The following is a 144,179-nucleotide window of genomic DNA, read 5'->3' as shown; positions in this document are numbered from 1 at the left end:
ATGTGTTTTTGCAATGTGGCCTTTTTTCCCTTGTTGGCTAGATGGGCCCATTGAGGTTCTAGGGTCTCTATTTGTCTTTGTTTGGGTATGGGCTTCTATTTGCTGCTTTGCAAGTGAAGATCTATGCTTGTGTAGAGCCATTACTACACTAGGGCCTAATCCGGAGGACCTGTTGCGGTGCGCGTTTTCTCTCCAACCTACTTGGGGAAGGTGCGGAGGGGGCAGAGCCCCCTCTGCGGGGGTTCGGGGGGCAGTCCCCTCCCCGACCCGCAGGGCCGTTTTCCATGTGCCAGAATCAAGTTCTGAGCGTCCTAAGGGCTTCCGATAGTTCGTGCTGCTGAGTGTTGGCCGGGTCAGGTAAAGTTTTCTGAAAATTTGGTGAAACTTGCAGATTGATAAGTCTTATCAATTCCACGAACTTGCGAATCTCTGGTTGTAGGCCCCTGAGAAACACTCCTTTCTGGATTCCTTCATCCAAATGATGGTTAGTTAGTCCATCTCTTCAGTATGGATTCCATTCGCGAGACATAAGCTTCTACTCTCTCTCCAGAGGATTGACTTAGGTTCATGAGCTCCTCTCCCATCCGCTCTTCAAAACCTTCACGCCTGAATTTAGTGAGGAAGGCCAACTTCAGGTCGTCCCATGTGCCAAAAGTTCCTGCTGCTTATTTCTCATACCACTGAAACGCCGCGTCCTTGAAAGTGACGGGGAATATTGCTAACCAATGCTCAAGGGTTCTGGCATTGTTAGCCACACATGCTACCATAAACTCTGCTACATGAAGATCAAGGTCTTCATTGTACTCTCCCTTAAAAAACTAGCAATGGGACTACATTTGCTGGCATGTCATCAATATTTCCAGGACGAATCTGACTAGGAAGGGGACCTTGAGTCGCCATGGGGACTTCTGTAAAGAGTGCTTTTAGGGGTCAAAGGAGGCTTCTGCACGAGCTCATTCTCAGCTTTGATTTTTGCCTTCTCTCTTCTCACGTACCTCTGGACTCGTTCTAATGCTTGCCTCTTTATTGCGTCATTCATCAGGGGGTTGGCTTCAACTAGTTGGTTTGGACTCAACAGGATAGTATCAGAGAGGGCTTCAGTCTCTGATGGAGTCTCTGGCCAACATCTCCTCTACTTCCTTCTTTTCAACATCTCTAGATTTAGCTTTCAAACCACTACAGAGGGGAAGATATTCTGTTCTGAAAGTATCAAAACTCATTCTTCTTAGAACTGTTGTTGCGTCATTATAATAATGCCAGCTTCTGAGGGTTTCAACAGTGTATGTTGTGAAAATCACTCTGTCTATCAACTTCCAGTGGGTTGCTAATTGGGCAAACAGAAGATTGTCAGTGCACCAAGCATCCCAAGTATCTTCCTGTTGAGCATCCACGAACAAATTTCAACTCTTTTCCTTCTTGTCTTCGTGAACCTCCACAGGCCAAGACTCCTAAAGGTTCTTCAGAATCTCCCACTTGATGATGTCTGGAAACTTCTCAATGAATGCCAAATCTTCCATGGATGGTTATTCTCTCTATTCTTGCTCTTTAGTTTGTTCCGAAACAGTTTGCCACCAAGATGCAAGTTTCTACTGTATCAACAGGAAGAGGAAACAGTCCACCACATAGAGCATGCATCATGATAGTGATATGTTTCCGCCATTGTGGGATGAACTTCTTGTGGAAAGTGGCTTTGATTATGAGAAATTCCAACTCTTCAGTGGAAGAAGGAACTTTGCAAACATCCATTGGACTCTCCTCTTCTTGGCAATGCCATTTCCTTCATTTTCAGCCTCTTTTGATGCTTATTGATGGCAAGTTTCCCCAGCTGCGCACCAAAAACATGGAGCCCTAAGAAGAACACCAAGAAAAACGGAATTCTCTTGCAAGAAAATCTATCTTGTAACATCAACAAGCTTTTATTTCATTCTTTTGATCATCAAAACAAAGAAAACAACAATTCTTCAAGCAGCCTCATAGTAGATTTCTCCCACGGATTTGATAGAATCAACCATAATCTTCAACATCTTCATAGAATCCACCAATATAGAAAAGAACACAAAATAATACACCATATTTGAATGAAAATCAATCATATATTATTCATCTTCAATGTCTTCATAGTTCTCTCTCTCAATCTCTCATATACAGTTACACTGTTTTGACTGAATTGACTATCTCTGGCTCTCTCTCTCTCTCTATCAATAGTACATCATATACTCACTAAAATTATCTCATAATAACCCTCAATAATTTTTCTTAGGTCGTGGATGCACCTTCCAAGAGGTATGTCTGATATGAAGAGTCACCAGAGCCACTACAATGTCTTTTCACAGCTCACTACTGTCACTGTCACTTAGTCTTTTCTTCAGTCTTCAGCAGCTGCTTTTTCCACTTGTTTTAGCTCTTTTGAACTTAGATTCATCCTTTCCAAAGGTTAGAAAACTTTCCCAAAGTCACACATACATTCTACACAACACTTACAGAAGGTCTACAGAACAGTTACAGTACAGTACCAGAACAGCTACAGTACAATTACAGTACAGAGACAGAGCAGAGACAGAGGCTCTACAGAAGGTCTACAGAGGGTTACAGAACCTCATAACTCATACTAAAACCATTCCAAACTATCAAAAACTATTCAATAGGCTTCAAAAAGATCTCAATCTTCATCAATCATCAATCCATACTTCATATAGAAGAAAATCAGAACAAAACAGAAGCTATACATAAGGTATACAGAACCAAACAGAACCTATCAGAACATCACAGAACCTCATATCTCCAACATGAGAATCATCATGAACTTCCAAAACATAATCAATATCATCCAAAACACTCTCAAATACTTCCATTAACAACCATACATCACTCTAAATCCATCAAAAATTAATCATTCAGACCTCAAAAACAACAAAAATCAGTCAAAAATTCAATCTTTTTCCACTCTCAACAACATCCCGTCAGAACCACTCAAAGCACAAGTGACTCAAGCCACTAAATCCATGGAACCTCTAAAGCCTAGCTCAACAGAGCATAAGCCAATATATCGGCCAAAACCGCAGTTGGTTACTAAAAAACCAACCACATCTAGTCTCGGTGATGCCCTCCTCAATTCTCAAATGCACTAAGTAGTACATCAACTATAGCCACAACCATGCCCATCGAACATAAGGCTAAGCTACAAACTCATGAGAAAACCAAGCGACAACCATTAGCTCTACTGACCTCTCTAGTGCTATCAAACCTCAACCACCTGTTGGGCTTAGACCCTCTTATGAGTGACACTCAATTCTAACCTTGACCGTGGATTTAGCTGAAAATATAGGGGACAACTTGGTTACATGCCTTCAACACTTGGATGCTACTTTCATGACATTGGCTAAAAGCTACAATGATTGACTAGATCTAGGACTCTTGGAAGAGCCTATAGCAATGGAAGTATGAACACTCCCTTGCTCTTGGGAGGAGTCAAAATTCGTATTTGTTAAAGATTCCAAAGCATCTGTGGAGTTAATTGCAACTGAGGTATCCAAGGAACAAGCAGCCAAACAACATCTCGTCACATCATATAGCAAGAGCATGATCACGGCCATGAACCAAAAAATTGAGAAGTTGCAACGGCTTGCCGACAACAATCCCCCCTTCTTGCAGAAATGGTATGCTGTATGATTGCAATGGGAGCTGGAAAGATGCCAAATAATGACCAACACTAAGCAATGATGCACAATTAAGTCATCGGAGTACAATCCCACCTATATAGCCCCAACTTCATATGGAGTATTGACTACCCTCTGTAGTCGACCCCTCAAGGAACACATTACAAGACATCCTTATTTAGATCGCATCCTCATTGAGGAGGAGTTGCATGTTGCTAGCCGACTGGACTCCGGTGACTTCTTACTTGACATTCTCACTTAGATTACACATATAGGCATCCTCCCTTCTGATTTAGATGGCTATGTTGATTTAGAATATAATCCCAATTTCTATACCTGGTGACTTGTGTAGAAGTAGACCACTAAGACAATTTGTTGAAGACCCTTCATCCTCTAACCCTTTAATCCTATGAAGGATTCTTCTCATTTCAAGGGGGAAAGGGTAAGGTGAATCAAACCAAACATATAAGGAAAAAAATAAAGGAAAAGCACACATTGAAAGAGTAGGATGAAACAACTTGTGGTTGAGGAAAATTTCAATAAAAGTGAAAACAATAGACCACTAGGAGGAAAAAGTCCACTACTACACTCAAACATTTCAGTTCAGCAAGTATGTACTTGTTTCTCATTGCTTGTAATTATTCTGAAAAACAATTACGGTGAATATGGCTTCACGATAGGCACCCATCATGGCAGGCCAAGAAAAGGCTAGCAAATTGCCTTTTTCAGAGGAATAACAAGCAAAATATGGACTTTCGATGGAAACGCGACAACCAATTCAAATTCTAGCATATTTTCAACCTAGATGATGTAGCCATTGAAGAATGGACGGTAAAGCAGATCATCGAGCAATGCAATTTGCAAAAATACATGGAAGCAGTGAGTCAAGGAGTATATTTTTCTAATGTGTAGAGTTCCTGAGGACTTTCCACACAAACCGTGGCACCATAACTGTGCATGAGGGAGAGGAAACTCGTCAAGTGAAGATTGACTTGACCTTGGAGCTAGTAGAAAAGGAATTGGGCCTAGCGAACAAAGTAGAAAGGAAGAAGAAAAGAGACATATATGTCTTACTAGGGATGGACAAGGTAAAAGTCCACACCAATGACGAAATCAACTTGGTGGATATTCCTGATCTTGAAATCCAACTCCAAGCCACCAACTCCAAGCCAAGATGGTGCATGCGCTATTTTCTAGCCAAATATACAACTCCATAATGAGCCGCATTAACATCCCCCTACTAGAGAGTGTCATAGCAAGGTCGTTGGATGAGGTCAACCTCAACGGGTTTGTGAGGAAAACCATTGAGACCTCAGAAAAAGCCTTGGCAACAAGAGGGTAGCCTGCTGTGGAGGAGAATCTCTTGCCACCACCAGGGCTAAAAGAAAATCTTCGTCTTCAAAGGCTGCAACCATTGGATTCAATGGGGTCCTCACTATGATCATCAGGGAAGCCTTGGGGGATAGGAGCAAGAAGAAGGAGAAGAAGGGGTGGATAAAACACCAAGAAGGTCACCACCCTACCAAGAATGGGAGGCACAGTCCAGCGAAAGGACTCTTAGTGAAGAAGAAGAGGGCAAGGAACATGAAGAGAAAACTAACCAGGGAGAGGCTCAGAAGACAAAGAAGAAAACTACACAAGAACAACAGGAGAGGAGGAGAGGAGGAAACAAGAAAGGGTGGGTTTGCAAAGGGCCCACAGGAGTCCAAACAACCGAGGAGGAGAGAAAGAAAAAGCAAGATGAGGAGGAGGAGAAGCTGAGGAAAAATGAGGAGGAAGATATGGCCCTTGTCATGTGCAGGTCCATTGAGTAGCAGTCGAGGTACAATGAGCCAGAACCTGCAAGCCCCATCAGAAACGAAGGGCCAAGCTCAAGTGCCTATGTGCCTAAGTTTGTGTCACCTACAGTGCAAGAAGGCAAGGGCAAGGCTTTGATCACCCCCACCCCTACCCTCTTGACACCCACTACCACCACCACCATCTCCACTCCCAGTTCTACAACCCAGATGGAGGCCAGCAACCCAATGGCTTGGATCCAGTACTTTGTAAATAAGAAAATGGGCAAAGGAGTAGGAGAAGGAACCCCCCTGATGATAGGGACCAAAAGATTGACTATGGCAAACGCTGAGTCAAGGTGAGACCCTAAGAAGCAAAAGGTGGCAGGCTCTACAACCTTTGTCCCTGCAACAGAGAGGTCGCCCAAATAATATGATGAGTATGTCAAAGAGCTCCTCTCTCAACTAGAGAGAGAAAAGGAGGAGAAGAGAACCATGGTGGTAGAGCTTGAAGCTGAAAAGGAGTCCATGGCGGCATTCCAACAGGAAAGAACACACCAAATGGCCATGGCCCAAAGGTAAGTCAATGAGCTGAAAGAGTAGCTACAAGCTAAGGAAGAGACAAAAGCTAAATGGCATGTGCACTTGAATGGAGAAATCGAGGCCACAAAACACCTACGGCAGCACAATGAAGAGATTGTGGCACTCTAAAAAGGTCTACAAGCTCAAATGGAGAAACTCACTAAAGCCATAGAAGAGCTGGAGGAGCTGAGAGAGGAAAGAGCTCACATGTATGAAATAGACGTAGAGAGATTAACCCAAGAGGCTACCTTGGTACATGAAGAGCAGTAAAAGCTAAGGGCGGAAATGAAAGACCAAGAATGAAGGCTCACAGTGCTAGCCCAGAGGCAGGGGGACAACCTCGAAGACATGAACAAAAGGGCGGAAGAATGGGCCAATCAAAACAAAAAAAGGGTCAAAGCCTTGGCACATCGCCTTGCTCAAGCCGAAAAAGAAAAGATACTTGCCAAAAGCATAGAAGAGGCCACCCAAGTGAGCTTCCACACCCAACAACGTGCCTTCCTAGAAACCCTATTGGACATCACCCATGGAAAGGAGGGAGAGTCCATGGAGGCAATGAAAAAGAAACTGGGAATGGCTCATAGGGCATTGAAGGCTGGACACAACAGATGCCACCACAACCTAGTGGAGTTGGCCCAAGCTTGGAAGAACAACACCATTATCTCCTATTGGCAGGCCTAACCTCACAGGAAGTGGATGCGGTCGGGTTCCTCGAGGAGGAGTAGCAAGAGCCAAGCTAGGAAAGGGAGGTGGACGTGAACTTTGAAATGGGACCACATGAAGATGAGCTTGTTCCACTGCCTCCTTCCCTGAGGCCTGAAGAGCAACAACATGCAGACACCTCTGCAGAAAGAAAGGCGGCAATAAGAGAAATAAGGAAGCAAATGGTGGAGGAGACAAGGAGAAAATGAAAATTCTAGGGGAGTGAGGGCACCCTAGGGCACCTATCCCACCATGTGCAGATGACACCCCAGCAAGCTTCCACACCAACGACACCCCAACAAGCTTCTAGGGGAGTGAGGGCACCCCAGGCACCTATCCCACAATGTGCGAACGACACCCCAGCAAGCTTCTACACCTATCCCACCATGTGCGGACAACACCTCAGCAAGCTTCCATGCTGACCTCATAATCTGGGAGAGGCAAGAAATGGCTAGGAGCCCCTTCGAACTCAGCTTGCAATTCCCCACCACCCTGCGTAGAGTGTTATCTATCAAGGTGGTGGAGGAGGTGATTAACATCGGAAGCAGGCTTGTCAAACAAAGATAGTTAGAGGAGAGAGAGCATAACCCCACATTATGGGCCATAGAAGATGCCGAATTTTGGCAAAATAAATTTTTTGAAGTACCACAGTCTGTGCTCGGCTACGAATGCCAACCTATATGGAGAAGAAGGGTCTACGAGACCAACTTGGTACTTGGATGGCCTTTTGCAACACTTAACCCTTCAAGTGGAATGAGCCAACCTTTATGCCCTACTCTCAAGGGGTGGGAATGGATTTTGACTCCAGTGTCCACGTCCGTTATGACTTCCCTGTAATTTATAATCCTCATTATACTACATATGAAGATGCCCTCGTCTTCACGTCAGAAAACTTGTATGATAATCTAACACAATTCACTAACCAATTCTCTTCATGCCCTGACCCCACCTTTATTACCACTTGTAATTACCTTATATTGCTTAGGATACTCCTTAAGCAAGACCCCACCCTGTAGGAGTGCGGCCTCCCAGTGCTCCATTTTGATCCTAATGCTATAGATAATTGTGTGATGGCTCGACTAATGATGCACTCTATTGCCTTCATTTTGCTTAGCTCTACTAGAGCACATGAATGATAGCTTCTTCACCCACTGCAATCATCCATTCCTCTCCACCACCACACTTCAAGTCCACCTAAACCTCAAGGGGTATCTCCAAAGCCATCGATTCCTTAATAAATCTATTAAGCCCTCTTCTCCACATCACTCCGATGAGGAAGATTAAAATTTTGTCATGACTATGTAACTTTATTATTATTGTTATTATTTAAAAAAAATGAGAAAGATATCACACATTGCCACCGCAAGTCGCACATCCATCACAGCCACTGCACCTAGGGGTCTTCATGTTAGGTGCATCCTGTGGCCCTGATCGGCTAACCCCCTAGTCTCATTTTGATCCCACGCTTTCCACTTAGGGCACATCAAGGGAAAGACACACCCAGGGAGGTAACACTTATCTATGGTTAGACCTGTCACACCCTAAGCTTAGCATGCACACAATGCACCACACAACAATGGCACACACCCACACGTAATGCACCTTTCTTTTCTTTCCAGGTACAATAGAAGGCCCCACCACCCGCTTCAACAACCCCATCATCCATGAAATGTTCTCCCCATCTTATGAAACATCCTACCATGCCAACCCAACAAACCAAGGGGCGAACGCAACAACCACGCTCAGAAAATGAATGAAGAAGCTTATTTGGAATAGTGCATGTGGTGAACTCAACCATAGAGAGTTAAATGACGGATCCATCTAACAGCATCTTAAATTTCAAAGAAGGATCTGTCCACACACCATCCTCCAAGCCTGGATCCATCTAACAACACCATTTTGAATTTCAAAGATGAACCCGCCCCTCAACATCCCTCCAACACTAGGGACCATAATCAATGCCAGGGCCTCTCAATTCCAAAAATCCCTCCAATACCAGGGCCCCTACCTAGCCCAAGGGCCTTTCAGTTCCATAAATCTCTGTAACAGGTCTATAAATCCCTCCAAGACAAGGGATCATCTCCAACTCAAGGGCCTCATAGTTCCATAAATCCCTCCAAGACCAGGGCTCAGTCCAAACTCAAGGACCTTATAGTTTCATAAATCCCTCCAACACACCTTCCAACATGACTCATACCCAAACTCAAAAAGCTACTTGGCTACTCCAGCAACAACAAAGTCTGACTCATCCCCCAACAAGTGCCATGGGACTAGCACTCAACTAGGAGGATGATAATGTTAACCCTCAAACAAAGAAGGTGGAAAATCTAAAGCAGAAGGAAAAGACAAGGCAAAAGCAGAATGGAGAACAAAGACATGCCAAGAAAAATTGGGAAACACAAGAAGTGTGAAAAAGTCCTAAATCAGGGAGAGGCACTCAAGAAAAAGCACAAGTCAATACTTTTGTAATAGAGCGCAAGGCGACTGTGATTTATTTTAAGAGCACTAGGCTCTAACCTATGCAAATTGTAAATGTAGATGGGCGGTAAGAAGGAAGCTAGGAAGATAGGAGAACGATGGAAAAAAGGGCCTAGGCTATGGCTGGCCAGGTAAAAAGGGGATGACTGCCCAAATGGGATTTAGGGCTTTGTATATAAAGTTCAAAAGATGAATGAGAGTTCATTCTTTGGTGTGTGGCAATGTGGACTATTCTTCTTCTCTCCTTCTCTTCTCTTGCTTGTGAGTGATTGAGGGAGGGAGTGCGAGGGAGTGAGCTTGTGAGAGTGAGGGATCTTGGAGGTGAAGCTCTCCACCATCTCCTCTCTTCTTCTTCTTCTTCTTCTTCTTCTTCTTCTTCTCTTCTCTTGTGCATGGCTATGGAGGATGGAGCCTAGAGGATGCTTGAGCTTGCATCACAAATCATGGAGCTATTGGAGTGCTTGAGAGAGGAAGAAACTCAATCGGGCATCAAGGTAAGCTCATTACACTCATAGAGAGGGATAGCGCATTGGTTATGTGAGAGGTAGCCATTAGTGCTCGCTTGAAACACTTGAACAATAAGCGGTCAGTGGGTCTTGGCAGTAGAGCTCGTACTTGCCTCTACATGACTCCTCATGGCAAATGGTTTGATGAGTTAGTAGCAGGGTCTCATGGATTTGTATGTACTGGTGATGATAAATAGCATGATATTCAGCATATTTGTGTGGTTCTGGTTGCTCATGCCTGATGTTAGAAAGAAGAGCCTACATGATGTACTACATGTGCCTTCTATTACCAAGAATTTACTGTCGGTTGGATAGATAGTAGAATAGAATCTGCAAGTCAAATTCAACTGGGTTGGTTGTTTTATTGAAGAATATGGCAATGGCTATAAATTGATTGCAAAAGGCAAGAGAGATAGTAGAATGTTTATTTTGGATGCATCTATCCTAGAATTGAAGGCAACCATGTTTGCCCATGATAATGGAGTAGTTTGAGATGTAGAAATCTAGCACAAACACATCGGTCATGTTAATGTATAGAATCTAAAAAATATGGAACAGAAAGAGGTTGTACTTATCTTGCCGAAGTTCAAGTACACTGATCTTGGACATGTATGGTCTGCTTGTTAGTTTGGGCAAGCACTAAGACATGTTGGACCTCTCACATTTCTATTTCTTTTCTTAGCCTTTGAGCTCATTGTTCCTAATTGTGAGCAGCCATGCCTTGTAGCTCTTTCCTTGCCAATTTTTTCTCTTTCTCAAGGTAAGCTATGATGTCCTCAACTAGCCTACTGTGATGCTCCATCTTGGTTTGCAAGTCATATCGATTGATCATTTGTTGGATACGTATTGGGAAATCTCTCATAGCAAGGTCATCATTTTCACATTGGTGCTAGGGCTAGACATGTCGGCTATTTCTTGAGCCACTAAGGTGTTGATCAAGTTAATCAGGTTAGGCAACATTGAGTCCCTAATGGTACTGTTACCATTTTTCTCCAAGCAGTTTGGCTCGTTGAGTCTCCTACCTAAAAGTCTAGGGTCTTCTCCTAGTGGTGTGTAACGTGCCCACTCCTCAAATCGCGGGACACGTCTTAGCAGTTCATCAAGAGATGTATCTAGAAGATGCCGCCCAACACTCCCAAGGAATGACACGGGGTTTGCCAACTAGGGTCTCTCGAGTCTGCCCCGCAACGAAACTTATCCAGCCGTTCCCACTAGGATTGACCTAAAGTCTGGGTTCCTTGTAATCGGGTCTTCCTAATATTCCTTGTTAACACTTCCTTTGAGGAAAGCTCTCAACTAACCGAGACCACCCTTCCGTAGGATAGACCCATTGGTCACATCCACCACGCTTCCCTCAGGGGTTGTTTTAGTTATCTAATTACCTACCACATTATGTTTGACATATAAAAGCAGCTTCCTTAATTAACTCGTTAATCATAGGTTCCTTTATGTAATTTAGGGCACCGACATGAAAGCAAGATAACACAAGATCAAACACTTCCTTAACTTATCTTTGGATTAATGTTTGTCTCCCGCCCATACAGGAGAATTAAATGTTCATTTTTTCCTCCGCAGAAAAATCCTTCCGTCTTTCGGAAACAAACCCTGAAGGTTTATCCTACCAAAATTCCACCTTGTAACTAGTATCAAGGCCTCCAGATCCCATCTTGAGTCACGTAGAACACTTGTGTAGGGCTCGGAGGCATTGGGATTTACCGCCAGAGCCCCCACTGGCACCCAAGCATCCTCCTACGCCAAGTAATTTCAACAGAGAGACCTCTCACAGCGGGCTTGGTCCACATTCTCGGTGCGGATTCACAACCCCCTTGGTTAGGGTTTGGTGGTTCGCGGGGGGTAGCTAGTGCCATCCTTCCTTAATTATCCCTTTAGGAAATCAACCATAGCTGAAGCACCCAGCTTAAAAACAATCACAAGGGATAACATCCCTTTTGTTTCCATGGCAATCAGTCATCTCAGACCTAGCCATGCAATCATCAAACATCCCCCACTTGGGTTAACATCCAAAACCACATTAACAAACAGTTGAATGCACAACCTCTTGCTTCAAGGCATCGCAATCCCATTGCATGCACAATCAGAATTTAACTTGGATGTATCAAAACACTTGCATAAGGGATTTACAACCTTTTCAAACAATCAAGCATAACTTGGGTTGACCATCCATTTAGGGTTAGGTCACCAGCTTCAATTAAGCTAGAAGCGTATCCATTTGCGATAGTCCATAGCAAGATCGATAAAACAATTCGCAGGCAACTATACTTATTCCTAATGCACCGGATCTCATGAAGGTCTAGGTTTCTATCCATCGGAAACTATCATTTCATGTGTGTAAAAGCAATCATTTCATGCATATAAACTTATGCGAACTCCATACTCTATCATTTCGCCCATGCAGTCTAGCACCTAAGGCTCGTCCATGTTCCATGCACGTAGCTAATCCCTTCATTTCTTTCATGAGAAATAAAACATAATTAATTACGAGGCTTAAAGAACCTGGGTTTCATTTGTGATCATAGGGACATTCATCACGGTGGTCACTCCGCTTGCCTCTCCTCCATTACCGGCACCAACGGTAGCTTTGGCACCTACGCTTCCCGAGACTTCTTGGGAGCCATTTGCCCCGTGAAGATTGGGCAGTCTGAACTTCGATGGATTTTAGGACGATAGGCTCAGGTAGGAAGGGTTAGATGGGGGTCCTTTGTCAAAAGGCTGGCTTCATGAATGCGACTCCTTGAGGCTACACACCAAGCCTCACTCCCTCTCTTTCTTTCTCTCTCTCTCTCTCTCTCTTCTCCTTCTTTCCCTCTTCTTTCCTCTCTCTCTCCTCTTCCTCTTCTACTCCTTTCTCTCTTCTTCTCCTTCTTCTCTTCTTCTTCTCATTCTCCTTCTCTTCTTCTCTCCCTCTCCTCTTTCCCTTCTCTCTCTCCTTCCCTTTTTCTCTCCCTCTTCTCTTCTCTCTCCCACTCCTTCTTCTTCTCTCCTTCTCCTTCTCTCCCTCTTCTTCTCTTCTCTCCCTCTTCTTCTCTTCTTTCTCCCACTCCTTCTTCTTCTCTCCCTCTTCTTCTCTTCTCTCTCCCACTCCTTCTTCTTCTCTTCTTTCCCTCTTCTTCCCTTCTCTCTCCCACTCCTTCGTCTTCTCTCCTTCTCCTTCTTTCCGTCTTCTTCTCTTCTCTCCCTCTTCTTCCCTTCTCTCTCCCACTCCTTCTTCCTCTCTCCTTCTCTTCTTCTCTCCCTCTCCTTCCTTCACTTCTTCTCTCCTCCTTCTCTCTCTCCTTCCCTCCTCTTCTCCTTCTTCTCTTCTTCTTCTTCTTCTTCTTCTTCTTCTTCTTCTCCCTTTTCTCTCTCCTTCTCTTCTTCTCTCTTCTCCTCCTTCTTCTTCTTCTTCCCTCTCTCTCTCCCTTCACTTCTTCTCTCCCACTCCTCTTCCTCTTCTACCTCCTCTACCTCATGGCCCGCAGCAAGTTGGCAATCAGGGGGGAGGGGGTGGGCTTGAATCGTGGGCCCCAGGGGCACTGTCAAAGCAGGTCAGAGGGAGGGGTGAAGTCTCAAACGGAAGGTCTAGGGGCCCACGTAGTAGCTGCCATGGCGACGTAGGGAAGGGGGGGCGCGGCGCAGTCTCCCTGTCGAGGGGGGGAATTGTCTGTACCAGGGAGGGAGGAAGGCTTTATAAGGGGGGGCGCAGCTGTCCGCCGCCACCTGCGGGCTGCATGCCCCTCAACTCCCACACTTCACCTCTCTCTCTCTCTCTCTCTCTCTCCCCGTCATGCACGCGGCAGGGGGAGAGAGAGGGAGAGATTAAAAAAATTTGAAAAAAAATAAAAGGGGGGGAGTTCCTATGGGGGAAATAGTATGAGGGGGTCACAGGGGGAGGGGGGGAAAGGGAGGAGACATTACATGGTGGGTTTATTCAATTTACGTTATCTTGTATGAGTTCCTTGTTATTCCAAATAGTTCTCTAATTAAAGCAATTGCCTTGTGAATAGTGCTCTTAACTCTATATCACATGCAAAATCAAGCTTTCAACTTTTCATGTGCATTTCAAATGATTAAATATTGTGATGGAAAATGCAGCAAATTCAATGCAAGTCTTGCTCCCCCCTTAATTTGGTTTCGGCCCAATGTGGCTCTAAGGCAAGATTGTGGCCACCCTCATTGGTTTGCTCCGGTTCTCTATTGGGTGCGGTTAGTGGTTGCAATCACTCCTAGATTGTTGAGTGCCAAGTCTTTGGGAGAATCCACTATTTCTCCTATCTACCTGCCTAGGAGTGCACTAGGGTGTCCTACGGCTAGGGTTTTGGCCCGTATATCTAGGTTTGGTCACGTTAGATCAAGTGAAAATTTGTGTTTTGTTCATCTATCCAATTCTGACTGTTCTATTTGATTCGTGAAATTGGGTGTTTGATTTTTTATTTTTGACTTCAATTCCAATTTCTGATTTGGAGTGTTTGATCCGATTCTAACTATCAATTTTTGATTTCCAATTTTGGTATTCGATTTTCAATTTTGATTCCAATTTTTTATTTTGGTGTTGATGTCCAATTGGATAGATGGCCTAGTTTGATTTTGATTTTGAAAATTGAATGTTCTTGATCAGATCAGATCATCCAATTTTGGGAATTGGACCGTCTGATCACATCTGTGCAAACACATATCGCAACACTAAATCGATGTGTTTGGTTCTAATTCTCAACCCTAGGGTCGTTCAAAATCTAGACGCAATCTATGACATAAACAACTAAGGTAGCTCACCTAAAATGTCGTATGCACTCAAATAATGCAAATCAATGAGATTTCCACTCCCTTCGTCTCCTACAATAACTTGTTAGCTCTTTCTATCTCTCAAACCCTACAGGTGAAAATGAGCTCTCTCTCCCTTCCTCAAGGTCATAAACCCCCTTTTCAACACTCCTTTGCTATCCCTTTCTCTTTCTTCCTGAATTCCAACCCCATTTTTCTCTCTTTTGCATCCTGATTTAGGCCTAGTGTTATAGCAAAACCCTATTGTGTTTTTCTTTTTTCTTCCCTTATTTTTCCTACTTAAATGCCTACAAATCACAAGAAAATATGGATGCTAATCAAATCAACCTATCTAAACTTTAAGAATCCAAAACACTTACTTGCAATGAAGATCAAATGCTCTTTCTTTCTACCTATCTACCTCAAGCATCGGTTTGGGGAAAACCCTACTCCAATGCTCGATTTGGGTGCCCAAGCACTCAATGCTCAAATCCTTGTCCAGGAGGCAACATAGGACCACCAAGATCCAGGACCACTTATTTCTCAAGTGTTTTGAGTCAAATGCTAGTGGCTACCTCTTACATAGCTGTGCACACCCTCTACCCTACAAGTGTAGTGAGCTTACCTCCATACCCAATCGAGTACCCTTCTCTCTTGAATCTTCTAGTAGCTCCATGGTCCAAGATGCAAGCTCAAGTAATCTCAATCCTCCACCTTCAAGCTCCATGCTCCATAGCTGCGTGAGACAAGTGATGAGAAGAAGAAAAATGGAAGAAGAAGAAGAGAGGAGAAGATGGATAGCTTCTCCACCATGGTCCCTAACCCTCACACCCTCACTCCCTCACCCTCTCACACTCCCTCACTCACTCTCTAAAGCACAAGCAAGAACAAGAAGAAGAGAAGAAGAAGAGGAGAGCCATTTTTTGCCACACAGACCAAGAATGAGCTTCTCTATTCACTTTTTGGATTTATCCATATCCTAATTCCTTTTGGTCACTCATCCTCTTTTTTACATGATCGGCCATCTTCCCTAGGTCCTCTTCTCATATTTCCTTCTATTTACACTATCCCTTCACCTATGCCTATCTACACACGTTAAAATTTGCACTCTTTTACAAAAATTTAGCTTTTCCATTTTAAAATACACATTTTCCCTTTTGCATTTGCCTTGAACTTTTAAGGTTGCCCTTGTGCTTTTGGTCTTTTCTCCTCTTATTCCTTCCATTGAACTACCTTTTTTTGTATTTTTGAATTTTCTTTTGCTTCATTTGTCTCTTTCTTGCATTGGGATTTGCACATGATGTAAGGAAAATAGTGGCAAGGCAACTGTGCCCTTAGTCTCCTTGAGCCTATTCATTGTGGAAATGATAAAAGATAAAGAGGCAATCTCCATTCCTCTGTGTGCTCTAACTCATGCCCAAAGAAAAGCCAAAGGAATTAGTCTTGAAGGACCCACAACCCTGAATGGTTCAGATGCTGGTAAGAAATGTGCTAAAAATGAACTAAATGATCATCCCATTGATGAGATAATGAGCTTACCTAGTCTATCATACTTGTGCAATCCAAGCACAACACAGCCACCTGATGAGCTCACCATAGAACCCTTCAATGAGCAGCCAACAGAACATGCAATATCTCTTCCCCCTTAGGCAAGTCGATCATAATATCTCTATGAAAACATTGAGCCATCCGTAATTGTTGCATTAGCATCAACCCAAGTTAAGATCCCACTTGAGACCCTACTCAAAGTTAGCCCGACAATTTGGCAAGGATTGAAAACTTGGGTAGAAGACTTGAATATTAACCTATCACATCGCACTTCGAAATTTTCCAAGGATATACAACTGACCTTGAGTGCACTGGGAGTCAACACATTCATCAAGGAAGGTGCCAAAAGGCATGCAGTCATGCCTGTGGAGACCCTTGGAGATACTACGCATCATGGAATTGTGGACACTGATGCTAGCATGAGCATAGTTAACTAGAGTGTACTTCAAGCTTGGGGCAATCCACCCATAGAACCAATCCACTTTAATCTAAGGGTTGTAGATGGATATAAGTTTGCCCCTGGAGTTCTTTGTGAGACTGGCTAGTCAAGATTGCTGGAATCTTGTTCGAGGTTCACTTCTTTGTAATGAAAGGAGTAGACTATGCCTTGTTGCTCGACCAACCATGGATCTGTAATGCACGACTGATGGTAATAGTCTAGTCTTCTTAGGAAATCACACAAAGTGACAGTGCGCATTGAAATGAAATCTTGGAAGACTACACTAGTTGATCTCAATGCCATTTTGGTAGTGCTAAAAGGATATTGTAAAACTTCTTCAAGCACCAACCCTTGACAAGATATGTTCCCTCTCTTGAGGATGATCAAGATTGAATGCACATTCTCACCACATTAGAGCTTCCATTATCAAATGAATTGGAGTATCAATCTACTCATGAACATATGAGCTAGAAAGATGCACTTAAGGCTACCATCTTTACACTCAAACCCTTCATAAGAATTCCGTGAGTGCCTATCTACATGATGACCTTGACCCTGTGCCTAATTTCTTCTAGGGCTATCCCACTCTGAAAGAAAGTTGAGGAAGATCTTGAGTCAGTGTGGAGACCATGCTTTCATGGATGCCCAAATGCAAATCTAATGATCTTGAATGAGCTTTTGGTTAGCACCCATTGCCAATGGACTGACCAATTCCTATTTAATCTCCACAACAATCTCTTTGTCATGCTAATATGAGGAAGCAAGGCATAGGCACTAAAGAGGCTAGCAACTTGGATGACGATTGTGAGGAAGATTCAAATCCCAATTCAATTGACTATGATACTAATGGATGTACCATTGAACAAATTTGCTTGGACCCTAAGCCATCACAACCTAAAACATTTCTCATTGATGTAGGAGTTGTAAGGGTTGCATCCAAGTTAGAGTGGGTGGATTACCTCAAGGTTCTTGACTATGATCGAGCTGAGCCTTAGCCTCATGATGTAAGTCAACTTAGAGATCTTGCTAGCCTACCAAAATCAAGTTTGTGACACTACGACCAATTCTAACTCTGAGGAAGATGATGACAAAGATTTTGACCCTGAAATAGCTCCACCATCTCTATCTAAAAGTGCCAAAGCCAAAATTTCAATCCATCTATGGAGGAGGCACTTAAAGAAAGATGCGCTTAAGGATGAATTAGATACTCGGAGTCTGAAGAAACCATAGGATCTCCTACCTCACTTTACCAAGTTTAAGAAAAGTTATAGAGTGGTGGTGCTGATGACTGGAGCCAAGCAAGAGGGCACATCTGATGAGCCTATTGAGGGGTCAACAAGGGTAAGAGAGATAGACATTGTTGAGGCAGAAGAAACACCTAAGCCTATGTACATTGCTGAGGATCTCAGTGGGAGGATGAAGCACAGCTTATCAGATACTCAACGAATATCAAGATGTGTTTGCATGGAACTACTTGAACCTAAAGGGAGTTTCACCACAAGTCCTTGCTCACACAATTCCACTTAAATTAGATGCCAAACATGTGAAAACAGAGGCCATATCCTGTGAATCCTCACTATGCACATCATGTGTAGGAGGAATTTGAGAAACTCCAGAAAGCAAGATTCGTTTATTATGAGATTGAATATATAGACTAGGTCTCTCCAATTGTTGTTGTGCTCAAGAAAAATGATATGATTTGGGTATGCATTAGCTACAAAAGGCTGAATGTAGCAACAATGCAAGATCACTATCCCCTGCCATACAATGATCATATGATCAAGAGTGTAGCAAGGTAGGTAGCTTATAGCTTCTTAGGGTACAATCAAGCCCGAGCTCATCCAGACGATAGACCAACAATTGATTTTATAACAGAATGGGGAGTCTTTGCCTACATAGTTATGCCATTTGAGCTGACTAACGCATTGGCTATATTCCAAAGACTCATGTGTACCATCTTCAAGTATATTCTTTGGAAGTGGCTTCAAGTTTTTGTGGATGATTTATGCATTCATTCTAGTTGGGAAGAACACCTGGAGAAACTTTGACTTATTTTTGAAAGATGCAGATAGTACCAATTGTCCCTAAATCTCCTTAAATGCCAATTTTGGGCTAAGCATGGCATCATTCTAGGCAACGTTGTATCCAAAAAATGGTATTGTAAGAGACAATGCCAAGATAAATTTTATTATGAACTTGCCACCACCCTCAAATGCTAAAGGAGTATAGTATTTCCTCTGCCACATTGGGTACTATCACCATTTTGTGCTAAACTATGCTGCTATTGCTTGACCCTTGTACAAGTTATTAGTGGTTCGGGAGTGGGGATTGACGAGTGTGAAGCTTCCTATGAGGCATTAAAATAGGTTTTGATTACTACACCCATTCTGGAAGCCCCACATTGGTCAATCACTTTCCATGTGCATATAGATGCCTCTCAAATTGTGATTGGAGTAGTACTATGTTAGCCTGGTGAGCATAATATGGTATATGACGTTAAGAAATTTCACCACTATTTACTAGCTACGTCTTTCACATTTTTTGTAGACTGTCAAGCCTTGTTTTATCTTGTAAACAAGCCTTGCACAACTAGATGCATTGCTAGATGGCTCCTTCTATTGTTAGAATTTGACTTTTCAATGTGGTGAGGAAAGGGAAACACTACTTCATTGTTGATCATCGTTCATGAGTAATCAATGGAGAGAAACCCACAAGAATTGATGATCAACTTCTTGACGCTCATATATTCTGATTAGAGCAAGAAGCCAAGCTCTTTAAGGCTGATCTCACATCCCATTAGGCCAATGACATTGTGCACATATTGAGAGAGGTCTAGCAAACCAACCAACTGAGAAGGCTTGACTTACTTGCCTCTTAATTAAGACCAAGCCATACCAGTTGATTGCCAATCAACTATACTGATTAGGAAATGATTGTCTTCTCAGACAATGTGTGTGTGAACATGAAATTGAAGATGTCTTGTAAGTGGCACATGGTGGTATTGCTGGAGGTCATTTTTTATGCCACATTCACTGCTATAAAAGTACTTCAAGCCCAATTGTGGTGGCCAACCATGTTCAAGGATTCTACTCACTTTGTCAGGCACACTATGATGACTGCATGTGCACTAAAATACCTATCCAAAAAGACAAAATGGAGCTCACGCCTATGATTGCGTACCAACCCTTTGAGAAAGGGAGGATAGACTTTATGGGACCCATTAGCCCTGCTACACAATACTCACAGGCTCAATACATAATCATCACCATATAGTGTATGACTAAATGGGTAGAGACCAGAGCAACCCATAAGAATGATGGAAAGACCACTGCACGATTTCTTTGGAAATAAGTGATTTCATGATTTGGGTGCCCCATTGAACACTACAAGGGAATTGGATGATAGCGACGGCAATTTTGTGATGCAAAATATTAGTGTTGCTATAAAATTTGTGATGCTAATTATGATGCTAGTTTGAGAAGAAAAAGGGCCAAAAATCTGAGCATGACATTTGTCGCAAACATTTGTGTGTGTGTGTGTGAGAGAGAGAGAGAGAGAGAGAGAGAGAGAGAGAGAGAGAGACAGAGAGAGAGAGACAGAGGGGGGGAGAGGGAGAGGGAGAGGGAGAGGGAGAGGGAGAGGGAGAGGGAGAGGGAGAGGGAGAGGGAGAGGGAGAGGGAGAGAAGGAGAGCTCCTCACTCCCCGTCATCACTCGCTACCATACATGAAGAAGAGGGAGAAGTTTGCAAGGGAGAAAGAAGGGATGTAGTGAAGAGGTAAAGAATTCATCCTTGAGCCTTTGTGGTAGGTACATTGGCTCTTCTTGCTTTGGTTTTGTATTTTCTTTTTTAATTTTTCTTTGTAATGAGATGCATTGAAAGAGAGAGAGAAAGAGAGGAAAGGAGAGAGAGAAGAAGAAAGAAACAGGAGGAGAGAACAACAGAGAGAAAAGGAGGAAAGGTAACAAAGAAAGAGAGGAAGAGAGAAACGAGATATGAAGGAAGGGAGAGAAAGAGAGAGAGAAAGGGGGGAAGGTAACAAAGAGAGAAATGAGATATGAAGGGAGGGAGAGAGGAGAATGAGTAAGAGAAACAATGAGAGGGGAGAGAAACAAAGAGGGAGGCAACAAAGAAAGAGAAAGAGAGGAAGAAAGAGAGGGGGGAGAGAAAGAGAGATGGAGAGTCAGGGAAGATGTAGAAAAAAAGGGTGAGGTAAAGAGAGGAAGGAGAGTGAAAAGAAAAGATAGAGAGAGAGGGGGGAGAAAAAGGGATGGAAAGAGGGAGAAAAAGAGAGATAGAGAGAACAACAAATAGAGAGCGAGAGAGAGGAAATGAGAAATATGGAAACAATGAGAGAATTAGAGAGAATGGAATGATAGAAAAATAAAGAGGGAGGGGGAAGAGAGACACAAACAGAGGTGGGGAGAGAGGGTCTTTGTCCTTCTTTTATAAAAATTTTATTTTCTATCTTTCATTTTGATTGTAACGAGATGTGTTGAGTGAGAGTGGAGAGAAAAATAGAGAAAGAAATAGAAAGAAGAAGGGAGGGAAAGGAAAAGAGAGAAGAAGTGGAGGGAAGATGGGGGAGAGAAAGAAACAATGAGAGAGAGAGGGGGGAGAGAGAAATAAATAAGGATGAAGGGAGATAAATAAAAAAAAGAGAAAGAAAGAGAGAAAGAGAAGTGGGGAGAGAAATAGAGAGAGATACATATAAAGATAGAGAGATTGGGAGAGAAAAGGAATGGACAAAGAGAGATGGAGGGAGGCAAACAAATAAAGTGAAAGGGAGAAAAAGAGGAGTAGAGATTAAAATGGAGGAAGATCATCAATGAGGGGAACAAAAACATATTGTTTGTCGTAACATAGACCAAATAGAGAATGATGATGGTCATGATGTCCAAGATCATGAGGCATATCTAAATTAGCGTGTCTCGTGTTCTTGCACTCAATGAAAGATGACAATCATATGAAAATGTCCATATAGAACACATAATACAATACTTCGGAGAGTTTCAATCAGAGATCATTGACTAGATAATCTTAGACTTTGAGTGAACGGTAAGAAAAGTGTGTATCAATCATGCTTTACATTCACAAATTAATTGAATATCATATACAAAAATATAGATGTGCCCGTGAAATTTGTATAGAGAGGTGACGCTTTATCCTAAGGAATGCACTATTGTGGCCCATTAGAAGATTTTATGGGCATGCTATGGATGGAGTGCCTAAGCCAATACACTAATTGGAGGGCACACTGGAGACTACACCCTTGATACCAAAGGAGGCAGTGGACCTTTTGAATCTTCCTCCAATCTTGGATCTTGAGATGGAGGCAATGATCGATGCATTAATGCCCATGGATCCTGAGTTAATTGATCCACTAAGAGAGAAAGTGTCCATACCATTATATGATGGGTGTTGAGTATCTCGCTTGAAGACATTGCTTGCGCTCCTAAGTGTGCAGGCAAAGTACAGATGGAGCGATGCGAGTGTGACCAAGTTGTTCAGGCACATTCTACACTCAGTTGATTTTTTTGACTCTATTACAAAAAACACTTCTTGTACTCTTCAAGACTGCTTCTGATTTTTTTTCAGGTTGCTAAAGTATCATAGACTACCACCTGGAAACACGGTGCCTTAGTCCCGTAATGATGCACGATTGGTGTTATGAAAGTTTGACATGGACTAAAACAGCATCCATGCATGTGTCAATAATTGTGTGTTGTTTCAAGGAGACTGTGGGACTATAGAGACATGTATGAAGTGTTGTGCTCACAGGTATCGACAAGACTTGCAAGGGAAAAACATCCCTCAAAAGGTTCCTAGACACTTTCACTTATACTATGTATACGTCACATGTTTCATACGTCAAGCATGGCGAGCTTAACAATGTGGCATGCACAGAATAGATCCACATGTGGAGTCTAATGAATATCAATAGATTCACGTGCATGGAGCCACATTGACTCCACCTTTTCACACTTTGCACAAGAGCCAAGGAATCTTTGGCTTGGTCTTGCTATGGATGCTGTGAATCCATTTGGTCTCTGCTCAACTTATTATAGTGTATGGCTTGTAGTCCTTGTTAAGTACAATATCTCACTATGGCTTTCTACGAAGAAAGGACTCATGATCCTTAGCTTGCTCATTCCAGGGTGTTACAAAGCCAAGAACATGGACTTCTATCTCTATCCCTTAATTGATGAGCTCAAGTTTTTGTGGGGGGATGGGGTTGTTGTGGAAGACATAAGCAAGCATGACAATTGATGATACACTAATATACAAGCCATTCTCATGTGGACCATGCATGACTTTCCATGATTCAGGGTTTGATCAAGTAAGCGGGCTTCCATTCTTGTAGGTGATATCTAACATAGCTTGTTCAAGTTTGTGTTGACTATAGGGGTGTTGTGACATAGGTTTGGTTACCTCAGGTTATTGACATGCCATTGTGTGGGCCACAGTTAGACTCTTGAAGGTCATTAACCATGAAGAAGATGGTATATCAAGGAACAATGCTTTCTTTGCCAGAGGGTCATAAATTGAGGGAAGGTTTTCTTGGATGATCTCCAATATGAATGAATGTCCAAACCTGATACAAGTTGAAAATGGTCCACAAGGAGTCATATCTAAGAAGCGGAATGTGATGGTTCTCAATTTTCTACAAGTTACCATATTAGACCCGCTTACAAATCAACCATTTGTTGGATCCATGCATATTTTCAAATGTGGGCAACTTATTATGGGACCATATCACAATAAAGAGAGACATTGTAGGGGCACAAATGGATTTGAAGAAGATAGGCAAGATGGAGGTGCTTTGGCCACAATCGTGGTTGCTTGCAACTAGCTCGCACTCCTTGAAGTCCTATCCACTAAAGGAGAGTGCATTGTGAAGAAAATTATTAGGTCTATCCACACCCTAATGGATATGATGTGTTCCCTTAGGTCATCTTTTTCTAAAGACAACCAACCATCAGGGTTGAAATCCCATGATTGGTATAAGATATGTCAGATTTGTCATGACCTTGATTACAAGTAGCCTCAATATTTTGCTATTTAGTGTCTACTCGATGTTTGTAATGCTTCTCCATTTTTGACAATTTGTACTATCTATTGCAATCACAAGGGTGTCCCACTCCAGAAATACGTGAGGCGATTTATAAGTTGTTGAATTTAGTGTAATTGATCTCATAGAAGGAGATTAAGACATCCTTTATTGAATCCACAATACGGGGAGTGGTGTGGAGATAGTCTGTCTCTTTGAGAAGTACTCATCCATGAGCATGCTCATGATACAAACTCACTTCTGGTGCATCTTGTAGATGAAGTGAAGATTGCAGGACCCATCCATATATGATGGATGTTCTTCTTAGAGTGCTTCATGCAAATCCTGAAGGGCTTTGTGCGACAAGGAGCTCAACCAAAAGGTAGTATGGCTGAAGGGCTTTGTGCGACAACGAGCTCAACCAAAAGGTAGTATGGCTAAAGGTTTTGGCTAGTGTTGGAGGCATTAGTACATATTTTAGAGTGACTTCTGATAGTGGATTCAGATAACATTATGCTATGGTCGTTGAAGGATGATGATAGAATGACTAGAGATGTGGTGGTTTGGAATTGGAGTAGAAAAAAGAATGGATGTTGCAATGGAGAAGAAAGTGAATCCTTTTTGTATGTTGCATCATGCATCCATGGAGAAGTGTCCCACTAGGTATGAGCAAGCCAAAAAATACCGGAAAGAAGCGTGATCAAAAGTTTAACATAGTACATGCCATTGGCCAATTCAATATCCTTAGGGCATGGAGGAGATGGCATGATTTATGTCTATGCGGTGGTTGCACGAAGCATTGATGGCAACTTCTCACGAAGGAATATAGGTCTCTATTGAGGAGTGGAAATTCTGGAGGGGATGTAGTCTAAAGATGATCGCATGCTTTATTTGTTGTTGTATCTAGATTTTATGTGCAACAAATAAACTAATCATTTCGGTGTATAGTACAAAATCTACAGCACGGCATGGTCACACATGCAACATTTTCATATTGAGCACATCGATAAAATGCGCTCCACAATTGATTATGGTGTCATGGCAAAGTTTGAGCAAGAGATTCGACAACGGGCCACATATCCGAATACCATAGTAGATGATATGGAGTATTTTGGAAACTTGCAAAGTGTTATCTTAGTGGATTACCATAGCTTGTCCATGATTAGATTCGATATACAGTGGTTTAAAGTGGTATTGGAAGAAGCTAGGGCAACCATTCGATGAGGTCCATCTTGATTTATGGAAATACATTTTGAGAGAAGATGGATGGATATACGTGATACATTTTCCCTATTGGTCATTGAGAACATGTGCATGACCTATTTTTCTAAATTCTCCACGACATGAAATAGTCACAAACATTGATTCACTCTTATATGTGATATTGAACAGGTAATCTTCTATCCAAATTCTTAACAATATTGATAGTGGTGTGTTGGTGTGTTGTGCCTTCAACTCCTTGGAGTGCACAAGTGTATAACGAAGCAATGTTCCCCAGCCTAGATGAGGAGAGTATGCAAGTGGAGGGATTGATATTGCGGAGGGTGGAGGGCAAAGAGGGCTTAAAGCATATAGAGGAGATATGCACACGGATAACGTAGACAAAGAGATAGGAGTCCATGAATTTTTTGAGAATGAAGTGGACTTCTCTTTCTCTGGTGACCTACCTATAGAACTTCTAGTGTATGCTAAGGTTATACCAGGAGATTGACATGGGGCCATAGGCCAAGTCGTATTCACATCCGCTTGCTCCATTCCTCGATGATTCGCTTTTAAGGGTACTTTAGTATATACATTTTAATTATCATCCTTTTATTTTGAGTTGTATTGTCATGCTTTACCTAAGTCCTTATATTGATTATGCTAACATCATTTTCTGTCTTTGTAGGTTACCTTTGATGATACCTAGAGATCAGGATGAGTCTAGGGATGAGTGATGAGAAGTTGCATGAGATATTCACACATGTGTCTCTCAGATCATATGGCTTGATTTAGAGATATGGAGGTGGGACCAAGAGCTATCACAAACATAATCAAACTATTCTATGAGGTCTACATCGGCACGCTCTGATATGCTTTGATTTCTAGCAGACAAGGTCGATGCTCTAGACTCACCTCAAATGGAGGGAGTGGTTCTATGAGATGCTATGGAGATGTGGATGTTGTGAGCCCATGGTCGATTCTAGAGAGAGTGGCTCAGGTGTGTATTGTGGAGGCACCAATGCAGTGTCTCCATCTCATCGATCTAGTGGATACTTGTCACGTCCAAGATTTGTCACACGTATAGGGACATCTACTCTCGTGACTATGGGTTTCGCTTCGTTTGTAGGTGGCACCCCTATAGGTGCTACTTTAAGAGATACTACCTTGTAGGTGTGCCAGATGTACAGGGGTCTTTTGATTATACCTAGGAGTGTGGTCACAAGCGGGAGAGGACACACCTTAGACATACTCCAATAGGGTATGGATACCTCGTAGATGACAAGACATGTGCTGTGATCATGAATGATGAGAGGAGGAGGGTGATGTCTTCCATGAGGGAGTTATGCCAAGGCATAACATTCTAGACCATTGGAAGAATATACCTGAGGGGTGTTGAGATAACAAGCTCAACACATGCGGACATTAATGATGGACCGCTTGGTTAGATGGGTCCACACGTCTACACTTAGCACGTCAGTGGTCATTATGACTCTCACATGGCCACTAACTCATTACTTATTATATTCAGGTTGTTACACCTATTTACAGTTGTCATAGTTATAGCGCCAGTTGACTAGTGTAGTCGGTTATGCATTGTTTAACTTAGTAGGCCATTTTCCTTTATGTTGTATCTTATCTATACTTTGTGTACATTGTAAAGTGTGTGGAAGAAGAAGAAAAAACCAGCAAGAAAACGTTTTGGCCTCCATATCTCTTCTTGTCTCTTGAGTGAGTTTCTTCTTGTGCATTCTGTCTGTATTCGGCACAGCATCTTGAGCAAGTCTCCCCATCACGCGATTTGTGACATGGTATCAGAGCTGCACCACTGATTGAGGCTGGTTTTGAAGGCTAAAGCAAAGGAGAGGAGCCAAGGATTCGAGCAAGCAAGCAACGGGTAAGAAGCTCTTCCATTCTCTACTTCTTCTCTTGGACAGTGCCTGTGGAGGCACCGGAAGTAGGGCAGAGCAAAAATCTCAGATTGCAGTGAGATTTGGTGTGCGTGAAGAGCGCTGTGTATTCTGTAGATAAGCCCTTTAGGGCTTATTGCTGCTATTTTGGCCATCCGAGGTCATTTCAGGCCCCGTTTTGGACTCGCAAGATTGCGGACAACAGTTCGAGGTATCTTGCAATTTCAGCTGTGTCTGTCGTATATAGGTGCACAGGTTACAGATTTCAGATCTGTAAGTTCAAAGGTGTTTACCAGCAAATAAACACAAGGTTTATCTGTAAAATGGTTAGATTGCATGTATTGTTGAGCAGACACTAAAAAAGGCTGTCTGGTGTATTGTTGTGCACTACAGGTCGAGGATTGCAGAAGATTTTCTTGCTGTTTGGTATTAGTTTTGTGATAATGGCAGAGAACAGTGGAAACCCATAATTGAGAAGCTCAACAAGAACAACTACCCTTCATGGAAGTTCCGTGTCACCAACTTCCTTATTGGAAAAGGCCTCTACGGGTTTGTTTCAAGTAAAGAAAAGGAGTCGAGGAGGTGAGTGATCCTCCAACTGCAGAAGAGACAAAGGCACGGAAGGAATGGAATGCAAAAGACAAAAAGGTCATGTATTGGCTGTCTGCAGTAATTGACAATAATATGCTGGGACATATTAGAAATGTAGAGAATTCATATGCAGCTTGGACCATACTTGAAAGTATGTTTTCCGTAAATATAAAGGCACGAAAGATTCAACTCAAGCAAGAGTTGAATACATTGAAGAAAGGGAAGATGTCTATCAATGAGTATGCACTGAAGGTAAGGAGCATTGCAGATGCCTTGGCAGCGATTGATGCAATGCCTGATGATGATGATTTGGTGTCATCTACCTTGGGTGGACTTAATAATGAAAAGGCTTGGAAGTATTTTGTAACTTTCGTATATGTCAGAAAGCCATTTCCAGATTTCGATGAGTTGATCTCCCTTATGATCACTGAAGAGATCGACATGCAGAGTGAGATATCTGAAAAAAGTGGTGAACAGGTCCAAGCTTTCTACTCCAATTCAGGAAGGGGACGTGGCAGGTCCTCTTCAAGAGGCCGTGGTACAGGACGTGGTAGTGACAACCAGCAAAACAAATTGAATCAGCAATTTGGCGATATGCAGGTTTTAGGAGGTCGTGGTAACTTTAGAGGTAGGGGGATCTTTAGAGGAAGAGGTGGATGGCAGAACAAAGGTTCTAACAACTCTGGTATTGTGTGTAAAACAGGTCATATTGCAGCCCAATGTTATGCTAAGAGAGATGATATTCATAGTGGTAAGTTGCAACAAGGAAACTATGCATCGTCTTCACGACAAAATGAAGACAAAAATGAGCGTCTGTTTGTTATGCAGCATATGCTGAATGCTGTTACAAGAAAGGGAACACATGATGATGTTTGGTATGTTGATTCAGGTGCATCCAATCATATGACCAGCCATGCAGAATGGTTTGGAGAGATGCAGGATTTGCAAAATGCAGATTATGTGTAGACGGGTGATGATTCATGCCGCCCAATTTTACACATTGGAAAAGTTTCCTTGTCCTTGCATGATGGAAAGACAAAGAGTCTTTCAGATGTATTACATGTGCCATCTATTACAAAGAACTTGGTGTCAGTCGGTCAGATGGTAGAGCAAGGGCTGCAAGTCAGATTTAATGCAAAGGGCTGCTTTGTAGAAGACTTCAATGACAAGTGCAGGTTGGTTGCAAAGCGAAGTAGAGTTGGACGTATGTTTACTCTGGATGCTGGAATTCCTACTATGAATGCTACTATGTATGCTAAAGGAAAAGGTGTTGTTGCAGATATTGAAATTTGGCACAAACACATTAGACATGCAAATGTACAAAGGCTGAAATTAATGCAGTCCAAAGGGTTAGTTACAGGTTTGCCTACATTTAGAGTTGCAGAATTTCATAAGGTATGCGAAGCATGTCAGTTTGGTAAGCACGCAAGACAACCCTTTCCACTTGTGACAGAGATGTAAGCAGAAATATCCTTGATGTTGTGCATACAGATATTTGGGGGCCTACACAAAATGTATCTCTTGGAGACAGTTCATACTTTGTCACATTCATTGATGATTGTTCTAGAAAGCTGTGGGTATATTATATGAAGAAAAAGAGTGAAGCATTTGAGCACTTTAGAACTTTCAAGGCTGCAGTTGAAAGAGAAACAGGCTTGAAAGTAAAGTGCTTGAGGTCAGATGGAGGGGGAGAATACCTCTCGAATGAGTTCAGTGATTTTCTGAGTCTCATGGGATAAAGAGACACTTCACATGTAGGTATACCCCACAGCAAAATGGGGTTGCAAAAAGGAAAAACAGGCATATTGCAGAAGTTGCACGTGCCTTGATGGCTGAAAAGAATATGCCCAAACATTTTTGGTATGAGGCTGTCCATATTGATGTCTACATTATGAACATAACTCCCACAGCTGCAGTTCATGGGATGACTCCTGAAGAATGCTTTACTGGCAAGAAGCCTGATGTATCGCACTTGAAGGTATTTGGCTGTGTTGCATACGTTCATGTGCCAGACGAGCTATGGAAGAAGCTTGATCCAAAGGCAGAAAAATGTGTTTTTATTGGATACTCTTTAGAGCAGAAAGGGTATCGTTGTTATAACCCTGTCACATGTAAGTTCAGAGTGTCATCTTTGATGAAATGAGCAATTGGTATGCATCTAGTGGTGATGCATTGGATGGTGATGATGATCATGACACTCATGTGCATGCTGAAAAGCAAGAATCACGGACTCTTAGTGGAACAGAGACATCATCTGGTAGTCCTTGGTCTGGGAGACTAAGAAGTAGCTCTATATCTTCAGGTGCATCTAGTAGCACTACAGGTAAAGACAAAGGAAATAATAAAGTGTCACATGGCATTGATGCAGTTCTTGATGGAGACTCCAGTGGCTCAGAGAGCTTGGATGATGAGCTTGGCATTCCTTCAGTGAGGACTCCAGGTGTGTTGAGAGCACGTGTCAATGCAATTTTCACTATTATGCTTATATGATGAAACTAGTTGAGGATGTTGAGCCCACTTGTTTTGAGGATGCTCTTGGTCATACTCATTGGGATGCAGTAATGGATGAGGAGATGGCTGCATTAGAGGCCAATAGGACTTGAGATCTAGTATCATTGTCGAAGGGCAAGAAAGCTATTGGATGTAAGTGGGTTTATAAGATTAAGCACAATGCAGATGGTTCTATTAGTAGGTACAAAGCTAGGCTAGTTGCAAAAGACTAGGCCCAGACATGTGGCATAGATTATGAAGAAACCTTTAGTCCAGTTTCTAGGATGGCAATTGTCAAATGTGTGATTGCTTTGGCAGCAGCCAAAGGTTGGAGGTTAGAGCAAATGGATGTGAAGAATGCCTTCTTGCATGGTGATTTGCAGGAAGAAGTGTATATGGATCAGCCAGTAGGTTATGAAGATTTAGAGCATCCCACCTATGTGTGTAGGTTGAAGAAGGCGCTCTATGGGCTCAAGCAAGCACCTAGAGCATGGTCTAACAAGATCAGAGAGTATATTGTCAATATTGGCTTTTATGTTTCTGATGCTAATCACTCACTTTATGTGAGAAAGGGAGATGCAGGTTTGGTCATCATAGTCATCTATGTGGATGACGTGATTATTACAGGTGATAGTGATAGTGGGATTGTTGAAGTCAAGGATTTTTTGAAGAAGTTTGAGACAAAGGATTTGGGTGAGCTAAGGTACTTCCTTGGCATTGAGGTGATCAGATGTGATGATGGTATATGGCTGTCCCAAAGACAGTATGGCTTGGATATGTTGTCCAAGTATGGTATGACAGCATGCAAACCACTTTCAGTCCCGTTGGAGTAGAATGTAAAGTTGAGTGCTGATGTTGGGGATGAGATAGAAGACCCTACTATGTTCAGGAGGATAATGGGAAGTTTGATCTACATGACCATTACAAGGCCAGCTTGAGCTACATTGTTGGTCTTGTGAGTCAGTTTATGCAAGTATCTAGAAAGCCACATTTGGATGCAGTCAGATACATATTGAGATATGTGAAGTCCACATTACATTATGGACTTTTCTATGAGGCAAGTACAGATGTACAGGTGTTTGGATACACAGATGCAGATTGGGCTGGTAGTATGTCTGATAGAATATCTACCAGCGGATACATGTTCTCTCTTGGTAGTGCAGCAGTTACTTGGAGTAGTAAAAAGCAATCTACAGTTGCTTTGTCGAGTACAGAGGCTGAGTATAGAGGTACTGCTATTGTAGCATGTGAGGTAGTATAGCTGCAAAAGTTATTGGCTGATTTAGATGTGCAGGTGGAAGGTCTAGTTGTCATTTATTGTGGCAACATGAGCAGTATACAATTGGCTAGGAACCCTGTGTTCCATGCCAGGACAAAACATATTGAGGTACACTACCACTTTGTGAGAGAGAAGGTACTAGCATGTGAGATTGACTTGGTGTATGTCAACACACAGGATCAGATAGCTGACATCTTCACGAAGGCATTGGGTACAGAGAAGCTTCAAAAGTTTCAAAGCTTACTTGGAGTTGCAGAGATGCAGTTGAGCTTGAGGGGGAGTGTTGAGATGACAAGCTCAACACATGAGGACATTAATGATGGACCGCCTGGTTAGATGGGTCCACACATCTACTCTTAGCATGTCAGTGGTCATTATGACTCTCACATGGCCATTGACTCATTACTTATTATATTCAGGTTGTTACACCTATTTACAGCTGTCATAGTTATAGCGCCAGTCGACTAGTGTAGTCGGTTATGCATTTTTTGACTTAGTAGGCCACTTTCCTTTATGTTTTATCTTATCTATACTTTGTATACATTGTAAAGTGTGTGGAAGAAGAAGAAAAAACCAGCAAGAAAACGTTTTGGCATCCATCTCTCTTATTGTCTCTTGAGTGAGTTTCTCCTTGTGCATTCTGTGTATGTTCGGCGCAGCATCTTGAGCAAGTCCCCCCACCACGATATTCGTGACAAGGGGAGAAAGGACTATGTAGTGACATCTTTGTATGAGGAGTTTTCAGTACCTATGGCAGCAGAGAGGTTTTTCACTGGGTGGATGATGGAGTGTATCCATTTATACATGTCACATAGATGATCAGACTACGCGAGGCAATCAAGAGTGGCACCTCAAAGCCCAAGTGGCTAGATATAGAGGATTGGCAGAGACCGTGGCAGCAGAGTAGGAGGTAGTGAGGCAGGGGTCATTCATCATCTGGGGAGGAGTGGTGGCCACAAGACTTATTTGGAGGACTTTGTAAGTTTTCTTTTAGTTCTTCTCGCTTTCTTATTTGGAATATCACTTGTACTAATAATATTATTTTTAACAATGGTATTCTATTTTCTTTGCAACACTCCATCACAAATCAGGATCCTATAGGTTTGGAGACTCGATATGCAGAGAGATACAATCTCACTACACTTATCGATAGATTGTATGCATATGGAAGCCCAATAAGTCAATCCTCTTTCTTTTTTGTAGTCACTACTTTTTTAAAATGCATTATGTATGGTGGACTAATGTCTAGTTGTTAGATGCACTTTGTGATATTTACATATAGATTTTCATATTTTTTTTGGCTCTCCTCTCCATAATTCCATGTAATTTCATGAGTTGTCATCACTGGTCTTGTACTTATTTTATGAGTTATCAATCTTGTGGTTTTAAGTATTTTTTGCACCTGTCTTGATGATGATTGTGTATCCAATATATAATTACTTTGCAGAATATTATACACCACATGGTGCTATGGGTGGCAAGGCAGCTTGCTACCCTACCACCATTTTTTTTCCTTTGTAACCGTCACTAATTTACTACATGCGTCGCTATTTTCTTACACAACATCAATATTTGTGTTGCTATTAGCATTACAAAAGTGATGCTAATAGCAACGCAAATAGTAGCAAATCAAATAACGATGCAAATGGCAATGCTATCTCTATGTGATGAATTTATAGAGACACATATACCAATGCTTTTAGAAATGATGGGGGATTTTTTTAATGAACATTTGCGTCGCTTTGAATATAGATGTATGGCCTCTATCTTGCAGTAGAAATTGTCAGTTGTTGGTGAAAGGACTTACTTCCTGAAGGACGTGATACAGCATACGTTATCCACTTTCCTGGTCATCCTATCGCAAAAATCAAACCCCTATTATCCTCAAGCAAATGGTCAAGCTAAAGCCACCAACAAGGTCCGCATCACACAATGTCTTGACCAAAATAGTTTTAGCATCACAATCGGATTGGGATCACAAGCTTATGGCAGCACTTTGGGCCTAATTGAACAGCCTATAAGACTACTACAGGTCTACTACATAAATCCCCCTACTACATATCAAACAAACGTTCTATGAATAGTTTGAACAACCTATGCATTCCCACTTCTATGAATATACATTCTGTAACCATCAGCAACATAGAACTTGATGATAAACCTTTGATCCCAGTTTTTGCATCCGTCTAATAGCAGCTAGCTCAGTGTAAGTCAATGCTCTAATCAATGAGGGATCTGACTATAACATCTTACTATACTACTATTGGATACAAGTGGGGCAATCTTTATTGCAGTCAACCACCACCAAACTCAACCCTTATGGAGGATGACCATACACACTACTGGGTCGATACAAGCTCACATCTGTACAGTTGAGATGAGATTGAGGAGAAGGGAAAGTCATGTAAGTCAGTGATTAGGACTTTGAATACATGTGACCTTATGTGTGGGACTTAGTGGGAACTTGTGGGCTCCTTATGGGACTTGATAAAAAAAATGAAAAAGTGAAAAAAAGTCGGGGAATGAAGGGCAATATGGAGCAAGGAAAAATGGTACAATGTGTCCTAGAGACCATATAAAATATGGGGAAGAAGAGGGATGAAATTGCATGCAAACTAGAGCTCTTGGGAGTAAAGAACAAGGCTGAATACTCTAGACCTTCAAGATATTGTTTGGGGCAACAAAGAAGTGATCTTAGGCCTCTCGTGAGCTATAAGAAATAGGGTAAAATAGAGCCTTCAAGCTGAATATTACCACCTTAAGTTTTTAGGATGAATCTTTGATTTTAGGCTTCAACACTTACTGCATATGCATGTCTACAATAGATAGAAGCTTGAAGTATATGAAGAGCCCACTCTACGATGATTTTGGGTAGCATAAAGGAGGTTTATTATTGCTATATGTAATAGTAAAAAGTAGGTATGAACTCTTGAATTAAGGCCCTTACAAGGACTTTATAGGTTTCTTTGGTTAGTGTCACTTGGCATCATGCCCAATTAATGGTAGATACTATATGCTAAAGGTTTTCTTGGTTTGGATATTAGATTTAAAGCTTTTGTGGTTGTATAAATACAATCATGTATGGCAGGGTGTTGCCCTCCTATAGCAAGGTTATTGCTGAGTTCTTGTCTCATAGCTTTTGGGAAATCATCCCAACACAAGGTATTGCACTCGTATGGTGAGTGTATGTATTAGACTTTCTTTGTTGTGCATCATATGAATCAAAGAGATTTGTGATAGCTTCAATTAGAGTTTATTTGTTCTCAAATTGATTCAATCTTCTATTTTCTTATTCTTTTAGAATCTTGCTCTATGCATCCTTCTCTCTTAAACCCCAATGATTAGGGCCTTGGACTTAATATTCTTTGACATTGAGGTAGTGGAGAACCCAATATAATATAAGAAATATTTATTACCTCCAAACAACAATTAGAGCTCACAAAAGTCAAGGAAATTATAAAGTAACCAATGGATTACCTTGGACTTATCAATAAAAAATATGATACGTATACTGCAATAACAGTGACCTATCATCAAAGTGCCCTAGGTCCAATTGAATGTGTACAAATTGTGACCTCTTTTCCATGATAGTGCCTACCATGGAGGACATAGAAGGGTCCTATATCATATGCTCCATGTAAATGTTTGATCCCAATAACTAGATAGGGACTCTACCTACCAAGGAGCCAACAATTATCCTTGCTAAACACATCTAGTGTAACGTTTCTGTTTGTCGGCTATCCAAGCACACTTTAGCGGTCCATCGAGAAACGAATCTAAGTGTCACCACCTGGCGCTCCCATGCAATTTTCTGGGGTTTTTCGCTTAGGGTTTTCCAAGTCCGCCTCACAACAAAACATTCACGGTCGAACCCACTAGGATCGACCTGACATCTGGGTTCCTAGGGGTTAAGGTCTCCTGATCGCATTCTAGCATTGGGTCCTGGGCATCCTACTTTACGTAGGGACACCCAAGCCAAAGCAGATCCATGACACACTTGGTTCAAAGAGAATGGGAAATGAGAGGGATGCACCACTCAACCTCTCTGCCCATAAGGAATAGTCCCATTCCAATCCCCTAAAACGGCATGAATCAGGTTCTTATCTAATATTACCTTAAGGTCGTTTGTCTAAAGAACCTTGTGAGAAGCCTCCCAACTCTCTGGGACCACACTTCTGTAGGACGGACCCGTCAGGGGTTCCATCCACTCGCTTCCCTCAATGGGCATTCTTTAGTTACCTAATTAGGTCCTATCACATTTATGTGGGACATTTAAAAACAACTTCCTTAATTAAGCCTTTTAAGAAACATGGTTCATTTGTGTAACTTATGGCACTGACATAAAAACAATCCGTGCAAGTTCTTTTGGAAGTAAACTTTATATTATCATCCTAACTAAAATACAAGTCTCATCCAAAAAAAAAATCCGTGGGGATGTCTTATTTCCTCCAAGTTTCCACCCTTGCACTAGTAACAAGGCCTCGAGCATCTACCTCGGGTCACATAGATCGTTTGAGTAGGATCCGGAGGTAGGGAATTTATAGCCAGAGTCCCCTTGGCATCAAACGTCCTCCTACTTTCAAACTAACCCAGGGAGAGACCTCTCATGTTAGGTTCAGTCCATGTTTTTTTCACAGTTATTTGGAACCCCCTTGGCTAGGGTTGGGGGTAGCTTGGCCCGCCCTCCTTGAGTTCAATCTAATTCAATTTTATGTTGTGAGCTTGGTCATTCATTCCTTTCACAAACATTGAATCTAGATTTACAAGCACAAACAAACAATGAAGGGGAGTGCTCTCAGAACATTTGCTAAGTTGGAATCCTCATCTTTGATGCTAACGTCACCTTTCTTGATCATTCCTGCCTCGGCATCATTTTCCATAACTTTTCGGGGGATAGAGAATACCCTCTTCTTGACCTCACTACTAGGTATTAGGGTAGAGTAATTACACTATAGTTTTAAATGAGGGCTCCCCTAGGTTACTATCCTTTGGTCCCCTTATCTTGAGTTCTTGGTCTAGGGTTTTGTTGGGTCAATTGGTAATCATCTTTTCCATCTTAGAACTCTATTTGGTTCTAAGTTCTCCCTAGGGTGTCCTCCCTTCAAGATAACAGAAACTTATATTTACTCCTCTTGCAAGTCAAGCGTAAACCGAGTCTATTTACCATTCCAAAACAGTTACAAGTACCAAATGTAGCTTGGCGAATAGTCATTCTCCTTGTGGGTACTACATTCGAGCTTCCTTCTATTAGCTTTGGGATGTTTCATATTCTAAAAAATGATATACCTAAGCGTGTTTTGGATTCATTGCGGCTGGCTATTGGGTTAGAGAGCAAATAGTGTGTTGACTCCAAGTCAAAATATGGTCGTAAGGACAATTTGATTTATTTGCGACCAAGGTCCTAGCTGGATCAAGCTAAATCTTAGCTTCGCTCATCGGCCAGGACTTCATTTACCAAACTATTTCTTTCAAATAAGCTCAATACTTCACATGCACACCTTTATCTACCTTTTTATATGCATATCCTATTATGTGGTGCGATTGAGACTATTCATGATGCCATGCAAGTCCCAATGCAAGTCTTCCCTAAGTTGTCGATGTGATGCGAGGTCCCTATTCATAGAAATCCCTTCTAGTTCATTTATGCAACTCAAAAGGCATGACTTCAAATGCGAGTGTGCATGCATTCATTGAAAATGTAAGTTAATTCTCTATGATGGTCTATGGAGTACAATTGTCCTACACATAATACTTATGTACCTCGACAATCTATGATGCATCTGCGGAAGTTAAATACTATTACTTGACTTGTTTTTTCTATCCCCATAGATACTCAGTCTATTTCCAACATCTCATGATTATTAAACCCTTTTCGAGAGTCAAGTTAGCGTTTCGGCCTGATAAACTATTCGTTTTGATAGTGGTGTCTTTTCCCAACCCTTGTCTCATAGTCGCAACTTTTCCAGTTACCTGGGAGAGCTTACGCTTTGGGGACATTTTGGAGTTGGAAGCAACCTGCACTTCCTTCGAAGAACTCCTTGGTGCCATAGTTCCCTACGCTCGCCTTGTCACTCGCGGTCTCTGGAGGCAGTCGATGGAGTGGCTATGGGACTTGCGGTGAGGAGTAGTACTCGGGCCTTTGCTCGAGCCTTTGCCCAATAGGGAGTCACTCGCCTTGTCACTCGCGGTCTCTGGAGGCAGTCGATGGAGTGGCTACGGGACAGGAGAAGTAGTACTCGGGCCTTTGCCCAATAGGGAGTTACTCTTGAACCACTTCTCTCCCTCTCTCGACGCCTTTTTACCCAAGATTCCCCTCCCCTCTCCTCTATCTCTGATTCTCTCCTTCACTACTCCCCCTCTCCTTCTCCTTCTCAAAATTTTGCCAAAAAAAGGGGGAGGAAAGAGGAATAACAATCTTCTGAAGGAAAAGGGGAGGAAAATGAGTTATAATGGGGGGGGGTGTTGGTGAAGGGAGGCGAAAGAAGAGGATTATCCCCCTTATCAAGGGGGGATTTTTATAGGGAGGGGGAGGAGGGTATTATGGGGAGGGGGTGTGACATGAGGCCCCCTTCCTCTTCCTCTATTCAGATGGCCAGAATGGCCTTTCTACCATGCAGTCATTAGTTTAGTTTCGCTCCCTTCCTCATCTCGTAGTTTGACTTCTCCTCCCCTCGTCGACATGTGCAGTTGAACTCCCTCTCCCTCTGCCACCCAAATGGCATCAATAGGAAGAGGTGACGAAATTTTTTTTGTTTTATTTTATTTAGAAAAACAAGGGGGTTTTACGGCAATGGGGGCAGAAGATACGAGAAGGGGGGGTATCGTCATCACAATAGCGGCGGCCTACTACATCCTTCCCCCCTTAAGGAGTCAAGATGTCCTCATCTCGAAAGGAATTGGGGGAATTGTTAGTTGAGAGTACTCTCATCAACCCATGTGGCATGTTCTTATGGATAGTCCTTCCACTGGATGAGGTACTCTTTGAGGGTTCTACTCTCAATCTCTTTTCCCGAATGTCCAGGATTCTATCTGGTCAGAGCTCAAGGACTCCTTGGCTTGGCATTACAACTTGTTGATCATTGAGTACATGGCTAGGATTGGATACATATTTCTTTAGTAGGCTAACATGGAATACATTGTGAACCTTTACGTTCTCAGACAGTTAGAGTTTGTAGGCATTGGACCCTAGACACTTGAGGATCCTGTAGGGCTGCAATACCTTGGACTTAGTTTCTTAAATTCTCCCAGTGATAAGGAGCTCTTATTGGGGCGTACCCGAATAAAGACCATATCACCTTCTTTGAAGAGTCACTCCTGTCTATTTAGATTTGCATAGGCTTTCTGCCTATCCTTGGTAGCTCCAATGTCTTGTCTGATGGCCTTGACCTGCTCATCCATCTCCTCAAGCATTTTTTTGGAAGCTTCTACCCTCAAAGTAGGATCTGAAAAGTTTAATGGAGTACGGCAATCATTCCCATACAATTCTTGAAAAGGTGTCATTTGAATTCATGTGGAAAATTAGAGTTGGAAGCACAAGAGTGTGAACAAGAGGGAGAAAGAGAGCTCAATTAGAAGAAAAAGATCTTGCTTAGTAAGTTGGTAAGAAGCATTATAGGCAAACTCTACCAATAGTAGATATTGGATGGATCCATTTCTTGGGTTTGCAACAACAATATGCCCTAAGGATATCTTCAATGACCTGGTTGACCCTCTTTGTTTGGCCATCAGTTTGAGGGTGATAGGATATACTGAAAGAGAGTTGAGTCCCAATGGCCTCGAATATCCCTCTCCAGAAATGAGATGGAGAGGGAATCGCAGTCACACTAACGAACCTTCTAGGCAAACCATGGAGTCTGAATATCTCCTTGATTAATAATCTGGCAATGTTTGAAGATTTATAGTTTGTCTTGACTGGAATGAGGTGTGCAACCTTAGTGAGCATATCTACTATGCCCATAATTGAGTTGAATCCTCCTTGGATTGAAGGTAATCCAACAACAAAGTCCATGTTGATAAATTCCCACTTAATCTGGGGAATGTCAAGAGGTTGCAACTTCCCAGGCATCTTGCCATGTTCTGCTTTGATGCGTTGATAAGACAAACACTCCCTGACATATTTGAGCACGTCTCCCTTAAGCCTTTCCCAATGGTAGCTCTTCCTAACCGTGTTGAGAGTCTTGACATATCTGGGATGGCCTAAAAAGGGGGAATCATGTGCTTCCCAAAGTATTCTTTGTTTGAGTTTCCTGCTTGAGGGTAGCTCAAGATAATTTCACTAAGACAATAGCTTAGCTTGAGATGATAGCTCAAAAATACCCTATGTACATCAATCTAATTACTATACACATGATCCAAATTCAAGGCGTCAATAACAAAATCCATATATGCATATATTTCCTTCAAGACAAAGGAGATCACATAAATCCAAAATACCCCTTATAAGAGTAATGCCAAGCCTCTAAAATATCACAAACCCTTTCCTTTATCTTTAAGTTAGCATACATCCAAGAAGCCCATGTAAGTACCACAAATTCTTTAAAAGAGCAGTCATATCCTAAGCTTGGCTACAACTTGTTTCTACCATAACTTTCATATACAAACTCTAAATATAGTTGTCAAGGTACCGAAATCAAAGCAAATAGACCTAATTGACAAGCCATAATTGGAAAATTTACAAAAATCCTCTCACAATAGTAAAAAATAATACTTTTTGAAAAATGTATCACTTTTTAATAGTTTTAGGATTGGATATCGCTCAAAAATGTATCGCTTAAAAATGTATCGCATTTTGAAAAACTTAAGGTCAAATGTATCGCTTGAGATGATAGCTCAAATTTTTCTGATATTTGACCTTAAGTTTGGGGTTTTGGTCATTTTTCAAAATCTCCTTCATCGTCTTCAGATATTCTGGGTCATGGCTAGCTTCCTCCTTTGCTAAATCAAGGATAGGGTTACTAGGCATTGATACCATAGTTGCCAATGATTCTGCCATCGAGGGTTCCTCCATAATAAGAGAGTTGAGGAATGCTTTGCGACTTAAGACATTAGCGACTACATTCTCCTTTCCAAGTCAATACCTGAACTCAAAATAATATTCCTATAGAATCTCAATCCAACTTCATTGCCTCATATTGAGGTCAGTTTGGGTGAAGATCCCATTTAAGGCTCTTGTGGTCCGTGGACCAAAGAGAATTTGTTGCCAAGCAGATAGTGTCACCAAAGCTTGAGAGCATGAATAACTACTAATAGCTTGAGGTCATGGGTAGTATAACTCCTTTCATGGGTCTTTAGCTTCCTCAAAGAATGTAATATATCAAATATTTAAAAAAAATCATGGGATTTTTTTTAAAATTATTCTTCCATCGGCAACGGTTTGTGCTAGAGGGGGAGAGGGATTTAGAAAGGCCAGCAACTCTTCGCTGGAGCTTGCCTAACCTCAATGGCCATGCCTCGTGACACAAAGGAGAGGGAGGATCCCCCTCCCTCTCCTATTTAACAGTGGGGCTACTGCCATGGAGAGAGAGGAACGGGAGATGCCATCGTGTTGCTGAAAGGAGGGAGTAATACCCCTATTTAATTTGTGGGGAAGGGAGAGGAATGAAGGGCTGCCAATTCCCTGTGCTGCTACCGTGAGGAAGAAGGAGGAAGTGAGGGCCGTCAGTGTAGTCAACGAGAGTGTGAGAGAAGGGGAGGAGGGATTCTGCGCTGGCCGCCTGGGCTGAGGTGACGCGATGCCGTCGAAGGAGGGAGGTGCCACCTCCATTGCGCCGTCGAACGGTCTTAAATACCCCCCCAAGCTTCTGGAAGCTTGGAAGCTTCCAAAGGGGGGGCCTCCTTAACCCCCCTTCTTATGCCTTCAAACCTTTTATTAAACCCCCCCCTCGTATTTTAAGCCCCCATTCCCATGAGGTGTTGGAACCATGTGTTAACCCTTAAGCCTTTCTTTTTGGGTCTATTACCCCCGTGTCCTAAAAACCCCCAAGGCCCCCTTCTTATGTTTTTTGGAACCTCACCCCCCCCCCCCCCCTCGGGGTTTTAAAAACCCTTAAGCCCCCTTTCACCCTTGTGCTAAAACCCCTTTCCCTTCACTTTGGAGTCACTCCCCCCAAGAGCACGAAGACCTTAAGGGTCTTATTACTTCTCCCCCCCCCCCCCCCCCCCCCGTGTATAATCCCTAAAAGCCCTATCCCTTGGCTTCAGGATCACCCCCCCCCCCCCCCCCCCCGTGTTTTATCCCTTGAAACCCCTTTCACCCCCGTATCGTAAAACCCTCCAAGGGCCCTAATTGTGCCTATTATTACCCCCCCGGTTTAAACCTTAAGCCCTTTCACCCCCCGTGCTTTAACCACCTATAAGCCCTTTTTCTTGGGCTTTATAAGTCCCTTTTCCCCCAAAAGTACTAAGGCTTTAAAAGGTCTTACTACCCCCTCCTCGTGGTTAAACCCCTTAGCCGTTCCTTGCCCTTTTCAAAATACCCTTGGGACTTTGGTTTTTCCCCTACTCAAAAAAAAAGAAGAGTATTGAAGTGCAAGGGAGCGACGGTGGAATTCCGAAAAGGAACTCGCAGAGCTACTTCCACATCCGAAAAACTACAATTGCGATGCCTCCTAAGAAAGTCCAAGGCGCAACCGCGGGAGGGTCATCTCCTGGTATCCATGTGGATATTTCACCCCAAACCCAGGTTTTCCTTCCTAATTTTTATTTGATATTGTTGTAATTCAATCATGCAAGGTTAATTGTTAGAAATAGGATATATTCTCGTCCTAGTTGTTCACGACGAAGGAACTTAGTCATCAATACGTTTAAATGAAACATGCAAATTAAGAAAGCATAAAAGCATTTCTAGCAAATAGCTTATGCATTGAAAAGAATTATAAGATTAGATTATTATCCATTGAAATAGTATACTTCGATTAAGCCTAGAATTATAAACTGCATCTCGTACTATTAATCCATATCCTCTTTGCAATGAATCATCATGGAAAAAATGATTCTTATGATGCATAAACTCTAGGAAAATATCGTTTGTCAACAGCATAAATTATTAAGTAAAAGGTTGCTTGTTTAGCATGAATTTTGTTCGCAAAGTGTAGGAAGATTATTTGGAATTAACCTAACCTCAAATCAATAAAGTTTAGGATTCAAAAATCAATTTAGGCATAGACAATGAAACATGTGGAAGTAATCTCGAAATTATCTTCTAGAGTTAACCAAATTGACATAAACTTAAAACACCTATGCTGCGAAATACTCGTTGGGAATGAGTTAAATTCCAAGAAACGCCTATACCTTAAATACTTGCCCACATTCCCTGAATGTAGGGACAGTGAATTGTAATCGTAAAAGGAACTAGGGTTTGTCCCTGAGAATCTTACAAAGATGACGCTTGGAAACCCTAGGTCTAACGACGTCAGCTTAAAGAACCTGAAACAGATTGTTTCGTAACTCCATTGTCTCATAGTTCTATGCGACGCTTGCGTAGCAAATGCAGAGTCATATGATCTTGTGATTGGATCACAAGAGAATGGCCAAAGTCTTGCAATGGGGTTGGCGGATCCTTACGCAAGTTATCTTGCAAGAGGATGAATACTTTAGTATCCTTCTTGAGTAGGGAAGATTGTTTGGAAACTAAAGACCCAATCGAAAAACTTAAGGTTTGACCAAGTCGGGTTAATAGGGTACGCCCTAACCCAGGATATAGGGGATTTTGCCAAGTGCATGTTATCCCGGATCGAGTGCTGGACGCATTCGAAAGGAAGGATTCATTCCTTAACAGTTTGCCAATGGAAATATTTGTGCTTGCTACAAATTTTAGAGCACTGTTTGGCTTTGTTTGATCAATGAATTAAAAGATAAGTGGATATCTATACTTCAGGTTGAAATCCTGAAGGGAGAGGTAGCTTCAGTTACCCCCGACTGCCTGCTTGACCCTAACCAAGGGGGTTGTTGAGACTGTGCCGGGAAAGTGGACCAAACCCCCCGTGGAGGTCTCTCCATTGAGTGCTACTTGGAGCAGGAGGATGCTTGGGTGCCAAGGGGGCTCTGGTCGTAAATCCCTCGCCTTCTGGGTCCTGCACAAGAGGCTAACGTGACTCGGGATTGGATCTTGAGGCCCGCATACTAGTCTACGTGTGGAAACTTGGAATAGTAATCCCTGTGGATTGCTGGATAGCCTTCGGGCAGATAGTGGATAAGCCTATAGGCTGGACTCTTTGTATTTCAAAGATAAATATGATAACCTGTTAATAAGGAACTTGTCTGATATTGTTTTTCTATGTCAAGTGATAAGATTATGTGTAGGAACTAGTGCCTAACGGGTTAATTAAGGAAGCTGGTTGTTACATGTCCAACTAATGTATTAGGTAATTAAATAACTAAAACAACCTGAGGAAAGTGCGGAGGATGGGCCATAGGTCTGTCCTATGGATGGATGGTCCCGGTTGGCCGAGAACTTTTCTCAAATTCACGATGGACAACAGGAAGATCGAACAACTAAAGCGTTGACCTAGAGTTAAGAGTGAACCCGATTTACGTTGTTTTAGGGGAAGGAATGGGACTATGCCTTATAGCAGAAAGGTTGAGCTTTGCATCCCTCTCGTTTCCCATTCTCCTTGAACCAAGTGTAGCGTGAATCCGCTTCAGACCTGGCGTTTCTGCGCAAAGTAGTTTGCTTGGGTCTGACACTAGTTGCCGTTAGGAAAAGACCAATAAGGAAAACCCTAATTCAGGTCGATCCTAAGTGGGAACGGTCGGAATACTTCCGCTACGTGGCAGACTTGGAAAGCCCTAGATCGCAAACCCCGTAACATTCCATGGGAGTGCAGGACGGAGCTTTCTAGACATCCTTCCCGATGGACTACTAAGACGTGTCTTGAGGATACAAGCGGACACGTTACAGTTGGTATCAGAGCCATCCAACAACGGAAATTTTTTTTTTCTTAATAAGATGAAGTAAAGCAAATGTTGATGTTCCAAACATTTCCTTACCTTCAATGCTGTCTTGCAGAATTACGAAGCGTGGAATAAGTTCTTAGTATTTCGAATCATGTTTATGACTGCAATGCATTCTCCGCATTATTGACTAAGGGTTGAGATGATGAACATCCTAGAGCAGATCTATAATCCATCACCCTTGTACATGGAACGAAGATGGACAGGTGCTTCAGGAATCTACTATATAGCCACCCACCGGTTTGCTTATCTACAGACCAACCTAAAGAGGATCAAGTGGTTGGAAGACCTGAAAATCGTGAAGCTGTTCATTTTTGTGGAAGCTCACGTAAACTCAACTTTACATATTCGAGGTCGGAGGGTTGAGATGAACTCATATGTATATGAGGAAGTAACCCGTGTAATCCCCGCCGACAGGATTAAAGTGTTGGACCGCCATGAGAAGTATGGATTCCAACGGAAAGGATATCCTGAACTTCCAATGACTTACCGATTCTTGAAGATCCATGACCCGAAATCTTACTATTATACAGTTCTTGTAGATAAATGTAATACAACGTTGTTCTCCCCAAACTAAATGTAATAGTTGGCTTATCATTGCAAGAAAATTTTGTATTCCGAAAGGGCTATGCCCATATAAATACAAATAAGACTTCTTTTTATCAATGTCTGATTGTGCATGAGAATTGATAAAAAGTTAAGTAGTTACATTGCTTACATGATAGCAGAATTGAAGATGTAATATAAATCAATAACGATTATCGTATAATAACGATAAAGAAACCTTTATCCAGGCACAACCCCAGGTACAGGTTCCTAATTCGCCTCCTACATCAAGTACTGCTGTAATCCAGGAGAAGAAGTTCCTTCTCAAGCAGATTAAGCCACCCGAGTTTGATAGGAGAGGCAGATTCGTCCAAGCTGATGCTGAAATTTGGATTGAATCCATGGAGGATTACTTCGAAGCAGCCGGTACTACGCCCGCCAATCAGGCTATGCTCGCCAAGCTAAAGCTCACCGGCGAAGCCAGGCTTTGGTGGAAGCAATGGTGCAGGGATCAAGGGATCGCGGAGAGATCCGTTACATGGGAGAAGCTGAAGAAAACCGTGCAAGGAAGATACCTACCACCTGCATATCGCACGCAGAAAATGAATGAGTTCTACGAGCTAAAATAGCTAGGGCTCACGCTTGATGCATACTATTCTAAATTTGTCTCACTTCTTAAGTATGCACCGCAGATGGACATGACACAGCAGGTGTCTAAATTTTGTGAGGGTTTAAATCCACCGGTAAATACCCGTCTTGAATCTATGCGTCCATCAGATCTTTAGGATGCACTCATTCGAGCGGTGCCTATAATTCAAGAGGTGCAGTCTAGACCAAGGGGTAACAAAGCTTGGTCTTACAATGACCCGAACAGAGGAGCATTCAGATCTCAAATGAAGAGAGTTCAAGGTCATAATCAGGGACAAAGAAAGAAAGCAAGGACGAATAACGTCAACAACTTTGTTCCTACTCAAAGTAATGGCCGAAGCCTCTGTTGTTTCCACTGCAACGAACCCGGTCACTTCAAGAGGCAATATCCCAAGCTCGGTGGAGGACATCGCCAAGCGCCTTTCCAAGGAACAGGCCGTGGTCAAGGAGCCGCTACCCGAGGAAGAGGAAGCACCGCATGCATTGCCAATAGGAAAATGTAAGAAGAAGAAGAAGAAGAAGATCCAACCATGGAAGCTGAATTTGAAAGGGCAACAGTCCATGCCGCTCTACACAAGAAAGGACCGAATCGCCAATTCTCGATGATTCAAACACCGTCGGACTATCAAGGTAAAAGTTTCAAGACCTTGATTGATTGTGGCAGTACACATTCCTTTATCTCACCAGCATGTGCAAAAAGATTAGGAATAGCCACAGTAGAAGCACCTACCCTACTTGTGGAATTGGAAAATGGTCGTGAGGTTACTTGTACCAGGCAAACTACTAAGGTGGAACTCTTTTTGGGAGGAAAGAAGACTTCGATCAAATTCAGAGTCATGAATTTAGGTATCCATGAGTGTCTAATCGGAATGGATTGGCTTAGGCCTAATGAAGCCCACATTCATTGTGGAAAGGGTCAAGTTTCCTTTCGAAACTTTGAAAGGGAATTAGTCACAACTCAAGGTGAGGCTGGAGTGCCAAGAATCCAATTGGGCAAAGTATCTTGGATCATAAAAGGAGTCAGAAAAGGATTACCTGTCTACTTGATCAAACTCAACAAGTTAGATCAGAAACAAGAGTCTAATGAAGGACCTTCTTGGCTAAAATAATACGTGGACGTATTCCCTGAAGAGTTGACGGAACTCCGGCCTCAAAGAGAAGTGGATCATGAGATTAAGTTAGTACCAGGAGCTGCACCAATTGCAAAGAGACCTTATAGAATGCCCATACCAGAAGCAATTGAGCTGAAAGAACAACTCAAGCTACTGCTAGATCAGGGCTACATCCGTCCTAGCAGTTCATCGTGGGGAGCTCCAGTACTATTCCAGAAAAAGAAAGATGGGACACTTCGACTATGTATTGATTACTGAGGATTGAATCAATCAACGGTCAAGAACAAGTACCCTATTCCTAGAATAGATGAGCTTCTTGATCGTCTTCAAGGTGCAAAAATCTTCTCCAAGGTTGATCTCAAGTCAAGTTATTATCAGATAAGGATCAAGGAAGAAGATATCCCAAAGACGGCCTTTAATACAAGATATGGACACTTTGAGTTCCTAGTTATGTCATTCGGGCTTACGAATGCACCTGCCACCTTCAACAGGTTAATGCAGGATATCTTTAGGCCATATCTTGATGATTTTGTGCTTGTCTTCTTCGACAACACTTTAGTCTATTCTAAACAGGAAGAAGATCATGAACCCCAACTTCGGATTGTCCTTGAGACAATGAGGTCACATAAGCTGTATGCTAAGATGAAGAAGTGTGCATTCTTCAAACGCCAGATTGAATATTTGGGATTCATAGTATTAGCGGAAGGAATCTCAGTGGACCTAGCCAAGGTCAGAGATGTGCTTGAATGGCCAATACCAACATCTGTCAAAGAGATACGCAGCTTTCTTGGATTGACATGATGGTATAGGGTCTTCATCAAAAACTATGCTTTGATTGCAGCACCTCTGACGGACCTACTGAAGAAGCAAACTTCCATTGCATGGTCAACTCCCGAACAAAATAGCTTCGACATATTGAAGCAAAGTTTGGTATCAACACCTATTTTAAAACTTCTAGACCTCAATAAAGAGTTGGAGGTAGTAACTGATGCTAGCATACTTGCCTTGGGATGTGTACTCATGCAGGAAGGTCATCCAGTAGCATACTCTTCAAGGAAATTGAAGAGTCATGAAAAGAATTATGCTACGCATGATCTAGAATTGTTAGCTGTCATCCATGCTCTAAAGCTTTGGAGACGCTACCTGTTGGGTAACAAGTTTACTCTAGTAACTGACCATAAGAGTCTCAAATGGATCTTTACCCAGAATGAGCTCAACATGAGGCAACGTCGGTGGATTGAAGTGTTAGAGGAATATGACTTTGAAATCAAGTACCGACCAGGAAAAGAGAATGTAGTTACCGATGCACTTAGTTGCAAGGCATTCCTTAATTCCCTAATCTTGTAGAATCCATCAACAGCCAGATCTCTAGCTATAAAAGTATCTATGCCAAACAACCCTATACTTGAGTTAGCTAGAGAGGAAGCATGCCATGATCCGGCCTACCAAACAATGCTAAGGGAAATCTCTCTCAAGGATCAAAATCAAAAGCTGCATGCTAAGTATCATGAATTTTCTATCAATAATGGACTTGTCTACTATAGAACAAGGCTGTGTATACCAGCAAGCCAGTCACTTAAGCAGAAGATATTGTGGGAAGCTCATGATTCCCCTTTCGTAGAACATCCTGGCTATGCTAAGACTCTTAATGCAGTTAGGAAGAGCTACCATTGGGAGGATAAGAAGGTAGCAGTGTGTCTGAGTTAGAAGCCAAAAAAGAGTCCATGGCTATGTTCCAATAGAGGCTCAAAGGTGACGTTCTCAAATATGTCACCGACTATTTGTCTTGTCAACGTATCAAAGCCGAACATGTCAAGATGCCATGGAAACTGCAACCGCTTGACATTCCCCAAATGAAATGGGAATTCATCAGTATGGATTTTGTTGTAGGCCTACCCCAAGTCCAGGGAGGATACAACTCCATCATGGTTGTGGTTGACATGCTTACTAAGGCTGCACACTTTATTCCAGTAAAGACAAACTATAAGGCCTCAGACATTGCAAGATTGTTTATCAAGGAGATATTCAAGCTACATGGTTTACCGAGAAGAATCATTAGTGATCGTGATTCTCTCTTCACGTCACACTTCTAGAGAGCTATCTTTGAAGCTATTGGGACTCAACTCTGTTTTAGCACCGCTTACCATCCCCAAACGGATGGCCAAACAGAGCGAGTAAATCAAGTCATCGAGGATATTCTTAGGGCATACTGCTGTCGTGAACCGAAGAGGTGGATTCAATACTTGCCTTTGGTTGAATTTGCCTACAATGCTTCTTACCAACAAAGCATTCAGATGACCCCTTTTCAAGCATTATATGGTCATGACTGTCGAAGTCCCCTAAACTTTTCAGATCCAATCTTAAGGGTTGAAGCTTCAAGGCAGATGTTGGAAGAGATGGATGACCAAATAAAGACAATAAGACAGGACATCCAAGTGAGCAGATATGTTTTTGATGAGATGAGTAGCTGTTATAAACCAATAAATGTGATTGATAATGTAGATGCACAAAATGGTAATGTTGCACAGAATTCACAGTAGCAGTCATCACAAGATATTAGTGGACCTGGAGCGTCCTCTAGCAGTGGTTCACATTCTTCGCCATGGACAGGAAGATTGAGATCAGGAGAATCTTCTCAAAGCAATGCAGATAGTGGTATGCAGGTATCACGAAAAGGAAAAGAGAAGGTAGATCAGCCCATGTTTGATGTGAATACAGGTCATTCTTATGTGGATGGTGAATCCAGTGGCTCAGAACAGAGCATTGATGATGAGTTGGGTATTCCTTCTATTGTTACACCTGGAGTAAGGAAGACCAGGGATGTTTTGAGAGCATCTGGAAGTGAGCCTACTTTGCACAGGTCTACCAGAGCTAGGTATCCTGTGGATAGGCTGAAATATGATGGATTTACAGCCATTCACTATGCCTATATAGTCAAAGTGATACAGGAACCAGAACCCACTTCTTTTGAGCAAGCCATGGGAAAAGAAAAATGGGAGAAAGCCATGGATGAAGAAATGGATGCTTTGGAAGCAAATGCTACATGGGAATTGGTACCTTTGCCTAAAGATAAGAATGCAATTAGTTGTAAGTGGGTTTATAAGGTGAAGCACAATGCAGATGGCTCTGTGAACAGATACAAGGCAAGATTAGTAGTCAAGGGGTATGTACAAACATATGGCATTGATTATGAAGAAACATTCAGTCCAGTTGCAAGGATGGCAACCGTAAGAGCAGTCATTGCTATGGCTGCATCAAAGGGATGGTCTTTACATTAGATGGATGTAAAGAATGCCTTCTTGCATGGTGATTTGCAAGAAGAGGTCTATATGGAGTAGCCACCAGGTTATGTGCATGCTGTTCATCCTGAGTTTGTTTGCAGGTTGAAAAAAGCCTTGTATGGCTTGAAGCAAGCACCTAGAGCATGGTCTGACAAGATAGGACAGTATCTTGTCACTATTGGCTTTCAGATTTCCAAGGCAGAATTCTCACTTTATGTGAGAAAAATAGAGAAAGGTATTATACTGCTTGTCATTTATGTTGATGATTTGATTATCACAGGTGATAGTGATGAAGATATCCTTCATGTGAAAATGTTATTGAAGCAAAAATTTGAGATGAAGGATTTGGGAGAGCTGCGTTATTTCTTGGGCATTGAGGTGATTAGATCACCAAGTGGGATATGGCTCTTGAGAGGCAGTATGGATTGGACATGCTGTCCAAATATGGGATGACAGGCTGTAAGGATATTTCAGTTCCTTTGGAGCAGAATGTGAAGTTGAGCGCAGATGCAGGTGAGCTTCTCGAAGACCCTACTATGTATAGACACATAGTAGGAAGTTTGATTTATATGACTATTACCAGGCTAGATTTGAGTTATGCTGTTGGATTGGTAAGTCAGTTTATGCAGGCTCCAAGGAAACCACATTTGGATGCGGCTAGACGCATACTCAGGTATGTGAAGTCCACATTGCAGTATGGACTATTTTATGAGACTGGGGTTCAAATACAGTTGCATGGATACAGTGATGCTGATTGGGCTGGTAGTATTTCTGATAGACGATCTACAGTGGATATGTGTTCTCTTTTGGGAGTGCTGCAGTCACTTGGAGCAGTAAAAAACAACCTACAGTTTCCTTGTCGAGCACAGAGGCTGAGTACAGGGGTGCAGCAATGGCTGCATGTGAGGTAGCTTGGTTGCATAAGCTACTTTATGATATGCATCAGTGTACAGATGGGCCAGTTGTCATTTATTGTGACAACATGAGTAGTATACATTTGGCAAATAACCCAGTCTATCATGCTAGAACAAAGCACATTGAGGTGCATTATCAGTATGTGCGAGAGAGAGTTTTACTAGGTCTTATTGATCTAGTTTATGTCGGCACAGAGGATCAGGTAGCTGACATATTTACGAAGGCATTGGGTGCAGAGAAGCTGCGCAAGTTTAGAGACTTGCTTGGTGTGCAAGAATTGGGATTGAGCTCGAGGGGGAGTGTTGAGATATTGAGCTCATGCCAGATTAGGCTATAATGCAAGAAGGTGAGATAGGTGAGTCCACTACATCTCAAAGCTAGTCTTGTCTTCTTTCTATTTTGGGTTAGATAGAAGGATACATGGTTAGTTAAAGTGAAGTGTTGAGAGACAATGTGAGAGGTTATCATCAAAGTGAGTTGCAACTTTTGGAATAATAGAAATACATCCAATATCATGACAATTTTTCATTTAGTTGAGCAAAAAATATAAAGGCTATGATGACAAAGGCATTCATTTAAGGATTTTGAGATGAAACAACCTATGAGGTATGGCCAAAAACTTAAGCCTAGATTAATTAAACATTAATGATATAACTAATGAGCTAATCAAATAAACAATCTCTGTAAGAGCAAAAGGAGAGAAAAATATGAATATGAATCCCAACACCCCAATCAATCAAATATCATACGATTTTATATTCATATTATGTAGATAAATGACATCCCATAACTTTATCCATTTAGCAGTCTATAAAAATGACATGATAAGATAGGTTGTATAGGATCTAGAGTCACTATAGAGTTTTTATTCATGGTTCAATCACAAACAATGATATTGGACTTAATAAGAGAAGGGGAAGTCAAGTAATTTGGTGTCCAATATTTTGTATACATGTGACCTTGTATAGGGGAATAAGTGGGGACATAAGGCACTATTGTGGACAAGGGAAAGTGGAGAAAAGTGAGGAGCAAAAGGAAAACATTCACCATTCAAACTTGGCAAAGGAAGTAAAGGAAACCTCATGCAAAGTGGAGGCTTTGTTGAAGAGAACATGACTAAACACTCCTAGAACTTCAATATATTGATTGGGGCATCAAAGAAGTGGTCTTTGGCTCTCATGAGAAATAAGAAAAAAGGGAAAATAGAGTATTCATGCTGAATAGTATTGTCTCAAATTTTCAATATGCAACTTTGACCTTAGGGCTCAATACTTGTTGCATATGCTTGTCTAAAATATCTAGATGCTTGAAGTATAAAAAGAGCCCACTCTAGGGTGATTTTGGGGCAACATAAAGGATCTTTTTTATGACTATATATAACATTAAAAAATAGGGCTAAAATCATGTATTAAGGCCCATACAGGGATTTGATATGTTTCTTCACTTACCAATTTGATATCATATCTGGTTGATAATAGCTACTCTATGCTATAAGTTTTCTTGGTTTGGACATGAGGTTTAAAGCTTTTTTTGGTGGTGTGAAGCCTATGTAAAGTGGAGTTTTGTATTAGAGTAGGGTTATCTTTGAGTTTTGGTCTTAAAGCTTTTGAAAAGTTGTCCCAATATAGGGTATTGCTTGTTGAGAAATGACAAATGATGTATACTCTAGGAAGAGATGTCCTGAATCCCATAAGCACAATGGAGAAAAAGGGAACCATCATGAGCCTATAAAATTGAGTGGTGGTACTTTCTCCTACTGTGCATATGGGATTCTGGTCCTGAGCCCTCATTGCTTCTCACAAAGGGACTAAAGTAGGTGTGATTGCAAATATCTCAACACCCCTCCTCAATCACAACCAAAAGTACAAAGTGTGTAGAGGCTTTAGTGAAAGCAACACCTGCAAAGTGTGGGCACACCATAAACATGGCAAAAACACCAGATGCTGTCATAGAAAAGGCTAAATGTGGGTACCACAAACATGATGGACATCCAGAGGCTGTAGTACAAGGATAATTGAGGAGTTTACAAGTTTATGTTTGAGGCATTAGGGCTAGGAAATACAAAACTAAAAAAGTCTATTTGAATATAAGGACTGATGAGGTTTTCTCCTGGTGGTCTTCTTCTTCTTCTTCTTCTTACTTTGCTCCATTTTCTTCTTCTTCTTTGACTGCAACTAGATAGGCCTTTTGGGACCTCTTTTTGGCATGGCAGAACTTCTCTGTGTGTCTGGTCCTTTTCCAGAAGTCACAGAAGAGCTGATCCTTCTTGCCTTTGTACATGTTGCCAACATATAATGCATGCTCATCTCTAGAGGTACTTGGTTCTTCCTTAGTTTTTAGCTTCTTTTCCTCCTCTAACAGTGATGCCTGGATATCAACAAGTTCAGGATTTGGCATGTTGATTAAAGTTGTTGATACATTATTATATTCAGGAGGCAAACTCTTAAGTAGAACACCGATGCAAACATCTTCTTTCATTTTAATGTTGATTCCTGCAAGTTGGGTTAGAAGTCCTTCCATGTAATTTATATGTGTGGCAAGTGATGTGCTGGACTTCATTTCAAGCCTGAAAAACTCAATCAGGAGACCATACTTTGATGATTTAGACTATGCACTGAACAAGGTGTCAAGTCTCTTCCATGTATCCTGTGAGGTCTCACAGTTATCCACATGGTGGATATATCTGTCGTCTAGCTCCAGTTTGATAATGGCCTGAGCCTTATCATCATTCTTTTGCCAAGTAACAGCAAGATCCGCATCACGAGGCTTCTTTTGTTTTCCAGTGGTAATGGCCCAGAGGCCCTTCTTCATCAGGATCAGTTTGATGCGGGTCTGCTAGGTATGAAACCCGACTCCTTTGAAACGGGTAATTGGAGAATCTTTGCCCATGTTTGAATTGAGAGACCAGTAGCAAATCAGCTTCAAATGACTGAGAATAACCAACAATGAGTTGATCTTTATATGTGTCAAAAGACAAGCAATGGTAGTGAAGTATCAAAAGATACTAGTTTGAAATTTGATGTTTGTTGCTTGAGTTTGACTTGATGATCTTCAAAAACTCTTCATAGCTTTCTCTCCTTGCTGATTTGATGGTTGAATACTTGCTGAAAACTTCAAATTAGAGTGGCCTTGGCTTGATTTAAGTGGCAGGAGAGAAAAAATGAAGGAAAAATGAGCTTGAAGGTAAGTGGCTATGGTGGCTGTCCTGTCAAAACAAGGACCAGCGTTGACTGGTAAATGAGCTCCCACGCACTCCACATGTTGAATCTGCTCAAACCCTTTGAGACTGAGAACCCTCACTAATGGTTCTAACCCATCCCTAAGAGGGTTTTGTACTCATTATGCTCCAGTTGAGAGATCTAAGCCTTCAAAGTGGTTGCTGTCAAAACTGCGCCCAAATTTGGAAAAATGCAAATGTCGGGCATGGTGTGCATCAATCTCCTTGATTTTTATACCAAGAAGTTGCGTCTTGACCTGAAGAACAACTCTCAAGAAGAAATCTTGAAGAGATATGGCCTGGTTGATGAGATATGGCTGCTCCAACAGAGGTAGGTAGGTGTTGTCCACAGATATAGTTATGGCAGCAACTCTGAAAAGAGGCAATGATGAATCTATAGTTGCCCAATCTCAATGATTGAGGTGCCAAGAAGGAGCTTTGGAAGTAGAGAAACACTTCTCTAGAAGAAAGTTTAGAGAGATTTGGCTTGTGGAGAGAGATATGAAAGCTTCAAACTGATAGGGTGCTGCTGTCTATGGCTGCCATGGAAGCTTCATTGAAGGTAGGAATGCAAATGAAGTTGGAGATAGGGTCCAATACTCAAATTGAGATGAGAAGAGATGGAAAGGAGCTGAGAGGAGTGAAAGGAAAGTTGGGCCATGCTCAACTGAGCTCTGATACCATGTGAAATACGCGGGAGCTAGAGCATGGCAGATGCAGAAGCTATGGAGGTTGAAAGAGGAAAAAGAAACTCATGAAGATATTGACCCTGACTAGGACAAATTGTTACACAAGTGAATTAGGTTCCAAGATTGAGACTTGGACTCATAAACACAATCTTGTATATTAACAGTGACATGACACTTTACTGGAAAGAAAAGAGTACTATCATTGCATTAGAAAGAGGGTGCAAGTACAATGCTTTATAGGAATTGAGTGGTGGTACTTTCTCCAACTGTGCATATGGGATTCTGGTCCTGAGCCCTCATTGCTTCTCACAAAGGGACTAAAGTAGGTGTGATTGCAAATATCTCAACAGGATCTCCACATACAGTCCATATCTCTCCAATGTCTCTTCAGGGAAAACATTCTTGAACTCCTTGCGCTCCTTCCTGGCACATTACAGTGGTACATTGGCCTCCCATTTTCTCAGCATTGCACGAATTTGAAGTTGTTGCTTGATCTGTGCCTGGTTTCGTCCGTACAGTCATTCTCTCTCCACACAACACGATTCCTATAGAGACCATAGGGCTTTGGAATCTCTACACCTAAACTCTCTCCCACTTAGAGGATTTTGAAAATGGCTACCTCTCAATGAGTGAAAAATCAGGCCCCTGTCTTGAAACCCTAAAGGGCAACAACCATAGACAAGTCTCTTCAAGCTCATAAAACACTTCAATTTCACCTATTGGAGTTCCTACCACTCTAACCTTAGTTTCCAGCAAACATTTAGGCATCAAACCAACAAAAGGAGTAGAAAAAGATGAACAACAAGGCTCTACGCATCATTCCTTGGGGACTAAGTGATGATGTGCTACATCATATCTTTGGCATCAGAGATGCTAGAACTACCTGGGAGGAACTTGACAGGATGTTTGGTACCCAAGCAAATAATTCAAAGGTAAAATTACTCATGCATTTTTATAAATTTGATAGTAAAAGATAGTGCTTCCATGACAATATACATTAACAAGTTTAAGAGTCTAAAAACCCAGCTTGCAACTCTTAAGAAGAATATTGATGAAGATGAAGCAATAGCCGTACCTCTTGCAAGTGTAAATAAAGATCCATATGAGAATCTTGTGTCCACCCTAAGTAATGTTCCAAGTATCTCACTTAAAGATATTGAATACTCACTATTTGATGGAGAAAGCAAAGTTAAAAGCAAGGATGCCAAGGAACACACCAAAGACAATCTCTTGTACATCAAGGGCACTTATGGAGCAAAAGGCTGTGGTCGACGAGCTGTGGTCGAGGACTCAGCACAAAAAACAACAAGGATCGGATTATATGTCATTAATGTGACAAGACTGGCCATACAACCAGTGAGTGTTTCCACAAGAAAAGAGCACATCAAAAGTAGAATGATCACCACTAGACTAGTTCATGAATAAAAAACAAGAAGAAGATGCTTTCGCTACCATCAACAACTCTGACAAATTGTTCTAAAGAATTTTCATTGTATCTTTCATATGATTTTTCTTTACTGGATTTTCCTTGTAAAAACCCTCGCTAAAGACATAAAGTTTCAAGCTTTAACTTGACTAGGCTGCCTATGAGCTAGCCTCTCGGGCCATGTCATCATGTAGGGGGGGACAAAATCCAACAAGTGTAGGGACTTATAATTTGAAAGGGAGTGTTGAGAAATGACAAATGATGTATGCTCCAGGAAGAGATGTCTTGAATCCCATAAGCACAGTGGAGAAAAAGAGAACCATCATGAGCCTATAAAGTGATGTACCTCCTTATCATTCAATGATGGAATACTATTGTACTTTGTCCTTTTAGTCATAGTCAGTGTCATACTCAAGATTGTGTTTATGAGTCCAAGCTTCCATCTTGGAATCTAATTCACTTGAGTAATAGTGGTTTCTCTAATCTATGTCATCATGAACATTGTCTTTGTGTTCCATCCACCATAGCCATGCTCTAGATCCATGCATTTCAACACTGCTCCCGTATAGTGAGTGCATGTATTGGACTTGCTTTGTTGTGCATCATATGAATCAAAGAGCTTTGTGATAGCTTCAATTAAAGTTTCTTTGTCCTCAATTTTGTTGACAAACATGGGATCTAGAGCATGGCAAAAGCTATGGAGGTTAGAAGGTAGAGATAAACCTCATGATGACATAGACAAAGAAGACAAGACTGTTACACAAGTGAATTAGGTTTCAAGATTGAGACTTGAACTCATAAACACATTCTTGTGTATTAGACAGACAATGACAATGACACTAACTGAAAGAGGAAAGCATCATGATATTGTATTCATCTCATATGAAAGTGATAGTCAAGTACAATGTTATATAGAACTGGATAGTAGCATTCTGCACCACTGTGCTTATGGGATTTAGGACCTCATCCTAGACTGCTTGCTTTCCCTTGCCCACTGCTCCATACAAAGAGGCATACAAGTGGATGTGATTGCTAGATTCTCAACAAATTTGATTAAATCTTATATTCTTTTCTTGTTTCTTTCAAATTGTACTCTCTACATCCTTCTCTCTTAAATCCCCATGGTTAAGACCTTTGACTTAATATCCTTGACATTTTGTGAATCTGACATGAAGGTCGTTACAAGATGTGGGTGATGCATCAAGTTCAGGTTATTTGCAGAGAAGAAGATGATTAGATATAGCAATTACTTCAAAATTTTAATATATAGTTATAGTCACATAAGGAGTAGCTACAACAACAACAATGGATGCAAGAAATTACAATATTGAAATTTGTAGTGATTAATGCTTGGTAGAATGCTGTGAAAAATGAATTGAAACTATCTAATGACTGTAATGTTTTGGCTTGCTTGCATTTGTATATAGTGAAAAGGGAAAATTTTAGGATTGCACAACTTATGTGGAGACAGTACTTTTTTCCGTTCACCGTGTATGAATTAAAAGCATGTATTACAATTTTATTTGAATGATCTATATTGAGATAAATTTAACAAGGCTTTAAGAGAAGAGCTTTAGATAGAGGATGCTAATTTGGTTATTCATCACAAAATGTTCCAAGTGGATAACTAATCCTAACAAAGTACCTGTAGCCACACTGAGTTGCTACATGAATTTGAAAGCACATATAATCAATCAGATATAGCACAGTAGTAGGATCTAGATGTATATAAGTATTGAGCCTAACACACCAACAATTGGGAATTTGGACGGACTTCTATTGTTTCAAAGAAGAGTTGCAACTTACTTCGACAACAATCTCTCACCTTGTCTCTCAACACTCCACTCTAACTAACCAAGCACCCTTCTTTGCAACCCAAGAAAGCAAGAATACAAGACTATCTCAAGTTGTAATGAACTCACCTAGCTCACCTTCTTGCATTTGATAATTGGAAGGCTCGAAGATGGTTCCATGACATGATCAACATGATCCAATGCTATTACTTTGAATCCACAAGCAAGCACAACAATGAGTCAAAGAGCTAGTAGGGAAGATGAGAAAAGCAAGATGATAGCAAAGAGATGCACCTTCCCTCAGCTCCACACTCAACACACCTCTCACTCTCTCCTTCTCAGTCACTCTCAACACAATGGAACATACCACTTCTTCTCTAACTTCTCTTCTTCAATAGGAGACACGAAAACTTCGATCATTGCTCTATTTAATGCATCCCATGTCAAGAATTCATTACCAATCCTTGACATGTACCGCCACCAAGTGTGTGCATATCATTCCAAATGTAGGGCTGGGAATTTAATCTTGGCATTCTCCGGTCTAGGATACAAAGAAATATACATCTCAAACTTGTCAAACCATTCTTCTAATTCAGTAGGGGATGGATTTTCACCTTTGAAATCAGAAATGGTATTTTCTCCTTGTATTCCCGCTCATATTGATGAGATTGGCTACTATTGTGTTGCTATCCATTAAAGTTTGGACCAAAAGAATTTTGCTTTTGAACATCATTACTCCATGCTCCATGAACATATGGTTGTTGCTGTCCATGAGTATGTACAAACCCATTTGGCTGATTAAATTATCATTGTGGTGGAAAGATAGAGTTGCCTACAACATGAGGCTATCCATAGACTTGATGTCCATTGATTGGAGAATGTATATTTGTTGTGGCATTCATTGGTGGTTACTGTCCATTTATTTGATGATGCCAAAACTGATTTGAATGAGGACCTTGTTTAGAAGGCTAATCATTTACATGATTATTGTTGACTTGATGTTATTGTCCAAAAGAATTTGGAGCTGAATTTACATGACCATATCCATTGTAATGGTGCTGCCCATGAAAAATACTACCTCCACTTGCTTGACCATGATAAGACCTTTGTCCTTTAACTTTCTCTTCATGTGTAGATTTAGGGATAGTAGATTGTTGTCCGTGTGTGTCATCATCAATCCTTGAGTTAGCATGAGTATTATCTTCCAAATCCTATCCATGAGGGCTAGTGTAGGTATTGGGTTGATTTAGGGGCTGAAGTTGAGGCTAAAAATGAGAGAGATGATCTCTTGATGACTCTCCAACTTCATAGTGTCCAACTGTGAGGTGCCCGCCCATCGACTTTCCAGGCACTCTTTTACAGTCTATCGAGAAATGAATCTAAGCGTTGCTGCCCAACACTCCCAGGGAATGTTCCGAGTTTTGTCGCCTAGGGTTTCCCGAATCCGCCTTGCAACAACGGAATGTTTACAGCCGAACCCACTAGGATTGACCTGAAATTTGGGCTCCTAGTGGCCAAGGTCTCATGTTAGCATTCTAGCGTCGGGTTTTGGACATCCTACTTTACGCAGAGATACCCAATCCAAAGCAGACCCATGCCGCACTTGGTTCAAAGAGAATGGGAAAGGAGAGGGATGCACTGCTCAACCTCTCTGCCCATAGGGCATAGTCCCATTCTGGTCCCCTAAAACAACATGAATCGGGTTCTAACCTAACAATACCTAAAAGTCGAATGACGATAAAAACTTGTGAGAAGCCTCCCAGTTCTCTGGGACCACCCTGTCGTAGGATAGACCCGTCGAGAGTTCCGCCCACCCGCTTCCCTTAATAGCTTTAGTTTTCTAATTAGGTCCTACCACATTTATATGTGACACTTAAAGTCAGCTTCATTAATTAAGCCTTTTAGGGAACAGGGTTCATTCGCATAACTTATAGCACAGACATGAAAATAGAGCAAAGCAATCTATTGACAAACAAGTTCAAACAAGTTCCTTAACTTATCTTCAAGTTAATCTTTGTCTCCCGCCCATATAGGAGAAATTATGTATCGCTTCTGTCCAACAAAAGTATCCCTTCTGCCCTGAAGAAGTAACTGGTCCAATTCACATGGCACCACAAACTCAATCCTTTATCTAGAATATGATCTCCCAACATGCCCAGATGTTGGGGGCCACAGAGGTCTTCAACTCCATTCTAGACCTAGCAAGGGGTGTCCAGAGCTCCAACTGACTCGCAAGCTGTCTAGGAGTGAAACATCATTCCCGTGGTTGGCCTTTTTACCACTCAACCTTCGGTCCATGACTCGAGCAGTACCCTCTCGGGTTAATACGCGGTGCAATCATGGAGGTGATCCACCCGTGCAATATATCCTTCCTTAATTAAATCCTTTAAGAATCAAGCACAAACAAGGCATTCAACTCTAATATCATTCTCCAAGAAAACATTCCTTTATTCCCATGGCGACTTGTCATCACAGACCCCTGCCATGCATTTACCATAAATCGCAAGTACTTGAAATAATAATCCAAACAACAACTAACAAAACCAGTTGAATGTAAAAGCATTTACGATGTCGTTCGATCAATCAACAAAACCAATTGAACCAATGCAAGAATAGATGATATAACATTTCAATCGTATATTTGCTCTCTTCCTTGGGATCTAGGAGCAATACTATGCAAAAATATTTCTTAACACTTCCTTCGGCTAGGGCATATGTTAAGGGTTCAAACACTTTTCATGATGTAAGTTTTATAGGTCACTTACCTTGATTGATAACCCAACCCTGGATTTGGATTGGCAAAAGTCATCGTTATCGGACGGATCTCAAGACATCTTAGTTTTAACCCTTATGATTAATTTCTTGTACTAGCTCTTAGTCAAGTCATGTGGCAACTAGAAAATTATCCTCATATATCAAACATGTTATAGGCATAACGTGTGAATACTTAATAAAATAAGTGCAAGATGATCTCAAGTAATTAGACTCCAACAGGCCTTGCATTGAGCTAGAATCTAGTTTTTCTTAATATTTGGGCTCTTAGGATAAGTACTTTTGAATTATTTAAACTTTAAACTAGTACTTTCTATTCATGATTCTCAACGTCGTATTCTTTTAGTAATTATGCTATTTGTAACCCTTGACTATACTTTAATCTAGCACTTTTATATGCACAATCTTTTAATGTCGTTCTTTTGACGACTATGCCATTCATAACGCTTGACTAATTCTTCCTTGTAATTGCTCTACTAGCAAATAAGTCATATGTTACTAGGTGCAATTATCTTCCCTTGATATATACACTTTACAAACTCCATCTTCTGAGTAGGTGAGATGAAATTTATCCTTTCCCATGACCTATACTCGTGCAATAGTATGGGCCTAACATATCTCATGCGAGAATCAAAGCAAGCATCTATCAATTTGAAAATACATTACTTACGACCGGAACCGCAATTGGATTGACAGTGATGCCTTTGCCCGAAGCCTTGTTGCCGGTTGCAGGATTGTCATCCGCACGCGACATTCTTCGCTTGGAGGCCATCGTCCGTACGTAGACTCAAGAGATTAAGAAGGTGGAATAGATTCAAGATGGGAGAGCGTAAGAGAAGATGGTTAAGTCGAGGATCGAGATAGAGGGAATTGAGCTAATTCTCTTCCTTGCAGCCTCTCGAGGTGACTCTTCTCTCTCTCTCTCTCTCTCTCTCTCTCTCTCTCTCTCTCTCTCTCTCTCTCTCTCTCAAGCTCTCTTTCAAGCTCTTCCTCACAATCTCTTGGAGGGGTATCCTTCTCTCTACCTCTCTCTCGCAGCCTCTCGGGGTCTCCTTATGCTTCCTTATGCCTCTCCCATGCCTCATATTTATAGTGAATTAGAGAAGAGGGCTTGTGGTTGAGAAGTGGAGCTCTTTATGGAGGGGGATCTTGGAAAGATCAGTGATCTGATGCTTAGATCATAAATCTAATGGTTCCATTGGCTCCGAAAGGGGGGTAAAATGCCAAGACACTTGGTTAGAAAGCTCTTAGTTCACTCCTTCTTTTCTCTGTTCAAAGTGTTGTTCACTGCCTGTGTACTACGATCGCGGCGCACGCGATTTTACAAATCCTCTCTTTATTTTTTTCTTTTTATAAAATCTCCAAACTAACTAAAATATCACTTGTCTTTTCTTTTAAATGACATCCAGTTCTAAAAATCTCCATATCTTTTTTTTAAAGGATAATATCTAAAATATCTAAAATATACTAGTTTTGCCCAAAATCTAATATTTTTGGACCATCCAAACTATACACATTAACCTAGTGATTAATATAACTCATAAGTCTCGTTCACGTTGTAATTTACGTGAAGGGTGACTACGGTCCTTTTCAATCCGAGAAAAATATCAAATTTATGACTCTTGATTTTTCTAAATAAAATATTTTAAATTAAATAAAAATTATTAATAATTAATGTTAGTTAGTTTTTACCTTAGTTAGTCTTTAGTTAGTAATATTACTAACTTATTAATTGACTAGCTAACTTTCGAACCAACCAACTAACTTTTATTGTGCGGAGATATTACACCACAACCTTGGGAGTTGTGGTCTTTGGCTATTCTTGAATAATGGGAGGACTTGGAGCATTTGGAATTGTTGTAGGTAATATCCTCTCACTCAAGAGAGCCACAAGCTTGTCAATGCCACCATACTTCATGTCCTTTATGTAATTGGAGATTGTTGAAAACTATTAGAATCAGTAGAGACATGAGTAGTGTCAACCCTATTCACTTGTTTGTTTACTGCAGCATGTGTTGAACTTATCTCTAGCTCCTCATTATCATGGTTCTCATGGTAAATAGCCTCTTTGAAGCTTCACAATCTTTATCTAGCTAATAGTCCCTTAAACCTTCACTGATGGTATCCATAATTGGTTCTTTCTTTTATTTTTTGCCATAGGTGACGTCCTGTCCTAGGTGTACAACAGAACAAAAACTTAAATATCTTGAGCTCTAGTGATCCAAATTACTAACTTTTTGGATCCTATAAATCTTAGGATATCCCTTTTCAGATGAGCTATCAAGCATTGAAAATGATTGAGTAGAAAAAATTATGTAGACATATTACTGTAGCTGTCTGGAATTTTTGACAACCTGTGAATGCTTTGTTTTGGTCATTTAATGACTTGTACCATCAATTTCATGCATGTACAAACTATGTAGACCTGCAAAGGAACTCCATACATCATGCAAAACTGAGAATAGCCTTTGCAAGTAACCACAGGATTGAATAATCCCACTGTAAGGTGCAAAACAAGGATCCAATCAATGGAACCTTATTTACATACCATGTTCCAACTCTTTATTGTGGACACCCAAGTTACAAATGCCACAAGTAGCATCCATCTTTCTTAGCATATCTATGTCCCAATTTTCCAATTGCATTGCATTATGTTGTCATACATTTGCCTTTTTTTCAATAGTTGCCATGCATTTGCCATTACATCATGAAACCAGTGCCCATTTACATCATGCTATAGGCTGAAATCTTGTGCCTTTGAAGTGGTATTTGTACCCAAAATTTAAATGTGTGGGATTCGAGACTTGAGGGGTGTGAAAATTTCCCTCTTAAGCTGGGTTGTGCTCCCCTTCAGGGCCCTCGTCAGTAGGGGAGGGCCACCTCTCTTTTGTCCTACCAACTTGCTCGGCATCCACTTTTTCTCATGGTTATAGACATGGTAGATAGGCTAAGAAGACAACATGAAATGCATGTATTGAAAAGAATTTGATTGCCATTTCATGATATGCAAGAACTTGTATGGAATTGGGCTGAAAAATGAAATGGGAATAGGTAAGGAATACCTGCAGTAGTGACTCACTACTTTACAATTTTTATTTCACTTACCATTGGGAAAAATTTTCAGTCATGGCAATGAAAACAAGAGGCAAACAATTCAATGCCAGGGTTAGAGAAAAATGGATGAGAATTAGAGGCATTGAAAGTGATTATTTCAGTGAATTTAAGTGATCAATTAGTGATTAACCAACTAAGGTAGCTCTATGGATTATTCATGAAGTGCATTTAAGAAAATGATTGGAATTGTGAATCATTTTAATCCCTCTTCTATCAATTGGATTAGCTCAGCAATTGGATTCAAAAGGGAGAGATTAAGGATGATTGAAAGTACCTCTTATGCTTGTAAGTGAAGAGTGTAGTTGATGTAGATACCTCTCACAAACATGGCCTATCTTCAGCTTCAAAAGATCCAAAGAAGTCCCAATTTAAGCATACTTCAATATAGCATAAGCTTCCAACTGCATACTCTTCTCCTATGAACTCCATTGTTGCCCCAATGCCTCAACTATGGTTCAAGTCTATCAATGGGTGCATATAAGCCTTTTGGCTTAGATATTTGTGATGTGCTAGCATGCATCATCAACAACGACACAAAAGGAAGTTCATCACAAATATCAAGCTTTTTTATGGGGGCTTTCTTAAGTCACCGTGTTGACTCAGACATTTGTTAGCTTCTTTGTAATCTCCTTCTTTAATGAATGGCAACTCCAAGGTAGCAAGAATATGAAGTGAGTGTCCTGCTCATCTTCTAGGCATGGAACATATTTGTTCAAGGGCTTGTGTGTTGGAGGACAGATTGTGTCACCTCGTAGCAAGCTAGAAATAGCATCCAGGTCGACTAAGGTAGTCTTTCAACAATCAATTTCAATACACATAGCCTCAATACAATTTTCCAAAAAGACTAGACCATTGCCCCAATCTTCAATGAGTTGTGCACATTAGACATCCAAGGTTGGCCAAGCAAGAGGTCATAGTCAACTCCTTTCATGACCACAAATGTGATAGAGAACTTGATACCAATTATCTTCACCGGCCCTTCGGCCCTTTAACAAACCCAAGGGGTGCACATTAGAAATATTGGAAATAGTGAGATTAAAGTGGACAAGCTCAATTGGAGGGTTGCCCCATGTCTTAAGGCATTGCATGATTAACAATACCAACACCGACTCTGATATCTATAATACTCTTCTCGTGGAATCACTTAATGCTTTCACAGGTAGAAGTGCATGTTATTTAGCACCCTCCAGGAATGTAGCAACTCCAAGAGCACCGAGGACGAGGGTAAGTGGGGAGCTAGGCAATGGAGGTGGTGGATTTTCCGCAATAGGTTGGGTTTTGTACTTCCATCAATCCAAGTCTTGAATGTTGTCCAAATGGCAAGATTGTTCTTGAAGAGCATGCCCAATAGGATGGAGACACTTGTAGAGGCTAGGATAGCTAAAAGCCTAGGGTCTACTTCCTGATAATGTAACTTCCTTGGCTAATCCTCGGTAGGAAGTTGTGCGACAAGATTAGTAGCAGATCTTCCAAAGGTGTTAGGGCCAATTGTTGAGGCCAAGGGAAGTGTGCTATCAATGCCATGTGGCTGTAAATTGTCATTGGCTTCTTCAGCCCTAATTTCAGCTTGTGCCTTTTGCTCCCAATTCTTCACCTCGCTAATCAATCTAAGTTTATGCTTGGGGTTAGGGTATTCAGCTACTTTGCCCGATGCATCTAGTTCAATGTGTGGAGCAGATGTAGCTTGCTCAGCACTGGAAGCAATTACAAGAACTAAGGTCTCCCGACCATCAGTCGTCGTGAGCTTGAGAGCAGCATGCTTAGTTTTTTTCTTTGTATTCTTCTTTCCAATGATAGGAATATTAATACCACCTTGCTTAGCTTGCGCTCCAGTAATGGCATTATTTGGGATGGGAATCACATCCTCATTTCTACTGCAAAGAGAGTCAAGAGAACATTAAGTACCATAACTTTGCTAGAGCCAGATTTTTTCTTTGGGCAATCATAATACATGTGAGTGATTCCACACTTTGAGAAACCTTTGTCAGCTTTGTTCTCCTTTGGGTGTTCTTGTTTTTGCAAGCAACGTGTGGATATGTGACCGGGTTGGCCACAAGTCTAGTAGAGGCAAGAACCTCACAGGGTTGCATCAAGTTGCACTCTCTACCTCCTCTTAACATCATGATGGGGATCGATCTATAGTCCATAAGCAAGAAATTTGCTTCTTCATCACAAGAGACAAATGTGTGGGTATAAACATCATCCTTGGTAGGCTCTTCAACATGATGGAGGGGGGCATGACTAGTAGGTGGGTGAGTTATGATAGGGCCTGAAGGTCGTGGGATGCCCGATGGGTTAATGTTAGCTCGAGGAGCTGCACACTGTTTGGAAGGAGCAAGAAGAGCCATCTATTGAGGTCTTGGGTATGGGAGCCCACGATTGGCATATGTCACATCATAGAGAAGTCACCTAGGGACTTGACATATATATGCCTTGTGACCAAACTACCCACAATTAGTGCAAGTCATGCTCTGTCGAGAGCATTTAGATGATAAGTGATCACCACCACAATGGCTACATTGCACATTTTTTGGGGGTAAGGTTCAGCCATCCTGAATGAGTTGATGATTTTGAAGAGCTCTTGTTGTCATTTCATGACATTGACAATGAGATTTTGAGTTTGGGTGTTATCTATCTTGAGTTTTCCTCTGCTGGATTGGGAGTCAGATTCAAGGCCTTTTCCTTTTCTTATCACAGGTTCTCTCCTTGTGTAGGTCTTCTACGTGGATTGCTTCATCTAAGACTCCATTGAGATTTGTGTGATCTAGCATGGAATTGCTAGCCAGTGCCTCATAGATCTTTTCATCATGAATACCCTTGATGAAAGCCTTCATGACTACTTTAACAACTGGTTTTTTGAGCTAGTGGGATTCTCTTGTAGAGGCCTTTTAATCGAGACACAAAGTCTCGCATGATCTCTTTGTCAGGTTGCTCAGTATTCATGAGTTAGATAATAAACTTGTCCCCATAGCCTGCCTCTATAAATCACTTAATAAAGAGAGTCTCTGTGAAGGAAGCCTTCTCAACAGTATCAAGGCCAGTAAACCAAGTACAACCCTTCTTACCCATGCAAAGCCCAAAGGCTTGAGCCTACTTGGCATCTCCTATAAGGTTATTTCCCTCAGAAACTTGCTCAAATTGCTCTATGAATCTATATGGGTCATCTCCAGCATGATACTTTGTCAATTTTCTTGGCCACTATAGGGGTACTTTGGCTTGGTCTCATTGGGAAAGTATGTTACCCATCCCAGTCATCAGTAGTGTTTGTGCCATATGAGCTCCTATAGTGAGAAGATCCACGTTATCAAAGATCCTTCATTGGATGAGATCAGTTAGGGTGTCAGTGGATGATCCTGACATTTTAGCATTCAACATCATGTTCTTGATCCCATCTTGTTTAGATTTCATGTTCAAAATTTCTTGCTTTGTGTCCACGAAAAGTACTAGTTCTGCAATCTTTAAGGGCCATAAGTTTTTCCTTAAGGTCTATTGGGAGGAAGAGTCGAGCACGATCAAAGTGTGCAACTAGTTGGTAGCTATCTAAGGACTCTCGGACATCTTGTGGGAGAGAGTCAAGAAATGTTGCTTCATCCATTGTGAAGGTTGTTGGGACAGTAAGAGTTTCGGGGCTAGGACTCCTCTCTCTAGAAGGAGAGAGGATCACCTTGCCATTTCACAAGCGCATACAACTAAATCAATGTTAGAGGTCAGCCTAGGCCTTGGCTATGGTCCTTAGTGAGTGATGGGTCAAATATTTTGAAATTTCCATGTGTGTTGTTTGATTTAGTTGTTGAGTGGGATTGTGAAGTTCTTGAACGGTTCTCTCAATGTTGGTAAAAAACAACACATTCTCTTCATCATTTCCATTTTCAAAGTTAAAAGAAACACAAAGTGTGAAATCAACCTTTCTTCCTTTCAAAATCAATGTGCATGGGTGCAAGAAATTCCTCAAAGGACCACAAGCATGTCATGTTGACAATATGGCAAGTAAGGAAAACACTTTGATGTAAATACGTAAAGAAAGAGGCTCAAATTTAGAATGTGAATAAGACAAGTATGAGTGAGCCTTGAGGTATAATACGTGTATAAATGGGAGTGTGAGTGAGTGAGTGTGAGTGAGGGATAACTGAGGTGTGAGTATGAGTTAAGGATAAGTGAGATGTGAGTGTTATGGGTATGAGTGAGTATAGGTATGAGTATGAGTGTGTGTGTGTGTGTGTGTGTGTGAGGATGAGTGAGTGGGTATGAGTGAGGGATGAGTATGAGAGAATGAGTGTGAGTGGGTGAGTGTGAGTGAGAGTATGAACAAGGTAGGTATGAGTGAGTGAGGGATGATTGATGAGTGAGTGTGTGTGTGAATGCTTGTGTGTGAATGGATGGTGCATGGTTGAATGAATGTGTATTAATTCAGTGTGTGTGGTTGTGTACACGTGTGAGAATTTATGTGTGTGTGCTGTGTGTTAGTAGTGATTTTTAATGTGTTTAAGTGTATAAGTGTGGGAATGGGTTTTACAGAAGTGTGTGTTTTTGGGCGTGGAGAAAGTGTGGTTGCAATGGGAGAGTTTAGGTGTGTAAGTTTGCGTGGGTGAGGGGGAGTAGTGTATATACTAGTACGTAAATGGCAAGTGTGATAGGGAAAGTAAGGGTGGGGTGTGTGTGTGACTACTAATATTGTGTGTATACTAGTATGTAAATGGCAAGTGTGATAGGGAGAGTAAGGGTGGGGTGTGTGTACGACTACTAATATTGTGTGTAAGGGAGTGTGCACATGTGTTTGTATGTGTTAGTGTGTTAATGTGTGTGTGTGTGTGTGTGTGTGTGTGTGTGTGTGTGTGTGTGTGTGTGTGTGTGTGTGTGTGTGTGTGTGTGTGTGTGTGTGTGTGTGTGTGTGTGTGTGTGTGTGTGTGTGTGTGTGTGTGTGTGTGTGTGTGTGTGTGTTTATATATGGGTGTGTTAGTGTGTGTTTGTGGTAGGCCTCCTACTACCATGATTTTCTTATCATAGGTTTTGATTATAGAAGATATAAACTTAGATTGGGTGCTTGGGTTCCTTTAGATTCAGATATTGATTGTAAGACATTGAAATTTACACTGCAAGTTACCGCACAAGAAGTAAAAGAGGTGAACATTACTTCAAAGTGGAGTCTTAAGGATGTAAGAGACACCTTGGATTTTCTAGACAATGTTACTCTTGGATATAAGTTCAAGGCAAATGGTGTTGTAACTGGAAAAAGAGCTGAGAGCTCTGTATCATGTATGAGTTGTTTGCCTCCTAGTGTTGTGAGTTTCGGACCATAAATATGCATGTACAAATAATTTCGAATCTTTCTTTTGCTCACAAATATTGCTACCAGAAACATGGAATTATACACATTGAGAAGTACTATTATAAAAAATCTTAGGATAAGCTTTGCGGTGATTCTGTGAATAACAAATCGTCGTTTGTGGACCAAAATGATTTCATTATATCATGAGTTACAAAATTGCATTACAATCTAAATTCTATGAACAAAAAATCGTCTTTCATGGGTAAGATCAATATGACATATCATTACATTTTGGGTCAGAATATTGCACTATAGATGTATATACAAGGGGAATGTTACTTCAGTACAAATAGACAAATTGATCATTATAATGCTATTCTTTAGCTTCTCTTTGATCTTTAGCTCATCCTTGATCTATGGCTTCTCCATCCTTAAGACTTTTCTCCTTCTTTGGAAAAGTTGCTTGATCTTCCATACTTTCATCCGTCATCACTAGTTTCCTCTTAGGTGTTTTCTTTCGTTGCTTGAAGAACTTAATTACCTCAGGCACTCTTTTCTCCTTAGGCTTTAGAGGAGATGGACTGAATTTCAATGGGGAAAGCTTAGGCACGCCCTTCATTTTGAGCCCCTTTTGTTTGGACCTTAGAGACTTCTTTTTCTTAGTGGTTGCCATTTTCTTACCTTTTCCCTTCGTTGTTGTCTGTCCTTTGAATCTTTTAGCTGGGAGAATGGAATCTGGGTCCACTGGTGTAATTGCCCTATCTAAAACTAGTTCAATACACCTCTCATGTATCCACCACATGTATGCCTTAGGGTAGTCTCTGCACTGTAACAAAGCACACAAGTTATTTGAAGTAGCAAGAGACTTTCACTATAAAAATTATGAAGCACAGGAGTCTTACATTCACCCCCTTTACATTCAATAACTTTGAATCTATTATCCTCGAAGCATTTGAAACCACTCTCCAACCACAACTATGTACGTCATTTTGCAATGGGACCTCTTGAAGAAGAAACTTGAAAGGTCTCTGAGGATCAGCAATGCTTTCAAAGCTAGGGTCCAAGTGGGTAGTAACAAGTCTAATAGCACTGCACATATTAACTTATTAGCAAATATTATAAAATTTATCCAATAAAGATAAATAAACAGTGTTTATTGACAATACATCTTTGATTGGCCATGGATTCTTGAAAGAGAATTCATAAAAATGACCTCTCTTGCAGGAATGTCAATATAGATTAGGCTCCAGTGACCTTTGCAAACCAAAACACAAGTGAGAAATAATAACCCTAAAGACAAATCATCAATAGATAGAATGTTGAAGAAAGTACATTTCAATATATGGAAAAAAAATATGATGGTTTGTGACACTATCGAAGTCCTTAAAAAACCTTGCAATATTTGAATCAGATTTTGATAACAAATCCACTGAGAGAAGTGGATCAATAACAAATATACTCTTAGCAATATTAATGCTAACAGAACCAACATATGCCCTATATACAAAGTAAAGAATGAGTAAGAAAATGAGTACAATGCAAGGACCCTTGGAAAAATTGATTATAAATAAAGAGAAGTGAAAAACCTTACCTCAAACAACAATAAACTATTAAATCTGTAAGTTGAGTATCCTTTTTCTCAAATAGGATCTTATCCTCTGGAGAAATGTTGAGGTAGTCTTCTTTCTCAGGACTAATAGAAACATTCACAACCATTTGGCTGTAAACTTTCCCCATCCTCTCGTAGTTCACTGGGCCAAGAGTCAAAATCTTTCTCTGCCAGATTAGATCCTCATTTTCTATTACCTCTTTCCTTTTCTCCTCCATAACAAATTCCTACTCACTTGCAACCCTTGTAGGATACAAATGGGTAACCTCTTCAATCTTGGGATGCTGGTGGCTCTTTTTACTTTCTCCTGGGTGGAACATTGAGGATTTCAAATGCCTTTTGATCAGTCAATGGAAGAGGCTTCAAAACTTTGTCAAAACTATATCTAAGTCTGCTAACTATACTAAAGTCTTTATTCATTAATGTGATTCCATGTGCATGGGCAGCTGCAATATTAGCATCATTCATAAAATTTATCAAAAAATCCTATGCTGCCTCTTGCAAGCATAGGAGGGAAGACAACTGCCATCTCTTGTTGAGGCCATCCACAAAAGCAACAAGGGACAACCTACTATCAGATATCTCCTTGACCAGTCTAAAAAATGCAGCTTTAGGAATGAGGTGTCCGATTGACTTTTGAGCTTTCCTAATCTCTGCAAAGCACCTCTGCATGTAAAACCATCTTGACTTTCTCTTTTTCCTCATAGGGGCTTCCTTGGCATGCTGAGAATGAGGAGAAGCTGAGGGCTCAAACTCACCAAATGACTTGTTCTCTGAGGGAAATTCACCTGAACATACTTTACCAGCTGGTGTAACAGGGACAATAATTTCTTCAAGTGTCTCCTCAACAGTTAGCTCACCACCTTCTTTAGAAGATTTCTTCACCAATACCTTCCTTGCAGTTTGTTTTGTCCTGGCCATTGAAACCAACACGGCGCAATCAGGAAGCTGAATACAAAGGCAACTTGCTCCTCTTGCGCGATATGAAAGGAGAAATAATGCTTGGCCCAATACAACACGATAGTGCAGATCTGAGGTCGATCCTTTGACCTTATCGCTTTGTATGGAAGCTGAAAGGATGCTATTCCTTGAACCCCTTCTCCTTACTTTGGATTTCCAATATAACGTGATTAAGTAGATTTGACATCCTGCTTTTATGTTATCACTTCGTATTGAAGTTGAGTTGTAGGCCTTGGACCTATCTTCCTTCCTTCACACAAAATTTCCCAATACAATGCGATTTGACAAATTTGATTTCCTTCCTTCTTCTTATCACTTCGTATTGGGGGACTTCCAACAAAATGCGAGTGAATGAGCAGTGCAGATGTACGACATCTCTATTGATCGGATACGTCACTACTGTTGGTCATACAGCAATCATGACGTAAGGTTTTGTCGGACGAACAGTAGTCGTGATGTAAGTTTTGAATTCACGCTCCCACCAAATGAGAAGTTCTTATATACTTGGGTTACTGATGTCCACGTGTCATGTTCTCATTCACTATGATATTAGGGTTTCTAGAATGTTCCTTCTTCCCCCGTCGTGCCTATTTAAGTCCACTCCAAAAATTTGGTGTCTTTTTTCTCCTGATTTCATCTTGCATGCCAAACGTCTTCCTCTTTGCCCTGCTCAATGCAACGTCACTTTCTCCTTCTGCTTCTCCCCTCGATCCCATCTCCGTTTCCTTTTCCCCTCAACTCCTTTCAAGTCTGAATTCTCCGTCTCCATCTCTGTCCCCTTCTTAATCATAGACGCCCGTTCGTCCATAATCATGTTCCCTCAACGTCACCCACTGCATCGCCTCCACATTCCGCACTCCGTCCATAATCCACGTCACCCCTCCATTCATAATATCGTTCCCAACCCGCACGTCATTTCGTACACACTCCGCTGCCATAGAAATTACCACATCCACCTTTGTCAAAGTCGTCTTCCATGCACACCTGAGCACATTCCCAAAGTCCATCCCTGGAAGGCAAAGTTCTTTCGCAATTTCCAAAGTCCTGCGATTTCCAAAACAACATGAGAAGGTGAATAACAAGGTTTTAATTTTTCTCTACTCATGTTGTATTAGAAAGACCTTGCACAAGGTTTTCTCACACATGTGTCTTTCTTTCGTGTAGTGTGTAGAATCCCAACCGATTTCCGAATTGGAACAATGCGAGGGTGGAGTTTTGAGGTTCGTAAATGCTTCTATTCGTGTCATATAAATTGATCTTCCAACACGGAGTGAGGGTTGCACTTCAAGAGCTTTATACATTTATATTCACGTTGTATAGGCAAGTAGTCTACAGAGCTATTGATTCAAGATGTCAGGAACAAAAATGTCACACATGTCTGCCTCCACATCTATAAAGGGAAAAAGAGTCCTTGAGCCCACAATGACAAAGGAGTTAGTTGCTTCAGATGTTTCAATAGCATCTCATATGTTAGTGCAAGTGAAGGTTCAAGAAAGGCTTCAAAGAAGGGAAAGGCTTCAAAGTCTCTTGTGAGGGTCCCAGGGCTTTCTCAAATTATAAATGTTACAGCTTCTGAGAAGCTCTTGGATTTTCTCATAGAAAACAATACTGACATTACTTTCTATCCAACAGCTAGGGAGATTTTCAATCTAGAGTTGGACCTTGATCAAGTTCTTAATTTCTCAAAGGACTTTTGCAATGAAGGTTTTGCAAAGTTTGAAGAGTTGGCACATCCTGTTGTTCAATTGGATTCCAAGGAGTCCTATCTACATCACTTTTTCTAAGTAGTGCAATTGATCGAGTTTAAGAGCATTGGCAAGTTTGATAAGTTTTTTTTTCACAAGGAATGACTTGAAAAATGTGTTGAGATATCAAGCTCCGAATGCAAACTACAGCAATATGCCAACAACTAGGTGTGAGTAACCAAGAAAGAAAGACCGGGAACAATTGGTATTGAAGGCTGTCCCGCAAGTGCATGTTGGGGGTAAAGGTGCCTATGTCTAGCCTGTTGGAAGGTCACACACTGAGAAGTCCTTGTTTACTAAGAAATGTGGCTATCATTCTCTTGATAGATTTTAGTAGTTGAGTTATTCTCTTTACACCCAAAAAAAATGCAGGCTTATGCTTAAGTCTACTGCATTCATTGTATTTGCCCTAGTGAAATACTCTCTAAGATATGATGAAAAGCATAAAGAAACCTCAAAATTATCTAGTTGTTGCCTTCTTAAACAGATAGTAGATGAAGTTGATGTTGAGGAGCAGCTAGACACCCAGATGGAAGCACTAGTTGCAAAGGACTTTGGATGTTGTTGAATTTAAAGCAGAGACTGTAATTGAAGAAACCACTATAGAGGTTGATGAGCCATCGGACAGTCCTTCAAGTCTTATCGTTCCATCTTTGCCTACTTTTCCAATTAAAGACAAGGAATTATACATATTATTGTCTTATCTCCAAACTCTTTTCAATTTGAGAGAAGATTATTGCTTGGCAGTTATTGTAGAGGCATCTGTAGATGCAAAAGGCATAGTGGATGTTGAAAATGAGTCCAAGGAGAACTTACTTAAATTAGATACTCAAATGTCCAATGATATGTTTATAGATGCATCAAATGCTTTTTCCCTATGTTTAAGCAAGGTTAAAGATATTGAGAGAGAGTTACTAGCTGCTTTGATTAATTTCAAGAGAAGCTTGAAATCTCCAATTTCGGAAGGGAGGAGTCAAAATATGTAAAGGAGCTCAAGGATATCAAGCAGACATCAATTAGCTTATGGAATCCAAGCAAACTTGAGAGTGATGAAAATCAAATGGCAATGCATTCTTTTGTTTTTATGGAATCACGTACATATTTTCATTTTTTTCATTCTGACTGTCGCTTTTACAGTTGGAGATTGCAGGTGAGGATAATTTCTTGGGAAGAGCCAAAGGATCGAGAGTTGGTGGTAGTTCCCTAAAGGATGTTGCATTTGGGCATTACATATCGAGGATTGATCCCAATATTTTGTTGGTTTCGCATAGCACTTTAAGTCAACACTCATATGCCATTCCACATTAAAACTACCAACACCATTGACTATCAGCATTTCACCTTCACTTTGAGACTTTATAATATTACAAATACATGTATGAGAGAATAACCATATCAAGATTTCATGGCTTTCAGTTGGAATTTGGGCCGCTCCAATCCACCAAAGCTCCATCTCAGATTGTATCTTAAATTGTTGTTCTGGCTCCCTGCAGGTACTGTAATCCAATTTCCTGTTCATGATACAGATGTTGACTCTTTCCATCTTTTGTCCCTTTTGAATATGTGCTTCATCCAATTTTAGTGCAAACTTCAACATACCACAATATTCTTGGATAGTAAATTTATACATATGGACCATTGCAATCTGGACTCTTTTAAGATCAATCCAAATATTATTAAATGTGTTGTATTCACAAAAGACATTTGTTTTATTTTTTTCATAGGGCATGGATCCTTCTATATGAATATACTCCCCAAAAACATCTGGAATCCTAGGATTCATAGCTGTCCTAGCAATTGAAACTGCAAGAGGTCGAGGCAAACCAAATGCACTTATTCTATGATATTTAAGATTTGTAAACCACAATTTAGAGAGAGCACGATAACCTCTATGACTGATACCATACTATTACATGTATCCACTATTTCATCTGGTTTAGCTGTTCCTTTTAAATCTTTCACTAACTTTTTCAGAGTTTGGCTTCTCAAGTCTACATTTTCATATGATTTAAGAATCCTTATAATGTCTTTCTTTGTCATGGTTTCTTTAATAAGCTTAATCCTCATTGTTCTCTCGAATATTAATACCTAAAATATTAGAGACACATCTCTTTGCAAGATTTAGTCTCCTTTTCTTCACCTGACTACACAAGTCCATTATATTTTTAAGTGGTCTTTTTCTCTATCTAAACCCTATTGGAGTTTCTTTCAAGTGTAGTAATTTTTCTTGCAATGACTGATTAGAGTTTTCTAGATTATCAACCTTTTTCGTTAGCTCAGAAATAGTTTTTTGTGCCAATGTTAATGCTTCCTTCATTTCATGCATTTGTTTTGTAAATGTAAAAGATGCAGAATATAACATGATGCAATAGCCAAGCATCCCATCACAACCATCTCCAACATACCTTATGAAGTTGTGAATATTGTAAAAAGGAGGATGCTTACTTGTAGAAGGATCTAGAGGATAAATATTTCCATCCATCCATAAGTCTACATGTTTCTTTCCTTGTAATCGCAACCTGCTAGCTTCGTCCTTGTCCAACAATGCTCAATGGTGTATACTCCTCCAAGATAAATAGATAGGATCTAACTGAATAGTAAGTTTATACTTGGGTGGTGGGGCTGTGCTTGTATTGCTAGAAGAGGTACTAGTAAACATTTTGGTAGGGAACCCTAAACGGGACAACAATATCACAAAGAAGGAAATAAAAACCACAGGAAAGAGAGGTGCAAAAAATGAACGTTGAGGAACACAAATGAGTGGCGTCTTTTGGTGTGAAAATTCAAAAATACAAGATTTTGCAATTTTCAAGAGAATAAGACTGAAAAGGTGACACTTAACGTCCATCAAAGATTGAAGATATTTAATACCCGACCTCTTAAATGAATCATATATTCTCTCATTAATCACGTCTAGGTAGCCAAATTTAGAGGGTTTTTCTTTTCTAAACCTCTTCTAATTAGCAATTTAATAATTTTCTTATAAATGTCATTTTGAAACGTTTTTTGCCTTGATGAGTATTTACAAGGTTTATAATTGGAATAGGCTTCAACTCTAATGTTAATAATTTGCTTCATTACAAAGTTACTATATGTATATCCTATACATAATGTGCATTCAAGGTCTATTTATAAATATCCTTATCTGTGACTTTTTCTTGAATAAAACATAACCCTTTTCTATTGAATCTGTAAATAACCCCTTTATATTACACCCTTTTGTATGTAAAAATATATAAAAATGGTATTTTAAAAATACCTTATTTTGAACCCACGTGATGCACACATATATTCATGAGTAACTTACCCATCAAGAATGTAGCGAGGATTCATGGGTTAGGGCCTCTATTTGATAGGTTTAGCATTTGGATGCATGGGGATAGTGTGAGTAAGTATATGAGGTGGCACTCCTTTGAGATCCGTGTAGTATGGAACACCTTGAGTAATCGAATGAGCACCTCCACATCTTCCTTGCTTAAATTCTCAGCAATAAAGGCAAGTTTAGGCATTTCCCCCTCCTCAACCAAATCAACTTCCTTGACTTTTGATGGGCCTTCAATAGATTCACTAGTTGCATCTTGGCGCTTGGCATCAAGCATAATAAAAAGGGTTTATAAATCATGAGATGTTGGAAATAGATTGAGTAGCTACGGGTATAGCGGAAACAAGTCAAGTAATAGAATCTAACTTCCGCAGATGCATCATAGATTGTCAAGGTACATAAGTATTCAATCTAGGTCAATTGTACTCCATAGACCATCATAGAGAATTAACTTGCATTTTCAATGAATGCATGTACACTCGCATTTGAGTAATTAAGTCATGCCTTTTGAGTTGCATGAATGTACTAGAAGGGATTTCTATGAATAGGGATCTCACATTGCATCGACAACTTAGGGAAGACTTGCATTGGGACTTACATGGCATCATGAATAGCCTCAATTGCACCACATAATGGGATATGCATCTAAAAAGGTAGACAAAGGTGCACTCATGTGAAGTGTTGCGCTTATTTGAAAGAAATAGTTTGGTAAATGAAGTCCTAGTTGATGAGCAAAGCCAAGATTTAGCTTCACCCATCTACGACCTTAGTCGCAAATAAATTGAATTGTTCTTACGACCATATTTTGACTTGGAGTCAACATGCTCTTTGCTCTCTAACCCAATAGTGTAACGTGTCGCTCGTCCACTTGTGGGACACGTATTAGCAGTCCATCGAGAGGAGGGTCTAGAAAGCTCCACGCCTGGCACTTGCAAGGAATGTCACAGAGTTTGCGATCTAGGTCTTCCCAAGTCTGCCCCGAGTGGAAGTGTCCGACCGTTCCCACTTAGGATCGACTTGAAGTCACGGTTCCTTTCTTATCAACAAGGTCTCTAGGAAGTACCTAGCGTCGAGCTCCAGATGAACCACTTTGCGTAGGAACAACAGAGTCGAAGCAGATTCATGCTGCACTTGGTTCATGGAGAATGGGAAATGAGAGGGATACGAAGCTCAATCTCTCTGCCATAAGGCATATTCCCATTCATTTATCCTAAAACAGCATAAATCGGGATTCTAACTCTACGGATACTAGGTCTTCATAGTCTCGATATCTCATCATTTGAGAAAAGTTCCCAGCTAAACGGGACCGCCCTTCCGTAGGACGGACCCAAGTCACATCCACCGCACTTTCCTCAGTTTGCTTAGTTACCTAATTACCTACAACATTACGTTTGACATGCAAAAGCAGTTTCCTTAATTAATCAATTTAATCACTGGTTCCTTCATGTAACTTAGGCACTGACACAAAAACAATGTCAAGCAAGTTCCTTTTTCTCAAATATTGTTCTTTATTTAGCATAATCTTGGAGTACATCAAGTATCATGCCCGAAGGCTATCCCAGCAATCTACAGGATTGTTGCTCCAAGTTCCGCCTGTAGACTAGTACATGGGCCTCGAGATCCCACCTCGAGTCACGTCGGCCTCTTGTGCGGGATCCATAGGCAAGGAATTTACAGCCAGAGCCTCCCTTGGCACCTAAGCATCCTCTCGCTCCAAGCAGCACCGACGGAGAGACCTCTCATGGCGGGTTAGGTCCATATACCCAGCACGACTAACAACCCCCTTGGACAGGGCCAAGCAGATAGTCGGAGGTAACTGTTCTTGCCTCTCCCTCTAGGCTTTTAACCTGAAGCATTAAATGTTTTTCCTTGAATTAGTTCCTTGAGAAAAGGAGATCAAATAATGTACCTAAGTGTACAATCACAAACATTTCGGAGGCCGTTTGTACGACCAACTGCTAAAGTGTGATTTCTTTTTCCCAGATGCTCCTAGCATCCGATCATGGAACTTTTTCCCAGATGCTCCTAGCATCCGATCCTGGATCGTTTGCGACTTGGCAAGATCCCAATAATCTCAAAAAATATCATGCAAGCAAATGTTCTTGGTAAGTTAACTTATTTTGACTTACTCTTTCCCTTGGGTTTTACCTTATGGTATCTTAACCCTAACCCAAAGCATTAACTGGTCAAACAAGGCAACATACATGCCTTATTCACAACCCAATCAAGGGTCTTTTATTCTTCCAGTTCTTTACTCATCTCCCTCTAACCAAGTTCAGCTAACACACTTGGCAATGCAAGACTTCCATCTAGGCCTTCAGGATACAGTCTAGATGCATGCGTTCCTTCCATTTCTCTTAGTGCGGTACTATGCAAAACTTTACAATCAAACTTACCCATCATGCACATGGTGTGTTTAATATATTTGTACGTCCTAAACGACCTTTAACTCTCTTCATACCCGGCAACGAATACTTATTCCTAATGCATCGGATCTCATGTGACTTGCGTATATGAAAGTCTAGGTTTCTATCCATCGGTGCAATTGCATCTTACGAACGAAAACTAACATTTCATGTGTTTCTTTTAATCATGATTGCAAAGCATGAATTCTAAATGACTATTCATGCACTGAACTGGTTTAAAAACTATTATTTTATGTGAAATAATGCAAAAACCTTATCATTCTATGTGTGTAAAAGCTATCATTCCATCCATATAAACTTATGTGAACTCCATACTCTACCATTTCATGCATGCAACCTAGCACTTAGAGTAAACATAAATCCTAAGACTCATTCTATGTAGCTACCCCTTTATTTCTTCCTCGAGAAATAATATCGAATTAATTATAAATCTTAGGATATCTAAAGAACCTGGGTTTGATTCGTGATCATACGGGCATTTGTTGTGTTGGTCATTCCGCTCATCTCTCTCGCATTACCGGTACCGTTGGTAGCTTTGGCACTTACACTTCCCGCAACTTTCTTTTTGGGATCCATTTATCACGCAGAATTTGGATAGTCCTGACCTTAACAGGCCTTCGAGATGACAAGCTTGGGGAAGGAAAGGTCGTGAGTAAGGTGACCTTCGCCGACGAGGGGGTGGCTTGAAAAAAAATGGCTTCTCAAACTGGCTCCTCAGCAGCCCCTTGACACCTTCTCTACACACCCCCCCACACACACACGCACTGTCTCTCTCTCTCTCTCTCTCTCTCTCTCTCTCTCTTCTTCTTCTTCTCCTTCTCCTCTTCTCCTTCTCTCTCTCTTCCTCTTCTTCTTCTTTTCTTCTCTTCTTCTCCTCCTCTCTCTCTCTCTCCCTTTTCTTCTTCTTTTCTTCTCTTCTTCTCCTTCTCTCTCTCTCCCTCTTTTTCTTCTTTTCTTCTCTTCTTCTTGTCCTCTCTCTCCCTCTCCTTCTTCTCCTTCTTTTCTTGTCTTCTTCTCCTTCTCTCTCTCTCTCCCTCTTCTACTTATTCTTCTCTCCTTCTCCTTCTCTCTCTCTCCCTCTTCTTCTTCTTCTTCTCTCCTTCTTCTCCTACCCTCTCTCTCCCTCTTCTTCTTCTTCTTCTCTCCTTCTTCTCCTTCTCTCCCTCTTCCTCTTCTTCTTCTTTTCTTCTCTTCTTCTCCTACTCTCTCTCTCCCTCTTGTTCTTCTTCTTCTCTCCTTCTTCTCCTTCTCTCCCTCCCTCTCCTTCTCTTCTTCTCCCTCTCTCTTCTTCCTCTTCTTCTTCTTTTCTCCTCTTCTCCTTCTCTCTCTCCCTCTTCTTCTCCTCCTCTCTGATCACCGGAGGGGAGGCGCAACTACCTAGCGAATGAGGGGGGGGAGGGAGGCACAACTGGCTGGCGAATGAGGAGAGGGGAGTTTCCTGATGGTAGCCAAGGGGGGGCACAGCTGCCACAACGGAGGGGGGGAGGTTCCTGATGAAGCCCAGGGGGGCTGCTCCAGTCCGCAACGGAGGGGGGGAAGGTGACAAAGCAAGGAGGGGGGCGTTGTGTAGATGAGGGAGGGGGGAAGCTCCCCTTTATAGGAGGGGGAGGAGGGTGGTATGGCTACCTCCCCTCCCACCTAGGGGCTGCATGTCCCCCTACTACTTCACTTCACTCCCTCTCTCTCTCTCCTCGACGTGCTGTCGACGGGGAGAGAGAGAGGGTGGTATGGCCGCCTCCCCTCCCACCTGGGGGGCTGCATGCCCCCTACTACTTCACTTCACTCCCTCTCGCTCTCTCCTCGACGTGCTGTCGGTGGGGAGAGAGAGAAGGGTAAATTTTTTTCACTAAAGTTAATATTTTTTTAAAAAAAATTAAGGGGGGGAGTTCTTATGGGGAGGAGGCACGGGGGGGAGGAGTATGGGAATATTACATCCTCTCCCCCTTAGAGGAATCAAGATATCCTCATCTCGAGAGGACCTGGGGGTATTGTTGGTTGAGAGTATCTTCATCCATCCAGGTGGCATCCTCTTCGGGATAATCTTTCCACTGGATGAGGTATTCTCTCAAGGTCCTTGACCTCAAATGCCTCTCCCTAACATCTAGGACTCTATCAGGCCGTAGCTCAAGGACTCCTTGGCTAGGCATTACAATTGGCAGATGAATATTTTCTTGATGAATAATCTTGATGAATATTTACAGTTTGAATATTTTCTTGATGAATAATCTTGCGATGTTTGAAGCTTTATAGTTTGTCTTGATAGGGATGAGATGTGCGACCTTGGTGAGCATATCTACTACAACCATAATAGAGTTATATACTCCCTGAACTTGGGGTAAGCCAATAATGAAGTCCATACTAATGAACTCCCATTTCATTTGGGGAATGTCAAGTGGTTGCAATTTCCCAAACATTTTGATATGTTCTGCCTTAATGCGTTGACAAGACAAACATTACATGACATATTTGAGAACGTCACCCTTGAGCCTTTCCCAATAATAGCTCTTTCTGACTGCATTAAGGGTCTTGGCATAGCCAGGATGTCCTGAGAAAGGGGAGTCATGGGCTTCCCAAAGTATCTTCTACTTGAGAGTTTGGCTTGCAGGGATACATAATCTTGTCCTAAAGTAGACAAGTCCACTGCTGACAGAGAATTCTTGATACTTCGTCTTTAGCTTCGGGTCTTGATCCTTGATGGGGATCTCCCTTAGCATTTTCTGATCGACTGGATCATGATATGCCTCATCTTTTGCCAGCTCAAGAATCGGGTTGTTTGGCATTAATACCTTTGTGGCTAGAGATCTTGTTGTTGATGGATCTTGCAAAATAAGAGAATTTAGAAATGCCTTGTGATGACTGAGTGTATCAGCAACCACATTCTCTTTTCCATGTCTATATTTGATTTCAAAATCATATTCTTCCAGCACTTCGATCCATCAACGTTGCCTCATATTGAGCTCATTCTGAGTGAAAATCCATTTAAGACTTTTGTGATATGTTATAAGGAAAATTTGTTACCTAGCAAGTAATGTCTCCAAAGTTTGAGGGCATGGATGATAGCCAACAGCTCCAGATCATGGGTAGCATAATTCCTTTCATGGCTCTTCAATTTTCTTGAAGAATATGCTACAGGATGACCTTCTTGCATAAGTACACATCCTAAAGCAAGTGTGCTAGCATCAGTTACCACTTCAAACTCCTTACTAAGATCACGCAGTTTCAGGATGGGTGCTGATACTAAGCTTTGCTTTAGTTTGTCAAAGCTAGTCTGTTTGGCAGGTGACCATACAATTGCTGCTTGCTTCTTTAGTAGATCAGTCAGAGATGCTGTAATCAAAGCATAATCTTTGATGAAAATCCTGTACCATCCTATCAACCCAAGAAAACTACGTATTTCTTTGACAGAAGTTGGTGTTGGCCATTCCAAAACGTCTCTGACCTTAGATGGATCTACTAAAATTCCTTCCACTGATACAATGAATCCCAGATATTCAATCTGTCGCTTGAAAAATGCACACTTCTTCTTCTTGGCATAAAGCTTGTGTGCTCTCATTGTTTCAAGAACAATGCAAAGCTAGGGCTCATGATCCTTTTCCTATTTAGAGTAGACTAGGGTATTGTCAAAGAAGATGAGTACGAATTCATCAAGATAGGGCCTAAATATATCTTGCATTAACCTGTTGAAGGTAGCAGGAGCATTCGTCAGCCTGAATGACATCACTAGGAATTCGAAGTGTCCATACCTTGTACTGATTGCAGTCTTCGGGATATCTTCTTCCTTGATCCTTATCTGATAATATCCAGATCTGAGATCTATCTTAGAGAAGATCTTTGCCCCTTGAAGGCGGTCAAGTAATTCATCTATTCTTGGAATGGGGTATTTATTTTTTATGGTTGATTGATTCAACCCTCTGTAGTCAATGCGTAGACGAAGCGTTCCATCTTTCTTCTTTTGGAACAACACTGGAGCTCCCCATGATGAACTGCTAGGACGGATGTAGCCTTGGTCTAACAGTTGCTTGAGTTGCTCTTTCAGTTTGATAGATTCCGGGATGGACATCTTATACGGCCTCTTTGCGAGACTGGTGCAGCTCCTGGCACAAGTTTGATTTCGTGGTCGACCTCCCTTTGAGGAGGAAGTTCTGTCAGATCTTCAGGAAATACGTCTGAGTATTCCTTTAACCATGAAGGTTCTTCCCCAAATTCCTGATTTTGATCTAGCTTATTTAGTTTAATCAGATAGATAGGTAGGCCCTTTCTAACACCTTTTATTATCCATGTTGCTTTTGCCAATTGTATTTTTGACTTACCAGCCTCTCCTTGAGTTGTGACTAGTTCCCCTTCAGAATTTTGGAATGAGACTTGGCCCTTCCCACAGTGGATGTGGGCATCATTGGGTATTAGGCAATCCATTCCGAGTAAACATTCGTGGACACCTAGGTTCATTACCCTAAATCTCACCGAAGTTGGCTTCCCACCCAGTAGGAATTTCACCTTAGTAGTTTGCCTAGTACAAGTGACCTCACGACCATTTGCTAGGTGCGTCTATTGTGGCTATCCCTAATCTTTTTGCACAGATTGGTGAAATGAAGGAATGTGTACTCCCACAGTCAATCAAGGTTTTGAAGCTTTTACCTTGATAATCTGATGGAGTTTGAATCACCGAGAATTGGCGATTCGGACCCTTCTTGTGAAGAGCAATGTGAACCGTTTCCCTCTCAATGTCAGCATCCATGGATAGATCTTCTTCATCATCCAGCTCCTTGTTGGAAACATTGGAGGTTCTCCCTCTAGCCATGACAGTGGTTCCTTGGCCATGAGCGGCTCTAATTTGACCTTGGAATTGCCCTTGGCGATGTCCTCTGCTAAGCTTGGGACATTCCCTCTTGAAGCGTTCGGGCTCGTTGCAATGGAAGCAACGTGGGTTACGATCATTACTTTGTGTAGGAACAAAGTTATTGACAGCATTGGCCCTAGCTTTCTTTCTTTGGTCCTAATTTTGACTCTGCGCTCTCTTGGTCTGAGCCTTAAACATACCCTTATTCTGATCTTTGTAAGGCCAAATCCTGTTATTCCTTGGTTTGGTCTGTACCTCCTATATTATTGGAGCAACTCGAATGAGTGCATCTTGTAGGTCCATTGGGTGCATTGATTCCAGTCGGGTGTTTATGGGTGGATTCAACCGCACAGAATTTTGACACATGTTGTGTCATATCCATTGGAGGCGCGTACTTTAGGAGTGAAACACACTTTGAATAATATGCTTCCAGGGATAATCCTAGCTACTTCAAGTCATAGAATTCATTCATCTTTTGTGTGTGGTAGGCAAGTGGCAGATACCTCCCTCGCACAGCTTCCTTAAGCTTATCCCAAGTGATTGTCCCCTCCGAGATCACTTGGTCTCTGCACAACTGTTTCCACCAAAGTCTCGCTTCACCTATAAGCTTAAGTTTGGCAAGCATGGCTTGCTTAGCAGGTGCAGTTCTTCCTGCTGCCTCAAAATAGTTCTCCATGGACTCAATCCAGATCTCGATGTCAACTTGAACAATCCTTCCCTTGCCATCAAACTCGGGTGGCTTAATTTGTTTGAGAAGGAACTTCTTCTCTTGAATCACAGCTGTACTTAGTACATGGGTCGGACTTGGAACCTGTGCTTGGGGTTGCATCTGGACAATAAGATTCTTTATGTTAACATATTATCAAACGTTCCCCATATTATGTTAATTCGACTAGCACAGCTTTTAGCCAAGTGATTTAATCACTTAACACCTTAGCTAACATTTGCGATCAAGATAGACAATTGTAAAAATTCTTATTCATTCATAAGGGCATAACCCTTTGAGTACATTTATTTTGGATAAGTAGGACAAGCTGATTGATACATCAGTTTGGGGAAAATAGGATTGTGTTACAATCAGCTACAGGGACGAATGGAGTGGGATCATGGATTTTCAAGAAACGATAAGTCATAGGAAGCTTGGGGTATCCCTTCCTTTGATACCTGTTCTTCTCATAAAGCCCTGACACTTTGATCATGTCGGGAGAGATCACCTGGGTCACTTCTTCATAGATATACTTGTTCTGCTTGACTTGCAGACTGCTAACATATAAAGTTGCATTTGCATGAGCTTTGACAAAGATGAACAGCTTCATGATCTTTAAATCCTCCATCTACTTGATTCTCTTCAAGTTGGTCTGAAGGTATGCGAGTCGGTGGGCTGCTATGTAGTATATCCCTGAGTCTCCCGTCCATCTCCGCTCCGCATACAGGGGTGAAGGATTATAGATGGGGTCCAAAATATTCATCATGCCTAGCCTCTGACGATAATCCAAAGCACCCATTGTAGTCATGAACATGACCTCGAACACCAAGAACTTGCTCCATGCTTCGTGACTCTACAACCTAGCATCCATAAGTGAGTAAAGAAATGTTTTCAACAGAAAACACTGCTCTATTCCACTCATCTTCCCCTGACTATCCCCTTATTTCCTTTATTTTCCTCCATTAAGTTCCTTTGTAATATTAGATCCCGTTGGTTTGCTTTGATACCAACTATAACGTGTTCGCTCGTCCCCTTGTGGGACATGTCTTAGCAGCCCATCGGGAGGAGGGTCTAGAAAGCTCCGCCTGGCACTTGCAAGGAATGTCATAGGGTTTGCGATCTAGGTCTTCCCGAGTCTGCCCCGAGCGGAAGTGTCCGTCCGTTCCCACTTAGGATCGACCTGAAGTCACGGTTCCTTTCTTATTAGCAAGGTCTCTAGGAAGTAGCTAGCGTCGAGCTCTAGATGAGAACCACTTTGCGTGGGAACAACAGAGTTGAAGCAAATTCATGCTGCACTTGGTTCATGGAGAATGGGAAACGAGAGGGATGAAAAGCTCAACCTCTCTCCCATAAGGCATAGTCCCATTAATTTTCCCTAAAATAGCATAAATCGGAATTTTAACTCTACGGATACTAGGTCTTCATAGTCTCGATATCTCGTCATTTGAGAAAAGTTCCCAGCTAACCAGGACCACCCTTCCGTAGGATGGACCTAAGTCACGTCCACCGCACTTTCCTCAGTTTGCTTAGTTACCTAATTACCTACCACATTACATTTGACATGCAAAAGCAATTTCCTTAATTAATCAATTTAATCACTGGTTCCTTCATGTAACTTAGGCACTGACACAAAAACAATGTCAAGCAAGTTTCTTTTTCTCAAATATATTCTCTTTATTTATCATAATCTCGGAGTACATCAAGTATCATGCCCGAAGGCTCTCCCAGCAATCTACAGGATTGCTGCTCCAAGTTTTGCCCGTAGACTACTACATGGGCCTCGAGATCCCACCTCGAGTCATGTCGGCCTCTTGTGCGGGATCCGAAGGCAAGGAATTTACAGCCAAAGCCTCCCCTGGCACCCAAGCGTCCTCTCGCTCCAAGCAGCACCGACGGAGAGACCTCTCACGGTGGGTTAGGTCCATATACCTGGCGCAGCTAACAACCCCCTTGGACAGGGCCAGGCACACAGTCGGAGGTAACTGTTCTTACCTCTCCCTCCAGGATTTTAACCTGAAGCATTAAATGTTTTTCCTTGAATTAGTTCCTTGAGCAAAGGAGATCAAATAATGTACCTAAATGTACAATCACAAACATTTTGGAGGCCATTTGTACGACCAACTGCTAAGGTGTGATTCCTTTTTCCCGGATGCTCCTAGCATCTGATCCTGGTTCTTTTTCCGGATGCTCCTAGCATCCGATCCTGGATCGTTCGCGACTTGGCAAGATCCCAATAATCTCAAACAAGCTCATGCAAGCAAATGTTCTTGGTAAGTTAACTTATTTTGACTTGCTCTTTCCCTTGGGTTTTACCTTATGGTATCTTAACCCTAACCCAAAGCATTAACTGGTCAACCAAGGCAACGGACATGCCTTATTCGCAACCCAACCAAGGGTCTTTTATTCTTCCAGTTCTTTACTCATCTCCCTCTAACCAAGTTCAGCTAACACACTTGGCAATGCAAGACTTCCATCTAGGCCTTCAGGATACAGTCTAGATGCATGAGTTCCTTCCATTTATCTTAGTGCGGTACTATGCAAAACTTTCCAATCAAAATTACCCATCATGCACATAGTGTGTTTAATATATTTGTACATCCTAAACGACCTTTAACTCTCTTCATACCCGTCAACGAATATTTATTCCTAATGCACCGGATCTCATGTGACTTGCGTATATGAAAGTCTAGGTTTCTATCCACCATCGGTGTAATTGCATCTTATGAACAAAAACTAACATTTCATGTGTTTCTTTTAATCATGATTGCAAAGCATGAATTCTAAATGACTATTCATGCACTAAACTGGTTTAAAAACTATTATTTTATGTGAAATAATGCAAAAATATTATCATTCTATGTGTGTAAAAGCTATCATTCCATGCATATAAACTTATGTGAACTCCATACTTTGCCATTTTATGCATGCAACCTAGCACTTAGAGTAAACAGAAATCCTAAGACTCGTTCTTGTTCCATGCATGTAGCTACCCCTTTATTTCTTCCTCGAGAAATAATATCGAATTAATTATAAAGCTTAGGATATGGAGCCCCAAGAGGAACACCAAGGAAAAGGAAATTCTCTTGAAAGAAAATCTATCCTGTAACATCAACAAGCTTTTATTTCATCTTTTTGATCATCAAAACAAAGAAAACAACAAATCTTCACGTAACATCATAGTAGATTTCTCCCACGGATTTGATAAAATCAACCATATTCTTCAACATATTCATAGAATCCATCAATATAAAAAAGAACATAAAGGAATACACCATCTTTGAATGGAAATCAATCACATAGTATTCATCTTCAATGTCTTCATAGTTCTCTCTCTCAATCTCTCATATACAGTTACACTGTTTTGATAAAATTGACTATCTCTGGCTCTCTCTCTCTCTCTCTCTCTCTCTCTCTCTCTCTCTCTCTCTCTCTCTCTCTCTCTCTCTATTAATAGTATATCATCTCCTCACTACAATAATCTCATAATAACTCTCAATAATCCTTCTTAGGTCATGGATGCACCTCCCAAGAGGCATGTCTGATATGAAGAGGCACCAGAGCCACTACAGTGTCTCTTCACAGCACACTACTATCACTGTCACTCAGTCTTCTCTTCAGTCTTCAGCAAACTACTTCTTCCATTTGTTTTAGCTCTTTTGAACTTAGATTCATCCTTTCCAAAAGTTATTGAACTTTCCCAAAGTCACACATACGTTCTACAGAACACTTATAGAAGATCTATAGAACAGTACAGTACAATACTAGAGCAGCTACAATACAGTTACAGTACAGAGATAGAGCAGAGACAGAGGCTCTCCAGAAGGTCTATAGAGGGTTACAGAAGGTCATCAGAACCTCATAACTCATACTCAAACCATTCCATACTATCAAAAACTATTCAATAAACTTCCAAAAGATCTCAATCTTCATCAATCATCAATCTATGCTTCATACAGAAGAAAATCAAAACAAAACAAAAGCTATACAGAAGGTATATAGAACCAATCAGAACCTCTCAGAACATCATAGAGCTTCATATCTCCACTGAGAATCATCATGAACTTCCAAAACATAATCAATATCATCCAAAACACTCTAAAAATTTTCATTTATCAACCATACATCACTCTAAATCCATCAAAAATCAATCATTCAGTCCTCAAAAACAACAAAAATTAGTCAAAAATTCAGTCTTTTTCCACTCTCAACATATCCCCACACTTAGAAAGGAAGCGTCCTCACGACCTAAGGAAAAGAAGAATATAAGTTCATGAAAGAGCTGAATTTTGATTTCCCGTAGAATCCTCAATAATCTCTCCAAACCACAACCCCAACTTATCACCTGTATCTTTAGAAAAAACTACTAAAGGAAAACTTTGTTATTCATTAACTCATCTGATAATCATTTAAAAATCATAACAAATTTGTAAAGGATATGAGAGGTTCTCTTCAGCTTTCCACCAGGCGTTCCATCCACCATCAATTGTTTGAAAAGAGCTCTCAAACAAATTATTCGCAATCAGCACGAACTCATCACATACAAGTATTACAACACACACACAAACACAACCATCTGAATGACTCCTCCAAAAAGAGAGATATATATATAATTAAGAATCATCCAAAATACATTGCAAAGGTATCAATGAAGGTGATCCCTTTTGAAGGCTTGATAGTTTCGAAAATGATCCATGGAGAAGGATTCATCTACAAATGTCTTTGGAGGATTTTGAAAGAACTATAGGTAGCACATCCTTTCTAGCAAAACAAGGTATCTTCTAGGTAGACATAGGGCATGAAAATACAGGACATCTAACGGTTGGGAGTCAATGTTCACATTGACATTTATACAAAGATTTGGATTGGCCTTTTGATCATTATGGGAATGCCTATGCATGTATGCTAGATGCCAAGCAAAATGAGCTGTCAATCTCACTGAAGGATCTAGAGATTGTGAATATTGGTGAGTAAAATGAAGGTAGTTCTAGTATGCTTGACTGGCAGTTGTCCAATCCCTTGGAATTATTGGCCAGTTAATCTAAGGTCCTGTAAGAGAATCAGTCGAGCTCCATCCTCTTCTTTTGGGAATCTACTGATCAAACCCTTCGTATTCACTAACCAACTAAGGGGGTTGAGAAATAGAAGTGGCAGGAGATGGAAATGGAATAAGTAAAAGAGGATGAAGAGAGGGGTAGGCAAAATCATAAAAGGAGGAATACCTTAAAGAAGGAGTGGCTGAAAATTTAAGGGTATCAGTTAGGAAAGGTGTTAATTGATAAACAGGAAAAGTAGAAAGGTATATGGATAGATGGAGAAGGGCATGGTGGAGAAGGGAAAAAAACTCTATCTTCTTGATAAAAGAGCAATAGGTAAATATGGGAATTTGAGGAAAAGATTGAGGTTGGAAAAGAAGAGGTAAGATTGCTGCTGAATTGGTTTGATAAAGGGAAAGATAGGTATCATAGCGATGAGCCATTTGTTGATAGTACAATAGGCTAGGAATAGAGGGACCTAAGACAGATAGTCTTAGACAGGCATAAAAAAAGGTTGAATCAAATGGATGGTTTTTGGAAAGGTAAGCTAAGAGATCCACCCTCAGTTGGTTAGTGCTCTGTACATAGGTAGAAGTCGTGTTCTGACGTTGATTCAGGACCACAGAATCAATCATTGAGTGCCATGAATTGTCAGGGCAAGTATCCACTTTTGAGGAATAACACTGGAATATGTCATCTATCCGCAACTCCAAATAGTTGACATACAAAACAGCTTGCAAAACCACATCCCCCACATACCAGGCCATATCTAATTCATCTGGAATCAACAGATCACCTCGTAGATACATGTAAGACAGCAACATGATATCCGTCATTGCAGAATCTTCAAACACCATACAGACCACTTCTATCAGTAACTCAGGAGACCAAGCCCCACTCCAACCATCCTCTGGAAGAGGAAGATCCATCGTTGAAAGCTTCATGTAAAAGGACAACTTTTGCAATTGATAGTGGACAAAGAAAGAATGGTCCGGAGGAACATATTCCTAAAAGTGCTCAAATGTAGACCATAACAAATCCATCCTGGACTGCAATCTTTCCAATTTATCTTGGAACAAAGGACACAATGTGGCTTGTCTCTAGAGAACTACCAAGTCCTGCTTAGAGATAGAAGGAATCATAGGAGCATTGGGGCTTGGAGGAATAGACCGTGGCTACGTCAGTTGGTCTTGCAACTGCTTGATTTGGGAAGCTTGTGATTCCACTGTGTCATGAGCAGTCTGTAAGGCTGACAGTTTTGCATCTAAAAGAGTCTGAAACTCTTGAGCTTCTTTGGACATTCTCTCCTTGTCCTCTGAGACTTTAGTGACATCTGATTGAGCTTCTGTTAACTAAATCTTCAAAGAAGATATTTCTTCTCTCTGAGTCTCAATCATTTGGGTTTGTTGCTTCATCTGCTTAAACAGATTTGCAAGTGTGTCCTTAGCAGAGGCTAACTCTGAGGTTGCCTTATGCAATTGGTCTTTGGTCTGCATTAGTTCTCCATAGAAAGAAGCATACAGTTGTTGAGCACAAGCTGTCACTGAAAGTTCAATCAAACTCTGGATGTCTTTACAGAGGAATGAAATGGCATCTCCCGATACTAAATTGTTCAGGAAAGGGACTGATATGTCCAAAGAACCCTCTCTATGTGCTTTGAACAAATTGTTACATGTGAGGTAAGCAGGGAGGTCACTGCCAGATGTAGTAGGAATTGTGACTGAAGGAAGAATTGAAGGAGTTTTATCTGCCACACGCTTCAAGCGCTTTCACTGAATGACCAGTGGAGGAGGAGAATCAAGATCCTCTATATCAATAGGTTCGAACTCTTCTGAAGGTGGTGGAGGAGGTACTGGATCAGATGGAGGAGGTAGAAGCACACCCTTCTTTAGGCCTGAGTATGTCAAGAAAGCATACAGGTAGGAACCATAGGTGACATTTGTGACATTTCCTCTGGTTGCTTTAACAAAATGTTGGTCCATCTTTGTAAGCATGTAAGTATTCCAATCAATGGCCACCCCTTTTAACACCATCCTGGAAGCTGTGAAGAGCTCTTTGGACAAGTAATGGGATGGTATTTTGGTAGGCATAAACCTGTCTTGGAGAAACTGGCAGACTAACTTCCAAAGAGGATCAGTGATCATGGAAAAAGATACTCCTGAAGTGTTTATCACTTTCTTGACATCCAAAATTTTCTTAGTCTGCTTCTGTAAACAGCTTGAAAATCTCATCGTTGGAGAATAATTGTCTAGCTGTAACAAAGGGCTCTCCTTTGTAGGGAAGAGACAAAGCCTTCCCTAACCCTCGGGGTGTCAATATTATAGAAGCACCATGAACCAGGCCCGGCTTCTTGCTGTAGGATGCAAGAAACTCATCACACAGGGATGGATCATCTGGAATCAGTGGGAATGAAGCAGCCACGAAAGTCGCAAGTCCTGCTTTCACTATAGGCTCAAAAACCAGTAAGGAAGAATAATCCCTATTGACCAGCGGGACATATTGGATAGGAGGAGGAGCATGAGGTGCCATTCAGATGGAAAACACACACACCACAACACAGGCAATCACAAAGAATGCCTTCAAAACAACCAAAGGGCTATAAAAAAGGAATCAATCCAAATAAGGACACACACACATAAATGTAACTAACCCATTTACCACCCCAAACAACCCACATCTTAGAAAAAATTCGGCATGACCTCTACACATATGCAACCGAAAACTTCATGCGATGTAACAAACAAGCACCCAAAACCCCATATCAGGCAAGAAAGAAAGAAAACTACAAACCGTACCCATAATCGTAGCACATAAACAAACCATAATACCATAAAAATGTACATCAGGACCTAACCATAACCTTGACCAACAGTTTCAACTAAGAGGACTTTACGCGCCCATCCCACGAAGCGTGTTTATTAAAAATGGAAAAAAAAAGTGCAGTGAGGGGAAATTATTTTAATGAAATGTTCATTTTAAGAAATTATTAACAATGGGGTGACATTTTATTAGGTTATAAACCTTAATAAGAAAATGGCAGTTCTTTCTTAAAATTTTAATTACAATTTATTAGGGTGAAATGGTGCTTTATCAAAACCCGGACTACGATTCCCAGACTAGGTCTCTAAATGCAAATTCATTAATTAAAAATTAATGGTGATGTGGAGCACTTTTTTGCCTAGCACATGCTTTTTTGTGACAGCTGGTTCATTTTTATTAAAAATTAAGGTGCCTCTTAAGCGCACGTAGCGCGTGCAAAGTGAACGGCTGGTTGATTTTTATTATTAGAAACTGTGTGTTTAGTGTGAATGCGCATGGAAAAGTGGGTGAATAAAGTTCATTTTAGCAATTAATTGTGGCTAAGGGGTAATGAATATAAATAAAGCTCACAAAATAAATACTTGGTAGGGGTGTGTATGCACTGGACTGAAGGTGCACGAAGTAGTCCCCCAAATGCAAGGAATCTTAAAAAAAAAAAACAAACACCACTGTGACTGAAAAAAATAAAGCACCTTAGTGTTTTTGTTTTATTTGGATTTGATTTTTATTTATTATTATTATTATTATTATAAATTTCAATTTTTTATTTTTGAATTTTAGATGTATTTGTATTTTGTATATTATTTGGTTTGGTTTATTTGTTTTGTTATTTTTATTTTTCTCTGTTGTTTTTTTAATTAATAAATCAGGATATATGACACATGAATATGTTATGAAGTGTAAGAGTGAATTTTCAGCCATCTATCAAGTGTCAATAATTCATCAATGACTTTCAGCAGATTTTTTAGAATTTAAAATGAATTTTTATAAAGTGAAGTATTAAAAAAAGGGGTTTTTAGCTTCAAATAATATTTTGGTCTTTTATGGAAACATTTTTAATTGAGAAATTAGTGGCAAAAGGGACAGGGGGTTTTGGATTTTTTTCTGGAATTTTTTGGAATTTATTTTTGAATTTTTACTAATTTTTAATGAATTTTACTCATTTTACATGTAATTTTGAATGAATTTTCAGATTTTGAATTTTTTGCAATTGATTTTTTTTAAAAAATCTGCTTTTAAAAAAATATTTCAAATGATTTCAGCAATATTGGTAAATTTTTAGAAATTTTTTTGTAATTTTTTTAAATTTTAAATGAATTTTTGGAATTTTTAATGTGTTTTATGTTTATTTTTATGTGTTTTTATATATTTGCGGGTTAGAAAAATAAAAAGCGATACCCGGGCTGCGTGTGAACAGCGAAGGATGACTGCATGTGAACGGCTGGCTACAATACTCCACCGCACGGACAAGTCGGAAGCGCGTCCTCGCGCGTGAATGCCTGTTAGCACGCCCGTACACAGTGGGAAAACAACGAAGGAGAAAAGGTAGGAACGGGGGCTAACTGAGTATATTAAGTGAATTAAGTTAGCTTAGTCTAAGAAAGTTGATTAAGTTAGTTTAGTTGAGTAAATCAATTAGGTTAGTTAGGGTAGTCTGGTTAGTCAGGTTAAGTCTAGTAAATTAGGTTAGTCTAGTAAATCAGGTCAGTCTAGTTAGTCAAGTTAACTAGGTTAGTCTAGTTGGGTAGGTTAAGTCTGGTAAAGTCTGGTTAGGTTCAGTAAGTCTAACTAAGGTTAGGGGTCTAACTAAAGGTAAGTTAATCTAACTAGGGTTAGGGAGGCTAACTGTGGTTAGGTTAGACTAACTAGTGTTAAGTTAGGCTAACTATGGGTAGGTTAATTAACTATGGGTAGTTTAGGTGAACTAGGGGTTAGTTTAGACTAACTAGGGGTTCGTTAATCCAATTAGGGTTAGAGTCATCTAACTAGGGTTAGTGGGGAACTAACTAGGGTTAGGTGGGAAACTAACTAGGGTGAGTTGGGAAACTAACTAGGGTTAGTTGGAAACTAACTAGGGTGAGTTGGGAACCTAACTAGGGTGAGTTGGGAAACTAACTCTGATTAGGCTAAGTTAACTATGATTAGGGAGATTAACAAGTGTTAGGTTAAGTTAACTAGTTAGGTTAAGTTAACTAGTTTTAGGTTAAGTTAACTAGTGTTAGGTTAAGTTAACTAGTTAGGGTTAGTTAATAACCTAGGGTTAGATAAACTAACCAGAGTGGTTAGGGTGGTTGGAGGAGGAGGAGGAGGAGGAGGGAGAGGAGGAGGAGGAGGGGGAGGAGGAGGAGGAAGAAGAAGAGCCAGAAATAAGGAGGAGAAGGAGCTGGTGGAGGCGGCGTCCGCAGCAGTAGCGGCAACGTCGGCGGCGACAGGCGACGGCGGCGACGGCGGGCAGGGCTACTTCGGCGGTGACGCAGGGCGCTGGGGCAACGTCACATGGCATTGGGGCGGCAGCAAGGTGTTGTCATAGAACGACACTGAGGGCAAGGCGTCACAAAACGACGGCGACCGACGGGGGAGGAGGAGAGGTAGGAGGGAAGAGGAGGAAAAGGAGGAGAAGGAGTGGAGAAGGAGGAGAGGGAGGAGAAGGAGAAGGGGGAGGGGGAGGGGGAGAAGAAGACGCAAGAAGGAGGGGAGGAAGGAGAGGAGAAGAAGAGGCAGGAAGAACGAGGGCGCGACGCGGGGACGACAACGGTCAAATAGGTATGTGGTTTTTTTTTTCTCTCTCTTTTTTTTTTCTTGTTGTTTTCTTTTTCTTTTTCTTTTTCTTTTTTTTTTCTTTTTTTCTTGTAATGTTTTTTTTCTCTTTTCTTTTCTTTTTCTTTTTCTCTTTTGTTTGGTCTCTTTTGCTTTAGTTGTTTTCTTGTGTTGTCTTTTTTTTTTCTTTGGTTTTTAGTCTTTGTTTTTTTTTTTAATTGTTTTCTTTTTTTCGCTTGTTTTATTAGGATTATTATTATTATTTATGTGTGAGTATGATTTATTTTTTAATTTTAATTGTATATATGTGGTTTGTGGTGTGTTTGATTTTTTTGTGTTTGTTTGTTGTTTTTTTTTTTGAAATACAAAGAAATTGAATAAGAATGTGCAAAAGAACGCACCCCCGCCCCGCGCGCATGCGCAAGGCAGGAGTAAAAAAATTTGCAGTGACGGGATCAAACGGGGCAGGGATGGCGATGTGCGAACCACAGACGCCACGGGGGCGTCCCGAGTCGCATAAACCCAGAAATAGGCGCGTTCACGCGCGATACGAGAAACGCGGTCACACGGAAAAAAGGAATAAAAATTAATAAAATCCAAACCATTCGTCGATTCAAAAATCTGTAAAAAGGAAAAATGTGTTGAGAGATGAGGAGAAAATGATGGAAACATGCAACACCGGGTTCGAGGCAAAATCAAGGTGTTCACATGGAAAAAATGCAAAAAACAAACCCGAAAACACTCGGGAAAATTAATAACTAAAAATCTGGCAATGGAAAGAGGGGGGACGAAAAAGAAAAAAGTGGGGGAAAGGCTGGCAGGACATGGCTGTCAAATTAATTTGGAATTTCGATGAAAAGAGGGCAGGTTCACATGAAAAAATGTAAAAAATAAGCACGAAAAAGGCCTGAAAACCCGCAAAAATGAATAACGGATGAATCATGCATCGAAATGACAGGAAGTAAAAAGGAAAAGTGTTAGGGGAAATGGGTAGGACATGTTTGGTGCATCAGACTAGGGTTTTGAAGCAATAAAGACGTGTTCACATGGAAAACTGTCAAATTTACATGAATTGCTTCAAAAATTAATAACTTGAGAACCGTCTGTCAGAATAGGGGTTAGTAAAAAGAAAAAATAGGCAGTTCGAAGGGACGAACATGACTGTAAGGTTGGATTGGGTTTTCGGTGGATGTAGGGTGCGTTTGCATGGACAAATCACAAAACAAAGGATAAAGGCAAATGGTCAAAGAACAGCCCCGGGAACAGGGTAAAATAGAACGGAAGAGGGTGGGGAAGGGACCCCATCAGGGTAAAATGAAGTCATGGCGTAGATGCATAATCAGAACAGGGTATATGCCTGGGGGTATACAACATAGATGCACAGGGAAGCGTCCCCACACTTAAGACCTTAGCAGGAAGGGTAAACCAAACATCAAGGACCTGGTACCTCACATCAGACCAACCACGATGTCCCCACACTTAAGACATAATCGTCACTGAGAAGAAGAAGGTGTAGGGTTAGGAAAACTTGGCCCATATTGCCGAGGAGGAATGCCGACTATCGAGGTTGCGTCTGGTGTCATTGTGTCAGCTGGAGGAGGTAACAAGGTGTCTTCACAGCACACTCCTTTATCCTTCGTGGTAGGGACCATGCAACAGCACTCAGGAACGTAGTTGGTTGAAGGAATCACAGGAAATAATGATGAAAGAGCAGTCACTCGCCCCATTACTAACATCACTCGAGGAAATAATGATGAAAACCCAGAGCTCACACCCAGTTTAGAAATCGACAAGGGGGTGGTGTAGAAAGAGTATGCGAGGGTGCACAATCAATGGTGCATCAATGCATCCAACCCCGTCTAGCATAGGTGCAAGGAGGAAGGCCAGGGAGCCTTGTAGTGCAGTGTACAAAATAGAATGACGTGTCATGTGCTGATGGCAGAAACCCAGCCCGTGGGTGCATAGGGAAACGGAAACGTACCTGACTCCAATGGTCGCAACATTCCTCAATCTTCACCTCTCGATAATTGATTGAAGAAACACCAGTCACACTCAGCCCACCCTCTGTCTCACTCTCTATGAAAGATACAGAGGGCAACCCATTCTTGAAATCCATTGATGTAATCCTCACTGTCACTTGTGCAGAGGTTGTATGTTTGTGCGCATTTTATGGTGCAACTATGCATCCCGCCCTATGCCGGTATACAGTGCAAGAAGAAAGGCTAGGGAGCCTTATGGTGCAGTGCACAGGAACAAATCATGCTTTTGCATTGAGAGGCCCATCCCGTGCGTGCAACACTCCGTTCACACATCTCACCTCTCATTGGATTTGAAGGGAAAGATTGGTCACTCAACCCACCCTCTGTCTCACTCTCGGATAGATATAGAGGGTAGCCCATACTCACGTCCCCATCCTGTTAGGATGAAAGCTCACATCAATCAAGGGGTTGGTGATGAAGATCATGTTGGTTGTTGTTGTCGTCAGGATCTTGAGGAGGAGGCGTACCCAGGGAGGCAGCCTATAAATTTCATACTTCAATGACTTTGTAAGAAAAGTCACCTGTTAAGAAGGATAGACAGACTGATATTGCAGAGACAACGCACCAAGGGAGGTAGCTTCAAATCACTTGCTGAAAAGGTACTGCTTGTGAGGAGTCAGCTATCCTAAACTGCGGGGTGTTATCACCTTTTCCACAGTCAGCTTCCCACCCAAGGGTGTTTCCACCTTTTCTTGGAACGAGGCCCGTTATGACAGGGAATTTCTTCCTTTTCTCCCATAACAGTTTTGTTTGTTTGTTTTTTCTTTTCTTTTTCTTTTTTTTTTCTCTTTTTTTTTTTGAAGAGAATGGTAGAAATACCATATGTCAGGACCAACCTCACCGCCGTTATTGGATCAGACGAGAAGAGAACAAGGTCGGGTTGAGATGTTTCTGCGAGGGGTTAGCAGAACGAGACTGCCTCATGAGGAGAATCATAAGGGCTATCCGAGGCACAACAAGAAGGACAATGAGACGCCCAAAAGGGAAAGGGTAGGTCAACTGTGATTGTCAAGATCCCCAGGGAGAAAAGTACATCTTCAGGCGATAGCCATTGATGAGGAAAGGATCATCAGAGGCATCAACGGTCTACACCAGAACAGAGCCATTAGGATTGACAGCAAGTACCTTGTATGGGCCCTAGGAAACTTACCAAGTCTCGAATCATAGGCTAGAACAAGGTCACCTTCTTTGAACTCTTTGTGCTTGATGAAACTGTCATGATAGGCCTTGCGTCGCGCTTGAGTGGTTTCCATACACTGTAGAGCTATGTGCCATATCTCGTGCAAACATTCCAAGTGCAGGAGACGGCGTTGCAGTGACTCATCATCTCCCAAGCATTCTTTAACTGCCACTCGCAAAGAGGGTAATTCAAGTTCTCCAGGGAAGACGGCTTCTGTACCATACACTAGTTGGAAAGGGGTCTGTCCTGTAGCTGCCTTATGAGAGGTTCTGTATGCCCAGAGGGCCTTTGTAAGTCGATCGTCCGAATTGCGACGATGTGCGACAATCGTTCTTGTTAGAATCGAGAAAAGGATGCGATTGGTGACTTCAACTTGGCCCCATTGGCTCTGGGGTAATAGGGAGTGGACTTGCGATGGCGGATCTTATATAGCTCTGTCAGCTCCTCCATGATTTTGTTAAGGAAATGAGTGCCTCTGTCACTCACCAGCTCCAGGGGATTGCAAAAACGGGTGATAATATTCTCGTACATGAATAGGACTACGCTGTTGCCATCGTCCTGTTTCAGAGCTTTAGCTTTACACCACTTTATGACATAATCTGTACATACTAGGATGTATCTGTTCTGTTTCTATCTGGTAGGTGGATCAATGGGACCCACAAAATCAATCCCCTGCTTCTCGAATGGATTTAGGGGAAGAATGGGTTGCAATGGCATGGCACTTGTTTTGGTGGGTTTCCCCATTCGTTGGCAAGCATCACATCTCTTGCAGTAGTCATATACATCCTTGTGGAGGGTTGGCCACCAGTATCCTGCTAATAGAGCCTTCCTGGCTGTCGCTTCTCCTGTGAAGTTTCCACCACATGGTTTTCATGGCATGCTTTCAATACTATGCCGATTTCATCCCCTGCAACACATCTTCATAGCACTTCATCTTTTCCTTTCTTGTACAGTGCACCGCCTAGCAAAGTGTAGGGGACTGATTCTAACAAAAGCTTCTTCCTCTCACGGCTTGAGATGCCAAGAGGATACTATTGAGTTTCCAGGAGGTTGGCTATGTCTGCATACCAGGGAGTAACTGTTTCAACTAGAAACAAGGAAGCATCAGGAAGGTCAGGATCATCATGTTCCTCTTCTTCTATTTGAGGGATTCGTGATAGATGATCGGCTAGGACATGGGAACGGCCAGGCTTAGTGACCACTTCAAAATCGAACTCCTAGAATAGGAGTAACCGTCTCATCAGTCATCCTTTAACATCTGCTTTGTTCATCAGGAAGGACAGGGCTTCATGATCCACATAGAACTTGAAATGTGTTGACAGTAGATAGTGTCAAAACTTCTCTAGTGCAAACACTATTGCTAAGCATTCAAGCTCTATCACTGTAAAGTTCCATTCCCTATCAGTGACCTTTCCACTTGTATAATAAATTGGTTGATCTAATTTAGAAGGACCCTTTTGACATAGGACAGCACCTAGCCCTTCAACTGATGCATCTGTGTGCACATGGAACTCCTTTGTCTAGTCAGGAGGCTGCAAGATAGGTGCTTGGATAAGGCACTATTTGAGGGCATTAAAGGCTTTTTCACAGTCATCAGTCCAAAGGAAATCCGCATCTTTCCTTAGAACCTTGTGCAGAGGGACTGCCTTGGTCGCAAAATGTGCAATAAATCTTCTGTAGTAGCCCACATGGCCAAGAAATCCTCTCAATTGCTTGAGGTTTGTTGGTGCTGTCAAGGCGACAATCTTTTCAATCTTGGTAGGGTCTGTTGCAATCCCTTGTGTAAAGACAATATGGCCCAGAAGAAGTCCCGAGGAGACGCCAAAGACACATTTGTTAGGGTTGAGAGAAATCCCATACTCTCGGCATCTGTCAAAACATTGCTCTAGGTGTCCCCAGTGCTCTCGGATTAAGCTATAGACACAGAAGTCATCAAGATACACCTCAATGAAATCATGAAGATGGTTCTGAAAGGTAGCCATCATTACTCATTGAAAGGTGGTAGGAGCATTACAGAGCCCAAATGGCATCACTCTATAGGCATAGGTCCCCCATTCTGTGGTGAAGGTTTTTTTGAATTGGTCTTCTTCTGCAATTTGGACTTGGTTATATCCGCTGAATCCATCCAAGAGGGAATAGAGCTCATGGCCTATCACTGTGTCCAACAATTGATCTGTTAAAAGGGATAGTAAATGATCCTTCTTCGTCTTCGAATTCAGCCTCTAAAAGTTGACACATATTCGAAGTTTCCCGTTCTTCTTGGGTACTACGACAATGGGCGAAACCCATTCACTGTTAGCCATGGGATAAATGAACTCTGCTTCAAGAAGTTTCAATAATTCAGCCTTCACCAGAGCAGAGTAATTATGATTCATACGCCTTTGTCTTTGCCTTACAGGTTTGGCATCAGGCTCTAAGTCAATATGATGTTGACATATTGTGGAATCAATCCCCTTTAGGTCTTTATATGACCAAGCAAACACGTCTAAGTTCTCTTTGAGTAGGTCTCGCAAGACCACTAGTTCTCCCTCTGGAAGATTGAGACCCACTTTTAGGTGACGTTAAGTACCGTTAGTATCCAGGAATGTTACTTGTCTTTCACCTTCCACTTTTTGCGGATAAATGTCCCACGAATTGCTTCTGGCTGACTCTTTCAAGAGAGTAGTATCCTCGTCTGATGTTCTGCTAAAACCAGTGTCCTCCTTCTGAATAGATGACTCATTTGTCTGTTGAGGTTGCTGAAAGGATACCAGAGCTTTGTTTGCTTCTGTGTGAATGGTGACCTCTTCAGCTTGCTCTAGCTTCTGTTGGCAGGGGGCATCATCATCATCTTTTCTCTGGACTGAACAGTTAGGGCGATGGGAGCCACTGGTAAACTTAATTTTTATGCTTCTAATCCATTGCTTATATAGATTCTGCATACTTTATGGTCCATTTATCAACCCAAATGGAACCATGGTCATTCCATCCAACACCCTTAGATCTTCGGCCTCTGAGATCTTTGTAGGGACATCAACCAGATCATCCTCTATCAGAGGAAATTCTTCATCTTCACTTTCATAACCTGCTTTATTTTCTTCCTCATCATTTTCATCCTCTTTCTTTGGAGGCTCTGTCTTTACTTCTGTAGAGGCTATGTAGGAGAAGAATAGATCTTCTGCATCTCCATCTGCTTTTTCTTCTGTCACAGCTTCTGACTCTGCTTCTGCCTCTCTCTCTCTCTCTCTCTCTCTCTCTCTCTCTCTCTCTCTCTCTCTCTCTCTCTCTCTCTCTCTCTCTCTCTCTCTCTCTCTCACACACACACACACACACACACACACACACACACACACACACAACAATGTAAGCAAGATGATATGATAGGAGAAGTGAATAGAACGCTTGAATAGCCACACTGATAGAGCTTCAAAAGTATGGATGCACCAAAAGAGTAAATACAACTAAGATCTCCCACCACTATATATAGAACAAGATTAAGGTTAGGATAAGGCCATTTATCTAGGTTGCCCCTTGTTTGCATTTTAGGATTTCCATAGCTATGAATTAGGGTTTGTGTCCTCTTTTGAGCATTCTATCCACTTTGTGAGATCTAGACTAGTTATTCCTTGAGGCATGCTTAATGCTAATCCAAAAAAGACCTAGCCTATGCTATTCTAGTCACAAATACATATGCGCAATCCACAAAAACATTGTAGGTATGACAAATACAACTGTAGGTAAATACAATGTGCATGGGGGTGATGATTTGGTTCTCACAAAATAATACAATCATGAATATGATGTATCTACAAAGCACCACAAATAATAAAAGTACCCAAAAATAATCATTGAATAACTCCAACAATATTAATCTACCAAAGAATAGTAGTCACACTTGTACCTTGTCATTGACCTTCTTTGACGCGAGTCTTCTTAAAATACTATTAATGTTATCCCCCTTCAAGAGAGTGCTAGTCCCATGTCATTCACATCAAAGGTAGACATGGAATGCTGGGAATAGTCCTTGTAGAAGTAGTCCTAATGAAGTAATGGTCCTCATAAAGAAGTAATACCTACTTTTGATGAAGAACTCTCGATCACAATAGTGATATTCCTATTGTAGGTGGTACAGATGATGGTGCTACTACTATGGTAGATGGAAATGATAACAATATTGTTGGGAACATAGGTTTCAAAAACTGGTATTGTTGCTTGACAACACACTTGACCAAATATACTTCATGTATGATAAATCTTGAATGGTTAGGGAAAGAATTGGTAGTTGTAGAAGTTGGAAGAGTTGGTATTGATATAGAAGTGATGACACTTGCTCTTCCATGAACTATTGTACCTGAAAAGGAAAACCTCACATGCATGCGAGATGGGAGAGTTGGTATTGATGTAGAAGTGATGACACTTGCTCTTCCACAAACTATTGTACCTGAAAAGGAAAACCTCACATGCATTTACTTCCTAAGGAAGAGTTCTAGTCTTCTATGTGTGGACAAGACATAGTACATTATTGGTTTGGGACATGGTTCAAACTCCATGAAATCTTAAAATATTGTCCCACACTTGAGGACCCAAAGCTTTGAATAGGTTATGGTGCAAATATAATATAGTGAATGCATATGTACATATAGGCTAATATATTATTAGAAGACTACTCCATGAGTACTTCTAGTGAGGATGGTTGATGAAGCAAGGAATCGTACACTGCTAAGATGGAAAGAAGTAGCATTCTTGAGGGAAAAGAGAGTTTATGATGAAGAAATTGGAGAGACATTGTTGGGAAGATGGACAAAAGGTAGAGTCCAATCCAATAATCTCTTAAAGCATATGGTTTTCCATTGGAGCAAACACAAGCGATAGTTGATGGAGCTGCTATTCTTCAATCAAAGTATCTTTTCAAGCTTGCTTCAAAGGTAGGTATTCCCTAACCTTGATGTGCCTTGAGTAAATCTTGGGGATAGTAAGGAAAGGGTGAGTATATTAGAAATTGAGCTAGCCAACCAAAGCCATTGGATGCATCCAACTTGAGGACCCCTAAGTGTGGTACAATGCATGTGAGTGCATATTACTTTTTCTTTGCTTCTTTATCACATTATTTTATTATTATTATTATTTTAATCTTTCATTTTTTTCCTTCTCTTTTTTTTTCTTTTATTGTGAATAATCATAGAAGTTTATGATCACTAGATATTGAAGTCAAGGTATATTGTGGTTGAAGAAACTTGGACCTTGTTGATGATGGACCTATGATGTCATTGTCTCTTCTTTGAAGCTCCAAAATTTTATTATTATCTTAATGTATCTACATCTTTGGATTAGTAGAAGAGCTTCAATGGCACATGTTGTCTTCTTGTCTAAAGTTTGGCATTACTAGCTTTGTCACCTACTGTCACCTATTCTTATCTTGCATTCACTTGTGAAACTTTGAGAGTACTGTGTAGTGGAAAATATAGAAATAATTGATGAAACTTTTCTATTTTTTGCCATGATATGCAAAACAAAAGTTAGATTATGTACCTTGGATCTTACCCTCACAAAAGATGTGGCATTGTTCCAAAAGTCAAAGGGTCTTTGGTTCTTGTCGATGCAACACATTGAGCTGAAGAAATAAATATATACATAGTACTTAGGATTAATAATATAAAATTATTAGTATTTTATAGTTTTAAAAATCCCCTAGTTGTAGAAGCTCAGAGATGCTACATTCTCCACCAATATAAAAGGCAAATGTAGTTCCTCTACCAATGGTGATAAAAAGAAGAATGATGGTAAGAAAAAGTTTCAAGGAGAGTGCTTCTATTGCAAGAAGAAAGGATATGACATTATAGATTTTTGTGTCAAGAAGGTAGATGAAAATAATGGTATCCTAAAGAGACTAAAGACAAGGATACAATTAATATGGTAGAAGCAAAGTTGGAGTTATTCATGTTGACCATTGAGGAAGTGTGTTTCTTGGTGCAAGCAGTATCTACCACTGACTCCCTTTTACTTTACTAAACTTATAAATTATTTTCAAATTGTAATATGAAAACTCTTTTTGTAAATATAATCTTATAAAATTTACTAAATAAAATACCCTTTCTTTTGAACTCACGTGGTGTCTTACATGTTCTATAAGGTGCATCCCTTGGGCGATGACTATACTAGGAAAATGTGGGTGTACTTTATTTGTGATAAGGCTTGAGCTCTTGGTAAGTTTAAAGAGAGTTTAAAGAATGGCTAAAACTTGTTGATAATGAACAAGAGCAAAGTGTAAAGAAGTTTAGAAGAGATGGTGATAGTGAGCTCAACTCAAAGGAGTTTAAAGTATTTTATAAGAGAAAGGGGATGAAGCATCAATTGACAATGCCTCATATATCTCAACAAACTAAAATCACACCATTGTGAAAATGGCAAGGTGCATGCTTTAAGAGAGAAGGATGGTCTAACCAATTTCATTAATATTGTATCCTACATTCTCAATCAAAGTTGTCAAAGGCTTTTCAGGGTAAAGCTCCTCAATAAGGCCTACACTAGTAAGAGATCAATAGTCTCGCACTTTAGAACTTGATGTGAATGTTATGCACAAGTTCCAAAGGATAAGAGAAAAAAGATAAAACCAAAAAGCACAAAATTTATTTTCTAAAGGCATACAAATTGTATGACCAAGAGACAAAGAAGATCATAGTGAGCTATGATGTGGTATTCAAGGAGTAGCCACATATAGTGGAGGAGAATAATACAAGTTCTTCTACTTTATCATCTAGAGAAGAAATAGTCCACTATGAACATATTCTAAGACTTGTCCCTACCATCAAGGAGGAGGAAGCATCATCTTTAGATGATGAGGAGAAAGTTTACCAACCTATAATTATGCCATTGGGAAAGCCATTGCCATGGTGAGCAAAGCAACTCTATGTTTAGAGTATTCCTACGCCTACCACTACTGAGAAAAATATAAATGGACTAAGGAGGTCTCAAAGAGTAGAGGAGCAAAGAAAGCTTCTACTCACATAGTCAATATGGCCTTGATAACTCAAATCATGAGAGAAGTAAAGGAGCTAACAGACTTGGAAGAAGCACTTGTTGATCCAACATGAAGAGCAACTATGCAAGTTGAGTATAACAACATAATAAACTATGATACTTGGATGCTAGTGGATTGCTAAAAAAGGAGGAAGATTATTGGCACCAAGTGGGTCAAGAAGGTAAAATGTAAGCTGATGGAAGCTTAGAAAAGTACAAAGAAAAATTAGTTGCGTAGAGATTTTCATAGGTTGAAGGATTAGATTTTCAAGAATCATTCGCTTCAACTACCAAAATGACCACTATTCATAAGTACTTGTGGTGGCCACTCATAAAAAGTGACCATTTATCAAATAGATGTTAAACTATCATTCTTGAATGATGACCTCAAGGAGGAGGTTTACATGGCTCAACCATTGGGGTTTGAGGCCCCCTATTCTAAGAACGAAGTTTGTAAGCTAAAGAAGGCATTGTATGGGCTGAAACAAGTCCCTAAAGTATGGTAAAAATGGATAGCTAAATTTTATAAGGCTTAATTTTTAAAAGATATGCCTCAAATGCTAACTTGTATGTGTATAGGGATGGTGAAAAGTATATAGTGATTGTCCTATATGTGGATGACCTTCTTATTACAAGTGAAGTCTATGAGACATGATGTTTGGCTTAAAAGATGTTCCTCAAATTCTAACTTATATGTGTCAAGAACAAAATGGGCCCAACACTGGCTTTAAGGCTTTAGTCGAGTCTCTATGCTCAACCAAAACACCCCATGGCCTTGCGGCCAAGAGTGTTCGGAGGCCATGCACACTAATCTGACTTAGATAGGTGTTTGTATCATTTAAAGTCCAATGGATCCCTTCCCAACTCCTCACAGGGAGTACACAAATAAATCATATAACATACACAGGGCTCCCCTCGTCGACACTAATTACCATGGCCCCACTACGACTCTCCTATACCTTGGGGATTGGCCCCAATATGTGATGTTCAAATATATAATGTAAATGGCACATAGTCTTCCCTTATTCATCAATATTTCCAAGAGATAGTTTGTATCCTCTCTTTATTAGTCCCCAAAGAAACAAACATACTAAATCTATAGCTTGGAACTTCTCACGCTCTCAACATGGGTCATCATTGAAACCAAGTGCTATGCATTCTAGGAGTTGATGCTCCTTTGATACCATGTATATGGAGTACAGTGCAAACATGAATACCCACGAGTGCATAAACAATTTATTAAATTGAGTGCTATGCATTCTAGGAGTTGATACTCGTTTGATACCATGTATATGGAGTGCAGTGTAAACATGAGTACCCACGAGTGCACAAACAATTTATAGTCCAATGGATCCCTTCCCAACTCCTCACAGGGAGTACACAAAAAAATCATATCACATATGCAGGGCTCCCCTCGTCGACACTAATTACTGTGATCCCACTACGACTCTCCTATACCTCGGGGATTGGCCCAAGATGTGATGTTCAAATATATAATGTATACGACACATAGTCCTCCCTTATTCATCAATATTTCCAAGAGATAGTTTGTATCCTCACTTTATTAGTACCCAAAGAAACAAGCATACTAAATCTATAGCTTGGAACTTCTCATGCTCTCAACATGGGTCAACATTGAAACCAAGTGCTGTGTGCATTTTAGAAGTTGATACTCGTTTGATACCATGTATATGGAGTGAAATGAAAACATGAATACCCACGAGTGCATAAACAATTTATTAAATCAAATCAACAATGTGGATGTGTACAACCAATTCTTTTCATGCTTTTCATACTACTAGCCTACTTGCGACATTGCATAAAGACAACATGATGCCAGGAGGCATATTTCACGATGGATTCCGTGCCACGGTGGATTCCGTGAGGTTTTACGGTGGATTCTGTAAACTTTGATGACCGGGGCTCATACACAAAGTGGATTCTTTGTGCGAGAAGTTGATGGGGACGCCTGTCCTTTTCGGGCGTTTCATTAATTTAGTGTGTACGTGGGTGATTCCATAGCGGGTGATTCCGCAAAATGCATATTAAATTAATAAACGTTTATGAGTTTAGAGTGCGCACTCGTAATAAATTAAGGTTAGGATTTATTTCTAACCAGTTGATTTATTTATGTAGCTGAAGACTGCTAGGTATTCACTTTTGTCAGTTTAATTGTATTATTTTACTAACGATTGTGAATGCTTCAGTTGATGTGTAGAGATAGCAGCAGTGGTGGAGGAAAGCATTGGTGGATAGTGAGTATTCGATCTATGGATTATATTTTGATAGGCGCCACGCCTATATTTTGTCATGTCTATTGAGGCATCGATTATTTATTATTATTTTGTATGCGCCCATGCGCACGGTTATGTTATTTCTATTTGGACATTGTATTGGGCGTGCCAGACTCTTTGGGCACCGTCCATTAGCTTTATTCCTATTTTTGTGTAAAAGCAAACTCAAAAGCTAAAAGCTTGATATATTTTTGTAAATTGGGCTATTATTGAGCATGAAGATGGAAATATACATAAAATACATGCTTTGTGAAGCGCTCACACAAGGCATGGGGGGAGATTGCACCCAATTGGTCTCTTGCTCTTGTCCTTCATGCTTTTTACCTTGTAACTTGTGCAAAAAGTAGAGTTCATTGTTCTTGGGGACCTTCTGGCATTCACTACGCGAGCATACAGCGACCTATCTGTGCACCAGTGGTATCAGAGCGAAGCTGAGATCAAGAGCTTCCAATCGCTACCCATCTCGTGTGAAGGCGGAGCTCCTGGAACGATCGGGCTCTGCGGTCAATCTCATCGCGAACCGTCGATACAGGCAGACTTTTGGCGATCAAGAACCCCTGTTTCTGTCATTAGATCGCGAAGGACCGGGCTATACAGGCGGAGGACCACTCCTTCATCTCCTTCATCAAGTCGTGGGAAAACAGTGAGAAAACTCCATATCCAATCTTTTCAAAAGTTTAATACTAAAGCTTATAAGCTGTAAAGAAGCTTAAAAGCTTCACAAAATCGGTCCGCGAGGTCTCAGAGTATCTCCGTTTTTTCCGCGACGGATCAAAACGGCCCCCCCCTCAACGTTCTGCGCCGTTTTTCTTCCATAAGCCCCCCCTAAGCTTAAAACAATTAAGCTAAGACACCTAAAGCCTCCCAATCAACCAAGTTACTACTAACTCCAGGCCATACACCACAGAAGTCAAGTTTTGCAAGTAATTTCTGATCAAGTTCTGTAAGTTCCTTAAGTCGAATAAGTTCTGCAAGTCTGCAACTCTGCAAGTCACATAAGTCTGCAACTCTGAAAGTCAGACTAGTCAACTGGAGTCAGAACTGACTTGTGCTCAAAACTCCTAGAAGGGTTGTTCCTGCGCAGAAACTCCGAACTGCAAAGTTGTTCATTGGAAGGTACTCTACCCATACGCAAGTTTGCTGAAGCATTTTCAACATACGAAGAAGGATAAATCGCAGATTTTCAGAAGATTGAGAAAGCCATACCCAAGAAACACATAAGCCTTGTAACCCCGAACTTGAGCTACGCTCATCCCGCTAACCTGATTTTGAATGAGAAAGGTCTTTTGAGTTTTACAGGATGACGGAACCACATATGGATGATCTTATGGCTGAAGGAGACTTACCTGAGCCTACGATGGAGCAAAAGCTGGACTTAATCATGATGCAATTGGAAGAAGAACGAAGGGCTAGGCAAGCATTGCAAGCTCAACTGGCAAATTTACAAAGAGTGTCTACCGACAAAGAAGAACCTCAAGCTGAAGATCTGATTCGACGTACCATTGACGCAACTCTTGAAGCTCAAACCATCCGCAAGGAATCAAAGATAAGTAAACGAAGTTTCAAATTCCGTACTTTCAATGGCATACGAGAAGGAAAAACGGTTCTAGCATTCATTAGTCAGTTTGACGACTATTTCCATGAGGAAACCTATGCAGAAAAAGATAAAATCAAGTGTGCCACTAATCATTTAGTAGACAGAGCATCTCTTTGGTGGACTGTAGTACGCAAGAGCATAGAATATCCTGCTACTTGGGAAGATTTCAAGAAGAAGTTCATGCAGAATTTCCTTCCACCGCAATTTCATGAGAAAGCTATTAAGCAATGGGATCTTCTCCAACAACGGGATCATGAGCCTATTCCTCAGTATACAGAGCGTTTTTGGAATGCACTCCTCTAGCTACGCATGCTTGAAGACGTACCAGAAGCGACGCATAAACGCAAGTATATGTCTGGACTTCTTGGGCATTACTATGCTGAAGTTAACATGTTCAAGCCTGCTACTCTTGAAGATGCCATTTCACTAGCTCACGACACTGAAGATAAGCTACGTGGTAGAGACAGACGACCACAGCAATTCCAAGCCAATGGTAACTATGGATCTAAACAATTCAATTCCAATTTTAGAAGATTTAATCCAGGTCGTTTCTCTCCATCATTTTTCTGCAAGAATTGGGCAAAACCACCTGCATTACCATCCAATGTCAATCAAAACCCTAAGCCTATTCCACAGCCAAATCCTAATGTACCTAGACTTCCCGCCATTGCAAACAATGTAGCCAAAGCCAAGCCAATAGTATGCTATAAATGCCACCAGCCTGGACATCTAGTAGCAAATTGTCATTCAAAGAAGCCACCAGCTCATATCAACTACCTTGGAGCAATGGACGAAGACGAACATGAAGATATGCCTGATTTCACTGAAGATGAGGACGACACTACTACTACTTCCGATACTTTACCAGGTATGCCTACTCCACATTCATTATTGACTATGAAATGTTTAGTGCATGGAAAGGAAAATACTATTTTGCATGATGACGGTAGTACTCATGATTTTATTTCAGCAAAATTAGTAAAAGAATTGAAGTTACAGACTGTACCTACGCATTATCGCATAAAAGCTGCATTTTTAGGCACTAGGTATAATGGTACACAGGAAGTGCAAGACTTAGAGATTCAAATTGGTTCATACACTGAAAGAAGAAATTTCTTAGTTGTTCCATTACAGTCGAATGACATTATCTTAGGTATGCCTTGGCGTCACCAGCATAAACCAGATATAGATTATTCCACACACACAATGAATATTAATTTTCAAGGAAAATCTATTACATTATATGGTATGCATGCATCTAATGTTTTTCCACTGCTTTCGCATACTCAAGCTAAACGTGCATTACGCAAGAGTAGTAAATCCTATCTCATTTGGGTGAATGAATTGCAAGTAAAAGAAAATCATATGCACCCTAGGCATAAAGAATTTCTTGCATATTTTAAGGACTGTTTTGCAGAAGACCTACCACCTGGTTTACCTCCTTCACGTCCAGAAGACCATAAGATAGATTTGATCCCTGGCACACAACCACCTTGCAAAGCACCATATAGGCATAACCAGATAGAGCAAAAAGAAATCCAGAGTCAAGTTGAGGAATTACTAAATAGAGGATTGATTAGACCTAGCAGTTCTCCATTCGGTGCACCTGTTCTGTTAGTCAAGAAAAAGAATAATACCTATCGTATGTGCATTGACTATCGAGCTTTAAATAAGATCACTGTAAAGAATAGGTATCCTATTCCTAGAGTTGATGACCTTATGGACAAACTGCAAGGATCTGCTATATTTAGTAAAATCGACCTTAAGTCTGGTTATCATCAGGTGAGACTAGATAAGTCTGACATATTCAAGACTGCATTTAGAACACAGTTTGGTCATTACGAATTTTTAGTCATGCCATTTGGATTGACTAATGCACCTGCTACGTTTAGTAGAATGATGAATTATATTTCTGAAATATCTGTATTGTGTAATTGTCTTCTTTGATGATATTTTGGTGTTTAGTCAAAATGAGAAAGAACATTATGAGCATTTGTCATTGGTTTTTCAGTTATTGAAAGAAAATCAACTGTATGCAAATCCTGAAAAGAGTGAATTCTTTAAAACAGAAATTGAGTATTTAGGTCATATTGTATCATCTGATGAAATTAAAGTTGATCCTAAGAAAATTGATGCAATATTGAATTGGCCTGTACCTAAAAACGTGCATGAGTTACGCTCATTCCTTGGTCTTGCTAGTTTCTATAGGAAGTTTGTACGTAATTTTTCATTACTTGCTTTACCATTAACCAAACTTCTGAAGAAAGGAATTGTTTATCAATGGACCGAAAATCAACAGAAATCCTTTGACTTACTGAAACATGCATTAACCCATGCCCCTGTTCTACAGTTGCCTGATTTTAATAGACCATTCTTTCTAGTAGTGACCGATGCTAGTGGATCAGGAATAGGAGCTGTACTTATGCAAGACAATCATCCCATAGCCTATTCTAGTTGTAAGTTGAAGCCCTCTGAGCTGAAATATTCCACATATGACAAAGAACTATTAGCAGTTGTACAAGCATTAAGACAGTGGAAACACTACTTAATGGGTTCAGAATTTATGATTAAGACCGATCAGCAAAGTATTAGACATTTACTTAGCCAACCTCAAATCTCTGACCGTCATATCAAATGGGCCTCCTTTATTCAGAGTTTTCATCCTATCATTCAATACCGACCCGGAAAAGAAAATGTAGTGGCTGATGCATTGAGTAGAAGACCTGCCATTCATAATATTTCTGACATATCTTTTGATTCTTTGATTGCTATGAAAGATACATATCATCATGATATTACTTTTCATTCTGATTGGAATAAATTAGTTCAAAATAATTTCATTCCTATTGATTCATTGTCATATAATGATGGATTTATGTTTTATGAAAAGAGATTGTGTGTTACAATTCCATTCCGATCTTTTGTTTTGAATGAAATTCATTGTCCCCCATATCAAGGTCATAGAGGTATCATATCTACCTTACGTACGTTAACTGAAGATTTTTATTGGCCGCATATGGATGCTGATGTATCTAACTTTGTTTCTGAATGTTTGATTTGTCAAAGAGTTAAGAGACATCATGGTAAACAGTATGGATCACTTATGCCTTTGTCTATTCCATCTAAACCTTGGGAACAAATTTCTATGGATTTCATTACTGGTTTACCTAATACTAAATCTAACCATGATATGATTTGGACAGTTGTAGATAGATTTAGTAAACAAGCATATTTCATTCCATGTAAGAAAACTTTAACAGCATCACAAGCAGCACAATTGTTTTTGAAAATTGTTTTTACTAACCATGGATTGCCAAAAGTTATTATCTCAGATCGTGATTCTAGATTTTGTAACAACTTTTGGATTACTCTGTTTGCTAACCTAGGCACAAAGATTGATTTTTCATCTGCATTTCATCCAGAAACTAATGGACAAACAGAAGCCACTAACAGCACAATTCTAGATCTTTTACGTTCATATACTATCTCTAAACCACATACATGGGACACACATTTGCATTTATTACAGTTTGCATATAACAATACACCACACACATCTACAAAGAAAGCACCGTTTGAAGTGATTTATGGATATAGATTATCTACACCTGTTGCATCTTTGTCTAATAGAATTCACAGTGCTGATGATATTACTAGTATGCATAACAATATTTTTGATGAGGTTAAAGATATGATTGCTAAAGCCCAGCAATCATATACCAAACAAGCCAACAAGAAAAGACAAGCAATGAAGCTCAAAGTTGATGATTATGTTTGGCTGAGAATAGAAAAACGTAGACTGCAAAGTGTAGATAGACATCCAGTTGTTAAATTAGCCCCTAGATTCTATGGACCATTTAGGATCAACCACCCTCTTGAAGCAATGCATCCAACGGACATGCAAGACACATTACTCCGAGCGAATCCAATCGTCCAAGAACTTAAATCAGGTAATTGTAGCAAAGATGACTATGGAGATCAGGATAAGAGATGCCATACGTGTGGAGAGATAGGGCATATCCATAGGAGATGTCCCTACCTTCAATGCTTCCATTGTAATGAGCTAGGACACATCCAAGTTAACTGCCCTGATCTAAGTCCAGAAGACATTGAGCCTCCAAGAAAATGAAGCTACACAGGTGTAGTCTATGGATATATAGATAAATCAGATGAAGACAAAGATCTAGAGCCCACTAAACCTTATTAGGAGGACTAAAATTCCTAGAAGCTTAATCGACATGTAACACAATTGAGAATAAATCCTACTCTTGTACCTATGGTTAATTCGAATAATATGAGTGCACTACTTGAAACATTAAGAGTAGCGCAGCGGATGCATGGTGGGTCTTAACCCACAGGTCGTAAGCCCCATTAGTGCTTGTCTTCCCCAGGTCTTCTCAAGATGAGGACATCTCGATTCCTCTAAGGGGGATATTTCCCCTCCCCCCGTGCTTCCCCCATGCCTCCCCCCCATGAGAAACAACCCCCCCAAGATTTTTCTTTTAAAAATTAGACAATTTTTTTTACACTCTCTCTCCCCCTACCGACTGCATGGCGGGGAGAGAGAGAGAGAGTGTGTGTGTGTGAGTAATGAAGGAGAGGGGGGCATGCAGTCCCCTAGGTGGGAGGGGTGGCGGCCGCTAGATGGCCGTCTTCCACCTCCTCCCTCCCCCTCTATAAAGCCCCTTGTGGGGCTGAGGCACAGCGCACCCTGCTACGGTAGCAAGCTCCCCCCCTCCATTTGGACAATAGCCCCCCCTCCGCCTGGACAGCACCCTCCCCCCCCCCTCGCTGTTGGCAGCAAGCAGCCCCCCACCTCCTCGACGTCAGTCCGTAGCCCCTCCTCCCTGGTCATCATCACATCCCATGTGGTGGTCATCAGCCTTCCGCAGCCAGCGGCCCACCCGTGATCAGCGCTAAGGGAGAGGGGGAGAGAGAGAGGGAGAGAGAGAGAAGGAGAAGAAGAGAAGAAGAAGAAGAAGAAGGAGAAGAAGAGGGAAGAGAGAGAGAAGAAGAAGAGAAGAGAAGAATAAGAATAAGAAGAGGGAGAGAGAGAAGGAGAGGAAGAAGAAGAAGAAGAAGAAGAAGAAGAAGAAGAAGAAGAAGAAGAAGAAGAAGAAGAAGAGGGAAAGAGAGAGAGAGAGAGAGAGAGAGAGAGAGAGAGAGGGAGGTTGAGAAAGGGTGGAGGTGAAGAAGAAGAAGATCTTGGCAGAGTTCTCCACAATGGCACCAAAGCCGAGTATTGCGACGAGTCTCGATCATAAGTGGAGCCAGAGACACGAGAGATGTAGACGGAGAGGCAAGCATCAACTATGCCCCTACTCCTGCGAATCAAGTCCAGGTTCCTCAAACACTTAAAATATGTAGACTCATTAATGTTGCGCATAGCTTTCCATAGGAGTTGTACAATACCACCATTGAAGATTTTAGATCATATCAATTTCATAAAGAAAACACATGAAGGATGGGCATGCCTTAGGGGATTATTGCGATCATCTTATGCATTGAGTCTTGTACTCAAGAGTTGCAACATTACTTAGAAAGCTCGTGTGAAATGATAGAATAATGAATTTCGCATAGGTTTATGCCACATGAAATGATAAGGTTTCCATAATAATTTACATAAAATGACGGACTTTCATCTAGTTTAGTGTGTGGTTAGTTGGTAAGACTCATGGTTTGCATCCGTGATTAAATAAACTAAACACATGAAATGATAGTTTCTATTCACATTATGTATTTGCACTGATGTAGGGAAACTTAGGCCATACAAGTACCTACATATTAGGGTTAATTACTCATTGACTAAATGTGAAAAGAGTTAAAGATCGCGGATTGTATTAATGCATTAAGAATCCCAAGTGCGAGTAAGATGAGTTTGATTGGAAAATTCTGCATAGTATCACACTAGAAAAAGTGTAAAGATCACATACATCTAGAACTTAGGTGGTTTGTAGCTTGAAGGTCTACTTGTATGAAAAATAAGGATGACCGGTAAGATTACTAAGTGTGTTAGCTTTACCGGTTAGAGAAAGAGGTGTAAGGGATTGGGGGGTGAAACCCAAGGGGAAGAGCAAGTCAAAATAAGTTAACTTACCAAAAACATTGGCTTGCATGATTTTGTTTGAGATTATTAGGATCTTGCCAAGTCGCGAACGATCCAGGATTGGATGTTGGGAGCATCCGGGAAAAAGGAATCACACCTTAGCAGTTGGTCGTACAAATGACCTTTGAGATGATCGTGATTGCACATTTAGGTACATTGTTTGAACTTCTTTGCTCAAGGAACTAATTCAAGGCAAAACACTTAATGCTTCAGGTTAAAATCCTGGAGGGAGAGGCAGGATCAGTTACCTCCGACTGTCTGCTTGGCCCTATCCAAGGGGGTTGTTAGCCGCATTGGGTATATGGACCTAACCCGCCACAAGAGGTCTCTCCGTGGGCGATGCTTGGAGCGGGAGGACTCTTGGGTGCCAGGGGAGACTCTGGCTGTAAATTCCTTGCCTCTGGATCCCGCATGAGAGGCTGATGTGACTCAAGATGGGATCTCAAGGCCCGTGTACTAGTCTATGGGCAGAACTTGGAGCAGCAATCCTGTAGATTGCTGGGATAGCCTTCGGGCAGGATACTTGATGTATTCCGGGACTATGATAAATAAAGATCTGATATTTGAAAAAGGAACTTGCTTGACATTGTTTTTGTGTCAGTGCCTAAGTTACGTGATTAATTAAGGAAACTTCTTTTGCATGTCAGATGTAATGTGGTAGGTAATTAGATAACTAAGCAAACACGATGGATTGGCTAATCCCCAACAACGCTCACATCCAATTGTGCAAAAGGACAAGTCTCATTTCAGAATCCTAAAGGTGAGTTAGTTACAACACAAGGAGAAGCAAGTAAACCAAAGATCCAGCTAGCAAAGGCAATGTGAATAGTTCAAGGAATAAAAAAATGAGTACTCGTCTATCTGATCAAGCTAAAAAAAACAGAATAAGTAGAGGACTCAAATGAAGAACCATCATGGCTAAAACAATATGCGGATGTGTTTCTAGAAGAATTGACTGAAGTACCACCACCTAGGGTTGTTGACCATGAGATTAAGCTAATACCAAGTGTTGCACCAGTTGTGAAAAGGCCCTACAAGATGTCCATTCCTAAAGCTATTGAATTACAAGAGCAACTAATGACCAAGGATACATATGCCCTTGTAGTTCTCCTTGGGGAGCTCCAATCTTGTTCCAAAAAAAGGATGGTACACTTCACCTTTGCATTGATTATAGAGGCCTGAACTAAGTAACCATAAAAAATAAATGCCCCATTCCAAGGATAGATGAGTTACTTGATCGATTGCAGGGAGAAAATATCTTCTCCAAGATTGACTTGAGGCCAGGATACTACTAGATCTGTGTCAAGGAAGAGGATATTCCTAAGACAGCATTCAATACCAGATATGGTCATTTCAAATTCACAGTAATGTCTTTTGGATTGACTAATGCCCCTACCACCTTTAACAGGCTAATGCAATACATTTTTAGACCATATGTCGATCATTTCGTGCTTGTTTTCTTTGATGATACCTTGGCTTATTCCAAGAGAAGGATCATGAGTCCCAAATTCATATCATCCTTGAGACCGTGGGGACTCATAAGCTCTATGCTAAGAAGAAAAAGTGTGCCTTCCTCAAGAGGCAGATTGAATATCTTGGATTTATGGTGTCAAATGAAGGAATTTTTGTAGATCCTACAAAGGTTAAAGATGTCCAAAAGTGGCCTCCACCAACTACTGTTAAAGAAGTGTGTAGCTTTCTTGGATTAACAGGTTGGTACATGATCTTCATTAAGGACTATGCCTTAATCGCAGCACCCCTCACAAATTTAGTGAAAAACAGGTTGCCATAGTGTGGACACCCACCAAAAAATCAAGTTTTGATCAACTCAAGCATAGCTTAGTGATAGCACCAATTTTGAAACCCCCTGACTTGAGCAAGGAATTTGAAGTTGTCATGGATGCTAGCTCACTTGCACTAGGCTATGTACTAATGCAAGAAGGTCATCCTATAGCATATCCTTTGAGAAAGCTAAAAACCCATTAAATGAATTATACTACCCATGACCTGGAGCTATTTGTAGTTATTCATGCTCTCAAGCTTTGGCGACACTATTTTCTTGGCAATAAGTTCTCTTTGGTCACGGATGTTAGAAATCAAGCTCACCGTCAGTGTGTCTTCATCTATGACCGACATCTATGACAGCTAGTGTGTACAGCTATCTACATGTGACTACATTAAATAAGTCGGATTAGTAGTCAGTCAGTGACCTGACTAGAGTTAGTCAGTCTAGTCTACATTTACACTAGGTCACTTATCTTGTAGTGTGTGTGTGCTTTTCAGTTTGTGTGTGTGGAAATGAAGGAATGAGCTTGAGAGCCTGAAGGCTCATGGATATGGAGTTTTTCCCTTTCTCTCTCTCTACTCTTTGAACATGGTATCAGAGCTTCATCCATGAGGCTGTGGGAGAATGGGCATGACAACTTGCAGTGCAAAGGAGATGGAAGTAAGGAATGAGGAAGAAGCTGGACACTTGCAAATGTAGCCATAGTCAAAGGAAGGAATCAGCGTGGACTGCCTTCTGAAAATCGTGGACTGCCTCTTGAAAATCAGCAACCTGTGTCTGAAAATCGTGGACTGCCTCCTGAAAATCAGCAACCTGTATCTGAAAATCTGCGCCTACTGATCTGAATGGATAGCAACCTGTATCTGAAAATCTGCGTCTGCTGATCTGAGTGGACAGCAACCTGTCAATCTTCAGTGGGGCATCTGGACAAGGTTCATAGAGCATGTATGCTCACTATTGAAGGTATTTGAAGTGTGCAAGGAGTAAATGCTTGTGTGGGAGATCTGTTATGAGCTGGAGTGACAGACACAGACCTGTAATCATTTTTGAACTACTGTAAACATGAATGGACAGCATGCATTCAGTCATTACTGACACACAGGAGCCTTGTACTACACTCAGAAGGCATCTTTGGAGCACAAGAATGTGTCAAAGCATGTATACATTGGATCAAATGTCTTGGAGCTGAGATCTCTTGCTCAGAATACTCAGATCTGAAAATCAATGACAGGCTGAAAACTGTTATACACAGTCAATGACAGAATACTTAGATCTGAAAATCAATGACAGGCTGAAAACTGTCATACACAGTCAATGACAGAATACTCAAATCTGAAAATCAATGACAGGCTGAAAACTGTCATACACAGTCAATGACAAGTATTGTGCATTAGTAAAGCAATACAGGTCATCTTGGGGGTTCCATCATCTATATGAACTGGCCTATACATGCTGAATGCATGGAGAATTGAAGCAAGCAATGAGCATCATTGAAAACTGAATTTTGAAGCTGAAATAAATGCAGTTACACTGTCCTGGTTAATTACAAACAGCTTATGAGGTTTATGCCATTGGTCAATGAAGACAGGTTGTCTATGCCTACTCAGATGCTCATGTATTGAACTTGCCACTACAAAGTAAATGTATGACATGGTCAAAAGACATTTTGGAGCTGCTTGGAGCTTGGTATGCTGAATTCTGGTTGACTGCAACCTGAAACTGAATTTGTTGACACACTCAGTTTTGGACTTGAAATTGCTGCTGGTTACTCACAGTTTACAGTTTTCAGACTGCATGTATGTACCCTGGCAGTGAGGTTACATAAGCTTAAGCTGAAGCAAACACATAGCTTATGTATTGACAGTTATATCTACAGTTGAGACCACTTGTTTGAGGGTTGTTTTGGGGTGTCAGTGGGCTGAAATACCCTGGTTTTTTTCTACAATTTAGTGCAGAAAATTGTCATAAACTGTTACGGACTGAACTTAGTCAGTCATACTTATTGGACTGTAGGGAGTCAGGCACTTGATAGACAGTCTATTGCATCATGGCTAATGCACATGGGACTGACAATATCACTCAGATAGTTGGAGAGAAGTTGGATAATAAGAACTTTACATTATGGAAATTCAGAATGAAAAACTTTCTGGTTGGCAGAGGTTATTGGGATTTATGTACAGGAGATGAAGTTGCTCCTGAGATGCCTGCACACAATCCAACAAATGAACAGAAAAGAGCCTACAGGCTATGGAATGAAAGAGCATGCAAGGTGCTGCATTGGTTTTCCTTATGTATATCTGATGCTATGGTAATTCAAATCATTGGATGTGAGACTCCGAAGGATGCTTGGGACATACTGATGAAAAATTATGGAACCATGACACATGCAAGAAAGATCCAATTGAAACAGCAGTTCAACAACATGTCTAGGAATGGCAAGAGCATCCATACGTATACCATGGAGATTAAGACCATAGCTGATCAACTTGCTACTATTGGCTCAAGTGTATCAGAAGATGATATGATTGCTGTTGCTTTGAATGGCTTAGGCAAAGAGTACAAAGCTTTTGACACTTCCATTTCTGTCAGAGAAGAGCCCCCTAGCTGGGAAGAGCTAGTTGCTTTGTTGCTGTATGAGGAAGTCAAACTTGGTTTGAATATAGGTTCTAGTGCATCTCAGAGTAGAGACACTGTGTTGTACTCTAGCCAGCGTGGCAGAGGATCTAGAGGTCGTGGTTCATTTCGAGGTCGTGGTGACACTCGTAATACCTATGGACAGCAGCAATAGTAAGGAAATTGGCATGGTGCCAATACACAGGGCTAGCAATGATCTGGTGGTTTTAGAGGCAGGGGGAGATCACCTCGAGGAAGAGGAGGTGGATCTGGATCTTGGCAGTCTATTGATTAGTCCAACAAGGACAAGGACTGTCATTATTGTGGTAAGTATGGGCACATAGTGAAGGAATGTTACAAAAAGCAGAATGACATGAAGACAAAAGGGAAACAGCATGGACACTATGCATCTTCCAGTGGTGCTCATGATGAGTCAGTTGATAGACTCTTTGCCATGCAGCATGTATCTAAAAATGCATCGAGACATGATAGAGATGACAGATGGTACATTGACTCTGGAGCGTCAAACCACATGACCCCGCATGGAGAGTGGTTTGATGAGATGGTTGCAGGTACACATGGTCATGTATGTACTAGGGATGATACCCAACATGACATAAAGCATAAAGGGATTGTTCCATTGATGATGCCTGATGGCAAGAAGAAAGGCCTGCATGATGTCTTACATGTACCAACCATAACAAAGAATTTGTTGTCTGTGGGTCAAATGGCAGAACAGAATCTGCAAGTGAGGTTTAACAAGGATGGATGTTTCATTGAGGAGTATGGAAATGGCTGCAAGCTAATTGCCAAGGGCAGAAGGGATGGCAGGATGTTTACTTTGGAAGCGACCATTCCTGAACTTAAAGCAGCTATGTTTGCTCATGATGAGAGTGCCATTCGGGATGTAAAGACTTGGCACAAGCGGATTGGACATGTCAATGTACAAAAGCTGAAATCTATACAGCAGAAAGAAGTAGTACTTGGATTACCCAAATTCAAGTATAATGATTTTGGTCATGTATGCCCTGCATGTCAGTTTGGGAAGCAGGCACGGTTTCCTTTCATGAGACATGTAAAAATAGTAATGTAATAGGCCTAACCTTTTTTGCCTTAGTTTTATATTTTTTTAAAGCATTGCTTTGGGCCTTTCAATTGAATATATATATTCTTGTTTTGCAAAATCTTCAATCACCTGATACATATCCAAAGAGTTTACTTTCACCATGTTATTCCTAGTATAGTTAGAGGATAGCTCATGATACATCCTTGAAATACATTCCTTAACTTCAAAAATCCATATGTGTTCATATCTTCTTGTGTATTGTAAATATACTACTTTATAGCCCTATGCATGCTTTCAAACTTTTGGAAATGTACCACACCATCTATTGAAAATGTCACAAAATTTGTAGAAAAAGCACCTACCCAGTCTTTTCCATTTTTCACCATCACAGTTTCTCCTTACAATGGTACTTGTTGAAAATACATTGTCTCATGAAAATTCTTAAATTCTTTAGCATTGGGAGGCAAATGATAGTCTCTCAAACTATCGTTATTTGTCAAATGATTAATATCTATAGTTAAACTTTGGTTTTCATGAAAAATTTTGTAATGTACTAATGCCCAAGGATCATACTATATGAATAAAATAATTCTAACATTTGCTTGCATGATCTTGCTTGAGATTATTGGGAACTTGCCAAGTCGCAAACGATCTAGGATCAGATGTTGGAAGCATCCGGGAAAAAGTAATCACACCTTAGCAATTGGTCGTACAAATGACCTTTGAGATGATCGTGATTGCACATTTAGGTACATTGTTTGAACTTCTTTTCTCAAGGAACTAATTCAAGGAAAAACACTTAATGCTTCAGGTTAAAATCCTGGAGGGAGAGGCAGGATCAATTACCTCCGACTGTCCGCCTGGCCCTATCGAAGGGGGTTCTTAGCCGCATTGGGTATATGGACCTAACCCGCCACAAGAGGTCTCTCCGTGGGTGATGCTTGGAGCGGGAGGATGCTTGGGTGCCAGGGGAGGCTCTCGCTATAAATTCCATGGCTCTGGATCCCGCACAAGAGACTGACATGACTCGAGATGGGATCTCGAGGGCCATGTACTAGTCTACGGGCGGAACTTGGAGCCGCAATCCTATAGATTGCTAGGATAGCCTTCGGGTAGGATACTTAATGTATTCCGGGACTATGATAAATAAAGATCTGATATTTGAAAAAGGAACTTGTTTGACATTGTTTCTGTGTCAGTGCCTAAGTTACATGAAGGAACCTGTGTTTAAATTGATTAATTAAGAAAGCTTCTTTTGCATGTCAGACGTAATGTGGTAGGTAATTAGATAACTAAGCAAACCGAGGAAAGTGCGGTGGGCGTGACTTGGGTCCGTCCTACAGAAGGGTGGTCCCAGTTAGCTGGGAACTTTTTTCGAAATATGGGAAAACGATACTGTGAAGACCCTAGAGTCAATAAAGTTAGAACCCTGATTTATGCTGTTTTAGGGGGAACGGAATGGGACTATGCCTTATGGGCAGAGAGGGTGAGCTTCGCATCCCTCTTGTTTCCCATTCTCCATGAACCAAGTGCAGCATAAATCCGCTTCAACTCTGTTGTTCCTATGCACAGTGGTTCATCTGGAGCCCGATGCTAGCTACTTCCTAGAGACTTTGCCGATAGGAAATAAACCCTGACTTCACGTCAATCGTAAGTGGGAACAGCCAGACACTTCCGCGCGGGGCAGACTCGGGAAGACCTACATCGCAAACCCTATGACATTCCTTGCTAGTGCCAGGTGGCGCTTTCTAGACTCTCTTTCCGATGGGCTGCTAAGACGTGTCCCACAAGTGGACGAGCGGACACGTTGCACGATGGATTGGCTAATCCCCAAAAATGCTCACATCCAATTGTGGAAAAGGACAAGTCTCATTTCAGAATCCTAAAGGTGAGTTAGTTACAACACAAGGAGAAGCAAGTAAACCAAAGATCCAGCTAGCAAAGGCAATGTGAATAGTTCAAGGAATAAGAAAATGAGTACTCGTCTATCTGATCCAGCTAAAAAAACCAGAACAAGTAGAGGACTCAAATGAAGAACCATCATGGCTAAAACAATATGCGGATGTGTTTCTAGAAGAATTGACTGAAGTACCACCACCTAGGGTTGTTGACCATGAGATTAAGCTAATACCAAGTGTTGCACCGGTTGTGAAAAGGCCCTACAAGATGTCCATTCCTAAAGCTATTGAATTACAAGAGCAACTAATGACCAAGGATACATATGCCCCAGTAGTTCTCCTTGGGGAGCTCCAGTCTTGTTCCAAAAAAAGGATGGTACACTTCGCCTTTGCATTGATTATAGAGGCCTGAACTAAGTAACCATAAAAAATAAATGCCCCATTCCAGGGATAGATGACTTATTTGATCGATTGCAGGGAGAAAATATATTCTCCAAGATTGACTTGAGGTCAGGATACTACTAGATCTGTGTCAAGGAAGAGGATATTCCTAAGACATCATTCAATACCAAATATGGTTATTTCAAATTCACAGTAATGTCTTTTTGATTGACTAATGCCCCTACCACCTTTAACAGGCTAATGCAATACATTTTTAGACCATATGTCGATGATTTCGTGCTTGTTTTCTTTGATGATACCTTGGTTTATTCCAAGAGAAGGATCATGAGTCCCAAATTCATATCATCCTTGAGACCGTGGGGACTCATAAGCTCTATGCTAAGAAGAAAAAGTGTGCCTTCCTCAAGAGGCAGATTGAATATCTTGGATTTATTGTGTCAAATGAAGGAACTTTTGTAGATCCTACAAAGGTTAAGGATGTCCAAGAGTGGCCTCCACCAATAACTACTGTTAAAGAAGTGTGTAGCTTTCTTGGATTAACAGGTTGGTACATGATCTTCATTAAGGACTATGCCTTAATTGCAGCACCCCTCACAAATTTACTGAAAAACAGGTTGCCATAGTGTGGACACCCACCAAATAATCAAGTTTTGATCAACTCAAGCATAGCTTAGTGACATCACCAATTCTGAAACCCCCTGGCTTGAGCAAGGAATTTGAAGTTGTCATGGATGCTAGCTCACTTGCACTAGGCTATGTACTAATGCAAGAAGGTCATCCTATAGCATATTCTTCAAGAAAGCTAAAAACCCATGAAATGAAATATGCTACCCATGACCTAGAGCTATTGGTAGTTATTCATGCTCTCAAGCTTTGGCGACACTATTTTTTTGGCAATAAGTTCTCTTTGGTCACGGACCATAAGAGCCTCAAATGGATCTTCACCTAGACCGACCTCAACATGAGGCAATGTTGTTGGATTGAAGTTCTACAAGAATATGACTTTGAGATTGGCAAAGAGAATGTGGTCCGCTGATGCCTTAAGTTGCAAGGCATTCCTCAACTCCCTTATTATGGAGGAACCTTCAATGATAGAATCATTAGCAACTATGGTGTCAATGCCTAGCAAACCTATCCTTGAATTAGCCAAGGAGGAAGATAGCCATGACCTAGAATATTTGAAGATGTCTATTTTAGGATAAGATTATGCATACCCTCAAGCAAGAAACTCAAATAGAGAATAGTTTGGGAAGCACATGACTCCCCCTTTTCAAGCCATCTCGGATATGTCAAGACTCTCAACACGGTCAAAAAGAGCTACCATTGGGAAAGACTTAAGGGATACGTGCTCAAATATGTGACATAATGTTTGTCTTGCCAGTGCATTAAGGAAGAACATGTCAAGCTGCCTGGGAAGCTGCAACCTCTTGACATTCCCCAAATTACGTGGGAATTTATCAGCATGGACTTTGTTATTGGTTTACCCTGAATTAAAGGAGGATACAATTCACTTATTGTTATAGTACACATGCTCACCAAGATTGCACACCTCATTCCAGTCAAGACAAACTATAAAGCTTCAGATATTGCCAGATTATTCATCAAGGAGATATTTAGACTCCATGGGTTGCCTAGAAGAATCATTAGTGACCACGACTCCCTCTTCACATATCACTTCTAGAGAGGGATATTCGAGGCCATTGGGACTTAACTCTGTTTTAGTACATCCTATCACCCTCAAACTGATGGCCAAACAGAGAGGGTCAACCAGGTCATTGAAGATATCCTTAGAGAATATTGTTGTCGTGAACCTAGGAGGTGGATCCAATATCTACCATTGGTACAGTTTGCCTATAATGCTTCCTACCAAAAAAGCATTCAAATGACACCTTTTCAAGCATTGTATGGGCATGATTTCCGTACTCCATTGAAATTTTCAGACCCTACCTTAAGGGTAGAAGCTTCCAAAAAAATGCTGGAGGAAATGGATGAGTAGGTCAAGGCCATTAGACAAGACATTAGAGCTGCCAAGGATAGACAAAAAGCCTATGCAAATCTAAATAGACAAGAGCAACTCTTCAATGAGGGATATATGGTTTTTATTCATGTACGACCCAAGAAGAGTTCCTTATCATTAGGAGAATTTAAGAAATTGAGTCCAAGGTATTTCGAACCTGGTGCACAGACCGGATGCCGTAAGCGCGCGTAGTGAGCGTCAGAAGGTCCCCAAGAACAAAAGAACTCTACTTTTTACACACAAAACAATGTAGAAAGCTTGCACGACATGAACAAGATACCAATTGGGTGCAATCTCCCCCATGCCTTGTGTGAGTGCTCTACAAAGCATGTATTTTATGTATTAATCATCGTCAAGCTCAAATAATAGCCCAAATTACAAAATAGCACGCTTTAGCTTTTGAGTTTGCTTTTGTGCCAAATAGAATTAAAGCTAATGGGTGCCCTAGAAGTCAGGCGTACCCAAATACAATGTCCAAATACAAATATCTAAATCGTGCGCCCGTGCACATACAAAAATAATAAATAAATATCAAGCGCCTTAATAAATAAGCCCGACAAAATATAGGCGCCATGCCTAAGGTATGCGTCCATCAAAATATTGACGATAATTTGAATACACGCTATCCTCCAATGCTTTCCACTTCCATCGCTGCTATCTCTACACATCAACTAAAGCATTCACAATCGTTAGTAAAATAATACATTTAAACCGACAAAAGTGAATACCTAGCAGTCTTCAGCTACATAAATAAATTAATTGGTTAGAAATCAATCCTAACCTTAATTTATCAAGAGTGTGCATCCTAAACTCATACACGTTTATTAATTAAATATGTATTTTGTGGAATCATCCGCTATGGAATCACCCATGTACACATAAAATTAACAAAACGCCCGAAAAGGATAGGCATCCCCATCGACTTCTCGCACAATGAATCCACTTCGTGTATGAGCCCCGGTAATAAAATCTTACGGAATCCACCGTGGCACGGAATCCACCGTGAAATATGCCTCCTGGCATCATACCCCCGGGGTGGGATAGCAATTTTCCTCAATTGCTATAAGCTCAATGTGGAGCTAACAGAGTGGGGAAAGCATTTAAGTCTCTAGCGTGCATCCATTGGGCCTCTTCAACAGGATGGTTTTTAAACTTGACCAAATATCTAGAATATCTACGGCCCGTTCTAGTGGTCATGAAGTCAGTATCTATAATAGTTTCAATGTAAACGCCCCGAACAACGTAGTATGCTTAACAATTATGATATTCGCTTGTTTTCAAGACTTAATATAAAAGAGAATGAACACTTAAAGCGGAAAGTGAAAATTACTCACAAAATTACAGCCATGAAAATGTAAAAGTAATGGAGACAAGATTGAGGGTTGAAGATGGGCAACCCCCCCCCCCCCGAAGGAATGTATTTCTGCTCAACCCAAGTCCCTTAGGGAAGAGCTCAGTTACAATCAACCTGAGAGTGAGAAGAAGTAATTCTCGCTCTCACAAGATCATGCAAAGATGTACAAACACACATGCATGATCTATTATGCAATGATAAAAACTGATTTCTTTACAGTATGAGAGAAGAAAAAGGGGAATTCAGCCTTTCTCCATCGTTGATCAGCAGTACATGGATAGGGCTTGCTTCTTGTAGCTAAAATGGAAGAAAGAGCTCAAGAAGGAGGTGTTGTAATGAATTTACAGGCTTGTTGTCTTGTAAAACAACAGTGATAGAAGAGAGAATATGGAGGAATTTGATAATGGAGAAGTGGGGGATGATGATGGGGATGGATGGGGCCAGTTTCTGGCTATCTGTGGGTTCTTTACATGAGTTTACAGCAAAGAAAAATGATGTTGAATGAAGAAAAACGAGCTCTTATTTATAGGAGAGGGGAGAGCTAGTACAAAAGGGGAAAGTGGAGTAGCACAAGACAAGTGTCCAGCCACATGTCATGAGATGTGACAAGTGGTGGGACACTTGGAAACTTGTGTGACAAGTGTCTTGACACTTGTCTCTTCTCTAAGGCCTTCCTTTTTAGGTTGAATACTGTCAAGAATAGAAACAACCAAATTTAGTAAGCACAGTCAGAGTACAGAACTTACTATTTTTAGAATGACATCCCTATTTTTTAGGACTAGCATTTTTAGGCTAATTCGAGGCTCCTAAATTTTAGGGACCTCCTAAAATTTAGGGATCTCCTAAAATTTAGGGACCCCCCCAATATGGGTGTCATATGAAAGCTTTTTCCGTGTACATCGCAAAAATGGTATCTGAATCTTCATGTGATTTTCTTATGCAAAGAAATGTGCATTTCAAGCTTTCAGCCCACACATGCACATTATACAAGCATTTCATGATCATGCCATCTTGTTGATTGTAACTGTTTGTTCTGGTGGATCTAGCCCACACTTCAAGGCATCAATCCTTTCTGTGTGCGAGTCTAACCCTGATATGCGTGAGTTCTAGTCACAGGCGCCCAATCGGGTCATATAGGTGGAAGTGTGAACTATCTTTTCTCTAACCCACCGCGTGGGTCCACCATAACCTGTGACCACTCATCAGTGGCCAGCTCCAATGCACTTTTCTTTATATCTAATTAGTGCAAAGGAAATAAATTTAATAAATCATTATATAGACAAATTAATGAAAAAGGATACAAATTCTGTTTCTATAGAGTTGTGACAGCCCTCTGGCTTTTATTCAGCTGTCCTCAGCTGAAAAGCTTCTTGATATTGCTGTAGAATATTTGGGTAATCCTTCATGAATTTTTCATCTACCCACTGTGCATCTGTTGTGGGTAGATTCTTGAATTTTAGCAAGAATTTTCGTGTCACAAGGCCACTTCTCGTGGTTCGATCCTTGAGAAACAAAATCTTTTCAGGTTCCAAGAGTTGCTCTGTTTCTTCAACTTCTGGGGGATCTTCAGTAATGGGTTCCTTTGGTTCTGGTCCTATGTAAGGTTTTAGCAAACTTACATGAAAAGCATTGTGTATTTTCCAATGAGTAGGAAGCTCAAGTCGATAAGAAACTTCATTTATTTTCTCAATCACTTTGAAGGGTCCAAAGTATCTACTGGAGAGCTTTGGAAAAGATGAATTTTGACCAGAACCTTGTTTGAGCCTGTTTTTATCAAACTTTAGCAAGACATATTGACCTTTTTCAAAAGCCAAAGGTCTTCTTCGTTTATCTTCTTGCTTCTTTTGTCGCTCTTGGGCAACTTTGATAGTGGCTCGAACTTGATCCATTGCGGTTTTTAAATCTGAAGCAAACTCATCGGCAGCAAAAATCTTATCTTTAGTGCGAATAATTGGAGGAGGAATCACTTTACCCTGTACTATTTCATTTGGAGCTTTCCCTGTGGATGAGTGCACTGTATTGTTGTAAGCAAACTCCAATAATGGAAGATATTTCTCCCATTGTGACTTATGTTCACTAACATAAGCTTTCAACATATCCAAAAGAGTGAGATTCATCACCTCTGTTTGGCCGTCAGTTTGAGGATGAAAAGCTGAGGAGAACTTTAAAGTGGTTCCCAAATTCTCAAATAAAGCACGCCAAAAGTTACTTGTGAATTTGGAGTCTCTATCTGAAATGATCTCAGAAGGCATACCATGTAATCTGAAGATATGTTGAATGAAAAGTCTTGCAGCTTGTGCGGATTTCAATGTTTTATGACATGGAATAAAATGTGATTGTTTGCTGAATCTATCAATTATGACCCAAATCATATCATGACCTTGAGGTGTTCTTGGAATACCTGAGATGAAATCCATTGTGATAGATTCCCATAGATCTTTGGGCACTGGAAGAGGTTGTAATAATCCTGGAATCTTCTGCCTATCATATTTGGATTTTTGGCATACCAGACAAGCCTCAATGAAGTTATGTGTATCTTTTCGTAATGTTGGCCAATAAAAGTAGCGCTCAATTGCACTTAGAGTGGCTGCCCTCCCTCTATGCCCTGCATAAGGGGGTTCATGACTTTCTTTAAGCACCTTTTGTCGAACAGGAAGAGTGACACAAAGGCGATTGTTCATGAGAAGGTAACCGTCTTTGATGGAATAATCTGGATGAGAACCTCCTTGCTGTAAATTTGACCAAATTGCTACAAAATCAGTATCTTCATCATAAGTATTCTTCATCGTTTGAAAATCTTCATGATGAGCCACTGTAATAGTTGCAATGCGAGGCACTCTAGAAAGTGCATCAGCAACTACATTTTGTTTCCCTGGAGTGTACATAATTTGAAAATGAAACATAGACAAGAAATTTTCCCATCTTGCATGTTTCTCCTGCAAATGCTTTTGAGTCTTGAAATACTTCAAGCTTTGATGATCGGTTTTAATAAGGAATTCATTGCCTAAAAGATAATGTTTCCATATCTTTAAAGCATGAACCACTGCTAAGAGCTCCTTTTCATAAATGTCATACCTTTTCTCTACATCATTTAGACGGCGGCTTTCAAAGGCTACGGCATGGCCTTCTTGATTTAGCACTGCACCAATACAATCACCGCAAGCATCTGCTTCCACCACAAATGGTTTTACCAGATCTGGAATGATAAGAACAGGTCCAGAAGTAAGAGCTGTTTTCAGCCTTGTGAAGGCTGCCTTCTCTTTTCCTTCCATTGGAAAGAGATCTTCTTCTTTGTAAGGTCATGAAGTGGAGAAGCCATATGTGCAAAATGCTTGATGAAGCGGCGGTAATAAGAACATAAGCCAAGAAACGATCGCACCTCATGTACATCACGAAGATGAGGCCATTCTTGGATTATCCTGATCTTTTCAGGATCCATCTGAATCCCTTCAGAAGAGATGACATGCCCAAGGTATTTTATTTTATGCATGAAAAATTCACTCTTTTTACCATTTACCAAGAGTTGATTTTGTTGTAGTAATTGTAGAACAATTTCCAAGTGTTGATGATGCTCCTCTTCATTCTTGCTAAAGACAAGAATATCATCAAAGAAAGTACCAACATATTGTCGATGCTCTCTAAAGATGCGCTCCATCATTCGATTAAAGGTGGCTGGTGCATTGGTTAATCCGAAAGGAACCACCAAGAATTCATAAAGACCGTATGAAGTGCGGAAAGCAGTTTTGTGTACATCTTGTGGTATTACCCTAATTTGATGGTAACCACTCTTTAGATCAATGCGGCTGAAAACCTTTGAGCCTCCTAGACGATCCAAAATGTCGTCAATTCTGGGAATAGGAAACCGATTCTTCACAGTGATTTTGTTGAGGGCTCGATAATCAATGCACATCCTGAATGTGCCATCTTTCTTTTGAACAAGAAGAACCAGTGAACAAAATGGTGAGCTACTTGGCCTAATTAGCCCACGGTTGAGTAGGTCTTCGACTTGCTTTCTGATTTCTTCTTGTTGAGGACGGCTCACACGGTATGGTGCTATATTAGGAGGAGAACTGCCCGGGATAATATCAATATGATGGTCTTCTGGCCTTTCTGGGGAAAGCTGATAAGGAAGATCTTCCGAAAAACAATCTTTATACTTTTCCAAGAGCTGAAGTTGCTCTTGGTTTTTAGCATTCATATTATCTTTTATATCAGTGACATAAAGCAGACAACATTGAACACAATCCTTAATTGCTCTAGAGACTTGCATATGGCTTACCATAGGTATGGTGTCTCCAGAAACTCCAGCTTGGATCTCGTACTTCTTGCCTTTGTTGGTGAGTTCTACCTTCTTTTTCTGAGAGAAGATGGTTGAATCTACTCTATGATTCCAGGGCATGCCAAGAATCACATCGCAACCATCAAGGTCTCCGATACAGAAGGTATCTTCATCACTGTAGCCTTGAATTTGAAACTTGAGCTTGCCAATGTAGGGTATCACAGTCTTCACTGTGTCACCTTCATCAGCATTTAAAGCTTGGCGAACTTCTGCCGGAGTGTCCATCTCTTCGTTCTTTAATCCAAGCTCTTTAACTAATTGCAAGGAAATGATATTTTCATTCGCCCCAAGATCTATCAAGAATAGTGCTTGCTTACCTTGCAACTGTCCCCAAGCTTTTAATAATTTGCGCGTCTCTGGAGTGTGAGTTGTGTTTGCAACTACATCACTGATAGCATTGATTTTCACTGGCGACTTAGGCTTGTTGTCAGAAACCTTGCTTTGTCCCTTGTTTGGACATTGCTTCGCTATGTGGCCTGTTTGTCCACATTTAAAGCACTTCCCTTCTTTCATGAAGCGTTGCTTTTCTTCTTCGGAAAGTTGCTTTGCTTGTGGGTATAGATTGGAGCGAAATTGAGAAGCATTAGGAGGTGCATAGGGCTTCATCTTCTTTTGATTTGATGGCTGCTTTTGCCACTGTTTTTGTCCTTCATTTGGGGTTGAATACTCCTCATCATCAGCTACTCTCTTCTTATCATTCTTTTGGAATGATTTGTTGCCATTGTGCTCCATTTCCCATGTCTCAGCATGGTCAATGAGTTCCCTGAGACTAGAACAATGATAATGATTAAGAGCAGTACGAAGTTTAAAATGCAAACCTCCTTGAAACTTCCTAAGCTTTTCCGAACTGCTGATCTTCTTGAAATGTTGGACCTTCAAAAGTAGCTCCCAAAATCTCTTGGTATAGTCACCAAGTGACTCATTTTTCCTTTGCCAAAGCCGATCCCATTCCATTTTTACATCTCTTTTGAAATGAACAGGAAGAAATTGGCTTTGTATCAGGCGAACAAAGGACCGCCATGATTTTGGGGCAGCATGATCATATTCCAACCCCGTCCACCAAGTATGGGCTAAGTCGGTTAAATGTAAAGCTGCAAACTTAATCTTTTCTTTTTCTTTATACTTGTCACGACCATACAAAATTTGAAATTGACGAATAAACTTCAGAAGAAGATCAGGATTTCGGGAACCATCATACATATTGAACTTGATCTTCTTTTCAAGTTGAGATAGTGACTTAGTCTTCTTCTTCTTCTTATGCCTTCGTCCATGCTCAGATCTTGAGGTTGAAGATGATGAAGTGCTTGATGGGGATGAAGACGGAGACGAGGGTGAAGAATGTCGACGCCTTTGACGATGATGAGGTCTTCCACGAGAAGGGCGTGACTCTTCATTACTAGAAGATGATCCATCAGAATAGGCGCCAGATGACTTTGAAGAAGAGAATGAGCTTCGACGCGATCTCTTTCTTTGTCTTGAAGTAGAATGGGACTGCCTCTTAGAAGTAGTTGGACTTCTTGATCGGCTCCTTTCATTGGTATGGCTTTGTCTTCTTGAAGTAGATGGGCTTCTTTCCTTGAATTCTTTGGGATTCTCAACTTTTTCTAGTTTGAGAAGTTGCTCACGAATTTGCTGATTCTCCTCTCTAAGACTTTGAATGGCTTGAAGGATAGCACTCGATTGATCCATTGAGACTAAAGAAAAAAAATATGCTCAAGCACTCAATGCAAGGGCTGAAAACAAACAAACTTATAGTTGTAAGCACTACCAGTGTTGGGGGTGAGGACCGAGCCAAAGCTCTGATACAACTGTAAACGCCCCGAACAACGTAGTATGCTTAACAATTATGATATTCGCTTGTTTTTGAGACTTAATATAAAAGAGAATGAACACTTAAAGCGGAAAGTGAAAATTACTCACAAAATTACAGCCATGAAAATGTAAAAGTAATGGAGACAAGATTGAGGGTTGAAGATGGGCAACCCCCCCCCGAAGGAATGTATTTCTGCTCAACCCAAGTCCCTTAGGGAAGAGCTCAGTTACAATCAACCTGAGAGTGAGAAGAAGTAATTCTCGCTCTCACAAGATCATGCAAAGATGTACAAACACACATGCATTATCTATTATGCAATGATAAAAACTGATTTCTTTACAGTATGAGAGAAGAAAAAGGGGAATTCAGCCTTTCTCCATCGTTGATCAGCAGTACATGGATAGGGCTTGCTTCTTGTAGCTAAAATGGAAGAAAGAGCTCAAGAAGGAGGTGTTGTAATGAATTTACAGGCTTGTTGTCTTGTAAAACAACAGTGATAGAAGAGAGAATATGGAGGAATTTGATAATGGAGAAGTGGGGGATGATGATGGGGATGGATGGGGCCAGTTTCTGGCTATCTGTGGGTTCTTTACATGAGTTTACAGCAAAGAAAAATGATGTTGAATGAAGAAAAACGAGCTCTTATTTATAGGAGAGGGGAGAGCTAGTACAAAAGGGGAAAGTGGAGTAGCACAAGACAAGTGTCCAACCACATGTCATGAGATGTGACAAGTGGTGGGACACTTGGAAACTTGTGTGACAAGTGTCTTGACACTTGTCTCTTCTCTAAGGCCTTCCTTTTTAGGTTGAATACTGTCAAGAATAGAAACAACCAAATTTAGTAAGCACAGTCAGAGTACAGAACTTACTATTTTTAGAATGACATCCCTATTTTTTAGGACTAGCATTTTTAGGCTAATTCAAGGCTCCTAAATTTTAGGGACCTCCTAAAATTTAGGGATCTCCTAAAATTTAGGGACCCCCCCAATATGGGTGTCATATGAAAGCTTTTTCCGTGTACATCGCAAAAATGGTATCCGAATCTTCATGTGATTTTCTTATGCAAAGAAATGTGCATTTCAAGCTTTCAGCCCACACATGCACATTATACAAGCATTTCATGATCATGCCATCTTGTTGATTGTAACTGTTTGTTCTGGTGGATCTAGCCCACACTTCAAGGCATCAATCCTTTCTGTGTGCGAGTCTAACCCTGATATGCGTGAGTTCTAGTCACAGGCGCCCAATCGGGTCATATAGGTGGAAGTGTGAACTATCTTTTCTCTAACCCACCGCGTGGGTCCACCATAACCTGTGACCACTCATCAGTGGCCAGCTCCAATGCACTTTTCTTTATATCTAATTAGTGCAAAGGAAATAAATTTAATAAATCATTATATAGACAAATTAATGAAAAAGGATACAAATTCTGTTTCTATAGAGTTGTGACATTCAAGCTCAAGGATTTCAATCTCTTCATCTAACAAAGGTGGGTTTTCATAGACAGGGTGTACATGTAATTGGCCTCTAAAGGGTCGTAATAAACTAATATGAAAGGTGTTGTGAATTTTCCAATGTTGTGGTAGTTCTAGTTTAAATGCATTGTCATTGATTTTGTATATGATCTTGAATGGTCCATAGAATCTAGGTGCTAATTTCACAACTGGGTGTTTATCTACACTTTGTAATCTATGTTTTTCTATTCGTAACCAAACATAATCATCAACTTTAAAATTCATAGCTTGTCTTTTTTTATTTACTTATTTTGTATATGATTGCTGGGCTTTGGCAATCATATCTTTAACTTCATCAAAAATAGTAGCGTGCATGTTAACAATATCATCAGCAGTTTGAATTTTGTTTGATAATGATGCAACAGGTGTAGACAATCTATATCCATAAATAACTTCAAATGGTGCTTTCTTTGTAGCTGTGTGTGGTGTATTATTATATGCAAACTGAAGTAAATATAGATATGTATCCCATGTGTGTGGTTTTGAAATAGTGTAAGCACGCAAAAGATCTAAAATAGTACTGTTAGTAGCTTCTGTTTGACTGTTAGTTTCAGGATGAAATGCAGATGAAAAATCAATCTTTGTTCCTAAGTTAGCAAACAAAGTAATCCAAAAATTATTACAAAATCTAGAATCACGATAAAAAATAATAACTTTTGGTAAACCATGATTAGTAAACACAATTTTCAAAAATAATTGAGTTGCTTGAGATGCAGTTAGAGTTTTCTTGCATGGAATGAAACATGCTTGTTTGCTAAACCTATCTACAACAATCCAAATCATATCATGGTTAGCTTTAGTGTTAGGTAAACCAGTAATAAAGTCCATTGAAATTTGTTCCCATGGTCGTGAAGGAATAGATAGTGGCATCAGTAAAACATATTGTTTACCATGGTGTGTTTTAACTCGTTGACAAACTAAACATTCAGAAACAAAGTTAGATACATCAGTGTCCATATGTGGCCAATAAAAATCTTCAGTCAATGTACGTAAAGTAGATATAATACCTCTATGACCTTGATATGGAGGACAATGAATCTCATGCAAAACAAAAGATCTAAATGGAACTGTAACACATAATCTCTTTTCATAAAACATGAATCCATTATTGTAAGACAGTGAATCAATAGGAATCCAATTATGTGCAACTAATTTATTCCAATCAGCTTGAAAAGTAATATCCTGATGATAAGTATCTTTCATAGGGATAAGGGAATCAAATGATATCACAGAAATATTATGAATTGTCGGTCTTCTACTTAAAGCGTCGGCTACAACATTCTCTTTTCCTGGTTGATATTGGATAAGGGGATGAAAACTTTGAATGAAAGGTGCCCATTTAATAGGTCTGGGGTTGATTAAGGAGATGTCTAATGCTTTGTTGGTCAATTTTGATCATAAATTCAGAACCCATTAAGTAATGTTTCCATTGACGTAAGGCTTGTACTACAGCTAGCAATTCTTTATCATATGTAGAATATTTAAGTTCAGATGGTTTAAGTTTACAGCTAGAATAGGCTATGGGATGGTTATCTTGCATAAGGACTGCTCCTATTCCAGATCCACTAGCATCAGTAACTACTAAAAAGAATGGTCTATTGAAATCAGGTAGTTGTAATACAGGAGCATGGGTTAATGCATGTTTCAATAAATCAAAAGATTTTTGTTGATTGTCAGACCAGTTATACACAATACCTTTCTTTAAAAGTTTTGTCAAAGGTAATGCAAGTAATGAAAAATTTCACACAAACTTTCTGTAAAAACTAGCAAGACCTAGAAAAGAACATAACTCATGCACATTTTTGGGTATGGGCCAATTTAAAATTGCTTCTATCTTTTTAGGGACAACCTTAATACCTTCTTATGAAACAATATGACCTAGATATTCAATTTCTATTTGAAAGAATTCACTCTTTTCTCGATTAGCATACAATTGATTATCTTTTAACAACTTGAAAACTAAAGACAGATGTTCATAATGCTCATTCTCATTTTTACTGATGAATACCAATATATCATCAAAGAATACTATAATACAATGCTGATATTTCAAAAATATGCGATTCATCATGCGACTAAATGTAGCAGGTGCATTAGTTAATCCAAAAGGCATCACTAGAAATTCATAGTGTCCAAATTGTGTTCTAAATGCAATTTTGAATATATCAAATTTATCCAATCTTACTTGATGATAATCAGATTTGAGATCTATCTTACTGAATATGGCAAATCCTTGTAGTTTATCCATAAGATCGTCTACCCTAGGAATTGGATATATATTCTTTACAGTAATTTTATTTAGGGCACGATAATCAATGCACATGCGATAAGTATTATTATTCTTCTTTACTAATAAGACAGGTGCGTCAAATGGAGAACTACTAGGTCTAATTAATCCTCTGTTAAGAAATTCTTCTATTTGATTTTGAACTTCTTTCTGTTCAATTTGGTTATGCTATATGGTCCTTTACATGGTGGTTGTGTACCAGGAATTAAATCTATTTTGTGATCTTCAGGACGTGAAAGTGGTAATCCAGGTGGTAAATCATCAGCAAAACAATATTTAAATTGAGCAAGAAATTGTTTATGCCTAGGATGCATATGTTTCTCTTTAGCTTCAAGTTCATTCACCCATATTAAATAACATTTCCTACTTTTAGGTAATGCACGTTTAGCCTGAGTATGAGTAAGCAGTGGAAAATTATTGGATGTGTGCATACCATGCAATGTGATTTATTTTCCTTGAAAATAAATTTTAATTGAATGCGTAGAATAATCTATGTGAGGATTATACTGATGACCCCAAGGCATACCTAAGATAATATCACTAGACTGCAAAGGTACAACTAGGAAATTCCTTCGTTCAGTATATTCACCAATTTTAATTTCTAAGTAATCCTGATATTTTTGTTATCAAAGAATAAACAAAGGACAATAACGAACGAAGGACATTTTTACTGAATACCAATATATCATCCAATTCCTCATTGCCAAAGGACAATAATAATGTAATAGATCTAACCTTTTCTGCCTTAGTTTTATATTTTTTTAAAGCATTGCTTTGGGCCTTTCAATTGAATATATATATTCTTTTTTTGCAAAATCTTCAATCACCTGATACATATCCAAAGAGTTTACTTTCATCGTGTTATTCCTAGTATAGTTAGTTCAAGATTTAGCATAGTTAAAAGCTCATCCATGGTATCAACATAGGATAGCTCATGATACATCCTTGAAATACATTCCTCAACTTCAAAAATCCATATGTGTTCATATCTTCTTGTGTATTGTAAATATACTACTTTATAGCCCTATGCATGCTTTCAAACTTTTGGAAATGTACCACACCATCTATTGAAAATGTCACAAAATTTGTAGAAAAAGCACCTACCCACTATTTTCCATTTTTCACCATCACAGTTTCTCCTTACAATGGTACTTGTTGAAAATACATTGTCTCATGAAAATTCTTAAATTCTTTAGCATTGGGAGGCAAATGATAGTCTCTCAAACTATCGTTATTTGTCAAATGATTAATATCTATAGTTAAACATTGGTTTTGATGAAAATTTTTCTAATGTACTGATGCCCAAGGATCATACTATATGAATAAAATAATTCTAACATTTGCTTGCATGATCTTGTTTGAGATTATTAGGATCTTGCTAAGTCGAGAACGATCCAGGATCGGATGTTGGGAGCATCCGGGAAAAAGTAATCACACCTTAGCAGTTGGTCCTACAAACGACCTTTGAGATGATCGTGATTGCACATTTAGGTACATTGTTTGAACTTCTTTGCTCAAGGAACTAATTCAAGGCAAAACACTTAATGCTTCAGGTTAAAATCCTGGAGGGAGAGGCAGGATCAGTTACCTCCGACTGTCTGCCTGGCCCTATCCAAGGGGGTTGTTAACCGCGTTGGGTATATGGACCTAACCCGCCACACGAGGTCTCTCCGTGGGTGCCGCTTGGAGCGGGAGGATGCTTGGGTGCCAGGGGAGGCTCTGCCTGTAAATTCCTTGCCTCTGGATCCCGCACAAGAGGCTGACGTGACTCGAGATGGGATCTCGAGGCCCGTGTACTAGTCTACGGGCGGAACTTGGAGCCGCAATCCTGTAGATTGCTGGGATAGCCTTCGGGCAGGATACTTGATGTATTCTGGGACTATGATAAATACAGATCAGATATTTGAAAAATGAACTTGCTTGTCATTGTTTTTGTGTCAATGCTTAAGTTACGTGAAGAAACCTATGTTTAAATTGAAGGAAGCTTCTTTTGCATGTCAGACATAATGTGGTGGGTAATTAGATAACTAAGCAAACCGAGGAAAGTGTGGTGGGCGTGACTTGGGTCCGTCGTACAGAAGGGTGGTCCCGGTTAGCTGGAAAATTTTCTCGAAAGATGTGAAAACGATACTGTGAAGACCCTAGAGTCAATAGAGTTAGAACCCCGATTTATGTTGTTTTAGGGGAACGGAATGGGACTATGCCTTATGGGCAGAGAGGTTGAGCTTCGCATTCCTCTCATTTTCCATTCTCCATGAACCAAGTGCAGCATAAATCTGCTTTGACTCTATTGTTCCTTTGCAAAGTGGTTCATCTGGAGCTCGACGCTAGCTACTTCCTAGAGACTTTGCCGAAAGGAAATAAACCCTGACTTCGGGTCAATCGTAAGTGGGAACGGCCAGACACTTCCACTCGGGGCAGACTCGGGAAGACCTAGATCGCAGACCCTATGACATTCCTTGTGATTGCAAGGTGGCGCTTTCTAGACTCTCTTCTCGATGGGCTGCTAAGACATATCCCACAAGTGGACGAGTGGACACGTTGCACGATGGATTGGCTAATCCCCAACAACGCTCACATCCAATTGTAGAAAAGGACAAGTCTCATTTCAGAATCCTAAAGGTGAGTTAGTTACAACACAAGGAGAAGCAGGTAAACCAAAGATCCAGCTAGCAAAGGCAATGTGAATAGTTCAAGGAATAAGAAAATGAGTACTCATCTATCTGATCAAGCTAAAAAAACCAGAACAAGTAGAGGACTCAAATGAAGAACCATCATGGCTAAAACAATATGCGGATGTGTTTCTAGAAGAATTGACTGAAGTACCACCACCTAGGGTTTTTGACCATCAGATTAAGCTAATACCAAGTGTTGCACCGGTTGTGTAAAGGCCCTACAAGATGTCCATTCCTAAAGCTATTGAATTACAAGAGCAACTAATGACCAAGGATACATATGCCCCAGTAGTTCTCCTTGGGGAGCTCCAGTCTTGTTCCAAAAAAAGGATGGGACACTTCGCTTTTGCATTGATTATAGAGGCCTGAACTAAGTAACCATAAAAAATAAATGCCCCATTCCAAGGATAGATGAGTTACTTGATCGATTGCAGGGAGGAAATATATTTTCCAAGATTGACTTGAGGTCAGGATACTACTAGATCTGTGTCAAGGAAGAGGATATTCCTAAGACAGCATTCAATACCAGATATCGTCATTTCAAATTCACCGTAATGTCTTTTGGATTGACTAATGCCCCTACCACCTTTAACAGGCTAATGCAATACATTTTTAGACCATATGTCGATGATTTTGTGCTTGTTTTCTTTGATGATACCTCGGTTTATTCCAAGAGAAGGATCATGAGTCCCAAATTCATATCATCCTTGAGACCATGGGGACTCATAAGCTCTATGCTAAGAAGAAAAAGTGTGACTTCCTCAAGAGGCAGATTGAATATCTTGGATTTATTGTGTCAAATGAAGGAATTTTTGTAGATCCTACAAAGGTTAAGGATGTCCAAGAGTGGCCTCCACTAACTACTGTTAAAGAAGTGTGTAGCTTTCTTGGATTAACAGGTTGGTACATGATCTTCATTAAGGACTATGCCTTAATCGCAGCACCCCTCACAAATTTACTGAAAAACAGATTGCCATAGTGTAACACAATATTAGTGAGTTTGGGAATCTCCCAATTCTCATTTTTTGAATACTAAAAAGGTGCCTCCCGGATAACATGCCCATAAGTTTCTCAAAACCATATGATGTGACCTATCATTGGAAAGCGCTTGAAAAATGGAATCTATTGAGCTATAGAGCACTTGATTTGGAGTTATAGTGTTCAAGTTATGAAAATCCAAATATTTGACCATGTGTCCCAAACTTATGGAAAGTTCCCATATTTTCCAATATGGTTTTGTGTGGACACCCACCAAATAATCAAGTTTTGATCAACTCAAACATAGCTTAGTGACAGCACCAATTCTGAAAGCCCCTAACTTGAGCAAGGAATTTGAAGTTGTCATGGATGCTAGCTCACTTGCACTAGGCTATGTACTAATGCAAGAAGGTCATCCTATAGCATATTCTTCGAGAACGCTAAAAACCCATGAAATGAATTATGCTACCCATAACTTGGAGCTATTAGTAGTTATTCATGCTCTCAAGCTTTGGCGACACTATTTTCTTGGCAATAAGTTCTCTTTGGTCACAGACCATAAGAGCCTCAAATGGATCTTCACCCACACCGACCTCAACATGAGGCAACGTTGTTGGATTGAAGTTCTACAAGAATATGACTTTGAGATTGGCAAAGAGAATGTGGTCGCTGATGCCTTAAGTTGCAAGGCATTCCTCAACTCCCTTATTATGGAGGAACCTTCAATGGTAGAATCATTAGCAACTATGGTGTCAATGCCTAGCAACCCTATCCTTGAATTAGCGGAGGAAGATAGCCATGACCTAGAATATTTGAAGATGTCTATTTTAGGATAAGATTATGCATACCCTCAAGCAAGGAACTCAAACAGAGAATACTTTGGGAAGCACATGACTCCCCCTTTTCAAGCCATCTCAGATATGTCAAGACCCTCAACACGGTTAGAAAGAGCTACCATTGGGAAAGACTTAAGGGAGACATGCTCAAATATGTGACATAATGTTTGTCTTGCCAGCGCATTAAGGAAGAACATGTCAAGATGCCTGGGAAGCTGCAACCTCTTGACATTCCCCAAATTACGTGGAAATTTATCAGCATGGACTTTATTGTTGGTTTACCCTGAATTAAAGGAGGATACAATTCACTTATTGTTATAGTAGACATGCTCATCAAGATTGCACACCTCATTCTAGTCAAGACAAACTATAAAGCTTCAGATATTGCCAGATTATTCATCAAGGAGATATTTAGACTCCATGGGTTGCCTAGAAGAATCATTAGTGACCACGACTCCCTCTTCACATATCACTTCTAGAGAGGGATATTCGAGGCCATTGGGACTCAACTCTGTTTCAATACATCCTATCACCCTCAAACTAATGAGGGTCAACTAGGTCATTGAAGATATCCTTAGAACATATTGTTGTCGTGAACCTAGGAGGTGGATCCAATATCTACCATTAGTACAGTTTGCCTATAATGCTTCCTACCAAAAAAGCATTCAAATGACACCTTTTCAAGCATTGTATGGGCATGATTTCCGTACTCCATTGAAAATTTTAAACCCTACCTTAAGGGTAGAAGCTTCCAAAAAAATGCTGGAGGAAATGGATGAGTAGGTCAAGGCCATTAGACAAGACATTAGAGCCGCCAAGGATAGACAAAAAGCCTATGCAAATCTAAATAGACAAGAGCAACTCTTCAATGAGGGATATATGGTTTTTATTCGTGTACGACCCAAGAAGAGTTCCTTATCATTAGGAGAATTTAAGAAATTGAGTCCAAGGTATTTCAAACCTGGTGCACAGATTGGATACCGTAAGCGCGCGTAGTGAGCGTCAGAACAGAATTCTCCCAGATCACTCCTCCTCCTCCTCCCAGTTTTGAGTGTTGTTTGCTGCCTATAAAATTGCAATCGCGCGTCGCGCAATTTTGCCAATCCTTCTTTTTGCATAAAATCCCTCAAAAATGGCTGAAAGCCCCTTGCTTTTTTTTTCTAACATGTCATTCTATTCTAGAAGTTGTCTACAACTTTTGGATATTTACAAGAAATAATATCCAAAATAAAAAATAGGCTAAACTTATCCAAAAATCTAGTATTTTTGAACCATCCACCTACGGATACTGACACTAATGAGTAATATAGCATTGACTCTCTAGATCAATAAGAAAGCCGAATAACGATGCACTCCCCAAGAACAAAAGAACTCTACTTTTTGCACACAAAACAATGTAGAAAGCTTGCACGACATGAACAAGAGACCAATTGGGTGCAATCTCCCCCCATGCCTTGTGTGAGCGCTCCACAAAGCATTTATTTTATGTATTAATCATCTTCAAGCTCAAATAATAGCCCAAATTACAAAATAGCACACTTTAGCTGTTGAGTTTGCTTTTGTGCCAAATAGAATTAAAGCTAATGGGCGCCCAAGAAGTCAGGCATACCCAAATACAATGTCCAAATACAAATATCTAAATCGTGCGCCCATGCGCATACAAAAATAATAAATAAATATCGTCCGCCTTGATAAATAAGCGCGACAAAATATAGGCGCCATGCCCAAGGTATGCATCCATCAAAATAGTGACGATAATTTGAATACACGCTATCCTCCAATGCTTTCCACTTCCACCGCTGTTATCTCTACACATCAACTGAAGCATTCACAATCGTTAGTAAAATAATACAATTAAACCGATAAAAGTGAATACCTAGCAGTCTTCAGCTACATAAATAAATTAATTGGTTAGAAATCAATCCTAACCTTAATTTATCACGAGTGCGCACTCTAAACTCATAAACGTTGATTAATTAAATATGTATTTTGCGGAATCACCGGCTATGGAATCACCCATGTACACATAAAATTAACAAAACGCCCGAAAAGGATAGGCGTCCCCATCAACTTCTCGCACAAAGAATCCACTTTGTATATGAGCCCCGGTAATAAAATCTTACGGAATCCACCGTAAAACCTCACGGAATCCACCGTGGCACGGAATCCACCGTGAAATATGCCTCCTGGCATCATATCCCCGGGGTGGGATAGCAATTTTCCTCAATTGCTATTAGCTCAATGTGGAGCTAACAGAGTGAGGAAAGCATTTAAGTCTCTAGCGTGCATCCATTGGGCCTCTTCAACAGGATGGTTTTTAAACTTAACCAAATATCTAGAATATCTACGGCCCGTTCTAGTGGTCATGAAGTCAGTATTTATAATAGTTTCAAGCTCAAGGATTTCAATCTCTTCATCTAACAAAGGTGGGTTTTCATAGACAGGGTGTACATGTAATTGGCCTCTAAAGGGTCGTAATAAACTAATATGAAAGTTGTTGTGAATTTTCCAATGTTGTGGTAGTTCAAGTTTAGATGCATTGTCATTGATTTTGTATATGATCTTGAATGGTCCATAGAATCTAGGTGCTAATTTCACAATTGGGTGTTTATCTACACTTTGTAATCTACGTTTTTCTATTTATAACCAAACATAATCATCAACTTTAAAATTCATAGCTTGTCTTTTTTTATTTGCTTGTTTTGTATATGATTGCTGAGCTTTGGCAATCATATCTTTAACTTCATCAAAAATAGTAGCGTGCATGTTAGCAATATCATCAGCAGTTTGTTTGATAATGATGCAACATGTGTAGACAATCTATATCCATAAATAACTTCAAATGGTGCTTTCTTTGTAGCTATGTGTGGTTTATTATTATATGCAAACTGAAGTAAATGTAGATATGTATCCCATGTGTGTGGTTTTGAAATAGTGTAAGCACGCAAAAGATCTAAGATAGTATTGTTAGTATCTTCTGTTTGACCGTTAGTTTCAAGATGAAATGCAAATGAAAAATCAATCTTTGTTCCTAAGTTAGCAAACAAAGTAATCCAAAAATTATTACAAAATCTAGAATCGCGATAAAAAATAATAACTTTTGGTAAACCATGATTAGTAAACACAGTTTTCAAAAATAATTGAGCTGCTTGAGATGCAGTTAGAGTTTTCTTGCATGGAATGAAATATGCTTATTTGCTAAACCTGTCTACAACAGTCCAAATCATATCATGGTTAGCTTTAGTGTTAGGTAAACCAGTAATAAAGTCCATTGAAATTTGTTCCCATGGTCGTGATGGAATAGATAGTGGCATCAGTAAATCATATTTTTACCATGGTGTGTTTTAACTCGTTGACAAATTAAACATTCAGAAACAAAGTTAGATACATCAGTGTCCATAAGTGGCCAATAAAAATCTTCAGTCAATGTACGTAAAGTAGATATAATACCTCTATGACCTTGATATGGAGGACAATGAA

The sequence above is a fragment of the Lygodium microphyllum genome, chromosome 19, assembly GCF_053477565.2.
Source record: "Lygodium microphyllum isolate KBCC chromosome 19, Lygodium_microphyllum_v1.1.10, whole genome shotgun sequence".
Taxonomy (NCBI): Eukaryota; Viridiplantae; Streptophyta; class Polypodiopsida; order Schizaeales; family Lygodiaceae; genus Lygodium; species Lygodium microphyllum.
This window is presented reverse-complemented; position numbering follows the sequence as displayed.